Source organism: Oncorhynchus tshawytscha, linkage group LG12 (assembly GCF_018296145.1).
Source record: "Oncorhynchus tshawytscha isolate Ot180627B linkage group LG12, Otsh_v2.0, whole genome shotgun sequence".
In the NCBI taxonomy this organism is placed as follows: domain Eukaryota; kingdom Metazoa; phylum Chordata; class Actinopteri; order Salmoniformes; family Salmonidae; genus Oncorhynchus; species Oncorhynchus tshawytscha.
Genome location: NC_056440.1, coordinates 12,437,729 through 12,581,907, shown reverse-complemented (window position 1 = coordinate 12,581,907; position 144,179 = coordinate 12,437,729). Strand labels below are relative to the sequence as shown.

At 42.5% G+C, this 144,179-nt stretch overlaps 3 protein-coding genes across 3 annotated transcripts; 2 read left to right on the top strand and 1 right to left on the bottom strand.

The window, feature by feature from the left end:
* The first annotated feature begins 9,806 nt into the window (after window positions 1-9,806).
* Window positions 9,807-11,884, top strand: selenoe (selenoprotein e). The gene is made up of 4 exons (XM_024440585.2): window positions 9,807-9,989; window positions 10,185-10,261; window positions 10,805-10,883; window positions 11,552-11,884. The coding sequence occupies exons 1-4, from the start codon at window positions 9,876-9,878 to the stop codon at window positions 11,693-11,695; spliced, it is 414 nt and encodes a 137-aa protein (XP_024296353.1). The 5' UTR covers window positions 9,807-9,875; the 3' UTR covers window positions 11,696-11,884.
* Window positions 11,885-12,462: 578 nt separating this feature from the next.
* zgc:112294 (transmembrane protein 17A) lies at window positions 12,463-15,254 on the top strand. The gene is made up of 5 exons (XM_024440584.2): window positions 12,463-13,123; window positions 13,323-13,426; window positions 13,537-13,650; window positions 13,950-14,119; window positions 14,445-15,254. Exons 1-5 carry the CDS (start codon window positions 12,991-12,993, stop codon window positions 14,626-14,628), a joined length of 705 nt encoding a protein of 234 aa, XP_024296352.1. The 5' UTR covers window positions 12,463-12,990; the 3' UTR covers window positions 14,629-15,254.
* Window positions 15,255-59,159: 43,905 nt separating this feature from the next.
* On the bottom strand, window positions 59,160-116,051 carry LOC112262574 (calcium-binding protein 7). Its single transcript, XM_024438200.2, has 5 exons — window positions 114,923-116,051; window positions 70,474-70,617; window positions 70,057-70,169; window positions 64,012-64,162; window positions 59,160-62,506 (listed from the first exon to the last, which is right to left on the bottom strand). The coding sequence occupies exons 1-5, from the start codon at window positions 115,032-115,034 to the stop codon at window positions 62,379-62,381; spliced, it is 648 nt and encodes a 215-aa protein (XP_024293968.1). The 5' UTR covers window positions 115,035-116,051; the 3' UTR covers window positions 59,160-62,378.
* Window positions 116,052-144,179: the final 28,128 nt, after the last annotated feature.

Here is a 144,179-nt window from a genome sequence, read left to right as displayed (position 1 = left end):
GAATTAATTTTGTCCCCCTACACCAAACACGATCACAACACGCAGGTTAAATTATCAAAACAAACTCTGAACCAATGATATTAATTTGGGGACAGGTCGAAAAGCATTAAACATGTATGGCAATTTAGCTAGTTAGCTTGCACTTGCTAGCTAATTTGTCCTGGGATATAAACATTGAGTTGTTATTTTACCTGAAATGCACAAGGTCCTCTACTCCGACAATTAATCCACACATAAAACGGCCAACCGAATCGTTTCTAGTCATCTCTCCTCCTTCCAGGCTTTTTCATCTTTGAACTTATATGGTGATTGGCATCTAAACTTTCATAGTATTACCACAACGACCGGCAAAACAGTCTGTCTTTCAATCACCCACGTGGGTATAACCAATGAGGAGATGGCACGTGGGTGCCTGCTTCTATAAACCAATGAGGAGATGGGAGAGGCAGGACTTTCAGCGCGATCTGCGTCAGAAATAGAACTGATTTCTATTTTAGCCCTTGGCAACACAGACGCTAGTTGGCGCGTGTGAGCTGTGTGGGTGCAATAATTCAATAACATGGATTTCTAAATGTATTTTGCGACGCCAGCGCACGCGACGTGTCCGGTCTGGTCAGCATGTTAGAACGTTATAGAACTTACTGAATGTTAGAACATTATAAAACTTATTGAATATTAAAATGTTATAGAACTTACTGAATGTTAGAATGTTGTAGAACTGACTGAATGTTAAAATGTTGTCGAACTTACTGAATGTTAGAATGTTGTAGAACTTACTGAATGTTGGAATGTTGTAGAACTTACTGAATGTTAAAATGTTGTCGAACTTACTGAATGTTAGAATGTTGTAGAACTGACTGAATGTTAAAATGTTGTCGAACTTACTGAATGTTAGAATGTTGTAGAACTGACTGAATGTTAGAATGTTGTAGAACTTACTGAATGTTAGAATATTGCGAACTTACTGAATGTTAGAATGTTGTAGAACTTACTGAATGTTAAAATGTTGTAGAACTTACTGAATGTTAGAATGTTGTAGAACTTACTGAATGTTAGAATGTTGTAGAACTTACTGAATGTTAGAATGTTGTAGAACTTACTGAATGTTAGAATGCTATAGAACTTACTGTCAGAGTAGAAACAGAGCCATGAAGTTACATGTAAATACATGGCCCTGAGTAGAACTTACTGTCGTGTAACTTGCAGATGGTGGAGGTTCTCAGCCTAGAATTGCAACATCTGTCGCACAGTTGCTCTCCCTCAACATGCCCTATGAGACAGAAAGGAATGAGAAGGCATATTGGCATGTTGTCAGTGGCTTTGAGAATGACATGCGCAATCTAACTTTCAACCACAATGTTTTTGTACTAGTAAGTGTGCAGATAGTGTTTTAAGTCTTTTCTTGTAACTCAGCCAGTTAAAATACCATTCTTTAGTTGAAATTAGACAATGACTTTTTTTCTACGTACTGAAAAATTCCTGTTTAAATTGTTGTGGTTTTGGACTGAGTTGTGATTCCATCCAAAGTGAAACATTGTTTAGAGAAATATGAAAATATTTGTTCTCTCTTTATTCAGATGATCAAAGCTTCTTGTGCAAATTGTCAGCAACAGCATTAAGAAAAACAAAAGAACCATGCAGAATATCTTCTAGGTTTGGCAGTTTAAACGTTTGGGGGCGAATAAAATACGTGGGAACTACAACCACAAGTTGACTGCCCGTCTAAACAGAACTTGGATCTTGGCCCATATTACTCTTAGAAAAAAGAATTCCAAAAGGGTTCTTCAGCTGTCATCATAGGATGACACTTTTTGGTTCTGATTAGAGCCCTTTTTGATTCCATGTAGAATATTGGAAATGGTTCTAACTGGACCCAAAAGGGTTAAACATAGAACCAAAAGAGTTATACCTGGAACCAAAAAGGGTTATCCTATGGGGACAGCCGAATAACCGTTTTAGGTTCTAGATAGCACCTTTTTTTCCAAGAAACACTATTGTACCAGGTCTATAGAAACAGCAACTAGGCCTTAAAAACTAGAGCTGCAGTGAGTCAGCCAAGCTAACAGCCCTATAACCTGGATGTCTTATTCAGTAGCCTGCATTACCATGGTAACAGGAACAGATTGTATCCACATCTGGTAGCCATTTCAGCCGTTGCTGCAAAAAAATTGGAAGAAATACATTTATGGGTGAGGGAAAAAAAAATACAAATATTTTTTGCAATGCAAAGCAGAAATGAAACTGGGGTAAGGTTACACTTGAAAGACGTTGAAAATATAAATGTTTCTGGCGGCTAGAATGCGTGTAGAACATGTTTTATATCTCCCCATAAGTTATCGGTATTAGAGTGAGCTCCACTGTTTGACATGTACTACTTGTAGGCTGACATATTGGACAAAGCAGAGTATTTCAACATTGAGGGGGCAGTACAGGTTAAGATATACACAAGGCCTCTAACCTAAGGGGATACAAAGAAAGTCACACTTCTAGAAAAAAAAGGCTTTGTCCCCATAGGAGAACCATTTTTGGTTCCCGGTAGAAACCTTTGGTGTTGAAAAAGGTTCTACACCAGGTATACACAATCTCTCCATCAGTGCTCAGACTGTCCACAATAGACTGAGAGAGGCTGGACTGAGGGCTTGTAGGCCTGTTGTAAGACAGGTCCTCACCAGACATCACCGGCAACAACGTTGCCTATGGGCACAAACCCACCGTCGCTGGACCAGACAGGACTGGCAAAAAGTGCTCTTCACTGATGAGTCGCGGTTTAGTCTCACCAGGGGTGATGCTCGGATTTGCGTTTATCGTCGAAGGAATGAGCGTTATACCGAGGATTGTACTTTGGAGCAGGAATTGATTTGGAGGTCGAGGGTCTGTCATGGTCTGGGGCGGTGTGTCACAGCGTCATCGGACTGAGCTGGTGTCATTGCAGGCAATCTCAACGCTGTGCGTTACAGGGAAGACATCCTCCTCCCGCATGTGGTACCCTTCTTGGAGGCTCATCCTGACATGACCTTCCAGCATGACAATGCCACCAGCCATACTGCTCGTTCTGTGCGTGATTTCCTGCAAGACATGAATGTCAGTGTTCTGCCATGGCCAGCGAAGAGCCCGGATCTCAATCCCATTGAGCACGTCTGGGACCTGTTGGATCGGAGGGTGAGGGCTAGAGCCATTCCCCCCAGAAATGTCTGGGAACTTGCAGGTGCCTTGGTGGAAGAGTGGGGTAACATCTCACAGCAAGAACTGGCAAATCTGGTGCAGTCCATGAGGAGGAAATGCATTGCAGTAATTAATGCAGCTGGTGGCCACACAAGATTCTGACTGTTACTTTAGATTTTGACCCCCCCACAATTTTTTAAATTTCTGTGGAACTTGTTCAGTTTATGTCTCAGTTGTTGAATCTTGTTATGTTCATACAAATATTTAATGTTAAGTTTTCTGAAAATAAACGCAGTTGACAGTGAGAGGGCGTTTCTTTTTTTGTAGAGTTTATGAGATTACCTTTACTGGAAATGGAACTGGCGTTCCCTAAACCACACACACACACACACACACACACACACACACACACACACACACACACACACTAACCACCCCATGCTGAGGTCAGTGTATCACCATAAGGAAGTAGCACAGAGATCCCATGTGTGTTTATATATTTCCAGTGCCATCTACTCGCTTCGTGATTTATAATTGTATAATATTGCCCAAAGCTCCTTTACAATGGCACCACACTTAAATAAAACATTCTGACATTCTGTAGCCATTGTTGGTTGACTACAACCAGATTGCATGACGTCCCAGATAGACATTTGTCAACACTTTACTTTCATTTTCTAAATCACTTATGTCTATTATGATGTAGCTATGCATCATATAAAGACATAAAGGGATTAGGAGTAAATAATTAGTGTTTAAAATAAATCTGCAATAACGTAATTAAGCTACATGTGGGGTTTGAAGTGTCAGCAGACATTGAAGGGGGTGGCAGGAGGCCTAGTGGTTAGAGCGTTGGGCCAGTAACCGGAAGGTTGCTGGATTAAATAGATGAGCTGATAAATTAGAAATCTGTCATTCTGCTCCTGAGAAAGGCAGTTAATCCACTGTTCCCTGGGCGCTGTGGATGTCAACTAAGGCAGAACCTCTCTGAATCAGAGGGGTTGGGTTAAATGCGGAAGACACATTTCAGTTGAATACATTCAGTTGGACAGCTGTTGAGGTATCCCTCTTTCTCTGAATCATGAGTATTATTGCTTTTCTGCAAATGATAACTAAATTAAATCTGCTCTACTTAAACTACAAGGCATTTGTAGCGTAGGCTAGCTCTTCTGAAACTACAAGGCATTTGTAGCGTAGGCTAGCTCTTCCGAAACTACAAGGCATTTGTAGCGTAGGCTAGCTCTTCTGAAACTACAAGGCATTTAAAGCGTAGGCTAGCTCTTCTGAAACTACAAGGCATTTAAAGCGTAGGCTAGCTCTTCTGAAACTACAAGGCATTTAAAGCGTAGGCTAGCTCTTCTGAAACTACAAGGCATTTGTAGCGTAGGCTAGCTCTTCTGAAACTACAAGGCATTTGTAGGGTAGGCTAGCTCTTCTGAAACAACAAGGCATTTGTAGCGTAGGCTAGCTCTTCTGAAACTACAAGGCATTTGTAGCGTAGGCTAGCTCTTCTGAAACTACAAGGCATTTAAAGCGTAGGCTAGCTCTTCTGAAACTACAAGGCATTTAAAGCGTAGGCTAGCTCTTCTGAAACTACAAGGCATTTGTAGCGTAGGCTAGCTCTTCTGAAACTACAAGGCATTTAAAGCGTAGGCTAGCGCTTCTGAAACTACAAGGCATTTAAAGCGTAGGCTAGCTCTTCTGAATCTACAATTTATTGCATAGGCTAACAAAGTTGTCACATGCACAGAGACAGTAAACTCAGCACGCTATTAACATTCAACGACACCGCTTCTGTAACACAGACACTGAGCTGGCAATTATGCTTGTATGATTTGTTAGTTTATCATCTCATCTTGACGTAAACATGGCATTACAGATGAATGTGAATAATATACAGTCCCTCTCCATCCAGAATGTTTTCTGGTGGAAAGAGGCGGGTGTGAAAACAGTTGTCTGGGACATTCAATTGCGTAAATGTATTTTTCCCCCTTTGTCAGCATACTTCTGCTGAGTATATTAAGGAGATCTGGGTCTAGTAGAAAACACGTCAGTTTCTTCCTTTTTCCATCTCTCTCTCCCTCCCTTTCTCTCTCCCCCTTCCCTCTTTCTCACTCTGTTCCTTCCTTACCTTTCTCTCTCTCTCTCTATTTCTTTATCTCTCTCTCTCTTAATCCTCACACCCTCTTTCCCTCTCTTTCCCTCATTCCATCTCTTCCCACACCCCCACTGAACAGTGTGTCTCTAGCCATGAAAAAGAGTTCACTCTGTTCACTCTCACATATTCCAGAGTTAGGCCCAGAGCTTTGAGTAAAGAACCTCATTTTTGAGTAAAGAACCTATGCTCCAAAAGGATCACAAGATTCAGCTCTCTTCTGTCCAAAACCGGGAGAAGGGAAACAATTCAACAGAGTGTATATTTGTATTCACTGAAGCAATGGTCCTAGAGTAAATCTAATCAAAGCATTCTAATACTTACACTTAAGCCTGAAATGGTTGAACACCTTGTGTACATTGTACATGTACGAGATGCAACCATTCTTTGAACTCTTTTCTGTGCCAAGAATTGTTACAAAAAAAATGTATGTCAGGATTTCCCCTCTCAGGCTGTCCCCTTGCTAGATCTATCCTTATCATTCTCTCCCTCTCTCCCTTTCCAGCCAAGTCATGGTTATTCAAACCCTCTATATCCAGGCTTAATTTGCTGAGGTGATACAGCTCTCCATCTGCCCTCCCAGTGTTCTGCCTCAGACGATACAGCTCTCCGTCTGCCCTCCCAGTGTTCTGCCTCAGACGATACAGCTCTCCGTCTGCCCTCCCAGAGTTCTGCCTCATACGATACAGCTCTCCGTCTGCCCTCCCAGTGTTCTGCCTCATACGATACAGCTCTCCGTCTGCCCTCCCAGTGTTCTGCCTCATACGATACAGCTCTCCGTCTGCCCTCCCAGTGTTCTGTCTCATACGATACAGCTCTCCGTCTGCCCTCCCAGTGTTCTGCCTCATACGATACAGCTCTCCGTCTGCCCTCCCAGTGTTCTGCCTGAGACTCCAGGGTTTAATAATGGCCGTCTGACTCTCTGATTTGAACACAAGGAAGGTGAGTCACTGCTTTGGAGACTCCAGGGTTTAAAAATGGACGTCTCACTCTCATAGCTGGAACACTGTGAGTCACTGCTTTGTATACGTGTGTGTGTGCGTGTGTGTGTGCGTGTGTGTGTGTGTGTGCGTGTGCGTAACAAGCTCCCACAGTCTCACTGTAGAATCCGACATTTGTCCATAAACATCACATTTCGAGGATTTAGGCATTCGTTCCGAATGGTTAAGTTAGGGGTTAAGGTTTGGGATAGGGTTAAAACCAAACCGTAAAAAATGTGTCCCTAGCATTAGAATTGAACATGAGAGTTTGTGGCTAAACCCAAGATTACTTGATAGTAAATAGCACTCACTGTTGTTCCTGGTGGAAGTCATCTCCCAATGTGCTGCTTACCTGGACCTACGTTGAATTTTGTTGTGGATCTTGAGCGACCAGGCTGGTGTGTGTGTGTGTGTGTGTGTTTGTGTGTGTGTGTGTCCCAACCATGTATTTAGCACACACACACAGCCATGTGTTTTCCATTAGCAGCCTGATATCAGAGAGGGACAGTGGTAATCTGTCCCATAGCCTCTCTGACATGGTCAACGGCTGGACAGGACATCGATCATCACAAAGCTCCCACATCCGCCATGATGTCAATCCCCCCGTAGTCTCCCCAGTGTACTCTCGACCTTTTGTGTAGCTGTGGAGACTAATGAGTGTCTGTATAACAAGCCCCGATGACTGCTGAGTGTGCGGAATCTAAGGCAGGAGACAGGATGGACCCACACAGGCCTGCAGAACCGGTCCCGTTGGGAGAAGAGAGAGGGCCTTCAGTTTGGGCTCCAACATTATGCACGGTGTACAGGATGGCGTGTTGGGAGAAGAGAGGGGGCCTTCAGTTTGGGCTCCAACATTATGCACGGTGTACAGGACGGCGTGTTGGGAGAAGAGAGAGGGCCTTCAGTTTGGGCTCCAACATTATGCACGGTGTACAGGACGGCGTGTTGGGAGAAGAGAGAGGGCCTTCAGTTTGGGCTCCAACATTATGCACGGTGTACAGGATGGCGTGTTGGGAGAAGAGAGAGGGCCTTCAGTTTGGGTTCCAACATTATGCACAGTGTACAGGATGGCGTGTTGGGAGAAGAGAGAGGGCCTTCAGTTTGGGTTCCAACATTATGCACGGTGTACAGGACGGCGTGCTGGGAAGTTATTATACTCCCACTGACATCATAGGAAGGAGGCAGGGAAGAGTATTATTGAGGTGGATGTTTGATCCTGCTTTTGGTTCTGTTGCTGTATACCTGTATAATCCAGCACTAGGGCCCATGGGTTGTCCCTGGTCTGGTCACGTGCTAAGGACATACCTGTGGTCCTAAATAAGTATACTATGTTTGATTACGGTGCGATACTCTGAGATGATTTGACAAAACTGATGGTGATTTGCCGCATATAGGGGCATACAGTCTGAACTTGTTTAGGCTTGACACTGGGCAAAATGTTATGTTGAATGGAGAACAGGATATGGTATGAATGGAGGTGTGTGTATTATATGACATGAATGGAGGTGTGTGTATGATATGATATGAATGGAGGTGTGTGTATGATATGACATGCATGGAGGTGTGTGTATGTTGAATGGGGAACAGGATATGATATGATTTGAGGTATGTGTATGATATGAATGGAGGTGTGTGTATGTTGAATGGGGAACAGGATATGACATGATTGTAGGTGTGTGTATGTTGAATGGGGAACAGGATATGATATGGATGGAGGTGTGTGTATTATATGACATGAATGGAGGTGTGTGTATGTTGAATGGGGAACAGGATATGATATGGATGGAGGTGTGTGTATTATATGACATGAATGGAGGTGTGTGTATGTTGAATGGGGAACAGGATATGACATGATATGAAACGTTTGTGTATGTTGAATGGGGAACAGGATACGACATGATATGAAAGGTTTGTGTATGATATGATATGAATGGAGGGGTGTGTATGTTGGGTATGACTCTTAACTGCATTTCTTTCCCTGTCTTATCACATGAATTAGTGATCACCATGTGACCTGCTGTATCTCACTGTAGTCTCACACTACACACACACAGGGAGAGTACATATGGTGTGCATCTACACATAAACAGTACTAGTCTCACAGAGGCAGGATACCATACCCTATCATCTCTCTCTCTCTCTCTCTCTCTCTCTCTCTCTCTCTCTCTCTCTCACCATCTCTTATTTTCATCTCTTATTTTCTTCCTCTTTCTTTCTCTCTCGCTCTGTTTTCTTCTCTCTCTCACCATCTCTTATTTTCTTACTCTCTCGCTCTGTTTTCTTCTCCTCTTTCTTTCTTTCTCTCTCTCTCTCTTTCTCCCCCTTCTTTCTCTTTTATGAAATTAGTTGTCATTTGATTGTTCTGATGCTCAATTTTGTCTGGAAAATGTACATGGTGAGAAACACGTCTGGGTTTATAAGACAAAGCTGTAAACTCTTTTTCCAAATGGAGGCCGTGTTGGAAGGGGCCTGTTCCGTTCTGTTCGGTTTGGGCTGTGGATTTACAGCCAAGGGGATGAAACTCTGTTAAACTCTTCTAAATTGGGGACTGCTCTGTCATCTGACACATCATCGCTTTCACACGTTGAGGTTCAAGTGTAGGGACTGAACCTCAAGTTCTAAGGACCAAGCCTGGAAAATATAGGAAGATAGATGGTTTTGCTTCAGCATTCCAATCCGGCATGGTTTATTTTTGTTGGAAACATAATTGTCTGTGGCCAGGATTTGGAAGTACATTTTACCCGCAAATTCTGCCAGGAAATAAGAAGCAGTTGTTAGTGCCCCCTAGGGGTGACCTAGTGTACATTCTGCTGATTACTAGACAGAGTCAAAGCAAAGGTTTTACTATGAAAAAACACTTGTCTTTTGTCGTGTACTGCATTGTTGTGTCATGGGATTGGACTGCATTTTAAGAAAACTTCTAGGATTAAAGGCATGCTTATTTAATGTAACCATTTACTTTAACCTGACATACTGCAGCTATACTGTTGTTCCACTGTTGTTCCATTTAAAGTATTATTTATTTGTGGGGAAATGGAGAAAGTTCTCTCAATCTATTTTGTTTAACTATGTTTCCCTATTCTCTGTAGTACACAGTTTAGCATGTATTTTACTGTTATACATATAGGTATAACAAGATGTAGTAAATGTACTGCAGTGTGCCATTAGGTGCGTTTTCACCAGCTTCCTGCACTGGGAAAAGGTGATAAGGACACAGGTGTGCTGAAGGGTTACGTGGACCACTACAGAGACAGAGGACCTTTTGCGGAGTTAGTCAGGGGGTTTCAATCCTGACAGAAAGTGTTCATTAACAATTTTATTTATATCCAATCCATTGCAAGTAGAACAAGTACTATTCCCATCTGGTGACAATTCCCCATAATGTCTGTCATTGAGTATAACCCCCCCCAAAAAAATAAGAGAAAAAAAATTCAAGGGACCCTCTCCCCCCTCAGCCCTGAATCCTGGTTCAGTCCAACCTGAGCATAGGGGTCTAGTGTCACCCCCAAGGTAATTTCCTGTGTCATTTGTCGAAAGAACTCCACTGAAGACTCAAGAAGCAAGGTTTAGGCTCGAACATGTGGACCTTTTTGTTGCTCACGCTGGCCTTTTCTGCCACAGGAATGACGGAAGAAAATGTCACAGATACAGCTATTGAAGAGAGACCTGTAATAGCCAAGGGCATACTAAAGGTAAGTCTTACCGATGTGGTGATTCAGTTAGTGAAATGACTGTACTTGGTTAAATGTCATACTGCGGAACAGGACACATATTTATTGCTAACACATGGAGGCTACACTATCTTTAATCTAACTGCAGAGAAGCACATTAGACATGGTGGTCGTGGTGAATGACAAATGCTCATTGTCTGTTCCTCTTTCCCTCAGGCTCCAAGTGTAGTTGGATGAGCCATCAAGAAGATGCCTGAGCTCTATATGTTCCTTATGGAGCGATGGGCATTGTAGTATCCTTCTATTGTGGTTTCTGTGGAGGTTTCAGATAGAGTTATGGGCATTGCAGTAGCATTTTATTGTGGTTACTATGTTACTATGTAGATCAAGTCTGCATTGAACTGTACTGAGTTGTCATTACCTCATATGGTTACAAAGCCTTTTTGTATTTTCTCACAACCTCCCAGATAAACAAGACAATTTGTGTTAGCGACAGCCCAGTTTTATACCAGCATGAATTGGCCTCAAACCACAAGTGTGTCTAACCAGGCCTTCGGGAAACATAATTATTTGAAACCATCATGTGTCAGTGTTTAAGTATGTTTAATGATGTTTGACCTCAGTGGAAATATATCCAGAAGTAGATTGTTCTTGTATTCTACAGACAGAGATTGAGCCTAGTCCTGGACTTAAACTGGAGAATCAGGGAATGAACATCAGAGAATGCTTTATGGAGAATCTTCTTAGAAATAGATGTTTAGTCCAGGACTGGGTTTAATCTGTCTTCAGGATATCGGCTGTACATGTTTTTTCCTTGATCCTCCTTTCCACTGAAGTCACAACCTGGAATATGATTCAGGAGAGGAGAAGAATCCACGTCTGATCTTCTATGATGATAAGGATGAGGTTGTTCAGGTTAGATATGGATTCCCATTCAAGGTGTTATATGTCATCTACTGTACGTGTCAGACAAAGAGTATCAGCAAAATGCTTGGGGAAATAACATCTATTTTCCTGAGCTTGACTCAAGCCTGGCAAGATTAGGGAGGGATAAATAACTAATTAAAGAAGGCATTACGCAAGGAAAAAACAAGAGCATATCAGTGTAGTCTGAAACAGTTAAAGAGAATGTGATGTTAATAAATCCTCTGTCTTTTGTGAACCTGTTGCATTACGGTCATTATGGTCATTATGGTTGTTATTGTTATTATGGTCATTATGGTCATTATGGTCATTATGGTTATTATGGTTATTATGGTCATTATGGTCATTATGGTTATTATGGTTATTATGGTCATTATAGTTATTATGGTCATTATGGTTATTATGGTCATTATGGTTGTTACTGTTATTATGGTTATTATGGTCATTATGGTTATTATGGTCATTATAGTTATTATGGTCATTATGGTCATTAGAGTTATTATGGGCATTATAGTTATTATGGTCATTATGGTTATCATGGTCATTATGGTTATTATGGTCATTATGGTCATTATGGTTATTATGGTCATTATGGTTATTATGGTTATCATGGTCGCTTGCCTGTACTGAATGTAAGCATTTTGTGTGTGTTGTATAAGACTGTCCCTGTGAAGAAGATGAAGGTGGATGAGATCAGTAGCCTGCTGGACTCTCTGGGTTTCTACAAGAGATCTCAGAAGGGAGAAGAGGTGCCAAAGGAGTTTCAACACTTTCCCCTGAGAGCCCCCAGGGACGAGTTGTGAGCACAATAAGATCTGGTGGCCTGACTCTGTCACTGCATCCAGTCACAGATGATGAGAGGGGTCCCAAGGCCACAACATGAGCCAGGCCCTAATTTGAGAACAAACGACTCGGTGCAGCTATGCAGAGCAGAGCCTACCACACTGTCTCTTTTAAAATATACATTTGTCAATAAAAGTTTAAACAAGTTACGTAGAATGTGTCTCATGCTGACTCTGTGGTATAATATGCTGTCTGTCTTCCATCCAAATAAAACGCTGTACAGTAGAGTTTCAGCAGGTAATGACAGCAGTTAGCGTACCAAAAAGGTAATGTTGACTTCAAAGATTACCTTCATTAATCCTGAACCTATTACAGGGTACTGTTTCATTGGTTTTATGTATACTGAACAAAAATATAAACGCAACATGTAAAATGTTGGTCCCATGATTCATGAGCTGAAATAAAAGATCCCTGAAATGTTCCATATGCACAAAAAAAACGTATTGCTCTCAAATGTGTTAACACTCTTGTTAGCGAGCATTTCTTCTTTTCCAAGATAATCCATCCACCTGATAAGTGTGCCATATCAAGAAGCTGATTAAACAACATGATCATTACACAGATGCACCTTGTGCTGGGGACAATAAAATGCCACTCTAAAATGTGAAGTTTTGTCACACAACACAATGCCACAGATGTCTCAAGTTTTGAGGGAGCATGCAATTGGCATGCTGACTTCAGGAATGTCCACCAGAGCTATTTCCAGAGAATTGAATGTTCATTTCTTTAGCAAAAGCCGCCTCCAACATTGTTTTAGAGAATTTAGCAGTACGTCCAACCGGCCTCACAACCGCAGACCATGTTTAACCACACCATCCAAGTCCTCCATGTCTGGCTTCTTCATCTGTAACTTACTAAAATCATTGAAATTGTTGCATGTTGCATTTTTATTTTTGTTCAGTATATTTTCAGTTCTTTCCTTTTCCTTCCATCTAAAAACCGCTGATTGCCATCATACTTTCTCCTCCCACATATTAAACCCTGATAATAACGTAGTGAATACAGAGACAGAGACACGCTCCTAGGTCTGTCAAGGGTGCTAATCCCCTGTCTTCCTCCTCCCACCACTCCGATAATCTGATTAGTAGACGCTGCTGTCTGGTTAACTGACTAATCCCTGTAGTCCTCAATCAGGAACACACACACTCTGTCTTCTGTTTCTATACACCAATTTATTTTCTATTAGCTTAAGAATAGCATACATTTTTCTGGACACACACAGAGTGGTAGCGGTACATGGTTGTATTGGGCCACAATGCCTGTGTTCTACTCCCCCATACCCCAGAACCTCCGGATGGGCCTGGCCTCTGTCGGTGGATCCGTGTTCACTAACAACAGGACAGGGGACTTTAGCAGTGACTACAACAAGGACCAGGATGATAAAACAGGTAGGCCTGTTGCCTGTTACAATATATGGAGTACTGTATGCTGTATAATGCCTTTGTCAAATATTATTTGGGATTTTGTTTTGTTTTAGGAAAGTATTTTATATATTTTTGGATATATTTTTGGATATTCAGGAAAGCATTTGTATAATTCAAATTGCGAAACTTCAAATATAAATAGTTTTATGTTTTTATATTCCAGTCAATGAGTTGGTGTCTCACCTACCCCTTCAGATGATCCTGTACTTCAACATATTCTTTTTCCCATGCTGGTGGGTCTCTGCTGTTCTCATGCTGGATCTAAAGGTGGCTTTTTCCCTACTGACTTCAGAGGTTTCCCCCAAGGTTTCCCAACTCTCAATTTATTATGTATGGAATACCCAGATCATTAATACAATATGTCTTTCTTGTCATAGTTGTATTACCTGCCTGGGTACTACCAGGCTCTACTTGTGACTGGAGTGGTTCTGCTTACCATCTGTGAAATCACCAGGCTCTATCTGGGCTATATCGGAAACCTCAAAGAGAAGGTAACTGAACCTAACTTCCTCTCTGGAAATGCTTCTCCTCTCCCTCTCTCTCCTTCACTGTCTTCCCCCTTTCCCACAAACTCAATGAATATCTGATCTGATACACTGCCTGTTTAAGTACCCTGTGTGAGTAGGTGTGTAAACATTCCCACTGCGCGCACACTTGGCTAGGACGCCCCACTGAGCGTCTGACTGTGTGTGTGTCTTCATATATCTGTGTGTGTATGTCTCTTTCTCTCTGTGTCTCTTCCACTCTGTCGCTTCAGTCTCTTTCTCTGTGTTCCTCCCTCTGTGATCAGGTGCCAGAGCTGGCTGGGTTCTGGCTGATATCCTTCCTGTTCCAGCTGCCCATTCTACTCTTCTTCCTGACTGATGAGGACATCATCATCCTCCCTCTGGAGAGGGCCGTCCACTCCATCTACCTCCTCTTCATCCTCTCAGAGCTCCTGGCTTCCTTCTTCGCCCTCAGGTAGGATGATGTACTGTATAGTACTGTATGCCATTTATCAGATGCTTTTACCCACAACCTTGGCATTTCTAGTGCCATGCTCTATCACCTGAGCCATATAGGAGCCATCACAGAGGAGTGTCTATGGAAAGCTGATGTAGACTTATACTGTCAGTGGAATCAACCAATCTCATGCAGAGCGTGGACAGCAGAAAAAAGTCTATGTTTACCTCTCAATGGTCATGGCATCTGTTCAGAGACAGTCATGATATGTAATATATTCCTATTCTCTCTCTCCCTACTTCTTCTGCTTCTTCTGCTTCTTCCTCTTCTTCTTCACCCTCAGGGCCATGACCAGGAAGTTAACCCTGCTGTTCCACCTCAGGCAGTTTGGGGAGGTGGAAAACCTTCCTCACCTCCACCATCACCACCTCCACATAGCGGGAAAGAGCCCAGCCTTCGGCATGCCATATTATGGGAGGACTGTTCTGCCCATGCCACCACACACCAATAACGTTCACAGTCACTGATAGAGCACAGAGAGACAACCAGGAACACTGTGACTGGGATGGATAGGACTGGGAGATGGGGTATGATCTGGAGTTAAAGGCATAGGGGTGAATAGTTTAATGTGGAAGAGAGTTCTTGTGAATACAGCCTTGAAATGATTTTCCAAAGAGGGAGGAAGCTTTTGAAGTGTTCCATGATGTTCAAAATATAATGCTGGATTTTGTGATCTTTATGAAATGATGAGTTGATGCACTGTTTTATAATTGTTGTGTTTTAATTTCTAGATATAAAACATGTGTAAAAAATATGATTGGACACCGGTAGTAGTGATGGTCATAACATATTAGAACCACATGGTGGCACTAAATGGCCATAAGAGGGGTTAGTAATAAACTGAAAAGTGTTGCAAAGTCCCAATTTGTAAGGCAGAATAATCACAAACTGTCATGCTGCACAGATACGGGTTAGAGAACCTTTCTGATTGTCTATACAAGTGAAGCTTGTCAGGAGCTGTCAGAAAGTGGTCAGAAGCTGTCAGGAGCTGGTCAGAAGCTGTCAGGAGCTGGTCAGAAGCTGGTCAGAAGCTGTCAGGAGCTGTCAGAAGCTGGTCAGAAGCTGTCAGGAGCTGGTCAGAAGCTGTCAGAAGCTGTCAGGAGCTGTCAGAAGCTGGTCAGAAGCTGTCAGCTGGCCAGAAGCTCAGGAGCTGGTCAGAAGCTGTCAGGAGCTGGTCAGAAGCTGGTCAGAAGCTGTCAGGAGCTGTCAGAAGCTGGTCAGAAGCTGTCAGGAGCTGGTCAGAAGCTGTCAGAAGCTGTCAGGAGCTGTCAGAAGCTGGTCAGAAGCTGTCAGGAGCTGGTCAGAAGCTGTCAGAAGCTGTCAGGAGCTGGTCAGAAGTCAGAAGCTGTCAGGAGCTGGTCAGAAGCTCAGAAGCTGTCAGGAGCTGTCAGAAGCTGGTCAGAATCTGTCAGGAGCTGGTCAGAAGCTGCCAGGAGCTGTCAGAAAGTGGTCAGAAGCTGTCAAAATCTGCCAGGTGCTGTCAGGAGCTGTCAGGTGTTTGTCAGAAGCTGGTCAGAAGCTGTCAGGAGCTGGTCAGAAGCTGGTCAGAAGCTGTCAGGAGCTGTCAGAAGCTGTCAGAAGCTGTCAGCTGTCAGGAGCTGTCAGAAGAGTTGGTCAGAAGCTGTCAGAAGCTGTCAGGAGCTGTCAGAAGCTGTCAGAAGCTGTCAGCTGTCAGGAGCTGTCAGAAGCTGTCAGAAGCTCAGGAGTTTGTCAGAAGTTGGTCAGAAGCTGTCATGAGCTGTCAGAAGCTGGTCAGAAGCTGTCAGGAGCTGGTCAGAAGCTGTCAGAAGCTGTCAAAGCTGGTCAGAAGCTGTCAGGAGCTGGCCAGAAGCTGTCAGGAGCTGGTCAGAAGCTGTCAGGGGCTGGTCAGAAGCTGGTCAGAAGCTGTCAGGAGCTGTCAGAAGCTGGTCAGAAGCTGTCAGGAGCTGGTCAGAAGCTGTCAGAAGCTGTCAGGAGCTGTCAGAAGCTGGTCAGAAGCTGTCAGGAGCTGGTCAGAAGCTGTCAGAAGCTGTCAGGAGCTGGTCAGAAGCTGTCAGAAGCTGTCAGGAGCTGGTCAGAAGCTGTCAGAAGCTGTCAGGAGCTGTCAGAAGCTGGTCAGAATCTGTCAGGAGCTGGTCAGAAGCTGTCAGGAGCTGTCAGAAAGTGGTCAGAAGCTGTCAAAATCTGCCAGGTGCTGTCAGGAGCTGTCAGGTGTTTGTCAGAAGTTGGTCAGAAGCTGTCAGGAGCTGGTCAGAAGTTGGTCAGAAGCTGTCAGGAGCTGTCAGAAGCTGTCAGGAGCTGTCAGAAGCTGTCAGAAGCTGTCAGGAGCTGTCAGAAGCTGTCAGGAGTTTGTCAGAAGTTGGTCAGAAGCTGTCCTGAGCTGTAAGGAGACAGGAACAAAGGCAACACAGTTTAAAAGAGCACTTTAGAAAATATGCTGGATAACACATCTCAAATTAACATGAATTAAATTACCATCCTGTACACCAGACAACAAGTTATTTGTTCGAGAAGGAAGAAAGTGGTTCTCTTCCAAGATTTAAAAGTTTTCTTTCAATAACACATTTCAACTAAAAACATCTAATAACCAGCATACAAGCAACCTTGTACCTGACCACCAATCCTAAAGGTTGTCTACAAATAACAAAATGATTATATATCACTAAATAGAAATCACAGCCTCAATGTGTTTCGAGTCAAGCTTATCTCTCTCTAGCCAATCAAATCGATCTGATCACTATCTGATCGAGATTTGTGGCATCTACACATGGTAATAAAAAATGTCTCTTATCTTCGTTCATATTGTGACCAGATTCAATGGCCCCTCCCTGTATGCAAATGATTCCAACCTGCTTTGCACCCCTATTATGGCATAAGCTGTATCAATTGAGAGAAAATAGCACACTTTTAAAGTCAATACTTTTATACTCTCATCATTACAGCCTACTTTTGTTATGCAACGATGTAAGACTGGGCGTAATAGGCTACTGTTCCCTAAGACCTTGACCTGTCCACAGCCATACAAATAAGTATTAAGGAGAATCTCTCCCATCCCTAAAATAGTCACCACACAAATTAGCTGAGTATCTGGATGTGTTTACAAAATACAATTATTGCACAGTATAAATGAAAATGACTCTTAGCTCCTAATGTAACCTAAAAACAGAAACATGTTCCGTTAGGCTACAAAGTGCGTCTCTGAATGGCGCAAAGCAATGTCCAAATAGGTCTGGACAGGGTTGTTCTTTTCGCATGGATGTTTATATACGTTGTCTTTATATAATTGAAATCGTGTATTGCAATAACCTTTAGCATAGGGCTAAACAGTCCAAAGGGAAAAAGTGACATGCTGGCAGAACGACCCTGGTTTAGTGTCCGCCAAATAATTGACCAGTGATAATTCGCTGACGGAACATCAATATGATAACCTATTGCGAGACGCATGGGGGGGGATCGATAAAAAGTGCAATCGATAAAAAGGGCAAAGGAGCACACATGTAAAGCAAATGGCTTTATAAAGGAATAAAGTGTACATCTAGAAGTAGCCTAAAGAGTCCTTCGTTTTGAAGCCTACATTATATTGGACAGAGGCCTCGCTCATGCTTCCAGAAAGCTATGCGCCGTTATGCATCAGTTTGGACATCTTCTGCACTTTATTGAAAGCTGGAAAATGCTAAAAGACTATTCACCATCCATTCACCGTTCATTCTGACTATTTGTATTTTATTTCACCTCTATTTAACCAGGTAGGTTCTCATTTACAACTGCGACCTGGCCAAGATAAAGCAAAGCAGTGCGACAAAAACAACAACACAGAGTTAAACATAAACAAACGCACAGTCAATAACACAATAGAAAAACTAGATCTAAACATTAGGCATTCATATTATACCTGACCATACACTTGTCATGTACTGCGCTCTTCTGCAGTGACTCCATCATAGTCTGTCCCATGGATCACTAATACAGTTTGAGATCAGTTCTGCTATTACAGTCATTGGCCTTACTGTAGCCTACGATGTTTTTAAATATTTGATGTTGCGTTGGCACTGGACGTGGGAACATGATAACCATTTTTCTCTCATTCTGGATGATATCTCTTTACGCATATTTTTATTTCTATATAATATAATATGCCTATTTTATTCTGAGGTGGACATGGTATTGGACAGTGGCATCTGACAACAGTCCAGTAGGCGCATAGTTTTTAATGAAGACCATGATCGTAATTCAACTGTCCAGTGTGATTTTTTTGAGAGGGCGGGACAACCGTGACTTTAGCCAAATGTCGAAGCTTTCTTGTCCGTATTCGTTTACACTTCAAGGATAAGATGCATCTTCGACTGGCTCTGGTGGTCAGGAAGATCTAATCATGATCAGATCACAATACGTTTTTTGATTTTCTAAACCTCTTGACAAATCAACTCAAATGTATTTATAAAGCCCTTCTTACATCAGCTGATATCTCAAAGTGCTGTACAGAAACCCAGCCTAAAACCCCAAACAGCAAGCAATGCAGGTGTAGAAGCACAGTGGCTCGGAAAAACTCCCTAGAAAGGGCAGAACCTAGGAAGAAACCTAGAGAGGAACCAACTATGAGGGGTGGCCAGTCCTCTTCTGGCTGTGCAGGGTGGAGATTATAACAGAACATGGCCATGATGTTCAAAAGTTCATAGGTGACCAGCAGGGTCAAATAATAATAATCACAGGGTTATTATTGTCGAGGGTGCAACAGGTCAGCACCTCAGGAGTAAATGTCAGTTGGCTTTTCATAGCCGATCATTCAGAGTATTTCTACCGCTCCTGTTGTCTCTAGAGAGTTGGAAACAGCAGGTCTGGGACAGGTAGCACGTCCGGTGAACAGGTCAGGGTTCCATAGCCGCAGGCAGAACAGTTGAAAATGGAGCAGCAGAACGACCAGGTGGACAGCAAGGAGTCGTCAGGCCAGGTAGTCCTGAGGTTGTCCTGAGGCATGGTCCTAGCCTCCTAGGGCTCAAAATCAGGACAATGGACACATGTTAGAAAGAAGTATGAACGGAACTTTTGACTGATATAGCCTATTGAATCCAACATCTGCTTATGAAGTGTAGTCCTGTGTAATAGCATTTTCCTCATGTTCTCTCTATTCCAGAGAAACTGCTCACCAGATGACCCTGCCCTCCCTGACCTTCTCCTGAATCATGTTTACAATGTTTGAACACCATTTGACATTGAAAAGGAATATGGAATAGAAACCGTGGTGAGAAAAAAGTTTACACAATTCCCTAAGGAGTTCCAGGATTTATCTTAGACACAGGCCACTCCGGCTTCTCAGGATTCTCATCAAATTGCCTTTCATTGGCTGAGTGTGGTGAATAAAAGCCTGCTCACTACCTAATCAAATATATTGTTTCTCCTTGTGCTTTCACCTCCCTTTGAAATGGACCTGCGAGTGTCTGAGTGTCTCTCTCTCTCTGTCTGGAACCCAGCATACTTTTTATTGTATTTCTTCTGGATTTTATTAATCTCCCTGCAGAGTACGGTCATCTCTCTTTCTCTCTTTCTCTCTTTCTCTCTCTCTCTCTCTCTCTCTCTCTCTCTCTCTCTTTCTCTCGCTCTTTTTTCTCTCTCTCTTTTTTTTCTCTCTCCCACCTGCTCTCTCTCTCTTTCTCTCTCTCTTTCTCTCTCTCTCTCTCTCTCTCTCTCTCTCTCTCTCTCTCTCTCTCTTGTTATTTCTCTCTCTCTCTCTTTTTTTTTCTCTCTCCCACCTGCTCTCTCTTTCTCTCGCCATCTCTTTCTCTCTTTCTCTCTTTTCTCTCTCTCTCTCTCTCTCTCTCTCTCTCTCTCTCTCTTTCTCTCTCTCTTTTTTTCTCTCTCTCCCACTCGCTCTCTCTCTCTTTCTCTCGCCATCTCTTTCTCTCTCTTTCTCTCTCTTTCTCTCTCTCTTTCTCTCTCTCTCTCTTGCTCTCACTCTCTCTCTCTTCTGAGGTAGCAGACCCGTCTTCTCCTTAATTATAATTGGGTGCAGCTTGAAGGTAATCACAAATGTGATCCCTGGGACATGTGGTGGAGGTGCTGTGAGAGCTGTGTGAAACCTGATGAGAAACAACCGCCTCCTGGATCTGAGTGTGTGTTTTTTTGAGAGGGTGGGACAACCGTGACTTTGGCCAAATTTAAAAGATGTCTTTGTCTGTATCAGTTTACACTTCAAGGATATCCGTATAAGATGCATCTTCGACTAGCTCTGGAGGTGGTCAGGAATATCTCATCACGATCAGATCACAATGCGCCTTTTGATTTTCTAAACATGTTGACAAACGTTGGCAGAATCAGAATGTGGACAAAATCAGGACAACTGATGCATGTTAGAAGGGGCTTTTGACAGATATAGCCTATTTAAAAATCCAACCCCTGCTTATGAAATGTAGTCCTGTGTAATAGCATTTTCCTCATGGTCTCCCTGTGAATGAAGGCACCCCTGATCACCCGCACACATAGTTCATTTTCATAGCACCACTTTGCTCGTATAATTCCTTTTTGCATCTATTTGCTCTCCTCATCTCACCTTGTCCCTTTGCTTGTGGACTTCAGTGCACAACACAACAGCTGTCTGTGACCAGGATTAAAAACCTCTCCAAACCAAATCTTCATACCATAAGCACTAACTGCTACACAGCCCACATCGTTGTCACCATATTAACGTTATTGTCAACAAACTAGAACTAACGCGCTAGTAAACCCACAATCCAATCCATGGCTGGCCCCTGTGGCAATAAATGTATAAACACGAAAGCTTACCTTGACTTGGAAGACTTGCAGTGTTGGACAACCTTAGCCAGCTTAGTTTACATAAATAGCATTCCTCCCTGTTTGTCAGGTTGTTGAGTAGACTAATTTAGCTCTATTAGCTAGCTAAGTAAGTGAAAAATATATGAAATATAGCTAGCTCTTTCTTGCTCTATCTTTCTCTCTCTCCCTGCTACTTCACCTTCATTTTTGAAGAAATTCATTTGTATTTTACTCTCTTTGACTCACTACTCACCACATTTTATCCACTGCAGTGCTAGCTAGCTGTAGCTTATGCTTTCAGTACTAGATTCATTCTGATCCTTTGAATGGATGCACAAGATGTTAATTCATACTGACAGCACTGATAGGTTGGAGGACGTCCTCCGGAAGTTGTCATGATTACTGTGTAAGTCTATGGAAGGGGGTGAGAACCACGAGCCTCCTGGGTATTGTATTGAAGTCAATGTACCCAGAGGAGGAAGGAAGCTAGCTCTCCTCCAGCTACACCATTGTGTTACCCTACAGAGTGCTGTTGAGGCTACTGTAGAACTTCATTGCAAAACAGTGTGACTTAATCAGTCATTTGGTGACGTGAATATAGAGAGAGTTTATTACAAAAGGATAACTTTTTTAATGTTCCGCTATTTAGATTTTTATGTAATTCACTGAGTAGGATGGTCCTCCCCTTCCTCCTTTGAGGAGCCTCCACTGATGTATTCCACTATTTTTACAACTAGTAGGGTGCATATGTCACAGGCACAATCTCAGTATAGACAATAGCAAACATGGACACCTTTCTCAGCCAACTCTTTATTTCTATCCCTTCTCTAATGCTCTACCACTGAGCTCAGAGATAATAAATAGATTTTGACACCATCCTCTTATGTATTGGGATGCAGGTGAAGATTGGCGGCGGGAGATTGTCTGTGTTAGGGGAATGCCAGGGCTCAGACTAATTCACTTCCTTTAGTCAGTGGTTTAAATGGCCTCTCAGGGTTCTGCATTATGAATATGACAGCAGAGTGGGGCAGCTGGGCTCGTTGATATTGCCATGCATGAGCTAACTGAGCGTCATTTAAAAAAAATCTATTTCGTGAATAGTATTTCGAGTTTTGCAATGATTTTTAGTGTTTTTATGCCTGTATTTACCTTGGTGTATTACGTTCATTCAAGTTAACCATTTACTGCAGTGCCACTGCTACTTTCTGGACAACTGTCCCAACTAGTGCAGCTCACCAATCAATGAGCATATTATTACTGCTCTTATCTTGGATTGATATATATCAATAGATCTATATAGATCTATTGATATATATCATCTATATCATAGCTGATAGTCCTCAGGGTCAGAACTCACCTCAAATGAATCACAAAACTACAGTACACTAGCAGGTTCCAAAGACTGTCCAGAATGGGGCGCTAAGACATATTCCAAAGACTGTCCAGGGTGGGGCGCCAAGACATGTTCCAAAGACTGTCCAGGACGGGGCGCAAAGACATGTTCCAAAGAATGTCCTGGATGGGGCACAAAGACATATTCCAAAGACTGTCCTGGATGGGGCACAAATACATGTTCCAAAGACTGTCCAGGATGGGGCACAAAGACATATTCAACACTAGGTTGAATAGTGACCATATGCTTGTCTTGCTGGTGTAGTTTTTCTGGTGTAGTTTTGTGATCAATTTGAGCTGAGTTCTGAGGACTCTCAGCTGTGATATAGATCAATTCAAGATAAGAGCAGTCATCATGCTAATTGATTGGTAAGGTGCACTACCTGTGACAGCATAAAAACAAGTAAATAATTGACCTCATCTGAGTTTCACTGGATGGAAACAATTCTCTGCAATTAAATGTAAACAGCAGATTTTTAAAATTTGATTTCACCTTTATTTAACCAGGTAGGCTAGTTGAGAACACCTTTATTTAACCAGGTAGGCTAGTTGAGAACACCTTTATTTAACCAGGTAGGCTAGTTGAGAACACCTTTATTTAACCAGGTAGGCTAGTTGAGAACACCTTTATTTAACCAGGTAGGCTAGTTGAGAACACCTTTATTTAACCAGGTAGGCTAGTTGAGAACACCTTTATTTAACCAGGTAGGCTAGTTGAGAACACCTTTATTTAACCAGGTAGGCTAGTTGAGAACACCTTTATTTAACCAGGTAGGCTAGTTGAGAACACCTTTATTTAACCAGGTAGGCTAGTTGAGAACAAGTTCTCAATTGCAACTGCGACCTGGCCAAGATAAAGCGTACCTTGAGAGTGAGTGACATTTCTGACTGTTTAGTTGTTATATTTTTAAAAGAGGGAGCAGAAGGAGCTTGACGGTTTGATGAGCGTGTGGTTTGAGGACGAAACCAGTAGAGGATTACTCACGATGAGACAACACATCTGGTCTAATAGATCTCCTATGGATTCATCCACAGCTTGATTCACACACTCAGACACACACGCACGTACGATCGCAGACACACACATACACACACACAGGCACATGCGCACACACACGCACACGCACACACACACAATAATTTCAGACATGCAAATGTGATGTGTTCTGAAATCCTTTCAACCCTTCCCTTCTATGTACTGCAGGCCCCCAAAGCCTCAAAGATGAAAAACAAACAGCATTACTCGTGGTAAAATAACTTAAAAATTGAAATTCTGTGTACATTAGAACATTTCTTAGGGTTATGGCTAGGGTTAGAGTTAGGTGTAGGGTTGAGACTAGGGTTAGTGGACTCCATCAGAACACAGTGGACTCCATCATTCTTAAATGGTAGAAGTTTGGAACCACCAAGACTCTTCCTAGAGCTGGCTGCCCAGCCAAACAATTGTGGGAGAAGGGCCTTGGTCAGGGAGATGACCAATAACCCGATGATCACTCTGACAGACCTCCAGAGCTCCTCTGGGGAGATGGGAGAACATTGCAGAAGGACAACCATCTCTGCAGCACTCCACCAATCAGGCCTTTATGGTAGAGTGGCCAGACGGAAGCCACTCCTCAGTAAAAGGCACATGACAGCCCGCTTGGAGTTTGCCAAAATGCACCTAAAGGACTCTTAGACCATGAGAAACAAGATTCTCTGGTCTGATGAAAATTGAACTATTTGCTCTTCGCCCCCTACCATGTCTGTAAGAATCCTGACACCATCCCTACGGTGAAGCATGGTGGTAGCAAGCATCATGCTGTGGGGATGTTCTCAGCGGCAGGGACTGGGAGACTAGTCAGGATCGAGGGAAAGATGAACGGAGCAAAGTACAGAGAGATCTGATGAAACCTGCTCCAGAGCGCTCAGGACAGCAGACTGGGGACCGCAGAAACCTTCCAACAGGACAACGACCCTAAGCACACAGCTAAGACAGGACAGGAGTGGCTTCGGGACATGTCTCTGAATGTCCTTGAATGGCCCTGCCAGGGCCTGGCCTTGAACTGATTGAACATCTCTGGAGAGACCTGAAAACAGCTGTGCAGCGATGCTCCCCATCCAACCTGACAGAGCTTGAGAGGATCTGCAGAGAAGAATGGGACAAAATCCCCAAATATTGGTGTGCCAAGTTTTTCGTCATAGCCAAGAATACTCGCTGTAATTACTCGGCGTAATCGCTGCCGAAGGTGCTTCAACAAAGTACTGAGCAAAAATTGATGAAGGAAAAAAATGATTTAATCCATTTTAGAATAAGGCTGTAACATAACAAAATGTGGAAAATGTCAAGGGGATTGACGTTGCAGTGTAACTGTAGCCTCCTCACATATTACAGTGATGCAGTGTGACAGTAGCCTCCTCACATATTACAGTGATGCAGTGTAACTGTAGCCTCCTCACATATTACAGTGATGCAGTGTGACTGTAGCCTCCTCACATATTACAGTGATGCAGTGTGACTGTAGCCTCCTCACATATTACAGTGATGCAGTGTAACTGTAGCCTCCTCACATATTACAGTGATGCAGTGTAACTGTAGCCTCCTCACATATTACAGTGATGCAGTGTAACTGTAGCCTCCTCACATATTACAGTGATGCAGTGTAACTGTAGCCTCCTCACATATTACAGTGATGCAGTGTAACTGTAGCCTCCTCACATATTACAGTGATGCAGTGTGACTGTAGCCTCCTCACATATTACAGTGATGCAGTGTGACTGTAGCCTCCTCACATATTACAGTGATGCAGTGTGACTGTAGCCTCCTCACATATTACAGTGATGCAGTGTGACTGTAGCCTCCTCACATATTACAGTGATGCAGTGTGACTGTAGCCTCCTCACATATTACAGTGATGCAGTAGCCTCCTCACATATTACAGTGACTGTACTGTAGCCTCCTCACATATTACAGTGATGCAGTGTGACTGTAGCCTCCTCACATATTACAGTGATGCAGTGTGACTGTAGCCTCTTCACATATTACAGTGATGCAGTGTGACTGTAGCCTCCTCACATATTACAGTGATGCAGTGTGACTGTAGCCTCTTCACATATTACAGTGATGCAGTGTGACTGTAGCCTCCTCACATATTACAGTGATGCAGTGTGACTGTAGCCTCCTCACATATTACAGTGATGCAGTGTGACTGTAGCCTCCTCACATATTACAGTGATGCAGTGTGGACGTGACATTTTCGTTATTTGACAAAACGTAACAGACGGGACACACGTGTAGACGGGACACACAACATTAGTGTTTATAAAGTATAGAACGAAGAAAAATGAAAGTAAATATGTAAAACACTCGTTTTCTAAACCTTGTCCAATGTGAGTCGTTTCGACCCATCCTATTGTTTCATACAGAGACAGAGGTATAGATCTGGCTCTAGAAATAATATTACAAGATCTTCTTCTAATGTTATTGGGAAGCAGAGGAGGCTGATCGGCAGAGATTTAGGAGGACAGGCTCATCGTAATTGCTGGAACTAAAGAAATGGAATTGTATCAAACACATCAAACTGTTCCATTTATTCCGTTCCAGCCGTTACAATGAGCCGGTCCTCATTTCATCCCCCTGCTGCCTTTTTCTAAATATGTTTTTTTCTCACGCAGAGAAGATCACCTCCAAAATATGACTAGCTAATATCTAATAAAAGCACTATCTGTCAACTGCATACAGTGTCGTGAATCATTATTTCCCCCTTTTATTATTTTCTACATTTTTGCATTTTTTTAATACTGAATGAAATCAGATCTTCAATCAAAACCTAATATTAGAGAAAGGGAACCTGAATTTACAAACATCCCCCAACAAATTGATGCTTATTTTATTTATTTAATCAACAAAGTTATGCAATACCCAATTCCCCTGTGTGAGTACTTCCGGCGCCGACAGAGATGGCCGCCTCGCTTCGCGTTCCTAGGAAACTATGCAGTTTTTTGTTTTTTTACGTGTTATTTCTTACACTAGTACCCCAGGTCATCTTAGGTTTCATTACATACAGCCGAGAAGAACTACTGAATATAAGATCAGCGTCAACTCACCATCAGTACGACCAAGAATATGTTTTTCGCGATGCGGATCCTGTGTTCTGCCTTACAACCAGTGTAACCGAGTGGATCACATGCAGCGACCAAAAAAAAAAACGACTCAGAAAAAGAGGGAAACGAAGCGGTCTTCTGGTCAGACTCCGGAGACGGGCACATCGTGCACCACTCCCTAGCATTCTTCTTGCCAATGTCCAGTCTCTTGACAACAAGGTTGATGAAATCCGAGCAAGGGTAGCATTCCAGAGGGACATCAGAGACTGTAACGTTCTCTGCTTCACGGAAACATGGCTAACTGGAGAGACGCAATCCGAAGCGGTGCAGCCAGCGGGTTTCTCCACGCATCGCGCCGACAGAAACAAACATCTTTCTGGTAAGAAGACGGGCGGGGGCGTATGCCTTATGGCCAACGTGACATGGTGTGATGAAAGAAACATACAGGAACTCAAATCCTTCTGTTCACCTGATTTAGAATTCCTCACAATCAAATGTAGACCGCATTATCTACCAAGAGAATTCTCTTCGATTATAATCACAGCCGTATATATCCCCCAAGCAGACACATCGATGGCTCTGAACGAACTTTATTTAACTCTCTGCAAACTGGAAACGATTTATCCGGAGGCTGCATTCATTGTAGCTGGGGATTTTAACAAGGCTAATCTGAAAACAAGACTCCCTAAATTTTATCAGCATATCGATTGCGCAACCAGGGGTGGAAAGACCCTGGATCATTGTTACTCTAACTTCCGCGACGCATATAAGGCCCTGCCCCGCCCCCTTTCGGAAAAGCTGACCACGACTCCATTTTGTTGATCCCTGCCTACAGACAGAAACTAAAACAAGAAGCTCCCACGCTGAGGTCTGTCCAACGCTGGTCCGACCAAGCTGACTCCACACTCCAAGACTGCTTCCATCACGTGGACTGGGAGATGTTTCGTATTGCGTCAGACAACAACATTGACGAATACGCTGATTCGGTGTGCGAGTTCATTAGAATGTGCGTTGAAGATTTCGTTCCCATAGCAACGATTAAAACAGTCCTTAACCAGAAACCGTGGATTGATGGCAGCATTTGTGTGAAACTGAAGGCACGAACCACTGCTTTTAATCAGGGCAAGGTGTCTGGTAACATGACTGAATACAAACAGTGCAGCTATTCCCTCCGCAAGGCTATCAAACAAGCTAAGCGCCAGTACAGAGACAAAGTAGAATCTCAATTCAATGGCTCAGACACAAGAGGCATGTGGCAGGGTCTACAGTCAATCACGGACTACAGGAAGAAACCCAGCCCAGTCACGGACCAGGATGTCTTGCTCCCAGGCAGACTAAATAACTTTTTGCCCGCTTTGAGGACAATACAGTGCCACTGACACGGCCTGCAACGGAAACATGCGGTCTCTCCTTCACTGCAGCCGAAGTGAGTAAGACATTTAAACGTGTTAACCCTCGCAAGGCTGCAGGCCCAGACGGCATCCCCAGCCGCGCCCTCAGAGCATGTGCAGACCAGCTGGCCGGTGTGTTTACGGACATATTCAATCAATCCCTATACCAGTCTGCTGTTCCCACATGCTTCAAGAGGGCCACCATTGTTCCTGTTCCCAAGAAAGCTAAGGTAACTGAGCTAAACGACTACCGCCCGTAGCACTCACATCCGTCATCATGAAGTGCTTTGAGAGACTAGTCAAGGACCATATCACCTCCACCCTACCTGACACCCTTGACCCACTCCAATTTGCTTACCGCCCAAATAGGTCCACAGACGATGCAATCTCAACCACACTGCACACTGCCCTAACCCATCTGGACAAGAGGAATACCTATGTGAGAATGCTGTTCATCGACTACAGCTCGGCATTCAACACCATAGTACCCTCCAAGCTCGTCATCAAGCTCGAGACCCTGGGTCTCGACCCCGCCCTGTGCAACTGGGTACTGGACTTCCTGACGGGCCGCCCCCAGGTGGTGAGGGTAGGCAACAACATCTCCTCCCCGCTGATCCTCAACACTGGGGCCCCACAAGGGTGCGTTCTGAGCCCTCTCCTGTACTCCCTGTTCACCCACGACTGCGTGGCCATGCACGCCTCCAACTCAATCATCAAGTTTGCGGACGACACAACAGTGGTAGGCTTGATTACCAACAACGACGAGACGGCCTACAGGGAGGAGGTGAGGGCCCTCGGAGTGTGGTGTCAGGAAAATAACCTCACACTCAACGTCAACAAAACTAAGGAGATGATTGTGGACTTCAGGAAACAGCAGAAGGAACACCCCCATCCACATCGATGGAACAGTAGTAGGAGAGGGTAGCAAGTTTTAAGTTCCTCGGCATACACATCACAGACAAACTGAATTGGTCCACTCACACAGACAGCATCGTGAGGAAGGCGCAGCAGCGCCTCTTCAACCTCAGGAGGCTGAAGAAATTCGGCTTGTCACCAAAAGCACTCACAAACTTCTACAGATGCACAATCGAGAGCATCCTGGCGGGCTGTATCACCGCCTGGTATGGCAACTGCACCGCCCTCAACCGTAAGGCTCTCCAGAGGGTAGTGAGGTCTGCACAACGCATCACCGGGGGCAAACTACCTGCCCTCCAGGACACCTACACCACCCGATGCTACAGGAAGGCCATAAAGATCATCAAGGACATCAACCACCCGAGCCACTGCCTGTTCACCCCGCTGTCATCCAGAAGGCGAGGTCAGTACAGGTGCATCAAAGCTGGGACCGAGAGACTGAAAAACAGCTTCTATCTCAAGGCCATCAGACTGTTAAACAGCCACCACTAACATTGAGTGGCTACTGCCAACACACTGTCAATGACACTGACTCTACTCCAGCCACTTTAATCATGGGAATTGATGGGAAATGATGTAAATATATCACTAGCCACTTTAAACAATGCTACCTTATATAATGTTACTTACCCTACATTGTTCATCTCATATGCATACGTTGATACTGTACTCTATATCATCGACTGCATCCTTATGTAATACATGTATCACTAGCCACTTTAACTATGCCACTTGGTTTACATACTTATCTCATATGTATATACTGTACTCGATATCATCTACTGTATCTTGCCTATGCTGCTCTGTACCATCACTCATTCATATATCCTTATGTACATATTCTTTATCCCCTTACACTGTGTATAAGACAGTAGTTTTTTTGGAATTGTTAGTTAGATTACTTGCTCGTTATTACTGCATTGTCGGAACTAGAAGCACAAGCATTTCGCTACACTCGCATTAACATCTGCTAAACATGTGTATGTGACAAATTAAATTTGATTTGATTTGAAAAGTAACTGACCCCTTACACTCAATAACTGGTTGAGCCACCATTAGCTGCAGTGACTTCAGCCAAATACTTCCTGTAGTTGTTGATCAGTCTCTCAAGTCGCTATGTGGGAATTTTAGCCCACTCTTCCATACAAAACTGCTGTAACTCAGCAACTTTTGTGGGTGTTCAAGCATGAACTGCTCGTTTCAAGTCCTGCCACATCTCAATAGGGATAATGGGACCCACGTCGTCCAAAAGTTCTACTTTTAAATCATCTGTCCATACAACATTCTTCCAAGGGTCTTGATGATCATCCAGGTGCTTCCAGGTGTTTTTAGACAAACGTAATTCAACTTTTTGAATGACATGATTAATTGCCTGGTCATGTGACTTCAGCTGCACATATTTAAACACCTCTGTTTTGTGTTTGTTGGCGGCCGCCCACAGGAAGTGATGCAGTCTGGAGGCATGGCGGACCCTTTTAGAAGAACATGTGATGGCTAAAATAGAGTTAGTATGATAAACTAGAATGTATGAAGAGATGGTTCCTTACCTGCTGGACTATGTCGCTTTTTGCTTGGTTTGTCGTGTTGTAAATAGCGTGGTTTGTCGTGTTGTAAATAGTATGGTTTGTCGTGTTGTAAATAGCGTGGTTTGTCGTGTTGTAAATAGCGTGGTTTGTCGTGTTGTAAATAGCGTGGTTTGTCGTGTTGTATATAGCGTGGTTTGTCGTGTTGTAAATAGCGTGGTTTGTCGTGTTGTAAATAGCGTGGTTTGTCGTGTTGTAAATAGCGTGGTTTGTCGTTTGTAAATAGCGTGGTTTGTCGTGTTGTAAATAGCGTGGTTTGTCGTGTTGTAAATAGCGTGGTTTGGTTTGTAGCGTGGCTTGTCGTGTTGTAAATAGCGTGGCTTGTCGTGTTGTAAATAGCGTGGCTTGTCGTGTTGTAAATAGCGTGGTTTGTCGTGTTGTAAATAGCGTGGTTTGTCGTGTTGTAAATAGCGTGGTTTGTCGTGTTGTAAATAGCGTGGTTTGTCGTGTTGTAAATAGCGTGGTTTGTCGTGTTGTAAATAGCGTGGTTTGTCGTGTTGTAAATAGCGTGGCTTGTCGTGTTGTAAATAGCGTGGCTTGTCGTGTTGTAAATAGCGTGGTTTGTCGTGTTGTAAATAGCGTGGCTTGTCGTGTTGTAAATAGGTTTGTCGTGTTGTAAATAGCGTGGTTTGTCGTTGTAAATAGCGTTTGTCGTGTTGTAAATAGCGTGGTTTGTCGTGTTGTAAATAGCGTGGTTTGTCGTGTTGTAAATAGCGTGGCTTGTCGTGTTGTAAATAGCGTGGCTTGTCGTGTTGTAAATAGCGTGGCTTGTCGTGTTGTAAATAGCTTGGTTTGGAAAGCTTAAAGTATAATACAATTATACGAAGTGTCAATGATTTACGGAACTGAAATAAGAATGTGAGCCGAGAACATGCTTCAACTTTGATTGCAACTTTTTTTTAATGTTAACTGTCCTTATGTCTGCCACTGCTTCACTCTGCCTGCTCAATCCAGACTTAGAACCTGTCACATTCCACCCCGTGACACTCACATTAAAATCAAAGAAACATTACTGTATACTCCCAAAGAACTTCTGAATTGACTGAATGGTTTTTCTACCAAAATAATTCTGATTCTTAAGAGGAAAAATTATTTTTAAACCTTGGCTGATGGAGCGCTTCTCTCTTCTGGAAAGTCTGCATCTGTCACAAATAACTGATGAGGGGTCATTTACAATAAGCACATAACAGAGGCAAAATGTATGGACATGGAGAAGGTACTTTGTTTTCCCACATTCAAAACGTTTTCCATCTCGTGTCCTGAACATGAGCCGGGTCTATTAAGCTCAGCTTGTACACCTGTGAGTGAGAAACAGGTGCAGCAGGTCATTACACCAATGCGAATGATTGTTTGGCAGGACTAATGGAGATTTACAGTCTATGATTGATGATCTTCTGTAAGTGACAGTAGCTAGGGAGATGAGATTTCCTAACCACTTGACTGGGCAGTAAAAAATAACTGATATAATTTAGGAACTATATCCAAAATATAAGGTAATTGCCAGGGGTGTTAATTGGGCATGGCAGGGCATAGCAGGGTACGGCCGGGTATGGCAGTCGCCATGACCATACTCAACACCAACAATTTTAAATAGGCTACTAAAATCATTCAAATCCCAATTTAATATGCAATTTAGCGGTAAAAGCAGACTTTAGGAGTGAAGGCTGTTTGTATGGTTGTCTGGCTTTATGGAGAGCAGAGATCTGTATATAATGACGAGATGTGTATGTCTGCGCCCAAACAAAGGCGGGAAGGCAGGCGACAAGTTTACTGCCAAAATAAACCCATAGAAACGCATTGGTGTTATTTTGGATAGATTTTGGCGTTTGTGCTCTCTACAGAGAGGTTTCAGTTAGATGCAGCTACAGGGAACAGCGGGACTTTTTCTCAACACATTACAGAGGTAAAAATGGCTGTAGTACATGGCATTGGCTAGGTAACTGCTGTTTGACATGACATGAAACTAGAGTTTAATCCCGGTGCTGAGCTAGTGGGTAGCAGGCAGCTGATTATTTCTTGTATGATGTGTTTGTAGAATGTTGAATTCCCTATAGACTGAGGTGAATGAAGTTACAGCAACAAGGTGATAATGGCTGGAGTCAATTTAGCTCATTTCAGCTGTTCTACAAATTGCGGTAAATTAGCTTTAAAAAAGTGTGTATCCTTATAGAGCAGCTGCAAGTCTGGTGCCTTTATCTCATGTTTAGAAAGCGGAGACCTTGTCAGTTTGCTTTGTCGGTCAGCTGTTTAGGGAGTGCACAGATTGCTTTGAATTTGATGTAGGCATTTGAACTTGGCCTTGTAAACCTTGTTGTAATCTGATAGCCAGAGGTTGATTGAATTGTGAATTGGTAGGCATGATATTTTAATTATTTCGCCCAGTAGGCTAGTGCAATTTTGGTTTCATGCATTGAAAATAAACACAACTGAACAACTTGCAATTTAGAGCATTTCCCCAAAATGCATGTCCTGTTTTTATTTTCAAAGGCAATAACAAGCGTAGGCTGTATAACAAATAATGATTACTTAGTCGGGCTAACTTTTTTGTTGTTGCTGTAGGCCTACTTCATCCTCCTCTGTCTGCATCCCTGATTCCTACTTGTAGCCTACCTGCCTCAGCTATAATGCATTTCCAATACTCAGTTATGGCTCTGGCTCAGTGTTCCATCTTTCTGGCCAGTTAAAATTAGATGTTCTAACAGTGTCAATCTTGGCTCCTGGCAAAAGTGAACAGTTTGGCTCAACTGGCCAGTGTTTGTGTGTGGCTCCTGGCCAGTGTTTGAGTTGTGGCTCCTGGCCAGTGTTTGAGCTGGTTCCTGGCCAGTGGAAGTTGTGGCTCCTGCCCAATTTTCCTGCCCTTTTGATTGGCTCCTGCCCAGTGTTTGAGCCTGGCCAGTGAATTATTCTGGCCAGTGTTATATGTGGCTCCTGGCCATAATTTACAATTGATACCACCATTTCTAAAGATCTGCGTGTCAGTTAGTGTTTATGATTTTAATATATGCCTACTGGCCAGTGTTGTTGGCTACTTAACTGTGCCCCAGTGTTTGATCTGTGGCTACTGGCCAGTGTTTGTAGTGGAAATGGCCAGTGTTTAGCTGAGGCTGGCCAGTGTTTGAGTAGTGGCTCTGGCCAGTGCAGACAGTGGAGGCCAGTGAAGTAGGTTCCTACAGCCACAAAAAAGTGTGGCCCTGGCCAGTAATCATTATTGCCCAGTGTTTATACAGCCTACGCCCAGTGTTGATTGTGGCTTTGAAAATAAAAAGAGGACATGCAGTTTTGGGGAAATGCTCTGGCCAATGGAAGAAATCTGTATGGTTGTTACTGGTTTAGCATGTCGGCCTTGTTGTGAGCTGAGGCATGGCCAGTGTTTGTTGTGGCTACTGGCCAGCATGTCTAGTGGCCAGTGTTGAGTTGAGCTACTGGCCAGTGTTTGAGCCTTGTTGGAGTGAGAGCATGTCTGGCCTTGTTGTGAGCTGAGAGCTGTCGGCCTTGTTGTGGCTGCCAGTGCATGTGGCCTTGTAGTGAGCTGAGAGCATGTCGGCCTCCTGGCCAGTGTTTGAGCTGAGGCATGGCCAGTGTTTGTTGTGGCTGGCCAGAGCATGGTCCGGCCAGTGTTAGTGAGCTGTGGCATCCGGCCTTGTTGTGGCTGCCCAGTGAGCATGTCGGCCTGGCCAGTGAGCTGTGGCTCCTGGCCAGTGCCTTGCTCCTGGCCAGCTGAGAGCGTGTATTATGGCATCCATTTCATGTATTCCCCATGGCCAGTAAATTAGTCAATTCATGAAGCCAGTGTTGAGTGGTGGTTGACAGTGTTTGAGTTGTGGCTCCATGGCCAGTGTTTAAAACTAATGCAGTAAAATACCCCCCCTGGCCAGTGTTTGAGTTGTGGCTCCTGGCCAGTGTTAGAGTTGTGGCTCCTGGCCAGTGTTAGAGTTGTGGCTCCTGGCCAGTGTTTGAGTTGTGGCTCCTGGCCAGTGTTTGAGTTGTGGCTCCTGGCCAGTGTTTGAGTGTTTGAGTGGTTCCTGGCCAGTGTTTGAGTTGTGGTTCCTGGCCAGTGTTAGAGTTGTGGCTCCTGCCCAGTGTTTGAGTTGTGGCTCCTGGCCCAGTGTTTGAGTTGTGGCTCCTGCCCAGTGTTTGAGTTGTGGCTACTGGCCAGTGTTAGAGTTGTGGCTCCTGGCCAGTGTTTGAGTGTTTGAGTTGTGGCTCCTGGCCAGTGTTAGAGTGGCCAGTGTGGCTACTGGCCAGTGTTTGAGTTGTGGCTCCTGGCCAGTGTTTGAGTTTGGCTCCTGGCCAGTGTTTGAGTTGTGGCTCCTGGCCAGTGTTTGAGTTGTGGCTACTGGCCAGTGTTTGAGTTGTGGCTCCTGGCCAGTGTTTGAGTTGTGGCTCCTGGCCAGTGTTTGAGTTTGGTTCCTGGCCAGTGTTTGAGTTGTGGCTCCTGGCCAGTGTTAGAGTTGTGGCTCCTGCCCAGTGTTTGAGTTGTGGCTCCTGCCCAGTGTTTGAGTTGTGGCTACTGCCCAGTGTTTGAGTTGTGGCTCCTGGCCAGTGTTAGAGTTGTGGCTCCTGGCCAGTGTTTGAGTTGTGGCTCCTGGCCAGTGTTAGAGTTGTGGCTACTGGCCAGCGTTAGTGGTTTGGCTAGTGGCCAGTGTTTGAGTTGTGGCTACTGGCCAGTGTTTGAGTTGTGGCTACTGGCCAGTGTTAGAGTTGTGGCTACTGGCCAGCGTTAGTGGTTTGGCTAGTGGCCAGTGTTAGAGTTATGGCTAGTAACAGGGGTATTACAGACATTACATTTCTTCGCATTCTTTTGTTAGCTTCTCAGAAAATAAACATTTCAATGCTCAATTATAATTCCATGAATATCAAATTTTCCAATTAGTATTTCTAACCCAAAGGCTACAGCGTCCTGTGGAAAGAGAGAGTAGCATTGATTCAATCACAGCAAGAAGTTAGGTGACTTCTGATTCAATTCCCATCTTGGCTGTGGTCCATGACTGTGCCCTGCATGAGAATGTACTCACTTCTCCACCAACGACAGACAGACAGGACGTCAGACATCGGCAACATGACACAGAGTCTGTCAGCGTTCATGAAAATTCATGACGCTGCAAATAAATGTAAGATGGATGAGACAAAACATATGTCGATAGCCCACAGCAGCTTGTAGCCCAGCTGTCATGTGTTTACGATGACAACATGATAGGAATTCAAATGGGACGTGATAGGCAAAAAAATATATATCTGTATAGTACATCCTTGTATGTTGCCATACTCGTAACAATATTAAAATTTATATCATCCAATAGTATTATTATGTCCTGCTAATATTGTTAATTCCATTGACCATTTTTTGGTCATAGAAGACTTGAACCATTTGGCAAACATAAAATACTATAATAGCAAACCATAAAAATTCTGGCTACACCACCAAAAACCATTTCCAGCCCACGCCACTATTAAGAAATACGCTGACAGACACTGATACAGGCAAGCCTTTTTCTCCAAACATAGTTTTCATCCCAATGATGAAGTAAAATATATTCCCCCTCAACACAAACAATCCAGTGCTGACTCCCATGTCAAATTGAGTGACATTTCCCCCTGGCTGGAAACGTAACATTGTTTGGTTTCCTTGCAGTCGGTTGATTACTCCACAGTCACTGACCTGTGAAATTAAAGGGTGAGGGAACAGGGGAGAGTTAAAGGTTGAGTTAACCTAAATATTTCAGATTTGGTGGTAGCCTATCTATGTGGAACGAGTTTGCTTGTTGCACCAGAACATGTGGGACAATAGTGAGAAATATCACTAATGTAAATAGTGTGGCTTGTTAGCCTGGCAAGGAGCTGGGTGAAGGTAAGATGGATCGCTGTGTGACTGTATTGCTGTGTGGCAGCCCATTGAAGATGGCTGTGTGTCAGATGGTATGCAGGGGAAGTGGACTGAGGTAGGGTGTAGAGAACTTCACAATGACCATTTGCAGAAACATTTTGAAAAAATCCCACATCTCAAATGGTGTGAACAGGACAAAGGCCTTGTGTAGCTCCGTCCAAACGGAGGGGTCAGCCAAAATAAAACAGTCCCATCATTATCAGAACATCAAGGCTTTTAACCACTGTGGACTCTGTGAGGTTATAAGGACTGGACTGGACTACTAGCGTTCTCATCCATACACACCATCCATGTGTACGCACACGCACACCCACACCCACACGCACACGCACACACAAACACACAAACACCTCAACCCACACGCACACACACACACCTCAACACACACACCTCAACACACACACACACACCTCAACACACACACACACCTCAACACACACACACACACACACACAATAAAGGGCTATCTGACCACTGTAGTGTTCAGTGAGACAGAAGGCTTATGTAATTGGTAATAAACTGCTGCTTTATCCCATCTTGGATTGGGGAATACGCATTATGATCTGTATGGAAACTTGAGAGGTCAGGATTGATTGTGGTTTACAACAGGTAAATTGTTGCGCATGTATAAGAGTTAAAATGGTTTTATTTATTAGAATTTGTATTTATTTAATCTTTATTTAACTAGGCAGGCAAGTTGAGAACAAGTTCTCATTTAGAACTGCGACCTGGCCAAGATAAAGCAAAGCAGTGCAACACAAACAACAACACAGAGTTACACAAAAACAAACGTACAGTCAATAACACAATAGAAAAAAAAATAGAAATATCTATGTACTGTGTGTGCAAATGTAGAAGAGTAGGGAGGTAGGCAATAAGTAGGCCCTAGAGGTGAAAATAATTACAATTTAGCATTAACACTGGAGTGATAGATTTGCAGAGGATGATGTGCAAGTAGAGATACTGGGGTGCAAAAGAGCAAGAGGATAAGTAATATGGGGATGAGGTAGTCGGGTGTGATATTTACAGATTGGCTGTGTACAGGTACTGTGATCGGTAAACTGCTCTGACAGCTGATGCTTAAAGTTAGAGAGGGAGAAGACTCAGCTTCAGAGATTTTTGTAATTCGTTCCATTCATTGGCAGCAGAGAACTGGAAGGAAAGGCGGCCAAAGTAACTGTTGGCTTTGGGGATGACCAGTGCAATATACCTGCTGCAGCGCGTGCTATGGGTGGGTGTTGCTATGGTGACCAGTGAGCTGAGATAATGTGTGGCTTTACCTAGCAAAGACTTATAGATTACCTGGAGCCAGTGGGTTTGGCGATGGATGTGTAGTGAGGGCCAGCCAACGAGAGCATACAGGTCGCAGTGGTGGGTAGTATATGGGGCTTTGGTGACAAAACGGATGGCACTGTGATAGACAGCATCCAGTTTGCCGAGAAGAGTGTTGGGGGCTATTTTGTAAATGACATCGCCGAAGTCAAGGATCGGTAGGATAGTCAGTTTTATGAGGGTATGTTTGGCAGCATGAGTGAAGGAGGCTTTGGTGCAAAATAGGAAGCTGAGTCTAGATTTAATTTTGGATTGGAGATGCGAGTCTGGAAAGGGGGTTTACAGTCTAACCAGACACCTAGGTATTTGTAGTTGTCCACATATTCTATGTCAGAAGCGTCCAGAGTAGTGATGCTAGTCGGGCAGGAGGGTGCGGGCAGCAAATGGTTAAACAGCATGCACTTAGTTTTACTAGCATTTAAAAGCAGTTGGAGGCCATGAAAGGAGTGTTGTATGGCGTTGAAGCTCGTTTGGAGGTTTGTTAGCATAGTGTCCAAAGAAGGGCCAGACGTACCTAGAATGGTGTAGTCTGCATAGAGATAGATCAGAGAATCAGAAGCAGCAAGAGCGACCTCATTGATTATATACAGAGAAAAGAGTAGGCCCGAGAATTTAACCCTGTGGCACCCCCATAGAGACTGCCAGAGGTCCGGACAACAGGCCCTCCAATTTGACACACTGAACTCAAAACAAATCAAATGTTATTTGTCACATACACATGGTTAGCAGATGTTAATGCGAGTGTAGTGAAATGCTTGTGCTTCTAGTTCCGACAATGCAGTAATAACCAACGAGTAATCTAACCTAACAATTTCACAACAGCTACCTTATACACACAAGTGTAAAGGGATGGAGAATATGTACATAAAGATATATGAATAAGTGATGGTACAGAACGGCATAGGCAAGATGCAGTAGATGGTATAGAGTACAGTATACATATATGAGATGAGTAATGTAGGGTATGTAAACATTATATTAAGTGGCATTGTTTAAAGTGGCTAGTGATACATTTTGTTCATCAATATTTCCATTATTAAAGTGGCTGGAGTTGAGACAGTATTTTGGCAGCAGCCACTCAATGTTAGTGGTAGCTGTTTAAAAGTCTGATGTCCTTGAGATAGAAGCTGTTTTTCAGTCTCTCGGTCCCAGTTTTGATGCACCTGTACTGACCTCGCCTTCTGGATGATAACGGGGTGAACAGGCAGTGGCTCGGGTGGTTGTTGTCGTTGATGATCTTTACGACCTTCCTGTGACATTGCGTGGTGTAGGTGTCCTGGAGAGCAGGTAGTTTGCCCCAGTGATGCGTTGAGCAGACCTCACTACTCTCTGGAGAGCCTTACGGTTGTGGGTAGAGCAGTTGCCGTACCAGTCGGTGATACAGCCCGACAGGATGCTCTCAATTGTGCATCTAAAAGTTTTTGGATAGGGGAGTGCTCCCTCTGCTGTTTCCTGAAGTCCATAATCAACTCCTTAGTTTTGTTGACGTTGAGTGTGAGGTTATTTTCCTGAAGCCACACTCCGAGTGCCCTCACCTCCTCCCTGTAGGCTGTCTCGTCGTTGTTGGTAATCAAGCCTACCACTGTAGTGTCATCTGCAAACTTGATGATTGAGTTGGAGGCGTGCATGGCCACGCAGTTGTGGGTGAACAGGGAGTACAGGAGAGGGCTCAGAACGCACCCTTGTGGGGCCCCAGTGTTGAGGATCAGCGGGGTGGAGATTTTGTTAACTACCCTCACCATCTGGGGGTGACCCGTCAGGAAGTCCAGTACCCAGTTGCACAGGGTGTGGTCAAGACCCAGGGTCTCGAGCTTGATGACAAGTTTGGAGAGTACTATGGTGTTAAATGCTGAGCTGCAGGCGATGAACAGCATTCTCACATAGGTATTCCTCTTGTCCAGATGGGTTAGGGCAGTGTGCAGTGTGGTTGCGATTGCGTTGTCTGTGGACCTATTGGGGCGGTAAGCAAATTGGAGTGGGTCTTGAGTTTCAGGTAGGGTGGTGGTGAAATGGTCCTTGACTAGTCTCTCACATGGCGGAAGTGAGTGCTACAGAGCGGTAGTCGTTTAGCTCAGTTACCTTAGCTTTCTTAGGAACAGGAACAATGGTGGCCCTCTTGAAGCATGTGGGAACAGCAGACTGGGATGAGGATTGATTGAATATGTCTGTAAACACACCAGCCAGATGGTCTGCGCATGCTCTGAGGATGCGGCTGGGGATGCCGTCTGGCCCTGCAGCCTTGCGAAGGTTAACACGTTTAAATATTTTACTCACGTCGGCTGCAGTGACGGAGAGTCCACAGGTTTTGGTAGCGGGCCGTGTCAGTGGCACTGTATTGTACTCAACGCGAGCAAAGAAGTTGTTTAGTCTGTCTGGGTTGGTTTTCTTTTGTAATCCGTGATTGACTGTAGACCCTGCCACATACCTATTGTGTCTGAGCCATTGAATTGCGACTCTACTTTGTCTCTATGCTGACGCTTAGCTTGTTTGATTGCCTTGCGGAGAGAATAGCTACACTGTCTGTATTTGGTCATGTTTCCGATCACCTTGCCCTGGTTAAAAGCAGTGGTTCACGCTTTCAGTTTCACGCGAATGCTGCCATCAAGATGGAGAGGAAAGCACTTTTGAAGAAAAACAGTTTGATGGTTGTTCCATTCTGGGTCATTGGGTCATTGGTCCAGAACAGAACGTCCAGGTTAAGGGTCAGTGGCCCAGAGTAGAAAATCCATGTTAAGGATCAGTGTTCCAGAGTAGAACATCCAGGTTACGGGTCGTTGGCCCAGAACAGAACATCCAGGTTAAGGGTCAGTGATCCAGAATAGAACGTCCAGGTTAATGGTCAGTGGTCCAGAATAGAACGTCCAGGTTAAGGGTCAGTGGTCCAGAATAGAACATCCAGGTTAAGGGTCAGTTGCCCAGAGTAAAACATCCAGGTTAAGGGTCAGTAGCCCAGAACACAACGTCCAGGAACATTACTTTTGATTTATGTTTTCATTCGATGAGCTACTAGTACTGCTTGTTGATTTTTAGGAGGCATTTACAGTAGCTGGAAGATATTAATATCTTTGTTTTTATTTCATTTCATGTATTTTCTTTTATCTGGGTGCTTACATCACCAGCTAGCACCCTGGTACTACCGGCAGCTTCTGTTCTCCTCAGTCCATGGCAACACAGAGAGAAAGAACAACTTGTCAGATTGTGCATTGAAGACTGATGTGTTTCTTTCCTGGACAGATATATATGACAGCCCTAAAACACAGCCGTGGTGAAGCTCTTCATTTCTTTATGCATTTAGCTTACACAAATAGCATGAATGTGCTCAACACCAATTGGTAGGTGATAATGATTTGTGGTGTGATCTAAACCTCAAGGGACTGAAGGCAATTTGCAGGACTAGACAGGGCAAAACCTTTTGCACACCCATACAAAATGACCCATACCAAACGACCGATATCAAACGACCCATACCAAACAACCCATAACAAACGACCCATACCAAATGACCCATACCAAATGACCCATACCAAATTACCAAATGCTCTAGATACATTAGGAGAGATGGTCAACTTCAATCTATTCAATAATGGATGCTCTTCAGCTTTCTGGGTGCTGATGGTGTTATGTAATCTAATCTAATGTTATCTAATGTTTGGTTATACTGTACAATCAAATAGAAAGTGTTATAAAATGGGAGGGTAAGGTGTGTAATGGAAACCCTACTTTTGCCGGCGGCGATCTTATAGACTTAAAAAATATATATAATAATGGTTATCAAATCAAATCAAATCAAATGTATTTATATAGCCCTTCGTACATCAGCTGATATCTCAAAGTGCTGTACAGAAACCCAGCCTAAAACCCCAAACAGCAAGCAATGCAGGTGTAGAAGCACGGTGGCCAGGAAAAACTCCCTAGAAAGACCAAACCTAGGAAGAAACCTAGAGAGGAACCAGGCTATGAGGGGTGGCCAGTCCTCTTCTGGCTGTGCCGGGTGGAGATTATAACAGAACATGGCCAAGATGTTCAAATGTTCATAAATGACCAGCATGGTCAAATAATAATAATCACAGGCAGAACAGTTGAAACTGGAGCAGCAGCACGGCCAAGTGGACTGGGGACTGCAAGGAATCATCATACCAGGTAGTCCTGGGGCATGGCACTAGGGCTCAGGTCCTCCGAGAGAGAGAAAGAAAGAGAGAATTAGAGAGAGCATACTTAAATTCACACAGGACACCAGATAAGACAGGAGAAGTACTCCAGATATAACAAACTGACCCTAGCCCCCCGACACATAAACTACTGCAGCATAAATACTGGAGGTTGAGACAGGAGGGGTCAGGAGAGACTGTGGCCCCATCCGATGATACCCCCGGACAGGGCCAAACAGGAAGAATATAACCCCACCCACTTTGCCAAAGCACAGCCCCCACACCACTAGGCGAATATCTTCAACCACCAACTTACCATCCTGAGACAAGGCCGAGTATTGCCCAAAAATATCTCCGCCTCAGCACAACCCAAGGGGGGGCGCCAACCCAGACAGGAAGATCACATCAGTGACAACCCACTCAAGTGACGCACTCCTCCTAGGGACAGCATGAAAGAGCACCAGTAAGCCAGTGACTCAGCCCCTGTAATAGGGTTAGAGGCAGAGAATCCCAGTGAAAAGAGGGGAATCGGCCAGGCAGAGACAGCAAGGGTGGTTTGTTGCTCCAGAGCCTTTCCGTTCACCTTCACACTCCTGGGCCAGACTACACTCAATCATATGACCCACTGAAGAGAGAGTCTTCAGTAAAGACTTAAAGTTTGGGACTGAGTTTGCGTCTCTCACATGTGTAGGCAGACCATTACATAAAAATTGAGTTCTATAGGAGAAAGCCCTGCCTCCAGCTGTTTGCTTAGAAATTCTAGGGACAATTAGGACAATTAGGACAATTATACAACAAGACCCTGGAGAGCTACTCTCCTGTTTGTTTTCGGTCCAACCCTGTTCCTGGAGAGCTACCGTCCTGTAGGTTTTCCCTCCAACCCTAATCTAGTTAGCTGGTTGATAAGCTGAATCAGGTTAGTTACAACTGGGGTTGGAGGGAAGAAAAAGCTTCCTGATCTTTCTTATGTCTCAGAGATAGGATAGACCCATCAGAACAAACTTCCTTTAGTTTTTATTAGGTTGGAAAAGTATGCTCGTCGGAAGACTTCCAGTTTGGTGGAGAGCCATTTTCATTCCAATCTTCTGGATATTGCTTCAGGGCCCGGGTATCTTCTGTATTCCAGGAAGCAAATGTTTTATGACAAATGTTTTAGGTTTTTAGAGGTGCAACTGTATTTAGTGTATTACGCAAGGTGAAGTTTAGATCCTTGGTTAGGTGGTTAGCTGATTTTTGTACTCCGACATCCTTGGGTAGGTGGTGGGAGTCTGGAAGGGCATATAGGAGTCTTTGGGTTGTCCAAAAATGCATAGTGTGGCTTTTTCCAATCCGTGTTTGGGGTCTGAGCAGATAATTTGTTGTGTTTTATTTCTTTACTAACCTATTGTTCACCTAACGCCTTTTTTGCACTATTGGTAAGACACTGTAAATAAGCATTTCACTGTAAGGTCACTACATCTGTTGTGTTCAGCGCACGTGACAAAAAAAAATTCATTTGATTGCAAACATTATTAAATAGTGATCTGATAGTCCAGGATTATGAGGAAAATCATTCAGATTCACAATATTAATATATCTACAAAACTAGATCCAGGGTTTGACTGTGGCAAAGCGTAGGTCCGGAGACATGTTGGACAAAAAGAGTCGATGATAGCTCCAAAAGCCTTTTGGAGTGGGTCGGTTGACTTTTCTATGTGAATATTGAAGTCACCAAAATGTGAATATTATCTGTCATGACTACGAGGTCTGATAGGAGTTCAGGGAACTCAGTGAGGAACGCTGTATATGGCCCAGGAGGCCTGTAAACAATAGCTATAAAAAGTGATTGAGTAGGCTGCATAGATTTCATGACTAGAAGCTCAAAAGACGAAAACAAAGGGAGGGAATATGGTCACTAGTGTAACCAGGATAAGAGGCCTCATTTAACACAGTAAATTCAGCAGGCTTGAGCCATGGTTCAGTCAGGCCGATCCCATCAAGGTTATGATCAGTGATTAGTTAATTGACTATTACTGCCTTGGAAGTGAGGGTTCTAACATTAAGTAGTCCTATTTTGAGATGTGAGATATTACCACACTCTCTTTCAATAATGGTAGGAATAGAGGAGGTCTTTATTGCAGTGTGATTGCTAAGGCGAACACCGCCATGTTTAGTTTTGCCAACTTAGATTGAGGCATAGACACGGTCTCAATGAGGAAAGCTGAGCTGACTACACTGACTGTGCTAATGGCAGACTCTACTAAGCTGGCAGGCTGGCTAACAGCCTGCCGCCTGGCCTGCACCCTATCTCATTGTGGAGCTAGAGGAGTTAGAGCCCTGTCTATGTTGATAGATAAGATGAGAGCACCCTTCCAGCTTGGATGGAGTCCGTCACTCCTCAGCAGGCCGGGCTTGGTCCTATTTGTAGGGGAGTCCCAGAAAGACAGCCAGTTATCTACTAATTCTATCTTTTGGGAGGGGCAGAATACAGTGTTCATCCAGCAATTGAGTGAGACACTGCTGTATAGCTTATCACTCCCCCTAACTGGGAGTGACACAATTACTTATGCCAACACATCTTTCTAGCTAAGTTACACTCTGAAGTTATGTTGTGCTTGGTGACCTCTGTCTGTGTCATCCTAACATTGTTGGTGCCAACATGGATGACAATATCCCTATACTCTCTACACTCGCCAGTTTTAGCCTCAGCCAGCACCATCTTCAGATTAGCCTTTACTCCGATAGCCCTGTCCCCCAATGTATGATCGCTGGATGATTATTTTTTAGTCTAATATTGCAGGTAATGGATTCGCCAATTATTAGGGTTTTCAGAGCTAATGGTGGGAGGCTTCGGCGGCTCAGATTCGGGAATGGGTGGAGGAGAGACCTGAGACGGCTCAGACTCTGACTCCAACTTGTGCGCTTCATCACCCGTGCGTGTGTGTGTGTGTGTCCAACTCTAGAGAATTTGCATTGATTACGTTGTCGTCAAGTTTTGTAGAAGAGAACCATTCTCCACCATGGCATTTTAATTTGTGTTTTGATATGCATCGCTGATGTGGTGCACAGCTTCAGACGCATGTCATATTCCAAGTATTCTCCTCTTTTTTTCACAAACTTTAATATAATTTGAGCAAGCCAGTGCTGCTGCACAAAACCTTGGAAATGCTACAGACCACCATCGAGCAGTGGCGCACTGAGACCAAAAATCACACCTGGTGTGTACAGTGCATTCGGAAAGTATTCAGACCCTTAATTTTTTCCACATTTTGTTACATTACAGCCTTATTCTAAAATGGATCAAATATTTTTTTTTAAGCTCAAACTGAACTCAATTTTAAATAAATCATGGAGAGGTCACAGTCAAACTTAAATGAATCATGGAGAGGTCACAGTCAAACTTAAATGATTAATGGAGAGGTCACAGTCAAACTTAAATGATTAATGGAGAGGTCACAGTCAAACTTAAATGATTCATGGAGAGGTCACAGTCAAACGTAAATGATTCATGGAGAGGTCACAGTCAAACGTAAATGAATCATGGAGAGATCACAGTCAAACTTAAATGCATAAGGTACCGTTCTGAAGTGAGCTCCACCAGGGCAGTCCCGTTAGTTCTCTTATACTGATTACACAGACAAGTTATATTTGCATTATTTTGCTTATTCCTCATTCATAATTAATTATTAATTCATGTTTGGTTTATGCATGTGACAGACGAATTCCTCACGAGGCCTCTTCTCTCCTTTCGTTCTCAAAACAAGGTTCTGGGCATACTGCCAAATTGCAGATACTGATAGTGAGGATTCTGCCTAGGCACATTCAATCAGTCACTTGCATGAATAAAGGAATTGGCTATTAGAAAAGCACATTATTAAAATGTTCCATCACAAGATGTTTCTACAAATTGATTGGAGTCCACCTGTGGTAAATTCAATTGATAGGACATAATCTGGAAAGTCACACACCGGTCTATATAAGGTCCCACAGTTGACAGTGCATGTCAGAGCAAAAACCAAGCCATGAGGTCGTAGGAATTGTCCATAGATCTCCAAAGAGGATTGTGTCAAGGCACAGATCTGGGGAAGGGTGCCAAAACAATTTAGCAGCATTGAAGGTCCCCAAGAACACAGTGGCCTCCATCATTCTTAAATGGTAGAAGTTTGGAACCACTAAGACTCTTCCTAGAGCTGGCTGCCTGGCCAAACTGAGCAATCGGGGGAGAATCACCTTGGTCAAGGAGATGACCAATAACCCGATGGTCACTCTGACAGAGCTCCAGAGCTCCTCTATGGAGATGGGAGAATCTTCCAGAAGGACAATCTCTGCAGCATTCCACCAATCAGGCCTTTATGGTAGAGTGGCCAGATGGAAGACACTCCTCAGTAAAAGGCACATGACAGACTGCTTGGAGTTTGACAAAAGGCACCTAAAGGACTCTCAGACCATGAGAAACAAGATTCTCTGGTCTGATGAAACCAAGATTGAACTCTTTGGCCTGAATGCCAAACATCACATCTGGAGGAAACTAGGCATTGCTTATCAAATGGCCAATACCATCCCTACGGTGAAGTATGGAGGTGGGTGCTCTTGTGTGTAGATTGATGAGCAGAAAAAATGATATAATCAATTTTAAAATAAGGCTGTAATGTAACAAAATATGGAAAAGGTGAAGGGGTCTGAATACTTCACAAATGCACTGTATAACACACCGGTCCATTATTTTCCTTGAGGCCTCTATACTGGCCCATTATTTTCCTTGAGGCCTCTATACTGGCCCAATATTTTCCTTGAGGCCTCTATACTGGCCCATTATTTTTCTTGAGGCCTCTATACTGGCCCATTATTTCCCTTGAGGCCTCTATACTGGCCCATTATTTTCCTTGAGGCCTCTATACTGGCCTATTATTTTCCTTGAGGCCTCTATACTGGACCATTATTTTCCTTGAGGCTCCAATACTGTCCCATTATTTTCCTTGAGGCTCCAATACTGTCCCATTATTTTCCTAGAGGCTCCAATACTGTCCCATTATTTTCCTAGAGGCCCCCATTATTAGCAAGATTATTATAATTTTGCACAAATAAAACAAGTTAGACGTATCCACTGTGCAAATAAGCACAGTGGCATTTGCTCAAAATGCCAAATGACTAGTCCGCCCCTGCCATTGAGGCTGGGGTAGAAGTTTTAAAAATCACTGTATAAGTCAAACTATATTTTTTTGTTTTTGTATTAAAATAAAGACTTTTCAGCTTCCAAAAAAAGCTTTTAGTCTCGCATATCTCTGGCCATAAATCGTTCCCATGAATACACGATAGACATCTTTGATATGTTGAACTTCAGTAAGCCCTCTGCTGATTAGTGCAATACGGGTTCTGAGTCCGGAGGCTTTTAAAAAATCCACCATGAGTAACTGAGCCTTCAAATGATCCAGGAGAGATGCTATATTTGGCTTCTGAAAAACACAGTTATCACATCACCTATCCAGCTTTGTTGCTAGCTTTACAAGGCAATATCAAATGTCCATTTTCATTTCTCTAAACATTTTGTGCATCAAAGCTGTGACCTTGCAATTTGAAGGATGTGAAAGTTGCACAAATGTCACATTTTGGATATTCATGTTCAAAATCTGGTCACCTTAGGCTACACAACCATAAACCATGTTTAGCTATATAACCAACTTTCAGCCCACGGCACCTTTAAGAACACAGGATGCTGGTGGTACCTTCATTGGGGAGAACTGACTTGTGGTAATGACTGGAGCGGCATCAGTAGAAGTGTATCAAATACATTAAACACATGGTTTCCATGGTTTCCAGGTGTTAGATGCAATTCCATTTGCTCCGTTCCGGCCATCATTATGAGCCATCCTCCCCTCAGCCGCCTCCACTGTCTGACACACTGATACAGGCAAGCCTTTTTCTCCAAACACCTTTTTCACCCCAATGATGAAATAAAATATAATCCCCCTCAACACAAACAATCCAGTGCTGTCTCCCGTGTCAAATTGAGTGACATTTCCCCCTGGCTGGAAAGGTAACAATGTTTGGTTTCCTTGCAGTCGGTTGATTACTCCACAGTCCCTGACCTTTGAAATGGAGAGCTGAGGGGACAGGGGAAACTTAGATATTTAACACTTCAGATTTGGTGGTATCTTCTATCTATGTAGAACGAGGTCTCCTGGTGCACCAGAACATGTGGGACAATAGTGAGAAATATCACTAATGTAAATAGTGTGGCTTGTTAACCTGGCGAGAAGCTGGGTGAAGGTAAGATGGATTGCTGTTTGGCTGTATGGCTCTATCGCTGTGTGGCAGCCCTTTGAAGATGGCTGTGTGTCAGATGGTATGCAGATGACCCCCCTAAAATTCACACATTGGGGAACATCTCATCTGTAACAAGTTACGAATAACTCTCTAAGGTATGCAATGACTGACATGACAAGAGGAACTGATGATGCAGCTATCCAATTTAGAAATTGCATCTTGTCCATTCTACATTTACAACTTTTAAGTTTAAAGCCGGACTGAGTTCAAACCCTTCGGAGCCCCACAGTTTGGGAGATAGAGAACTTCGCTATGACAATTTGCAGAAACATTTAGAAAAAAATCCAATCACATGGTGTGGACAGGACAAAGGCCTTGTGTAGCTCAACGATGAATGAAGCCCAAACGGAAAGGTCAGGCAAAATGAAACAGTCCCATCATTATCAGAGAGATGAAACCTTTCTATTTATCTGCTTGGTGTGAACATCAGGGCTTTTAACCACTGTGGACTATGTGAGGTTATAAGAATGGGACTGGACTACTAGCGTTCTCAGCCATGCACACCATGCACACACACACTCATGCACACACACACTACACATTGGCACACACACACACACACACACACAATACAGGGCTATCCGTGAGATAGAAGGCTATATGTCACCCTATGTTCTGTAATTGGTAATAAACTAATGCTTTTTGCCGGCTTGGATTGGAGAATAAGCATGATGATCTGTATGCAGACTTGAGAGGTCAGAATTGGTTGACATATTTAACTTATATTCTCAAATAGCATAAATGTGCTCAACACCAATTGGTAGGTGACAATGATTTGTGCTGTGATCTAACGCTCAAGGGACTGAAGGCAATTTGCAGGACTAGACTGGGCAAAGCTTTTTGCACACCCATACCAAATGACCCATACCAAATGACCCATACCAAACGACCCATACCAAATGACCCATACCAAATTACTCATACCAAATGACCCATACCAAATGACCCATACCAAATGACCCATACCAAATTACTCATACCAAATGACCCATACCAAATTACTCATACCAAATGACCCATACCAAATTACTCATACCAAATGACCCATACCAAATTACTCATACCAAATGACCCATACCAAATTACTCATACCAAATGACCCATACCAAATTACTCATACCAAACGACCCATACCAAACGACTCATACCAAATTACTCATACCAAATGACCCATACCAAATTACTCATACCAAACGACCCATACCAAACGACTCATATCAAATAACCCATACCACATGCTCTAGATCCATTATTGAATAGATTGATGTTGACCATCTATATCTTCTAATGTATCTAGAGCATCAGCTTTCTGGTTCTGATGGTTTTATGTCATCTAATCTAATGTTATCTAATGTTTTGTTATAATGTACATTTAAATAGAAAGTGTTATAAATGGTAGGGTGGGGTAGGGGGCAGTATTTTCACGTCCGGATGAAAAGCGTTCCCAGAGTAAACTGCCTGCTACTCAGGCCCAGATGCTAGGATATGCATATTATTAGTAGATTTGGATAGAAAACACTCTGCTGTTTCTAAAAACTGTTTGAATGATGTGTGAGTATAACAGAACTCATATGGCAGGCAAAGAAACTGAGAAAACATCCAACCAGGAAGTGGGAAATCTGAGGTTTGTCGGTTTTCAAGTCTAAGCCTATCCAATTTACAGCGTCTGTGGGGTCATATTGCACTTCCCAAGGCTTCCACTAGATGTCAACATACTTTAGAACCTTGTTTCAGGCTTCTACTGTGAAGTGGGAGAGAATAAAAGCTGATTGAGTCATGGGTCTGCTAGAAGGGCATGTGCTCAGTCAGGCGTGCGCCCGTGAGAGTTAGCTCCATTCCTTTTCATTTCTAAAGACAAAGGAATTCTCCGGTTGAAACATTATTGAAGATTCATGATAAAAACATCCTAAAGATTGATTATATACATCGTTTGACATTCCTGATATTGAGTGATTACCATCCACTCTGGCGAAGTTGTATTGATTACATTGTCTTTGTAAAAGAAAACATTTCTCCACCATGGCATTTTAAGTCTTTTAAGAAATATATGTTTTGCTGATGAGGTACAGAGCAACCTTTAAGTGCATGTTTACTGTCAAAAAACAGTGAACATGCACTTAGTTTTTAACTGGTTCCACAGCCTTTTTTTTGTTCACTCAAAATGTTTGCTCAAAGTGTTACCTCAAAGTGTTATCTTTTTAGTTAGCTCAAACAAAGCTCCAACATGAGAAAATATAGGCAAACATTCAGTTGACTTAAAATGATGTGTTTGCTCAATTTGTCAGTAAATAAAACAGAGTGTTGAGGAGGTTTATGTACTTGCCAATGTTGTTTTGTTAGGGTGCCTGCACGTCACCTTTTCAGTGATATCCAATTGGTAGTTACAGTCTTGTCCAATCACTGCAACTCCCATACAGACTTGGTAGGGGTGAAGGTCAAGAGTCATGCCTCCTCCGAAACACAACCCACACCAACGTGTCAGAGGAAACACCATACATGAAATCCAAATAAAATTCCTTTTAAATTACAGGTTGCAACAAAATAGGAAAAACACCAAGATTGATAAATGCTTTTGCAAGGCACTGTACACCAAACTCCTTAATATACAGTAAGTGGTGACTGTATCAGCGCACAGCCCTAGGGTCACTAAAGCACAATGGGACAAGGATACCCCAGCCAGCCAAACACAGATGACAGTGAGCTAATTGTGCAGCACCTCACTGTGATGCAGTGCCTTAGACCACTGCGCCACTCATGAGGCAGCCTTTTTCTTTTCTGTGTGTCTGGGATTAGGTCCTGGTCCGAGGTGAGCAGTATGTCCTACGTCTCCGACTCGTAAAAGTACAAACCTTCATGCAAATCGAGGTTTGTTATCGCTGTTCTGATGTCCAGAAGCTGTTTTTGGTTCTAGGAAATGATGGTGGAAACATTATGTAAAAAATGATCAGCGCAAAGAAACACACACAATAGCAGAAATGGTCAGGAGCCCGTTGTAGCTTTTTCCAATGTTCCTGCTACGCCATTAATATCTGTGTTAATAAGTTATTTCACATGTATTGCTACACTTTGCACTTCAAAGTAAATCTCAGCTCTGTTAAAAGTCAAGAAAAACTATTACACATATCACTCCTTGAGATATCAGGAGTACTCTAGATGTACACTGAAGCTGCAATAAGACTTGGTGGTGTAGTAGGAAGATCTGCATGCCATGAACCTAGAGGTTGTGAGTTCAAATCCCAGGTGTGGACATATATTAAATGCACTCTAATTGACTTGTTTGATAGACCTAATAATTGCACATTCTTGCTTACGTTATCTCATATTGGAGCTAAGTTTGGGCAAACTTAACATGTTAAGTTCAGCTACTGTAACACTTTGACCGAAAAGTTGAGTAAACACAAAAAAAGACTGTGAAACCAGTTACTTAATAATAATTAGTTGAAAAAAATAGATTTTGTGGGTGTTTTTTTTTACAGTCTACTTTTTCAAAGCTCTATACATCTCCAGTTTAGTAAGTGTGTATTTTAAGACCAAATTTGATCTTTGAGCTAGGCAGTGGTGCTGCACAAAGCCTTTGAGATGCAGTAGACCACCCCTGAGTCTGGGTTTCAAGTCTAATAAAAAATCAGATAGGCCTAAAGGAACTGTATGAGTCAAACTTTTTAAAGATTAAATAAAGTATTTTCGGCTCCCCAAAAAAGCTTTTACTCTCTCCTCATCTCTAGCGATATGTTGTTCCCATGGATTCATGGGAGACATCTGTGATATGTTGAACTTCAGTAAGCCCTCTGCCTACTGGGACAATACAGGTTCTGAATCCGGTGCCTGAAAACAAAGCTGCCATGAGTAATTGAGCCTTCAAACAATCCAGGAGATATGCTATATATGGCTTGGGGGATTGTCTTCTAAACAACACAGGCATCATATCACGTATCCAACCTGGGTAGCTTTACAAGGCTAAAATAATCATCCATTCCCATTTCTCCAATGTTTGTGCATCATAGCTGTGACCTTGCATTTTGACAAATGTGACAATTGGATAAATGTCTCATTTCGACTTGAGTTCGTGAGATCATGTTGCACTTATTCTAGGGGCTAGATTCAATCAGACACATTAGAATTTCATGCAGCCGCGTTACAAGTTCAAACACTCAAATTAGGCAGACAGGCATAAATCCCCTCATTTAAATTGACATGGAAACATCAATGGTTTGACATTTGAGTCATTATTTCTAACTTTCTAGCGCCATTTTGAACTTAATAAGGGATTGGTTTGTGACACACAATAGCAGCCTCTCACCGACTCCTACTCCTCCAACATCACCAAAACATCTGCTATGTAGATGTTGGCCAATGTTGTTTAAAAATGCTCAATCTAATTGAATCTAAGCCAAGGTTTCTACCCATTAATCAAGCTTAGCTAGCTGACAGTTAGTCCTATCATGAAGAAGTCAAAGGTATGTATGTTGTTTTTTGAGTCTCAGTCTGCAGCTTTAAAACATACACTATACATTCATTTTCAGGCTGTCATAGATCACTGTCTCCAATATATGTTGTGATGGTGGTGCCCCAGCCATTCATTGTTGTTTCTTCGATGTTTGACTCTAATATATATAAGAACTAATAATAAAAAGATGAATGTCATGTCATGTATGTACTTTTGATTACTAGGAGATTCCTTGGGGCAATCGGTGCAACTATTGATTGATGTTGTTACAAAGGAAATGGGATGTTTTTTCTGCTCCTGTACAGAAGACAGAAACACCAAGTCACTCTGATTCATACTGTGACATCATCATTTTACTTTTTTCATTTTACACAAGTACAGAGGGAAATAACACATCCAGGAAATATATGTGTGAATCGAGGTCAGTAGATTTAAATATCTGTGTGATTAGGAGTCAATGGGTTTAAATATCTGTGTGATTAGAGGTCAATAATACATATCTGTGTGATTCGAGGTCAGTAGGTTTAAATATAGCAAAGGTATAATTTCTAACTTTCTGTGTATACATACTGTTCACTATATTCTGTATATATCGCCACCTTCTCATCTTCGACGACACAGATTTATCTGCTCTGAGTTGAAATTCTTCCCACTACAAGTAGGTTGATTAATACAAACCTTTTAGGTTACACAGTAATATTTGAGCGCTGTTAAAATGGTACCCTAAAGATTACATGGGGAAGCTGGGCATAAACCCTCGGATGGGCAATGAATATCATAGATCATGAGGCTAGCCCAGGTCTTCTTAACAGGTAAACACATATAAGGCCATTCACCACATTTTTCTATCGGTCTCATTGTTCTATCCTCCTTCATCACTTCCTGTTGAACGCGGAACGAGGGGAAGCTCAGTTTGTTGTTTTGGAAAGTTTTGAAAATCTATTGTAAAAGTTATTTACTAGCTAGCTACCTTTTTGAGTTTGAATCCCACAACGTGGTTGGCGTCAGTTGCTGGGACTACTGCTATCTCTCCAGTGATCCTGCCGACCAAGGCCATTTTTGAGGAGCTGTTATGAGTAGCAGCTAGCCAGCTGCCTATCATGCTAGCAGGGTTTTCTTGAGGGCTTGAACCCAGCCATTGTGACTGGACAGCGGATTGTCCCAGGCTTGTGGCTGTCTAGATCCCTGCTGTTTGTTGTTGTTGTTTTCAATCTCCCCTGTGAGTTGTTACAACAACAAGAAAATAGCTTCAAGGGTTTTGTCCAAATACTGGTGGAGTCAACTAATAAAATGGACGACCTGACCAGAGAGGTCCAGGACCTGAAGAACAGTTTGCAGTTATCCCAGGGGCAGCTCAATGAGTTTAAAAAGGAGGACGGCAAGATTACAGCAATCTTTAAGTCATTGAGAGAGGACATCAGTTCCGTATGTGAATCAATGATAACAATGACGGAGAAATCAGATTATCTCTATGGACAATCAAAGAGGAACAACATGGTTGTGGACGGAATTGCAAAATCTCCACATGAGACCTGGACGGAGTCTGAGGACAAAGTGAGGGAAATGATCTCTAAGAAACTGAAGATGGACCACAGGAAGATTGAGGTGGTGCGCGCCCACAGGACTGGAAAACCTGCCAACGGTCCAGGTGACAGGCACACCCGCTCCCCCTCCCTGGTGCTCGAGGGTGCCAGGCTGCCCATCGTTACGCACACCTGTTTTTTTATATATTTTTTTACCTTTATTTAACTAGTCAAGTCAGTTAAGAACAAATTCTTATTTTCAATGACGGCCTAGGAACAGTGGGTTAACTGCCTGTTCAGGGGCAGAAGACAGATTTGTACCTTGTAACCTTCCGGTTACTAGTCCAACGCTCTAACCACTAGGCTACCCTGCCGCCCCATCATTACGCGCACCAGCGCGTCTTCGACTCACCTGGACTCTATTGCTTTGTTGATTGCCCCTTTATAGCTGTCTGCTCCTCAGTTTGTTCCCCGTGTCAGCATTGATGTCGTTATGTTTTCCTCTGTCCAGACGCTGTCCTTGTTTGTTTCTTGTCGGTTATCCATTAAATGTTCACTCCCTTTACTTGCTTCTCGTCTCCCAGCGTCAGTCTTTACACTTCTCAGTGTAACCAGTGCCTGCAATCTGGTTCAGGTTATTAATCAACCTTCTAAGGTGTTTATAACCACTACAAAAACAAGATCATCCCCATGTATTGATCACATTTTTAGTACTACTGTAGAACGTTGTTCTAAAGCTGTATCCGTACCTATTGGATGCATTGATCACAATATAGTGGCTATATTCAGAAATGCCAAAGTTACAAAATCTGGGCCTAAAAATAATGTATAAGAAATCAAACAAAATATGTAGCTTTGACTTTTGTGAATAATAAGGAGCATCCAGATGCTGCTCTTGATGAATTTATGAAATGTCTTCTTCCAATTATTGATAAACATGCACCTGTTAAAAACTGACTGTTAGAACTGTTGAAGCTCCATGGATTGATGAGGAATTGAAAAATGGTATGGTTGAAAGAGATGGGGCAAAAATAATGGCTAATAATTCTGGCTGCACATCTGACTGGCTGACTTGCTGAAAATTGAGCAATTATGTGACTAAACTCAACAAAAAGAAGAATAAACTGTATTATGAAGCCAAGATCAATGATAGAAAGAATGATAGAAAGAAAAACAGTTTGAGTATTTTAAATGAAATTATGGGCAGAATAACAAATTCAACTCCATCTTTCATTTAATCCAAAGGCTTATTCATCACAAAACCATTTGTTGTTTCCAATTATTTTTATGATCAGTTCATTAGCAAAGTGGGCAAACTTAGGCAGGAAATGCTATCAACAAACAGTGAGCCATTGTACTCATGCATAAAAAAATATATAATAAAAGAAAAGCATTGAAAGTTAGAATTTTGTCAAGTTTATGTGGGAGAGGTGGAAGAATTATTGCTATTGATCAATAATGACAATCCTCCTGGCATTGACAATTTAGATGGAAAGCTACTGAATATGGTAGCTGACTATAGCCACACCTATCAGTCATATGTTTAAACTGAGCCTAGAGGAAAGTCTTTGTCCTGGAAGGAAGCCAAAGTCATTCTGCTACCCAAGAGTGGTAAAGAGTGGCCTTTACTGGTTCTAACAGCAGACCTAACAGCTTGCTGCTAGCTCTTAGCAAACTGTTGGAAAAAATGGTGTTTGGCCAAATACAATGCTATTTCTCTGTAAACCAATTAACAACAGACTTTCAGCATGCTTATAGAGAAGGGCACTCAACATGTACTGCACTGACATAAATGACTGATGACTGGTTGAAATAAATTGATAATAATACGATTGTGGGATCTGCACTGTTAGATTTCAGTACAGGCTTTGATATTATTGATGCTAACCTGTTGTTGAGAACTTATGTGTTATGGCTTTTCAACATCTGTAATATCGTGGATTCAGAGCTATCTATCTAATATAACTTAGTTTTTCTTCAATGGAAGATGATCTAATGTTAAATGTGTGGTGTACCACAGGGCAGCTCTCTGGGCCCTCTACTCTTTTCTGTTTTGATCAATGACCTGCCACTGGCATTAAACAAAGCATGTGTGTCTATGTGTGCTGATGATTCAATCATATACGCATCAGCAACCACAGTTAATAAAGTAACTGAAACCCTTAACAAAGAGTTGCAGTTTTGGAATGGGTGGCCAGTAATAAACTGGTCCTGAACATCTCTAAAACTAACAGCATTGTATTTGGTGCAAATCATTCCCTAAGCTCTATACCTCAGCTAAATCTGGTAATGAATGATGTGGCTGTTGAACAAGTTGAGGAGACTAAATTACTTGGTGTTACCTTAGATTGTAAACTGTCATGGACAAAACATATAAATTCAATGGTTGTGAAGATGGGGAAAGGTCTGTAATAAAGAGATGGTCAGTTTTTTTTTACACCGCACTCCAAAAAGCAAGTCCCGCAGGCTCTAGTTTGATCATATCTTGATTATTGTCAAGTCATAGGGTCAAGTGCTGCAAGTGCTTGCTCTTCATTGTAATCAGAGGTCTAATATTAATACTATGCAAGCCAGTCCCTAGAATTTCTAAGCAAGCAGCTGGAGGCAGGGCTTTCTCATATAGCGTTCCATTTTTATGGAATGGTCTGCCTATCCATGTAAGAGACGCAGACTCGGTCTCAACCTTTAAATCTTTATTGAAGTCTCATCACTTCTGTAGGTCCTATGATTGAGTGTAGTCTGGCCCAGGAGTGTGAAGGTGAACGGAAGGCACTGGAGCAACGAACTACGCTTGCTGTCTCTGCCACCCGGTTCCCCTCTCTCCACTGGGATTCTCTGCCTCTAACTCTATTACAGGGGCTGAGTCACTGGCTTACTGGTGGTCTTCCGTGGCGTCCTTAGAGGGGTGAATCACTTGAGTGGATTGAGTCACTTGACGTGATCTTCCTGTCCGGGTTGGCGCCCCCCCTTGGGTTGTGCCATGGCGGAGATCTTTGTGGGCAATACTCGACCTTGTCTCAGGATGGTAAGTTGGTGGTTGAAGATATCCATCTAGTGGTGTGGGGGCTGTGCTTTGGCGAAGTGGATATGGTTATATCCTGCCTGTTTGGCCCTGTCCGGGGGTATCGTTGGACGGGGCTACAGTGTCTCCTGACCCCTCCTGTCTCAGCCTCCAGTATTTATGCTGCAGTAGTTTATGTGTTGGGGGCCGGTCTGTTAAATCTGGAGTATTTCTCGTCTTATCCGGTGTCCTGTGTGAATTTAAATTTGCTCTCTCTAATTCTCTCTCTCTTTCTCTCGTTCTCCCTTTTTCTTTCTTTCTCTCTTTCTCTCTTTCTTTCTTTCTTTCTTTCTCTCTCTCGGAGGACCTGAGCCCTAGGACCATGCCTCAGGACTACCTGGCCGTCCACCTGGCCGTGCTGCTGCTCCAGTTTCAACTGTTCTGCCTGCAGCTATAGAACCCTGACCTGTTCACCGGACGTGCTACCTGTCCCAGACCTGCTGTTTTCAACTATCTAGAGACAGCAGGAGAGGTAGAGATACTCTGAATGATCGGCTATGAAAAGCCAACTGACATTTACTCCTGAGGTGCTGACCTGTTGCACTCTCGACAACCACTGTGATTATTATTATTTTACCCTGCTGGTCATCTATGAACATTTGAACATCTTAGGCATGTTCTGTTATAATCTCCACCTGGCACAGCCAGAAGAGGAATGGCCACCCCTCATAGCTTGGTTCCTCTCTAGGTTTCTTCCTAGGTTTTGGCCTTTCTAGGGAGTATTTCCAATGCCACTGGCACAGCCACTGTGCTTCTACACCTGCATTGCTTTCTGTACAGTACTTTGTGACAGCAGCTGATGTAAGGGCTTTATAAATACATTTGATTTGATTTTTTGGGGGGTTTTAGGCTGGGTTTCTGTACAGCACTTTGTGACAGCAGCTGATGTAAGAAGGGCTTTATAAATAAATGTGATTGATTGGTTGATTGATTGACTAAGAGTTTAAGAAAGGCTAATTGCATCACTTCTTGTTTTTGTAAAAAACACTAATTGGTTGGAAATTCCAAATTGTTTGCATAGTAAACTGAAACGGAGCACTGACACACACATTTACCCCACCAGACATGCCATTAGGTTTGTTTTCACAGTCCCCAGGTTTAGAACAAATGAAAGGAAATGTACAGTATTATACAAAGCCATGAGTGCATGGAACTCCTTTCAATCTCATATAGCGCAAGTAAACAGCAAACCTGCTTTCAAAAAGTAAATGAAGCAACACTTCATGACACAACGCCTCTCCCCCATGTCACATACTTGTTGTGTGTATGTGCTGACATGTACGTGGAACTGATAGAGGCACACACAAACACACTACATGTTCATATTTTAAATGTATGTAAAGTCTTTTGTCTGTAATGTTTTTTCGTTATGTGTCAGACCCCAGTAACGCTAGCAGTCACCATTGGCGTTGCCATGGGGATCCCAATAAATCAACACAAAAAAACCCACCTGAGGCCGAGCCTGCATACCCATGCTTTAACTATGCAGCAGACTATCTTCAGACATGTCACTCCCCTCTCCCAAATGGCAAACGACATCAAAATGACTGGATGCATGAGTTACAATAAAAACTGTCTGATGTCTTTTAACATTTCCACACATTGGATCAAGAGCCTAGCAAATACCACATAGTGTAAATTAACATCTCCCAAGTGTGTGTTGTTGGAGGGTAGTTTTCCAGCAGCCTGACTTGCATCAGAACGTTCAAAGGGGTGGATGAAGGTGATAAGAAGCCGAAGGATTGGTGATGATACTGGGTTAGGATCCCAAACATCTCAGTGGAGGATCCATGGCTACAGGAAGTTAGCATCATACCCAGTTGGGATCCACACATACTGTACATCATAGGATAGCATGGACTGACTATCATATCATCTGTGTTAATGTGCCCGCTAGTTAAACTGCAATGTAAGCATCTTCAAAGTGGGATGCTACACACGGTTTTAAACCATGTGACAGATTGCACAGCTTGGACTCAGAGACTCTGAGAAACCAAGATGCTACTTCAGATGGAATAGCAATCTATAAATCCACTGAACCCAAGAAAGCCCATCCGTTTATATTGAGTTACAATCTGAAATCATATCAGACAGTATTGTGACACAGTCCATAGAGACAGTCCACAAAGTTGTCAACTGGGATTGTAGAATTGATGAATCGAAAGGATTTCACACATGGATGCATTGCGCCAATATACTTTTATTTATGTGAAATACCATTCCACAGACAGACAGGTACATATGGTGTGATCAATGAACATGTGTCACAGCGGGTGGATAATACAACATCGTTTTGGAGACATAAAGTATCAAAGTACAATTAATACAACTTTAACATTCAGTAAACGATCAACATTTTCAATACAATATGTTTTGTTTCATCTGTAAAAAGAAAATAAATATTTGATTGGTCTTTATATTTTTGTATAGCTTTGCTTTGATAATAAACATGTCTCGGAGTGTTTCATGTCTCAGAGTATAAGGCAAAGTATTAGGTCATGGAACAACATTCTCAACACCCTCTGTTTCAAAATGCAAAATCATCTCATTAGAATATGCCAAAAGTAATGATATGTAACCATTGTAGCCAAATGTCAGCCATGCTGACATATTAGTATCACCGAAGCTGACATATTAGTATCACCGAAGCTGACATATTAGTATCACCCAAGCTGACATATTAGGGTCACCCAAGCTGACATATTAGGGTCACCCAAGCTGACATATTAGGGTCACCCAAGCTGACATATTAGGGTCACCCAAGCTGACATATTATTATCACCCAAACTGACATATTAGTGTCACCCAAGCTGACATATTAGTGTCACACAAGCTGGCATACTAGAGTCACCCAAGCTGACATATTAGGGTCACCCAAGCTGACATATTAGTATCACCCAAGCTGACATATTAGTGTCACCCAAGCTGACATATTTGTGTCACCCAAGCTGACATATTAGTGTCACACAAGCTGGCATATTAGTATCACCCAATCTGACATTTTAGTGTCACCCAAGCTGATACAATATGTACCAACAACAGATGAAGTGGGTTCATGTATCAGTTATCTCTCATCTACTCCCATTTTTTCTGAAGATGTAAGGAACATGTATATACAATACTATACCATTCAAGACGCATGTACAGTATGTTTTGAAATTGAACACAATCATAATGGCGGTGTATTATCATTGTGTGCATCTACGCCATATTATAAAGTGCAAAATGAAAACAAAGCTATTTGTTTACAGTACGGTGAATTGACAATGTGCAATTGTATTATGTCCTCTGTGACCTTGCTGCAACCTACTGCGACCTTGCTGCTTTTAACAAAACGCTCAGCGAAATGAGATAATTGTTGTCTGTCTTGACTGTTTTTAGACAGGACAGTAATCATAATCCCATCACCCGGTTGCTGAATTGTAACACCAAAATATTGGTGTGCTCAATCATGTGAAACCAAATAGTCCAATACAGTAGGTTTTATTTAACTGGGCAAGTCAGATAAGAACAAATTCTTATTTACAATGACGGCCTAGGAACAGTGGATTAACTGTTCGATCTACCAACCTTTCGATTACAGGCCCAACGCTCTAACCACTAGGCTACCTTCCATTACATTACAAAATAAATGTCCTCAGCCTCCAAAACAGATGTAAGTGTTTTAGTGAAGTGCATTTATCTTATAGTTCTTTGTTTTTGCGTCTCTCCAGTGCATTGTATTGTACTTGTCCTAGTAGTTTCTTTACAACAAATCTAATAGAAGACATCATGACTATTTTTAGAATTCCAACAACAATACATATTGATGAGCTATTCAAGTTTCCCTTTTATTTGGCAACTACATTAAAAAATGGTGTGCTTTTCCATTTACTTTTTTTACTGTTCTCTCTCCTTCCATTCTGAGAGCCATTTACTCCACACAATGGTTGACTTTCATAGCTTTGGTCAAAATGTGTATTATACAGATGTATAGAGATTATCAGTATTCCAAGATGTCACTGGCAATCATGCACAACACTCTAAAGAGCACTGGAACAGCAATGGTGGAAATATTGCCCAGAGTTGGATTAGTGCTTTATTGCAGGGCTTCACAGGCCATTTGATGATCAGTATAGCAAAGTCTGTGTCCCAGAATGAGACATAGCATAGAAACCTGGTTTCAGAAGTGTCTTTAAGATGAAAGTGCTTCCTGGTTCTTTTATCTAGTGTGAATGTCATTACTTTTTAATTTTAAAAAAAACAAGATAGAATATATTACTATGGTATGTTCAAAGTCGCCATAGGAAAAGTATTGCATTCCAAGGACAACAAGGAGCTACCAAGGCATGGAAGTGGATTGAAGGTTATTGCTCCTGCTTCAATTCCCCAGAGCAGAGCTTCCTCATGGATGAGCCTACAGTTCTATATTGAACATGTCTAGCCAGCGATATCACATGTGAAATGTATACTTGTGATGTATTGCCTAATATAGCAGTGTATACATTCCATCACATTCATCATATTCCCCGTGTACAGAGCAAACATCTCTGTTCTAATGTTATTATGCATATATGTCACATATCAAGCAAATACTGTATGATTTCCCAGTGATATGCTAATACAACACCCATCACGTCTGAGTTATTGGTTTTTCAATGGCAGTAAGGTATGTTAGGATCCTTATGGCAGTGACATATGTTGTGATCGTTATGGCAGTGAGATATCTTATGATCCTTATGACAGTGAGATACATTATGATCGTTATGGCTGTGAGATATGTTGTGGTCTTTATGGGGTGCTCAGTGAAACTAATAGTCCACAGTATGTCAATAAGAACAGTTGTCCAAAAACTACTTTTACGATATGATCATGTAGTCCACTAAACAGCCCTTTTGATCATGCAGAACTGTGAAATATACATTTATTATGACATATTAACTTGTTTGTTGTTGTTCGTTTGTTGTTGTTTGATACACAGTACAGATGTAAAACCCATTGTTCATTCCCGCCACTGACCCCTTCTCCCGCGACCCTATTAACAAAGTTGGTCACAGTTGGTTCACAATAAGTTAATAATGACTCACCTCTGTTTGTTACACAGTCATATGGATATACACTGATAATAAGGTCTACAAATGTTTCAAGAGACGACTGGTTAAATCCATGCACTTCATGCACAGATGATGGTCAACCTCCAGGCCACCGTAGTTAAGGGTCTCAATGGGTTCCATTCAGAAAGGAGATAAAGGAGCATGTTGGGAAATATGCCCATGAAGTCATTTGGATGAGAGCCATGCCTTTCTGTCAGTTTATTTAGATGGTGGATTAATTGTCTGTTTTTGTTGTTGAGCTGTTTTTTTCTCAGTCATTTGTCCAGGTGTCTTACAGCAGTCTCTTTCAGAGGGTCAGGAGGCCATGGCCGTCCCCGCCTACTTCATGCCACTCCGAAGCACCTGATTGGCTGCGATAAGCATGACGCTGATGATGAAAGCGATGGCAAAAGCACATATCAGGCTCTTGCGTACACACGTCTGCTTGACTTGCTGCGTTGGACTAGCTGCTTGACAGGGAAAGGAGACAAGAGGAGAAGGAGGAAAGTGAGAGATTATCAAGAAGGAGAGACATGCACCTGTGAGTCTTTTGAATAAAATCTCTTTTGATGCTCTGCACATATCTGATACCGGAGGCAAGTTACATTGTAATCTCATCTCCAAATGTACAAGTATATGAACACAATTATTACGGATGAAAACTGCTTGGAGATGTGTTTTTACACCAGTGTGTACGATACATAATTACCTAGATTACAGCTCTGATTTCAGTTAGCTCCAAACAAGAGAACAAATGCATTGGCACCTGAGAAGCATGATAAAATAGAATATATGAAGGAGTTTGGTGTACAGTGCCTTGCAAAAGTTTTCATCAACCTTGGCGTTGATCCTATTTTGTTGCATTACAACCTGTAATTTCAAATTATTTTTATTTGGATTTTATGTAATGGACATCCACTAAATAGTCCAAATTGGTGAAAAAAAATACATAAAAATAAAAAAATATGAAAAAGTGGTGCGTGCATATGTATTCACCCCCTTTGCTATGAAGCCCCTAAATAAGATCTGGTGCAACCAATTACGTTCAGAAGTCATATAATTAGTTAAATAAAGTCCACCTGTGTGCCATCTAAGTCTCACATGATCTGTCACATGATCTACGCATATATACACCTGTTCTGAAAGTCCCCAGAGTCTGCAGCACCAAGCAAGTGGCACCATGAAGACCAAGGAGCTCTCCAAACAGGTCAGGGACAAAGTTGTGGAGAAGTACAGATCAGGATTGGGTTATAAAACAATATCAGAAACTTTGAACATCCCAGAGCACCATTAAATCCATTATCAAAAATGGAAAGAATATGGCACCACAACAGTCCTGCCAAGAGAGGGCCGACCACCAAAACTCAGACCAGGCAAGGAGGGCATTAATCAGAGAGGCAAACAAAGAGACCAAAGATAACCCTGAAGGAGCTGTAAATCTGCAAAGCACCAAAGGGGAGATTGGAGTATCTGTCCATAGGACCACTTTAAGCCGTACACTCCACAGAACTGGGCTTTATGGAAGAGTGGCAAGAAAAAAAAAGCCATCTACAGTATGTAATTTGTTTATTCAGCTTCTTGGTATGGCACACTTGTCAGGTGGATGGCTTATCTTGGCAAAGGAGAAATGCTCACTAACAGGGATATAAACACATTTGTGCACAAGATTTTAGAGAAATAAGTTTTTTGTATGTATGGAACATTTCTGGGATATTTTATCATGCATCATGGAACCAACGCTTTACATGTCGTGTTTATGTTTTTGTTCAGCACAGATGTCTTTCTCAATTAAACTATTATACTGGAAGTATATCAAAGTGTACAATAGGTCTCCTACTGTCCATATTAACCTGAAACACGTTAAAGTGGTTACCACAAAGTGTGTACTACAAAGTGTGTACTATACAGTGTGTACTACAAAGTGTGTACTATAACATGTATACTATAAAGCGTGTACTATAAGGTTCCTTACTGTCTATATCCACCTGGCAGGCCCCTGGGTTCGCTATGTGACTCTCCTCGGTCATGATGATGTTCTCGATATCCTTCATGGTGAGGTGGTCGGAGAATGTATCATACAGCAGCCTCTTCAGCTCCTCTACCGTCAGCTTCTGCATGTCAGTCTGGACACACACGCACGCACGCACACACACACACACACACACACACACACACACACACACACACACACACACACACACACACACACACACACACACACACACACACACACAGGAACTGATGTCACTACAATGAGATACTGTTCTATGGTCGATTTTAGTTTATACAATGTTTTGTATTTGGGGATGGTAAGCTAAGTGATCCTGGAGATTTTAGCCAGAGAATACAACACAACACTGCCCATTGATACATGTGGCATACTGTATGACTGTCTGGACTTAGGGATTCAATTATTTTGAGCATACAGTACACTGCCATAGACCTCCCCTTCAAAAAAAACATTTTCAAGAGTCAGATGTGGTTTTCGGGCACCTGTGATGTTTCACATTAATCTTTCACATGTGAACAAATCACATGACAAATGTCACGTGGGGAAAAACATACTTTTTTTTGGACACGTGTGAAGATTCACATGGATTGTTCATATTACTCAGACATGTGTGGTCTCCCAACATTTCGCATCATGAGTGTCATATGTTTGCTTTTGTAGCAGGCGCGATTAGAGGCCATGGGAGTAGCCAATGTCTTTACCATTAGACCAAGAGGGCCAAAACTCATTTAGAAGTCGCAGGCGAGACTACTTCATCACGTCACCATGAGCAACCATGTCCGCCGCATGCCCTCTACATTTTCACATGTGTATCTTCATATTTTAATGTACATTTTAACTATGGGTATCAAATGTACTTGAATTTACTGCAGGTTTTTCTGTGATTAATTATTATTAATCGCAAATTTGGAATTTGCTCAAATTGAGCTGTAATTTAAGATTATTTATGCAAAAAGCATTACAAAAATATTTACATCTTGATTTTGTTCAAAGTAATGGTTAGCAAAACATTCTTTAACCTCAATGTCAACTTGTTTTGACGTGGCATAGTTGTTTTTCGCTGTATATATTATGTATGTTGGATGTCTTCAGTGTTTTTTCAAAGCAATAAAAAATGTGTGCACAAAAATGACAAAAGATTCAGTTCAGGCCTCCCGGGTGGCGCAGTGGTTAAGGGCGCAGTACTGCAGCGCCAGCTGTGCCATCAGAGACTCTGGGTTCGTGCCCAGACTCTATTGTAACCGGCCGTGACCAGGAGGTCCGTGGGGCTTGGATGCGCTGTTAAGAAGCAGTGCGGCTTGGTTGGGTTGTGTATCGGAGGACGCATGACTTTCAACCTTCGTCTCTCCCGAGCCCGTATGGGAGTTGTAGTGATGAGACAAGATAGTAGCTACTAAAACAATTGGATACCATGAAAAAGGGGTAAAATTGTTTTTTTTTTTATAAAAAAAGATTAAGTTCAGATTAAATCAGTTCATTTTAACATCTTAAACGGGATAAATAAGGGCACCCAGTTTTCTAGCATGAGAAACTGAAGTTTGATTTACACGTTATTGTTTTTCACGTGTAGTTTTTGAACATGTGAAACTGCATAACCGATTTTAATACGGCCAAGCACAAATTTCACATGTGCAACTGCAATTCACATGTTAGGTGAAAAGATGTTTATGTTATCACATGTGAAAAGTTGGTTTTAACATGTGAATTAAAAATGTAAGACACATGAAAATATGTTGTCAAGTGAAATTTTAGCTCAGCATGTGAAAACAGCTATTTCACATGTGAAAATGCTAATTTTATATATATATATATATATATATTTATATATATATAAAGATTCCTTGATGCCCTTCCAGACTCCCTCTGCCTACCCAAGGACGCCAGAGGACAAAAATCAGTTAACCACCTAACTGAGGATCTCAATTTAACCTTGCGCAATACCCTAGATGCAGTTGCACCCCTAAAAACTAAAAAAAATTCTCATAAGAAACTAGCTCCCTGGTACACAGAAAATACCCGAGCTCTGAAGCAAGCTTCCAGAAAATTGGAACGGAAATGGCGCCACACCAAACTGGAAGTCTTCCGACTAGCTTGGAAAGACAGTACCGTGCAGTACCGAAGAGCCCTTACTGCTGCTCGATCATCCTATTTTTCTAACTTAATTGAGGAAAATAAGAACAATCCGAAATTCCTTTTTGATACTGTCGCAAAGCTAACTAAAAAGCAGCATTCCCCAAGAGAGGATGACTTTCACTTTAGCAGTGATAAATTCATGAACTTCTTTGAGGAAAAGATTATGATTATTAGAAAGCAAATTACGGACTCTTCTTTAAACCTGCGTATTCCTCCAAACCTCAGTTGTCCTGAGTCTGCACAACTCTGCCAGGACCTAGGATCAAGAGAGACGCTCAAGTGTTTTAGTACTATATCTCTTGACACAATGATGAAAATAATCATGGCCTCTAAACCTTCAAGCTGCATACTGGACCCTATTCCAACTAAACTACTGAAAGAGCTGCTTCCTGTGCTTGGCCCTCCTATGTTGAACATAATAAACGGCTCTCTATCCACTGGATGTGTACCAAACTCACTAAAAGTGGCAGTAATAAAGCCTCTCTTGAAAAAGCCAAACCTTGACCCAGAAAATATAAAAAACTATCGGCCTATATCGAATCTTCCATTCCTCTCAAAATTTTAGAGAAGGCTGTTGCTCAGCAACTCACTGCCTTCCTGAAGACAAACAATGTATACGAAATGCTTCAGTCTGGTTTTAGACCCCATCATAGCACTGAGACGGCACTTGTGAAGGTGGTAAATGACATTTTAATGGCATCGGACCGAGGCTCTGCATCTGTCCTCGTGCTCCTAGACCTTAGTGCCGCTTTTGATACCATCGATCACCACATTCTTTTGGAGAGATTGGAAACCCAAATTGGTCTACACGGACAAGTTCTGGCCTGGTTTAGATCTTATCTGTCGGAAAGATATCAGTTTGTCTCTGTGAATGGTTTGTCCTCTGACAAATCAAATGTAAATTTCGGTGTTCCTCAAGGTTCCGTTTTAGGACCACTATTGTTCTCACTATATATTTTACCTCTTGGGGATGTTATTCGAAAACATAATGTAAACTTTCACTGCTATGCGGATGACACACAGCTGTACATTTCAATGAAACATGGTGAAGCCCCAAAATTGCCCTCGCTAGAAGCATGTGTTTCAGACATAAGGAAGTGGATGGCTGCAAACTTTCTACTATTAAACTCGGACAAAACAGAGATGCTTGTTCTAGGTCCCAAGAAACAAAGAGATATTCTGTTGAATCTGACAATTAATCTTAATGGTTGTACAGTCGTCTCAAATAAAACTGTGAAGGACCTCGGCGTTACTCTGGACCCTGATCTCTCTTTTGAAGAACATATCAAGACCATTTCAAGGACATTTTTTTCCATCTACGTAACATTGCAAAAATCAGAAACTTTCTGTCCAAAAATGATGCAGAAAAATTAATCCATGCTTTTGTCACTTCTAGGTTAGACTACTGCAATGCTCTATTTTCCGGCTACCCGGATAAAGCACTAAATAAACTTCAGTTAGTGCTAAATACGGCTGCTAGAATCCTGACTAGAACCAAAAAATTTGATCATATTACTCCAGTGCTAGCCTCTCTACACTGGCTTCCTGTCAAAGCAAGGGCTGATTTCAAGGTTTTACTGCTAACCTACAAAGCATTACATGGGCTTGCTCCTACCTATCTCTCTGATTTGGTCCTGCCGTACATACCTACACGTACGCTACGGTCACAAGACGCAGGCCTCCTAATTGTCCCTAGAATTTCTAAGCAAACAGCTGGAGGCAGGGCTTTCTCCTATAGAGCTCCATTTTTATGGAACGGTCTGCCTACCCATGTCAGAGACGCAAACTCGGTCTCAACCTTTAAGTCTTTACTGAAGACTCATCTCTTCAGTGGGTCATATGATTGAGTGTAGTCTGGCCCAGGAGTGGGAAGGTGAACGGAAAGGCTCTGGAGCAACGAACCGCCCTTGCTGTCTCTGCCTGGCCGGTTCCCCTCTTTCCACTGGGATTCTCTGCCTCTAACCCTATTACAGGGGCTGGGTCACTGGCTTACTGGGGCTCTCTCATGCCGTCCCTGGAGGGGGTGCGTCACCTGAGTGGGTTGATTCACTGTTGTGGTCATCCTGTCTGGGTTGGCGCCCCCCCCTTGGGTTGTGCCGTGGCAGAGATCTTTGTGGGCTATACTCAGCCTTGTCTCAGGATGGTAAGTTGGTGGTTGAAGATATCCCTCTAGTGGTGTGGGGGCTGTGCTTTGGCAAAGTGGGTGGGGTTATATCCTTCCTGTTTGGCCCTGTCCGGGGGTGACCTCGGATGGGGCCACAGTGTCTCCTGACCCCTCCTGTCTCAGCCTCCAGTATTTATGCTGCAGTAGTTTATGTGTCGGGGGGCTGGGGTCAGTTTGTTATATCTGGAGTACTTCTCCTGTCCTATTCGGTGTCCTGTGTGAATCTAAGTGTGCGTTCTCTAATTCTCTCCTTCTCTCTTTCTTTCTCTCTCTCGGAGGACCCGAGCCCTAGGACCTGAGCTCCAGGACTACCTGACATGATGACTCCTTGCTGTCCCCAGTCCACCTGGCCATGCTGCTGTTCCAGTTTCAACTGACCTGAGCCCTAGGACCATGCCCCAGGACTACCTGACATGATGACTCCTTGCTGTCCCCAGTCCACCTGGCCATGCTGCTGCTCCAGTTTCAACTTCCACCTGACTGTGCTGCTGCTCCAGTTTCAACTGTTCTGCCTTATTATTATTCGACCATGCTGGTCATTTATGAACATTTGAACATCTTGGCCATGTTCTGTTATAATCTCCACCCGGCACAGCCAGAAGAGGACTGGCCACCCCACATAGCCTGGTTCCTCTCTAGGTTTCTTCCTAGGTTTTGGCCTTTCTAGGGAGTTTTTCCTAGCCACCGTGCTTCTACACCTGCATTGCTTGCTGTTTGGGGTTTTAGGCTGGGTTTCTGTACAGCACTTTGAGATATCAGCTGATGTACGAAGGGCTATATAAATAAATTTGATTTGATTTGATTTGATATGTATTTTTGTTTTAGGCCGGGAGGGGCACACACAAAAAGATATGAGTTTGTTCTAGAATATAGATTGTATCCAAAGACACTGCATAGATATTGCTAACACAAGCCTGACTCTGAATCAGTCTCTAAATACTTTTTACTATTACTGTCAATATGGGAGGGTAATTATCTGAAAAACTGTCACACAGTAAAAACCTGATTTAATCTAAATGGATTTTTCTTCTTTCGATCGTCAGACTAGTGTATAAAATGGGTGGGGATGGTTGTTGAAAGTCAGGAAGGAAGGACACAGTTCTGACAGAAGAACATTACTAAGAATACTAAGTACTAAGTAAATACTAAGGTTGCATTCCAAACACATAAAAGTCACACCCTATCCTCTCAGCCCTCAAATTAAGTGGACACTTCTGATGATGTATCATGATGTCTGACGAGTTGACACCTGCAGGGCAAGGGGTGAGGGAAGAATGAATGGATTTTAAATGGACCGCTCTCGTTCGTCCCACAGTTGTGTTTTCAGTTATCGTGCGATACAGTCCATTATGATTGGCTAGAAGACAATACCTCCGCAGACATCGAATGCTAGCCAGCCGACTATATCAGGTAAATCGAAAATTACAATGTATAAGTGTGATGTCGGGGAAAGTTGTATGCGCAAGCTAACGTTTCCAAAAGCTAATCAAATAAAAGCCTCATTACTTACGAGGGGTCACTGCCTTATCAACCCTCCACTGAATCTGGGAATTACATTTGTTTTCCTTTCAAGTCACAAAGTCTCCATACGATGGATAAATGGTGCGATAGATGACAGTTACAGTATAGCATTACATCCTAATCACCCAGAAGCATTTGTAGCTTGTCAGTGGTAATAAGCAGGAAGGAAGCGGTTTATGATTACTTACCTTCCAGAACACAGAGTCAAAGTCAGTTCCGTGGAACTTGTCTGGCATTCCGGCTGCTGTCAGCTTGGGTCCGAGGAGAGTGACAAATTCTTCGAAATCCACCTGACCATCACCTGTTGATGATGACAGGAATCTTGATGACACCTGGTATGCTAGTGTGTGTGTGTGTGTGTGTGTGTGTGTGTGTGTGTGTGTGTGTGTGTGTGTGTGTGTGTGTGTGTGTGTGTGTGTGTGTGTGTGTGTGTGTGTGTGTGTGTGTGTGTGTGTGTGTGTGTGTCTGTGTGTGTGTGTGTCTGTGTGTCTGTGTTTGGGTTGGTGGGTGTGAGCGCCCGTCTGTGTCGTGAATGCGTGCCTGTGTGCATGCCTGTGTGCATGCCTGCGTGTGTCCGTGTCTGTGTGTGAGTGTGTCTATCTCACCGTCCATGTCCAGTCTCTGTATGATGACCTCCAGCTCCACCTCATTGGGCATGTACCCCAGAGACCTCATGGCCATGCCCAGCTCTTGCTTCGAGATGAAGCCATTCCCATCACGGTCAAATACCTTGAACGCCTCGCGAATCTCTGTGAGGAAGACAACACAGAGAAGTGTTATAGTATCAGCCTACCTGTGTCATGTGCCTAAGCACTAAATAACTTCCATTTCGAAAATAAGGTTTTAAATATGCTACACAAATGAATGGTCAATCTCTACCAACGAATGTAGCGGATGCACTGAAGACGATGGAAAAAACAGAACATTTAAATTAATTACAGTTTTTTTTCTCCATTAGCGATCATAGATCTCCAAGGGATAAAGTGATGTGAGGTGAACAAATGGCGCATTCACTTTCACAGTGTATAGATTGGATCTTAAGAGAGCCACTGTGGCCATTTTGACAGACCAAAATGCATCCATTAAAAAATGAACTAGGTTACTGTATGTAAAAGGTCACTTCAGGAAAAAAATGTATGACAGGAAATGTTGGCTTTTCCAATAGTTATATTAATTTAAACTAATCTAAAGCATACCAGAGATCTGTATAATGAAGAGATATTCATGTCTCCGCCCTAACAATGGGAGTCGTTGTCCCAAAGGCAGGAAGGTAGGCGAAAAGCTTAGGTCTGCATACTAAGCCCATAGAAACGGATTGGGCTTATTCTGGACAGATTTTGGCGAGAGTGAGCCCTCTCATTTTGCCTCTTCCTATCTGAGCATACTGACCAGGTCTGTCCTTAAAATACTTCTCCCATAGCTCAAAAGCCCCTTTCCTTACGAGTGACCGAAACCCATCACTCATGTGTTGTAGACCGTCGGCCAGTCAAATTAGTGAATGTAATAGATCTAGCATACAGGAAACTGGTTCAGGTGATGATGAACAATCTTCCCTATATACACTTGATGATGGGTAGATCTGGGATGAATGTGCTCCGGTATCTACTCTGACTGTTTTTGCAGTAGCCAAGAATCACAAAACACATTGTTAAAAAAATCATATACGATATCAGATGTGTTAAGTCAGTGTAAGTCTTATGGAAATGAAATGTAGCTCTGTGAGAGGACATTCTAGATACCATTTTCAGGTGGAAAATAGGTGACTGCAAACATGCTTATGTAAATAAAAAAGATATGAACCCCCATTTGAATTTGAATGACATTGAATAAGTCTATAATTGAATATATAAGGGACAATTTTATATATTGATTAAAGTGATTAGAGAAAGCAGGAATGAGTAGATGTACCTATCACTAAGTAAGAATTATCATAATAAAATGTACTTCATTCACTCTGTAGCTTATTGTTGGTGACGTGCGGTGTAGTAAATAACATTTGCTGTTGCATTGATGTAGTGGGGTGTCAGAATAGGAATATGTGGGCATGTCCATGGCCAAAATAAACCCCTGACTCATTTTGACAAATATTTTGGGCAAGAAAGAAAATGTGAGACGGATGAATGAAGACAGAATGTGTTGTGTATACATGAGGTGATACCAATGCTTTAGGAAATAGTTTAGTATTATTTTCAAGGCGCAGAACGGAATGGATACCCATCTGCTACAGGGACAGGGGCACTTGGCTATCATGGATTACAATGTGACACACAATTTACAAGGTGGAGTAGAATGACATTTCCCCATCTCATGGCCACCCCAGCTGCTTCCGATCCTATTAACAACACCTCCAAATCCACCTGAGGTCCTTCACTCCATCTTTTTCTGGTGTTTGCTGTATAAACAGCTCTTCAGCTGAGCAGAGCCCTATTCCATTGAAAAGACCAAACGCTGCCTCTCAGGAGGGGCGAGACTCTTAGAGAAGGTGCCAGCACCGTTTTAGAAGGTCTATATCTCTTACAATTGGCTATGAACTATCAGAGAGTTACATCATAACAATTCATTACAATATACACTCAGTGGCCAGTTTATTGGGTACACCCACCTTTGTCTCCAGAACAGCCTGAACTCTTTGGGACATGGAAAAGTTGATCAATTGGTATCAAATCAAACTTTATTTGTCACGTGCCGAATACAACAGGTGTAGAACTTACAGTGAAATGCTTATTTACAGCCTCTAACCAACAGTGCAATTTCTAAGTAAAAAAAAAAAAAGCATTAGGTGAACAATAGATAAGTAAAGAAATAAAAACAACAGTAAAAAAGACTGAAAAATAACCGTAGCGAGGCTACATCCAGTAGAGAGGCTATATACAGGCACCGGTTAGTCAGGCTGATTGAGGTAGTATGTACATGTAGACGTGGTTAAAGTAACAACGCATATACGATAAACAGAGAGTAGCATTAGCGTAAAAGAGGGGTTGGCGGGGGTTGGGTGGCGGGACACAATGCAGATAGTCCGGGTAGCCAATGTGCGTGGACACCGGTTGGTTGGGCCAATTGAGGTAGTATGTGCATGAATGTATAGTTAAAGTGACTATGCATATATGATAAACAGAGAGTAGCAGCAGCGTAAAAGAGGGGTCGGGGGGCACACAATGCAAACAGTCCGGGTAGCCATTTGATTACCTGTTCAGGAGTCTTATGGCTTGGGGGTAAAAACTGTTGAGAGGCCATTTGGTCCTAGACTTGGCACTCCAGTACCACTTGCCATGCGGTAGTAGAGAGAACAGTCTATGACTGGGGTGACTGTGGTCTTTGACAATTTTAGGGCCTTCCTCTGACACCGCCTGGTGTAGAGATCCTGGATGGCAGGCAGCTTAGCCCCAGTGATGTGCTGGGCCATACGCACTACCCTCTATAGTGCCTTGCGGTCGGAAGCCGAGCAGTTGCCGTGCCAGGCAGTGATGCAACCAGTCAGGATGCTCTCCATGTTGCAGCTGTAGAACCTTTTGAGGATCTCAGGACCCATGACAAATCAATTAAGTTTCCTGAGGGGGAATAGGCTTTGTCATGCCCTCTTCACGGCTGTCTTGGTGTGTTTGGACCATTCTAGTTTGTTGTTGATGAGGACACCAAGGAACTTGAAGCTCTCAACCTGCTAAACTAAAGCCCCGTCAATGAGAATGGGGGTGTGATGAGAATGGGGGTGTGCTTGGTCCACCTTTTCCTGTAGTCCCCAATCATCTCCTTTGTCTTGGTTACATTGAGGGATAGGTTGTAATTCTGGCACCACCCGACCAGGTCTCTAACCTCCTCCCGATAGGCTGTCTCGTCGTTGTCGGTGATCAGGCTTACCACTGTAGAGTCGTCTGCAAACTTAATGATGGTGTTGGAGTCATGCCTGGCCATGCAGTTGTGGGTGAACAGGGAGTACAGGAGGGGACTGAGCAGGCACCACTGAGGGGCTCCAGTTTTGAGGATCAGTGTGGCGGATGTGTTGTTTCCTACCCTTACCACCTGAGGGCGGCCCGTCAGGAAGTCCAGGATTGTTTATTCCAAGAATCCTTAGCTTAGTGATGAGCTTTGAGAGTACTCTAATGTTGAACGCTGAGCTGTAGTCAATGAATAGCATTCTCACATAGGTGTTCCTTTTGTCCAGGTGGGAAAGGGTGGTATGGAGTGCAATAGAGATTGCATCACCTGTGGATCTGATTGGGCAGTATGCAAATTGGAGTGGGTCTAGGGTTTCTGGGATAATGGTGTTGATGTGAGCCATTACCAGCCTTTCAAAGCACTTCGTGGTTACGGACGTGAGGGTTACAGATCTGTTGACATTTAGGCAGATTGCCTTAGTGTTCTTGGGCACAGGGACTATGGCGGTCTGCTTGAAACATGTTGATATTACAGACTCAATCAGGGACATGTTGAAAATGTCAGTGAAGACACCTGCCAGTTGGTCAGCACATGCCCGGAGCACACGTCCTGGTAATCCATCTGACCCAGCAGCCTTGTGAATGTTGACCTATTTAAAGGTCTTTCTCACGTCGGCTACGGAGAGCGTGATAACACAGTCATCTGGAACGACTGATGCTCTCATGCATACCTCAGTGTTGCTTGCCTCGAAGTGAGCATAGAAGTGATTTAGCTCATCTGGTAGGCTCGTGTCACTGGGCAGCTCTCGGCTGTGCTTCCCTTTGTAATCAAGAGACCTAACGTGTTCTCCACATTATTACACCACTGCCACAAGACTGTACCATTGACACCAGGCAGGATGGGGCCATGGACTCATCCTGCTAATGCCAAATCCTGACTCTGCCATCAGCATGACACAACAGGAACTAGGATTCACCAGACCAGGAAATGTTTTTCCTCTCTGTAATTTCCCATTGTTGGTGATCGCGTGCCCACTGGAGCTGTTTCTTCTTGTTTTTAGCTGATAGGAGTGGAACCCGGTGTGGTTGTCTGCTGCAATAGCCAATACGTGACCGACAAGTTGTGCCTGTTTGTGGACTGCCTGTTAGCTTGAACGATTCATTCTCCTTCAACATGTCATCAACTAACTGTTCTCTCCCACAGGGATGCCCCTTACTGGATGTTTTATGTTTGTTGCACCATTCGGGCGGTGGGTAGCCTAGTGGTTAGAGCATTGGGCCAGTTATTGAAAGTTTGCTGGATGGAATCCCCAAACTGACAAGGTAAAAATGTTTAATTCTTCCCCAAAGGCAGTAAACCTACCGTGCCGTGGATGTCGATTAAGGCAACCCCCCCACACCTCTCTCATTCAGAGGGTTGGGTTAAATGTAGAAGACACATTTCAGTTGAAGGCATTCAGTTGTACAAATGACTAGGTATACTCCCTTTCCTTCTCAGTAAACTCTAGACACTGTCGTGTGTGAAAAGCCCTGGGGGCCAACTGTTTCTGCGATGCTGAAACCAGTGCACCTGGCATTGACGAACATACCACCCTCAAAATTGCTTAGGTCACTCATTTTGTCCATTCCAACGTTCAATCAAACAGTAACTGAATGCCTTGATGCCTGTCTGCCTGCTTTATATAGCAAGCCACGGCTACTTGACTCTCTGTCTGTAGGAGCAAACCATTTTCATAAACTGGGTGTTGTATCCAATAATCTTGTAACGGCATTCTTCCTCCTCTTCTGAGAAGGAGAAGCGAGAAGGATCGGAGGACCAATGTGCAGCGTGGTAAGCGTCCATAACATTTATTTACAGACATAAACTGAACACTACAAAACAATAAACGTGAAACAAACGAAACCGAAACAGTACCGTGTGGCAACAAACACTCACACGGAAACAAACATCCAAAACTCAAAAGTGAAACCCAGGCTACCTAAGTATGATTCTCAATCAGGGACAACGATTGACAGCTGCCTCTGATTGAGAACCATACTAGGCTGAACTCAAAACCCCAACATAGAAAAACAAACATAGACTGCCCACCCCAACTCACGCCCTGACCATACTAAAACAAATAATAAAATGTGTGTATTTGCCACCATTGCCAATACTTGTCAGCACAAGATATCTATTGACATTAATCAAATAAGTCAAAACAAACACCTAACTCCTAGCTCTCCGGTCCAATTTCGGCAAAAATTATAGGCATATCTATAATCATTATGAATCGACTCAACCATAGTCCTCCTAAAACAAGAAGAACAACTTGCATCTCCAATGTAATCCAGGCTAGGCTAGTTAGCCCTGCAAATTCAGCTAGCTCTACTAACCCATTTAGCCCTAGAAGCTCAGCTAGCCCCTCACACCATGAGTCCAACATGGCAACCAACAATGTCGACGACCTAAACCAGAATCAGAGCAAAGGGGTCTTGGAAGCAATCTCTTCCATGAGGATGGACATTTCCCACAAACTCGAAAGTGTTGTAACAGGGATTAGTGAGGTTAAAGTTTACCTTAACTCCACGCGCCTTGACAAAGCAGAGGAACACATTAGCATGGTGGAAGATACTCTAGTCACTGTCAAAACAATGACAGAAACGTTTAACAACAGGTGGCTGGCATTACTTCGAAACTAAGCTCGCTCGAGAACTACCACAGGAGGTCAAATTTGAAACTGGTTCATCTACCCGAAAAAGTGAAAAATGGTGATGCAGTTGCATCGCTTGAGAAATGGCTGCCCCGGCATCTGGGCCGGACATCTTTTCGGACACCCTGCCCGTTGAAAGAGCCGATTGGTTTTCAACTCCTAAAGGTCCAAGTCCTTATCATGAAGTTTCATAACTTTCAAGAAAAAGTCTGACTGTTGTGGAAAGCCAGAGTCAAGGGCAAAAAATAGAAGGCTACGACTGGGTTAAACGCCAGCTCAGGTCCATCCCTCAACATTGCCTATGGAACAATGGATGGTCCTAACAGTTTGAATCTCCCTCTCAAGCCTAGGCATTCATCTGTGATGTATAACGTGATTCTTCTTTCTAGCCGTGTTGCCGCTGTGAAGTTTATCACCACCCTGGACTACGGAGAATTAAACCACCATGGATTTTGTGACTGGTTACAAGCTAGCAAACTAACGTTGGCCAATTTGTTGGCAGCTAGCTAGCATAACATTTAAGAGAATAATAACTCCTCTGAATAACAGTGTCTTGACAAGTGAGCACATTTTCTATGCCAGGTAAAACCGTGCCTCATTAGCTCATTGTTATGAATGTTTCCAAATAAATGTCATTAGAATACAGCTTAAACAAATGCAAATACAGCTACTTATCTGGCTGCACTTTTTGACGTAACTGTAAGTTACCCGTAGTTGGCTAGATAGCAACCAACAGATAAGAACGTTGCCAACATGGCAATGGAACATTTAGAACGAACGCGTCCATAGATAAAGAACAAAAATACTGAACGATTGGCTCACGTCTCTGGCAACCGAACCGATAGACCAGAAGGCTTGGGTAGCAACCCTACATTTGTGTCGGGACTATATATTGTGGAAGGATGAAATAGCATGAATAAATGTATCAAAATCAAGTTTTTATTCAAATATGTCAATCATTACTTGCACATGTTGCACATCTCAGACATTAGCACTTAAGCATGTCACATAACATTTTGCTAGGTATGCCTATTGTTTGGTTCGTGAGGAATAATAGTCGAGAGAAGGCAGGAGACACTTTGTTTTGTTTAGCATCACTTAGATTAGACTGCTCCCTTTACTGGATCAGTCAACCAGGCTACACTTTACGATTAGGAGGATGTGGGAGGGGAAGCTTTGTGTGTCTCCGTTAGGGAAACAGGGGAATGGGGTTCAGTGCTTTACTGTTAGGAAAGATTTAGGTTTTTTGTTTCAACAGATCTTTACATATTTTCTTCACTACAAAATACTCATGCAGTGCTTGTGGTTACTAAACATATTTTAGATATGCGTTTATACTCTAGCTTATTCCATGTTCATATCTTTAGTTATATGACTTCAAATGCAAAACTGAAATTTACTTTGTCGAATGTCCGTGGAGTTGATAAACTATCCAAGCTTAAACAGGTTATTACTAATCTATTGTGTTCCTACAAGAAACTCACTTGCTGAAGGATGAGCTAATTAAAATATGCAGGAGATGGCAAGCACAAGTGATGGCATCCTGTTTCTCCTCTCATTCTCATGGTATTATGGTTTTAATTAAAAAATCTGTTCCATTTCAAATGGAAAATAGTATAACTGATACAGCTGGGTAGATATATTTTGACACAGGAAACTCTTTTGAATGAGCGTATTAATCTGGTTAATGTATATGGTCCTACTGATGATAATCTCAAATTATCTGAGAATTTCTTTCTATTCGTAGTATAGCCTCCCTTCCTGGTAAAGTCCTAATGGCAGGGGATTTTAATTGCACTTTTGATCCTCATCTCGATCACTCCACTTGCAGAGTAGAAAGAAATTACAGCATTTCATTAAGAATACAGAACAAGGTTTTTACATATCTTGGTATTAAAATCACACCAGAAATTAGCTGATGGAGTAGTACAGCAAATGATGAACCCATGGTAACGGGTGTAACAAAATCCATCTACAGATGGACATCATTACAGCCTACATCTATTATTGGTAGAATAAATATAATTAATATGAATATTTTGACCCAATATCTTCATCTATTTCAATCAATTCCTCTGGCTCCACCACCTTTATTTTTCCCAAAGATCAGAAAGATACTAACATTTTATCTGGAGCAACAGAAAACCAAGGCTTAGACTTTCGCTTATTTATTTTCCCTAAGACAGAGGGGGTTAAAACTTCCAAACCTACAGTGGCATTACTGGTCTCCACAACTGAGGGCTGCAATGTTTTGGTTTTCCAGGGAACCATACTTACCCTGGCTGCAGACTGAAATCTTATCCACGAAAGGCTTAACTTTGGATGAATATTTGTACTCTGCTCCCTTTCAGAAACTAAGAAGAACACTACTAATCCTTTTGGTAAAAACAACCTATCTATATGGCACGAAGTGCAGCAACATTGTTTGAATCCCCTGAATTATCCAGTTGTACACCAATTTTGTACAATTTCACACCTGATAAAAATGACTTGGGGTTTAAAGACTGGGAAAGAAAAGGTATTGTTAAAGTAATGGACATATACAGTGAAAAAGGGCTCATGTCGTTTGAAGAACTAAAGGGCATATTGAACTTACCAGAAAAGCATTTTTTCAAAACCGTACAATTGAGAAGCTTTATTTTTTCCAGTCCAAAACAATCTGCCCTACAACCTCATTTGACCACTTTAGAAATGTTCTCTGTTGATATGTGTTATGGGAGAGGTCACATGACGTTACTATATGGGAAAATGGTAGCTACTCATAATGACAACTCTGATAGTAAGATACGTCAGTGGATACAAGATATGCAAGAAGATATTTCCGAACAGAACTGGGGTATGATCTGCTCTTGAGCTCAGATACAGACACTAAACACTCGCCGGAAATTGTTGCAAAACAATTGGATAATGAGAAAATACATGTATATCACCCTTGTTAAGCTTCCCAAATTTGACCCTAAAATCCAAGACCTGTGTTTTAAAAGTAACATGCATCTACAGTAGGAACCTTGTATCATTGCTTGTGGGAGTGTACTGAGATATAAAAGTTAGGGAGCTCAGTTCTGGGCTACATCTCTGAGATGACCTTCACCCCAAAACCAATAATCCCTACATTTTGCATCTTCAATTTTTGTCAGAGAATTTGGCTTTACATAGGAGAGAAAAGAAAACAGTTGACCTCTGTCTATTACGAGCTAGACATTCAAATGCTCTCCACTGGAAGTATGTAAATTCACCTCGTCATTGGTTAAAATACACTGCTCAAAAAAATAAAGGGAACACTTAAACAACACAATGTAACTCCAAGTCAATCACACTTCTGTGAAATCAAACTGTCCACTTAGGAAGCAACACTGATTGACAATAAATGTCACATGCTGTTGTGCAAATGGAATAGACAACAGGTGGAAATTATAGGCAATTAGCAAGACATCCCCAATAAAGGAGTGGTTCTGCAGGTGGTGACCACAGACCACTTCTCAGTTCCTATGGTTCCTGGCTGATGTTTTGGTCACTTTTGAATGCTGGAGGTGCTTTCACTCTAGTGGTAGCATGAGACGGAGTCTACAACCCACACAAGTGGCTCAGGTAGTGCAGCTCATCCAGGATGGCACATCAATGCGAGCTGTGGCAAGAAGGTTTGCTGTGTCTGTCAGTGTAGTGTCCAGAGCATGGAGGCGCTACCAGGAGACAGGCCAGTACATCAGGAGACGTGGAGGAGGCCGTAGGAGGGCAACAACCCAGTAGCAGGACCGCTACCTCCGCCTTTGTGCAAGGAGGAGCACTGCCAGAGCCCTGCAAAATTACCTCCAGCAGGCCACGAATGTGCATGTGTCTGCTCTAACGGTCAGAAACAGACTCCATGACGGTGGTATGAGGTGGGGGTTGTGCTTACAGCCCAACACCGTGCAGGACGTTTGGCATATGCCAGAGAACACCAAGATTGGCAAATTCGCCACTGGCGCCCTGTGCTCTTCACAGATGAAAGCAGGTTCACACTGAGCACATGTGACAGACGTGACAGAGTCTGGAGACGCCGTGGAGAACGTTCTGCTGCCTGCAACATCCTCCAGCATGACCGGTTTGGCGGTGGGTCAGTCATGGTGTGGGGTGGCATTTCTTTGGGGGGCCGCACAGCCCTCCATGTGCTCGCCAGAGGTAGCCTGACTGCCATTAGGTACCGAGATGAGATCCTCAGACCCCTTGTGAGACCATATGCTGGTGCGGTTGGCCCTGGGTTCCTCCTAAAGCAAGACAATGCTAGACCTCATGTGGCTGGAGTGTGTCAGCAGTTCCTGCAAGAGGAAGGCATTGATGCTATGGACTGGCCCGCCCGTTCCCCAGACCTGAATCCAATTGAGCACATCTGGGACATCATGTCTCGCTCCATCCACCACAGACTGTCTAGGAGTTGGTGGATGCTTTAGTCCAGGTCTGGGAGGAGATCCCTTCATTTATACTGCTCTAATTACGTTGGTAACCATTTTATAATAGTAATAAGGTAGCTCAGGGGTTTGTGGTATATGGTCAATATACCACGAATAAGACTTCAGCGATGCGTCATACATAAGAACAGCCCTTAGCCGTGGTATAATGGCCCTATACCACACCCCCTTAGGCCTTATTGCTTAATTAGCACTCCCTAATGACACGGATCAAGTGAATAAGCATTGATGCTCTTGGCCTAGTTCAGATACTGTTTCCTTGGTGCCGCAGCTTTTCTGTATCGGTTTGACCCTCTTTAAACTGGCCCGTGTTTGTTCCCTTTTCTTTCATTTGTTCCTGCTCGGTTCGGTGCGCTTCGTAGTGGCCTCCTCTCTCTGGGAGTGTGTGCTGCCATTGAAGACATAATAAAAATATATATTTGTACCGAGTGGCATTTCCTTTGATGTAAGAAGCTGCTTCCAACATGCCGTTATGTACAGTCCCCTAGGGGCTTGATGGAGTGGAGATCTGGAGAAACTTCTTTAGAGTTTAACCTTACAAGAGAAAGGTGTTCCCGGCTTCTTTTCCCTATATTACTGTAAATCAATAGGACTAAAATAGTGAGCCATAAACAGTGTATCGTTACAGCTCAAAAGTCCCTATTTGATCATATACAAAGTACTTGGGAACCAAACAGTTGAAGTAAGTTACTTTGGGATAGCAACAACATTCACATGAAACTTCATATCTGAACATTTTCTGTGGACCTGGATTGATCTTACATTAAGGTGATTTTGGCTCACAATTCAGATAATGCTAAGTCACACTCTCAGTAACAGTAGCAGGATCGGACTAAACGAGAAACATCCTGCCGAATACACCAAATGGAATACCTTGATCAAAGGTTTATGGGCAATCCCACACACTTCATAAACATTTTAGAGAACAAATAATGAAATGGTTGAACAATCTTCATCCCTGAATAAAAGCCCACTGCACAGACAATATGGATTGACGTCTTTGAGACATCCATTTCCTAAAGTAAAGTTGTTGCCTTGAGTTTAGTTAATAACTTTGTCATTACCAGCTGCAGTGGCTTTGTGAGAGCTTAGTAAAGTGGTGAGGAGAGGAAATACCCACTCCTAGAATCCTGGGTTCCTCTACACACACACACACACACACACACACGCACACACGCACGCACACACACACGCATGCACGCATGCACGCACGCACGCACACACACACACACAAACACACAAACACACACACACACCTTTAATCTTGGGCTCCTATCCATGCTTCAGAGCCAGAGAACTTATCCAGTCAGTCAGAGCCTGTGTGTGTGTGTGTGCGTGAGTGCGTGTGTGTATCTGTGTGTGCGTGCATGAGTGTGTGTGCGTGTGTGAGTGTGATGTACTCCTCCAGTCAAGCTCTCATCTGCCAGGACGACTCCCTCACATCAGTAATTGCTGCAGACCAACCATGTATTTATGTAAGGCCCCTAAAAATCAATACTTCCAACCAAAACACCTCTTCACTGTGTTTGTGTGTGTGCGTGTGCTTGTGCGTGTGCATGTGCGTGCCTGACTGTGTGTGTGTGTGTGCGTGCGTGCGTGCGTGTTTGTGTGGGTGAGGATGTGCAGGTATGTGCCTGTGCTCATTCCTGCACGTGTGGATGCGTGTGACTCTGCTGACTATTTTTAAACAGCTACAGTATGACATCCTTTACCCATCGTCTGCTCTAAAGGAGCCTACTTGGGCGCCCCAAATATTCAAACAATTGACAAATTCTAAAAGGATTCTTGATTATGGTGATATTATTTATCAAAGTGCAGCTGATGCTACTGTTAAAACTTTGGATGCCATCTACCATAGTGCCCTTTGTTTTGTTACAGGTGACAGTTTTGATACTCACCACTGCATCCTGTATCAAAAAGTTCACTGGACTTTGCTAAAGATCCGTAGATCCGTAGATCTCTACATTACTCTAATTTTGATCACAAGGCCCTACTTCATGAACTTCTGTCTTATCTAACTTTGCTGTTGAAGTATAGACACCTAAGTTGCTTAACCCGTTCACAGGATTGGTTAAGTCTGCTGAGGGGTGCACTGGTCTAAGGCACTGGATCTCAATGCTAGAGGCCTCACTAAGACCCTGGTTCAAGTCCAGGCTTCATCACAACCGGCTGTGATTGGGAGTCCTATAGGGCAGGACACAATTGGCCCAGCATCGTCCGAGTTATTTGTGGAAGAATGTAGTTGTTTTTCTGGGTGATATGTGAGGTTTTATTTGTGCTTACCATATCTGTGTTTTTGTATTTAGTGTGTGTATATATATATATATATATATATATATATGATGGTAACACCTAAATACTAGAAAATATAAAGGGATCAACAACATTGCATGCAATCTGCATTACTGGCCTGTATGACAGAGTGAAAACAGAGAAGCTTGTTTAAAAAAATATCCACTCCAAATTATGCATTCTGTTTACAACAAGGCTGTTAAGAAATACTGCAAGACAACGTGGCAAAGACATTAACTTTTTGGCCTAAAAGAAAAACTGCAGGTTTGAGTCAAATGCAATACAACACAACACAAAGTGAAAGCCTCTGTATTTTCAAGTATTGTGGTGGCAGCATCATGTTATGGGTATGCTTGTCACCAGCAGGGACTGGGAAGTTTGTTGGGATCAAAAGAAATATGAAAAGACCAAAGCCCATGTGAAAATTGAGAGGAAAACCCACCTATGTCTGATAGTTATTTTTCAGCGATACATTTACAAAAATGCTTGCAGTATGTCAAAGCCACACCAGAATGTCTTTCCAATAGGTGTTGAGTGTCCCTATGTGGTCTAGTGTCAGTCCTACTAAAAAATTGCTTGACAATCAGAGACAAGGTTTGAATATTGCTGTCCATCACTGATACCTAACCAAATTTACTGAGCTTGACGAATTTTGACAAAAAACAATGGAGTGAATTGTGCAAAGTTAGAAGGTAGAATATTATTCCAAGTGATTCACAGCTGTAATGGCTGTCAAGTTCTTCCACTAAGTCTTAACTACTGGGTGTGAAGACATGCAATCAAGACCTCATCAGTTTTTTTGGGGGGGGTTCTTCTATAACATTATTTTACTTTGAATATGTGGAGTTGGTTGTGTAGATCCATAGATAAAAACATCTAAATGAATACTTTAATTTAATTTTAAGGCAGCAAAATGTGAAGACTGTGCAAGAGGTGTGTACACTTTCACCTGGCACTGTATATTACCACTCAACAACTGCGTTACAAAGAGGGCTAAAGTGGACAAGACATCAATAAAGCATAGAGTTCCTTCATCTATAAGAATAATGAATGCAGCCGCTCCAGTGTATAGCTAGCTGTAAGATGGATCTCTGTGTTAGTGTTCATCCTATTTCTGTGGAATATACTGAGTCATTGATCTAACTCCTCTATTCTCCATTTCCACTCCCTCTTCAAAGCTGTGTGCTCAAATAATCTCTCCAGAAACCAAACTGAGTCTCTCTATATCCTTCAGGCTAAAACCATGAGAACACCCAAAAAGGTCAAATGCAAAAATCAAATGTTCTGCTACGCATATAAACAAAGCTGTCCAAAAAGTTTATCCTAAATGTATTCAAACCATTTACAAAACATCCATTATGTTCATACCACACTGATCTTATAAATGGCAACAACAGGGTGAGATATTGATAACTGCACAACAGTGAATATATTTTCATAATATAAAATAAGTATACTGTATATGCTTCTATATATCCAGTGAAGATCAAATTACTTTTCATTAAACTGAGACACAATACCATCCCTTTAGGGTGGTTTCTTTCATTTGACTGAAAAACGTTCAACCTCCAAAACTCATCACAGTTCATTTCACAGGCAATAAAGTATACACAGTCCATCTCTGCAATCGATCAAGGGGGAAACAAATGATTTAACCCTACCTTAACTGACAGAAACTAGCTAGCAGCTCTATGAAATTCAGAGGCATTACTTTATCTGGCCCACATTATATTCTATCAGAAAAGTTGAACAAGTACAGACCAGTGTCAATCTTGAGTGTGCTGTCAGGTTTTAGAAAGAGCACTCCATGAACAGATCCTAAAGTATATTGATGACAATAACATTTTGTATCACCTTCAGTCCAGTTTTAGACAATCCTATTCTACTGACACCTGTTTACAATACTTGGTTAGTCCTCAACTGGCAGCTTCATTAAATAGTACCCACAAAACACCAGTCTCAATGTCAACAGTGAAGAGGCGACTCCGGGATGCTGACCTTTTAGGCAGAGTTGCAAAGACAAAGCCATATCTCAGACTGGCCAATAAAAATAAAAGATTAAGTTGGGCAAAAGAACACAGACACTGGACAGAGGAACTCTGCCGAGAAGGCCAGCATCCCGGAGTTGCCTCTTCACTGTTGACGTTGAGACTGGTGTTTTGAGGGTACTATTTAATGAAGCTGCCAGTTGAGGACTTGTGAGGAGTCTGTTTCTCAAACTAGACAATCTAATATACTTGTCCTCTTGCTCAGTTGTGCACCGGGGCCTCCCACTCCTCTTTCTATTCTGGTTAGTGGCAGTTTGTGCTGTTCTGCGAAGGGAGTAGTAAACAGATCTGTACGAGATCTTCAGTTTCTTGGGGATTTCTCACATGGAATAGCCTTCATTTCTCAGAACAAGAATAGACTGACGAGTTTCAGAAAAAAGTTATTTGTTTATGGACATTTTGAGCCTGTAATCTATCTCACAAATGCTGATGCTCCAGATACTCAACTAGTCTAAAGAAGGCCAGTTTTATTGCTTCTTTAATCAGACAACAGTTTTCCACTGTGCTAACATAATTGCAGAAGGGTTTTCTAATGATCAATTAGCCTTTTAAAATTATACACTTGGATTAGCTAACACAACATGCCATTGGAACACAGGAGTGATGGTTGCTGATAATCGGCCTCTGTACGCCTATGTAGATATTCCATCAAAATCATCCGTTTCCAGCTACAATAGTCATTTACAACATTAACAATGTACACACTGTATTTCTGATCAATTTTATGTAGAAAAAATGTTTTTCTTTCAAAAACAAGGACATTTCTAGTGACCCCAATCTTCTGAACGGTAGTGTGTATCTGACATGTTATAGGTGTCAAAAGTTTTTAAGCCGTTTTGTTTCAAAGACTACCAAGATTTGTTTAAGACTACCAAGAAGCACACTGTGTTACCCCGATTTAGCCCACTGCAGTAAAAGGTTAACATTTATTTAGGCAATGTGGAGTCCCACTCTAATTCTTTGTTACCCCATATTGTATGGAGATAAACTATTAACATATTATAGGCCCACAGGTGAAATACAATATGCAAGGACAAGAATACAATATGTTTTTTATTATGAGAAGTAAAGCCTTGTTGGTGGTCTAAAGAGATGCTGGCTAGATTATCAACAATCAGGAGTAACAAGTTCTTCTCTTTGAGTACAGTACAGTATGAGGACTTGGTCATCCTGCACCCAGAGAACCTGAAAATCAGCCAACACATCTTTGCCATGAAGATTGGTCACTGTCACGTGTTGTCCTCATCACCATGGCAACATGTGTTTCCAACGGACGGTTGGTGTTTGACCCCTTGAAAGTACACCCCCACAACGCCCACAAATTCTGCACAGGCAAACATAATGTGCATCATTTCTGACTTAGCCTACTGAGCATATCCCGGATTCTTTAAATATCTTCATTTGTATTCACTCAAGTATTTCCACAGAAATGGAAAGCAAGCCATCACCTTGAGGCTATGAGATGTCAATGTTTCCTCTGCATCTAGAAAGGGAGCAACAGACATATCAAAATAGCCTTGCAGGTTGTCAGTGTCATTATTAATACACTGCTGTTATTTAAAACCTCTTAAGCTGACAGTCCCCGAAATCGGGCACTAGAATTACTTTTAAAAATATATATATTTTTACATAAACATTTTATACAGTGGCAAGAAAAAGTATGTGAACCCTTTGGAATTACCTGGATTTCTGCATAAATTGGTCATAAAATGTGATCTTATCTTCATCTAAGTCACAACAATAGACGAACACAGTCTGCTTAAATTAATAACACACAAACAGTTATACATTTTCATGTTTTTATTCAACACACCTTGAAAACATTCACAGTGCAGGGTGCAAAAAGTATGTGAACCCTTGGATTTAATAACTGGTTGACCCTCCTTTGGCAGCAATAACCTCAACGTTTTCTGTAGTTGTGGATCAGACCTGCACAACGGTCAGGATGAATTTTGGACCATACCTCTTTATAAAACTCTTTCAGTTCAGCAATAGTCTTGGAATGTCTGATGTGAACCACTCTCTTGAGGTCATGCCACAGCATTTCAATCGGGTTGAGGTCAGGACTCTGACTGGGCCACTCCAGAAGGCATATTTTCTTCTGTTGAAGCCATTTTGTTGTTGATGTACTTCTGTGTTTTGGGTCATTGTCCTGTTGCATCACCCAACTTCTGTTGAGCTTCAATTCAGATCAATTCGGACAGATAGCCTCACATTCTCCTGGAAAATGTCTTGATAAATTTGGGAATTAATTTTTCTGTCGATGATAGCAAGCTATCCAGGCCCTGAGGCAGCAAGCAGCCCCAAACTATGATGCTCCCTCCACCATACTTTACAGTTGGGATGCAGTTTTGATGTTGGTGTGCTGTGCCTTTTTTTCTCCACACATAATGTTGTGTGTTCCTTCCAAACAACCCAACCTTAGTTTAATCTGTCCACAGAATATTTTGCCAGTAGTGCTGTGGAACATCCAGGTGCTCTTTTGTGAACTTCAGAAGTGCAGCAATGTTTTTTTGGACAGCAGTGGCTTCTTCCGTGGTATCCTCCCATGAATGCCGTTATTTTTACTGTTTTACGTATCGTAGACTAGTCAGCAGAGATGTGAGCATGTTCCAGAGATTTCTGTAAGACTAGTTGACACTCTTGGATTCTTCTTAACCTCATTGAGCATTCTGTGATGTGCTCTTGCAGTCATCTTTGCAGGATGACCACCCCTAGGGAGAGTAGCAACAGTGCTGAACTTTCTCAATTCATAGATCATTTGTCTTACCGTGGACTGATGGACATCAAGGCTTTTAGAGATACTTTTGTAACCCTTTCCAGCTTTATGTAAGTATTCTGAGATCAATATTGTTTGAGGCATAGTTCACATCAGGCAAAACTTCTTGTCAATACCAAACTCAAGGGCCTCCCGGGTGGTGCATTAGTCCAAGGCACTGCATCACAGTGACCGGGAGGCCCATGGGGCAGCGCACAATTGGCCCAGCATCGTCCGGGTTAGGGAGGGTTTGGCCGGCAGGGATATCCTTGTCTCACTTGCTACTCCTGTGGTGGGCTGGGTGCAGTGCATGCTGACCAGGTTGTCAGGTGTACAGTGTTTCATCCAACACATTGGTGCGGCTTGGTTGTGCATTGTGTCAAGAAGCAGCATGGCTTGGTTGGGTTGTGTTTTGGAGGACACATGGCTCTCAACCTTTGCCTCTCCCGAGTCTGTATGGGAGTTGCAGCGATGAGACAAGACTGTAACTACGACCAATTGGATACCACGAAATTGGGGTAAAATAAAAATAGAAAACTCAAATTTTGTGAATGTTTTTTACATTGCAGGGCATCTCTAGCCAACATCTCCAATCTTGTCTCATTGATTGGACTCCAGGTTAGCTGACTCCTCCAATTAGCTTTTGAGAAGTCATAAGCCTAGGGGTTCACATACTTTTTCCAACCTACACTGTGAATGTTTAAATGATGTATTCAGTATAGACAAGAAACATACAATAATATGTTTGTTATTAGTTTAAGCACACTGTGTTTGCCTATTGTTGTGACAGATGAAGATCAGATGCAATTTTATGACCAAGTTATGCAGAAATTCAGGTAATTCCAAAGGGTTCACATACTTTTTCTTGCCATTGTAAGTCAGAAGACAGCCATCCAGACCTTCCTATGACAGTAAGTAAAGAAGTCATTTTGTGTGTAAGTCAATCATTTGTTTTATGTCGGAGGCAGACACATTGCATATTCTCAGAACAACAATATTGAGCCCCAAACATAGCCCTTCTCCCCTTGTCTGTTAAAATATCCCAAATGTTGATTTACACTACTGTTCAGAAGTTGGGGGTCACTTAGAAATGTCCTTGTTTTTGAAAGAAAATCATTTTTTTGTCCATTAAAATAACAACAAATTGATCAGAAATACAATGTAGACATCGTTACTGTTGTAAATGACTATTGTAGCTGGAAACGGCTTATTTGTAATGGAATATCTACATAGGCGTACAGAGGCCCGTTATCAGCAACCATCACTCCTGGGTTCCAATGGCACTTTGTGTTAGTTAATCCAACTTTAGAATTTTAAAAGGGTAATTGATCATTCAAAAACTCTTTTGCAATTATGTTCTATAAGACTGCTGAACAATTAATCAAATGGCCACCGGACTATTACATTGACCTTGTTTGTTTTGTACACTGCTGCTACTCGCTGTTTATTATCTATGCATAGTCACTTCACCCCTACCTACATGTACAAATGACCTCTAACCTGTACCCCCGCACACTGACTCAGTACCCCCCGTTTGTAGCCTTGTTATTGTTATGTTATTGTGTTACTTTTAATTATTTTTTACTTTAGTTTATTTGGTAAATATTTTCTTAACTCTTCTTAAATTGCACTGTTGGATAAGGGCGTGTAAGTTAGCATTTCACGGTAAGGTCTACACTTGTTGTATTCAGCGCATGTGGCAAATAAAGTTTGATTTGATTTGAAACAAGCCTAAACATTTCACAGACAGGTGTTGATTTTTTAAATTTTCTTTAATGTATTGGCAAAAGATGAGCACAGAGGAGATTCCAGGACTGCCCTATCAGGTGTCAGAAGGTCTTTAGGACTCCTCCTTCTCGTCTCCGTGTGTGATGATGTAACACAGTGACTTGTAGTCAATGTTGCCAGCCACGTCAATTGGAGCCACAGAGAAGGCCTGGTCCACCTGAGGATTTCATCAGGAGAGGACAGTGGGGTTAGGCAACTCATTGGGAACGGATCCCAAAAAATGTGCACAGATATTGATTCTACTGTCCATGTAGGACTGCACTACTGATCACTCTAGCAATTTGTCAACTGTGTGATTTTTAAAATGTATTCTTCTTGTTAAGGAGGTAAGAAGGAGTTAGACATTACCAACCTAATCTGCTGTGAATTTGTTTTGACTGGATTTGAAACCCAGATTTGTCCGTTGGACTGCCAGATGGTGAAGCGTGATTCATCATTCGTGAGAATGCATTTCCACTGCTCCAGAGTCCAATGGTGGCGAGCTTTACACCACTCCAGCCGACACTTGCCATTGCGCATGGTGATCTTAGGCTTGTGTGTGACTGCTCGGCCATGGAAACCCATTTCCTGAAGCTCCTGACGAACAGTTCTTGTGCTGACATTGCTTCATTGAGGCAGTTTGGAACTCGGTAGTGAGGACAGACAAGTTTTACACACGCACTTTAGCACTTGGCAGTCCCGTTCTGTGAGCTTGTGTGAGACTAGTCAAGGATCATATCACCTCCACCTTACCTGTCACCCTAGACCCACTGCAATTTGCATACCACCCCAATAGGTCCACAGACGATGCAATCGAGGAATACCTATGTAAGAATGCTGTTCATTGACTACAGCTCAGCATTCAACACCATAGTACCCTCCAAGCTCATCATTAAGCCCACCCTGTGTGATTGGGTCATGCACTTCCTGACAGGCTGCCCCCAGGTGGTGAAGGTAGGAAACAACATCTCCACTTCGCTGATCCTCAACACTGGGGCCCCAAAAGGGTGCGTGCTCAGCCCCCTCCTGTACTCTCTGCGCAACCATGACTGCGTGGCCATGAACGCCTCCAACTCGATCATCAAGTTTGCAGATGACAAAACAGTAGTAGGCCTGATCACCAACAATGATGAGACAGCCTATAAGGAGGAGTTGAGGGTACTCGGGAGTGTGGTGTCAGGAAAACAACCTCCCACGCAATGTCAACAAAACAAAGGAGATGATCGTGGAATTCAGGAAACAGCAGCGGGAGCACCCACCTATCCACATCGACTGGACAGCAGTGGAGAAGGTGAAAAGTTTTACGTTCCTCAGCATACACATAATGGACAAACTGAAATGGTCCACCCACACAGACAGTGTGGTGAAGAAAGCACAACAGCGCCTCTTCAACCTCAGGAGGCTGAACAAATTTGGTTTGTCACCTAAAACCCTCACAAACTTTTACAGATGCACAATTGAGAGCATCCTATATCACTGCCTTGTACGGCAACTGCACCGCCCACAACCGCAGGGCTCTCCAGAGGGTGGTGCCGTCTGCACAAAGCATCACTGGGGGCAAACTACAGCACCCGTCACAGGAAGGCCAAAAAGATCATCAAGGACAACAACCACCCGATCCATTCCCTGTTCACCCCGCTACCATCTAGAAGGTGGGGTCAGTACAGGTGCATCAAAGCTGGGACTGAGAGACTGAAATATAGCTTCTATCTCAAGGTCATCAGACTGTTAAACAGCCATCATTAGTACATAGATGCTGCTGCCTACATACAGACTTGAAATCATTGGCCATTCTAACAAATCACTAGTCATTTTATTAATGCCACTTTAATAAGGATGTTTACACATCATTCATCCCATATGTATATATTGTATTTTATACCGTCTATTGAATCTTACCTATGCCGCTCTGTCATTGCTCACCCATATATTTATATGTACATATTCTTATTCCATCCCTTTACTTAGATTTGTGTGTATTCGGTAGTTGTTGTGAAATTGTTAGATTCCTTGTTATATATTACTGCACGGTCGGAACGTGAAGCACAAGCATTTCGCTGCACTCACATTAACATCTACTAACCATGTGTATGTGACCAATAAAACTTGATTTGATTTGTGGCCTACCACTTCGCAGTTGTGCCGTTATTACTCCTAGACGTTTCCACTTCACAATAACAGTACTAACAGTTGACCGGGTCAGCTCTAGCAGGCCAGAAATTTGATGAACTGACATATTGGAAAGGTGGGCATCCTATGACGGTGCCATGTTGAAAGTCAATGAGCTCTTTAGTGAGGCCATTCTACTGCCAATATTTGTCTATGGAGATTGCATGGCTGTGTGCTTGATTTTATACACCTGTCAGCAACTAAGGGGTGTCCACATACGTTTGTATAGATAGGGTATCTGAAGATGATAGAAATCTGTTTTTGAAGAGGGTCCATCCTCATTCCTCCCCAATAGTGTTGGAGGAAATGATGAGAACACATCCCCTTAATCCTGGTCTTGTTGTACACACACACTTCAGCCTTCAAAGCAACACAAATTATGGCTTTTGACAACCCTCTCAGGCACTGGGAGAATGATGCTGTTTGCCTTATCCCCCTGAGTGTCCAATCTGAAAATTGAAAATCAAGTTCTTGGCTATTAGTGTCAATAGTAATTGCCCTGGACGTCCCCTATCACATACCAATGTGCAATTTGGCCAGCTGAAGTCAAAGCTCCCTGCCTCCCTAATCTGCTGGCTGATGCTGATGATTTTAACATCTCCGACAACCAAAGACAATTCCCGATCCTCATCTAAAGAGACTCTACCTAGCAGAGACCTTATAGAGAGCATAGTACATACAGTATACATACAGAGTTTCAGTGGTATTAGACGTGAGAAAGAACTGAAAGCTCTGTGTATCTTGGCTCCCCTTTAAAGCTTGAGTAATGAGATTTCAAATCATTCAAAATAAGCACATATTGTGAATGATAATTGTGATTCCCACAGCTATTGAAAAGGATGCATTAAAATCATTTTAAAAAACACAATGGAGATAATATAAGACTGGAAACGATAGGACACTATGAAAAATCTGGGAAACAGGGCCTGGTATTGATAGCTAACTTTGAAAAGGCTTTTGATGAAGTACGACTGAAATATAATTTTGAAGAATCTCTGGGTTAAAGTGATGTATAGTAATGGCTATTTCTCAAAAAGTTTCAAGAGGAGTAAAACGAGGCTGTCCACTATCAGCATATCTACTATATATTTTGGCTATCGATATGTTAGCTATTAAAATTAGATCCAACAATAATATCAAGGGGATAGAAATCCGTGGTTTAAAAACAAAGGTGTCATTGGACGCTGATGATTCATGTTTTCTTTTAAACCCACAATATGGATCCCTCCAAAGCCTCATAGAGGATCTACAAAACGTTTTTTAATTACAAACAAATTATGATAATATTACATATTGGATCACAAAAAAACTCAACTTTAACATTCCCTTGTAGTTAATCAATAAAATGGCTTGACAGGGATGTGGACATACTCTGTATTCATATCCGGAAAGAAGGAAATGATCTCACTACAATATATTTTAATAGAAAGTTAGGAAAAATAGTTAAGATCTTACTACCATGGAAAGGAACATTTGTGTAAAAATCACCCTGATTAACTCTTTAGTCATATCTCAGTTAACCTATTTGCATATGGCCTTGCCAACACCAAGCAATTTTTTTTTTACAATAACTGGGCCTATTTATATAATGAATATGAATTCAGAGGGCAGAAATTATGAAATATTAAACCATTAGACCTCTAAAAGCTTCAGTCATAAAAATGTTATACTTAAATCCGAACTGGTTCACTATTAGATTAGTAAGAATGTCTCACCCCATGTTCAAGAATGGCATTTTCCCCTTTATTCAGATTACAACCTCTCACTTTCAGTTATTTAAAAAATAAATAATCTCCAAAATATCTATTGTTTTAAACAATTCATAGAAAGTTAGTTGCAATTTCAGTTTAATAGACCAGAAAAAAACAGAACAAACAATACAACAAATATTATGGTTAATAAACGGAAAGCTTAAAAGGGGCGGCAGGTAGCCTAGTGGTTGGAGCGTTGGGCCAGTAACCGAAAGGTTGCTAGATCCAATCCCCGAGCTGACAAGGTAAAACATCTGTTGTTCTGCCGCTAAACATGGCAGTTAACCAACTGTTCTTAGGCCGTCATTGTAAATAAGAATTTGTTCTTAACAGACTTGCCTAGTGAAAATATACTGATGAAAAAAATATATTTATTTTAAGTATAATTTTTGTCAATTAAATCATAAATAGCAGTGGTGGAGTAATGTCACGCATGCATCTAACAAAAATATATGGAAATCTCTGCTCTACCAAAATTACAACCAACTAATTGCAGCATTACCGCAAAAATAGAAGAGGCAAGTGGAAGGGGCAGACAAGTAAGGAACAAGTAAGGAACTGCAAAGACCAGTTTAAGGACAAAAAAATGGATAGATGTGCAATATAGATTGGAAGGGATTTTCGATGTACCTTTTCGATGTACCTATTCCATGGTTTATAAACTGATATACAGAACGATTCAAAACTGTATGTTTTTTACTTTCAATTCTATATCTTTTTTAAATTAACCAATAGAATGTTATATAAAGTGCATTCGGAAAGTATTCAGACCCTTTAACTTTTTCCAAATTTTGTTAGGTTACAACCTTATTCTAAAATGTATTAAATAAAACATGTCCCTCATCAATCTACACACAATACCACATAATGACAAAGATCGAATCCCAGAGCTGACAAGGTAAAAATCTGTCTTTCTGCCCCTGAGCAAGGCAGTTAACCCACTGTTCCCCGGGCGGCGAAGACGTGGGTGTCGAATAAGGCAGCGCCCCGCACCTCTCTAATTCAAAGGGGTTGGATTAAATGCAGAAGACACATTTCAGTTGAAGGCATTCCATTTACAACTGACTAGGTATCCCCCTTTCCCTTTCCCAAAAACAGGTTTTTAGACATTTTTGCAAATGTTAAAAAAAAAAAAAACTGAAATATCTCATATATATACGTTTTCAGACTCTTTACTCAATACTTTGATGAAGCACCTTTGGCATCGATTACAGTTTAGAGTCTTAGGCAGAACACCACAAGCTTGGCACACCTGTATTTGGGAAGTTTCTCTCAATCTTGTTTCTCATGGTCTGACTGTCTTTAGGTGCCTTTTGGCAACCTCCAAACGGGCTGGCATGGTCCTTTTACTGAGGAGTGTCTTCCGTCTGGCCACTCTACCATGAATACCTGTTTGGTGGAGTGCTGCAGAAATGGTTGTCCTTCTGGAAAGTTCTCCCATCTCCACAGAGGAACTCTGGAGCTCTGTCAGAGTGACTATCAGGTTTTTGGTCACCTCAGTTTAGCCAGGCGGCCAGCTCCAGGGAGAGTCTTGGTGGTACCAAACTTCTCCCATTTAAGAACGATGGAGGCCACTGTGTTCTTGAGAATATTCAATGCTGCAGAATTTTTTTCGTACCCTTTCGCAAATCGGTGCCTGATCGCAATCCTGTCTCGGAGCTCTACGGACAATTCTTTCAACCTCATGTCCTGGTTTTTGCTCTGACAGAATAAGCAATAAGGCTGTAATGTAACAAAATTCAAGGGGTCTGAATACTTTATGTAAATTGTATGTAGACTAGAGAATGGCGCTGGAGGGTTACCGTTTTACTGGCTCCTAACAATTGTGCTATTTTGTATTATTTTGCATTGTTTGTAGCTTATTTTGTACATAAAGTTTCTGCTAAAGTCTGGTATGACCGAAAAGAGCTTCTGAATATCAGAACAGCGAATACTCACCTCAGACTGGATGAAGGTTGTTTCTTTCGTCTGAAGCAAAGGATATACTATTGCTATGGACCAGGCCCAAAACCCTGTCATTCGCATGAAGAGAAGACGGAGAGGGGGGCGCAGATCCAGGTGCCTTGTAACACGGAACCCAAACCAGCTGCGCAAGTGCGCCATTATGCACCATTGTGCATAAATGTATTTTGTCCCCCTACACAAAACGCGATCACGACACGCAGGTTAGAATATCAAAATAAACTCTGAACCAATTACATTAATTTGGGGACAGGTCGAAAAGCATTAAACATTTGTGGCAATTTAGCTAGTTAGCTTGCACTTGCTAGCTAATTTGTCCTGGGATATAAACATTGAGTTTTTATATTACCTGAAATGCACAAGGTTCTCTACTCTGACAATTAATCCACACATAAAACAGTAAACCGAATGGTTTCTAGTCATCTCTCCTCCTTCCAGGCTTTTCATCTTTGAACTTATATGGTGATTGGCATCTAAACTTTCATAGTATTACAACACCGACCGGCAACACAGTTCGTCTTTCAATCACCCACGTGGGTATAACCAATGAGGAGACATGGGTACCTGCTTCAAACCAATGAGGAGATGGGAGAGGCAGGAGAGGCGAATGACTTCTATTTTAGCCCTTGGCAACGCAGACGCTCGTTGACGCGTGCGAGCAGTGTGGGTGTAATAATTGAATGACATAGATTCATAAATGTATTTTGTGCACACGATGCAAGCGGTGTGGTTAGCCTGTAAGTGATCCATTCTATTTGCCAACGTGAAAACACTGGATAATAAACTGGTTAAGTTCGGTTCAAGACCATCCTACCAATGGAACATTAAAACTGTAATATGGTATGTTTCACCGAGTCATGGCTGAATCACGACACGAATAATATACATTTGGCTGGGTTTTCCGTGCATCAGCTAAACCAAACAACTACTTCCGGTATGACGTGGGGTGGGGGTGCGTGTCTATTTTTCGATAACAGCTGGTGCGCAATGTCTAATATTAAGGAAGTCTCGAGGTATTGCTCGCCTGTTGTAAAGTACATCATGATAAGTTGTAGACGACACCACCTACCAAGAGATATTTAATCTATATTGTTTTGTAGCTGTCTATTTACCACCACAAACTGATGCTGGCACTAAGACTGCACTCAACAAGCTGTGTAAGGCCATGAGCAAACAAGGAAATGCTCATCCAGATGCGGACGGCGACTTTATTGCAGGCAAACTTAAATCTGTTTTAACCTCATTTCTACCAGCATTTCACACGTGCAACCAGAGGAAAAAATACTCTAGACTACCTTTACTCTAATACAGGACTAAGTTTGAATACTACTACACTGGCTCTGAAGCTCGGCAGATGTGGCAGGGCTTAAAAACTATTACGGACTATTAAAGGAGAACATGGCTGCGAGCTGCCCAGTGATGCAAGCCTACAAGACGGGCTAAATACCTTTTATGCTCGCTTCAAGACAAGCAACACTGAAGCATGCATATGAGAGCACCAGCTGTGCCAGATGACTGTGTGATCACGCTCTCCGTAGCCAATGTGAGCAAGACCTTTGAACAGGTCAGACGACAGGCCGTGGGGTCAAATGGATTACCAGGACGTGTACTCAGGGCATGCGTGGACCAACAGGCAAGTGTCTTCACTGACATTTTCAAACTCTCCCTGACTGAGTCTGTAATACCAACATGTTCCAAGCAGACCACCATTGTCCCTGTGCCCAAGAAAACAAAGGTAACCTGCCTAAATGACTACCACCCCGTAGCACTCACCTTGGTAGCCATGAAGTGCTTTGAAAGACTGGTCATGACTGTCATCAACACCATCTTCCCAGAAACCCTAGACCTACTCCAATTCGCATACCGCCCAAACATATCCACAGATGATGCAATCTCAATCGCACTCCATACTGCCCTTTCCCACCTGAACAAAAGGAACACCTATGTGAGAATGCTGTTCATTGACTACAGCTCAGCGTTCAACACCACAGTGCCCACAAAGCTCATCACTAAGCTATGGACCCTGGGACGAAACACCTCCGTCTGATACTGGATCCTGGACTTCCTGACGGGCCGCCCCCAGGTGGTAAGGGTAGGTAACAACACATCTACCATGCTGATCCCTAAATTTTATCAGCATATCGATTGTGCAACCAGGGGTGGAAAGACCCTGGATCATTGTTACTCTAACTTCCGCGACGCATATAAGGCCCTGCCCCGCCCCCCTTTCGGAAAAGCTGACCACGACTCCATTTTGTTGATCCCTGCCTACAGACAGAAACTAAAACAAGAAGCTCCCACGCTGAGGTCTGTCCAACGCTGGTCCGACCAAGCTGACTCCACACTCCAAGACTGCTTCCATCACGTGGACTGGGAGATGTTTCGTATTGCGTCAGACAACAACATTGACGAATACGCTGATACGGTGTGCGAGTTCATTAGAACGTGCGTTGAAGATGTCGTTCCCATAGCAACGATTAAAACATTCCCTAACCAGAAACCGTGGATTGATGGCAGCATTCGTGTGAAACTGAAGGCACGAACCACTGCTTTTAATCAGGGCAAGGTGTCTGGTAACATGACTGAATACAAACAGTGCAGCTATTCCCTCCGCAAGGCTATCAAACAAGCTAAGCGCCAGTACAGAGACAAAGTAGAATCTCAATTCAACGGCTCAGACACAAGAGGTATGTGGCAGGGTCTACAATCAATCACGGACTACAGGAAGAAACCCAGCCCAGTCACGGACCAGGATGTCTTGCTCCCAGGCAGACTAAATAACTTTTTGCCCGCTTTGAGGACAATACAGTGCCACTGACACGGCCTGCAACGGAAACATGCGGTCTCTCCTTCACTGCAGCCGAAGTGAGTAAGACATTTAAACGTGTTAACCCTCGCAAGGCTGCAGGCCCAGACGGCATCCCCAGCCGCGCCCTCAGAGCATGCGCAGACCAGCTGGCCGGTGTGTTTACGGACATATTCAATCAATCCCTATACCAGTCTGCTGTTCCCACATGCTTCAAGAGGCCACCATTGTTCCTGTTCCCAAGAAAGCTAAGGTAACTGAGCTAAACGACTACCGCCCGTAGCACTCACATCCGTCATCATGAAGTGCTTTGAGAGACTAGTCAAGGACCATATCACCTCCACCCTACCTGACACCCTTGACCCACTCCAATTTGCTTACCGCCCAAATAGGTCCACAGACGATGCAATCTCAACCACACTGCACACTGCCCTAACCCATCTGGACAAGAGGAATACCTATGTGAGAATGCTGTTCATCGACTACAGCTCGGCATTCAACACCATAGTACCCTCCAAGCTCGTCATCAAGCTCGAGACCCTGGGTCTCGACCCCGCCCTGTGCAACTGGGTACTGGACTTCCTGACGGGCCGCCCCCAGGTGGTGAGGGTAGGCAACAACATCTCCTCCCCGCTGATCCTCAACACTGGGGCCCCACAAGGGTGCGTTCTGAGCCCTCTCCTGTACTCCCTGTTCACCCACGACTGCGTGGCCATGCACGCCTCCAACTCAATCATCAAGTTTGCGGACGACACAACAGTGGTAGGCTTGATTACCAACAACGACGAGACGGCCTACAGGGAGGAGGTGAGGGCCCTCGGAGTGTGGTGTCAGGAAAATAACCTCACACTCAACGTCAACAAAACTAAGGAGATGATTGTGGACTTCAGGAAACAGCAGAGGGAACACCCCCATCCACATCGATGGAACAGTAGTGGAGAGGGTAGCAAGTTTTAAGTTCCTCGGCATACACATCACAGACAAACTGAATTGGTCCACTCACACAGACAGCATCGTGAGGAAGGCGCAGCAGCGCCTCTTCTACCTCAGGAGGCTGAAGAAATTTGGCTTGTCACCAAAAGCACTCACAAACTTCTACAGATGCACAATCGAGAGCATCCTGGCGGGCTGTATCACCGCCTGGTATGGCAACTGCACCGCCCTCAACCGTAAGGCTCTCCAGAGGGTAGTGAGGTCTGCACAACGCATCACCGGGGGCAAACTACCTGCCCTCCAGGACACCTACACCACCCGATGCTACAGGAAGGCCATAAAGATCATCAAGGACATCAACCACCCGAGCCACTGCCTGTTCACCCCGCTGCCATCCAGAAGGCGAGGTCAGTACAGGTGCATCAAAGCTGGGACCGAGAGACTGAAAAACAGCTTCTATCTCAAGGCCATCAGACTGTTAAACAGCCACCACTAACATTGAGTGGCTACTGCCAACACACTGTCAATGACACTGACTCTACTCCAGCCACTTTAATCATGGGAATTGATGGGAAATGATGTAAATATATCACTAGCCACTTTAAACAATGCTACCTTATATAATGTTACTTACCCTACATTGTTCATCTCATATGCATACGTTGATACTGTACTCTATATCATCGACTGCATCCTTATGTAATACATGTATCACTAGCCACTTAACTATGCCACTTGGTTTACATACTTATCTCATATGTATATATTGTACTCGATATCATCTACTGTATCTTGCCTATGCTGCTCTGTACCATCACTCATTCATATATCCCTATGTACATATTCTTTATCCCCTTACACTGTGTATGACAGTAGTTTTTTTTGGAATTGTTAGTTAGATTACTTGCTCGTTATTACTGCATTGTCGGAACTAGAAGCACAAGCATTTCGCTACACTCGCATTAACATCTGCTAACCATGTGTATGTGTGACAAATAAAATTTGATTTGATTTGATTTGATCCTCAACACTCAAGCCCCTCATGGGTGCGTGCTTAGTTCGCTCCTGTCAGGAAGTTAAAGCTTGGTCACAAATGGGTCTTCCACATGGACAATGACCCCAAGCATACTTCCAAAGTTGTGGCAAAATAGCTTAAAGACAACAAAGTCAAGGTATTGGAGTGGCCATCACAAAGCCCTGACCTCAATCCCATAGAAACAGTGTGTGCGAGCAAGGAGGCCTGCAAACCGGACTCAGTTACACCAGCTCTGTCAGGAGGAATAGGCCTCTACTGGGCTTTTACTTGGATTAAATGTCAGGAAATGTGAAAAACTGAGTTTAAATGTATTTTGCTAAGGTGTGTGTAAAGTTCAGACTTCAACTGTATAAACTAGAAGTATATATGGGGGATTGGAAATAATGCAGATAATTACATTGATGGAAACTACAATCTATCTGCAATGTCTACCCCCTGAAAACATTGTGATCATCACTGGCTGAAGGAGATGTATTTTCTTATATAGCTGTTTTTATAATTCCGTCTGTCTAAAACACTACCCTGGCACAGATTTGGGTGTAAAGCCTGAGCGGCTTAGCTCATTGTGAGAGAGTCTGATTGCAGTGAGCCAACACCTTCCGTTTTCTTCTCATATCATTGGATAAATTCTAAATGAAACTGTATCTATTCAAAGAGCCTGAGGCTACTGCTTACAGATGATAAATAGAACAAAATAAAACAACTAGAAATTGAGATCCATTTGTACTATATACTGTACATGAAAACTCCTCACTCTGAAAACTGGGAAATCAATTTGTAGTGCCTTGTCTTCTTTTGTAGGTCACATCATGCAGTCAGTGTGCAAACACAATTCTATGTGCTATGTCTTTTCTCTGAAAGTCATATTTGCTCTTAAGGAATGTGACACAGTCTCATGTAGGTTATGTGGGAGTGACGGGTAGACAGAAGGAAGGAATGGTATAAATAATTAGAGCTATCCCCCTACTTTTTTCAATTTCCACCTGAAGACATACCAACATCTAACTGCCTGGAGCTCAGGCACAGAACCAAGGATATGCATATTATTGGTACCATTTGAAAGAAAACACTCTAAAGTTTGTGTAAATGTGAATTGAATGTAGGAGAATATAACACAATAGATCTGGTTTAGATAATACATTGAAAAAAAACATGTGTTTTTTCTTTTTATTGTTGTATCATCATCTTTAAAATGAACAAGATATAACAAACATCCAGATAGGATGATGGGGACAATTTCAGTGAAAAACATAAGAGGGGAACAGTACTTTTGCAAAGCTTCAGAATGAGAACTTCCAAAATGAGTGTGCTACATGACATTTAGCATGAAGTCACCCAGGTGTCCCACACAAGTATCCCAAATGTACCCAAGTGGCCAAATTGGTGAAGTTATACGTTTTGAATGGAATAACTATATACAAAATACCAAAATGGTATTCTAACACACCCCCCCCCCAAAAAAAAAATTGAGAAAAAAACATGAAAAAAATATACACATTTACAAAATAACACTTTCAATATTTGGAAGACCCTCAGTCCTCTACACAATATGGTGCTGCTGATGCCAGGTGCCATAGCACATCCATGCCTGCAGAAATACATTTGGGCAGATGAACACCACTTGTGGCAGGAGCTGGATGAACCAGCTTCAGTGGGGGGTGGACACCTTGGCACTGGGGGCTCCCATTCGGAGTCAGTGTCACTGTGAAAGAAAATGTTCAGTTAGAATAGTTTCACATATGAGCCCTGTATCAACAGGTATAATAAACAGATATATATATATAGAGTACAGGGAACATAAGGTTGAATATATTATTATAGACCTGCTAGATATACTGTCTCTATTATATTATGACAGACCAGCTAGATCTACTGTCTTTATTATATTACAACAGACCAGCTGTATCTACTGTCTCCATTTCACTTTGACCATTGTTGTGGGCCTGCCCTCCCCTCAACAGCCTCAAATAGGCTCTTTCATTTCACAAATAATATTTTATATTATTAATTTCAAACAACGGCATTAGCATGAGAAGAACTTACCAGTCCAAAACGATGTCCTCTCCATTCAAAAAATATTCCTCTATTTGGGAATCGCTAAATGAATCGTCCTCGATCAATTTCTTGTAAAATTTTGTGTACATCTGTATGTCTCGACTTAGATTTAGCTTTTCCTGACTTAGTCGCCATACTGATTGATATATAAACAGCTGAATATGCGCTTTACCAAAACAATGCTGTGCGCAACATGCGTTGCTCCTTCCGGTATGAAACTTCAATGGCGAATGACCCTCTTTACGCCAGAGTTTACTACATGGGTTGGTCTTCCAACAAATAAACATTACATATTGCCATTTACCTCAGCTCATTGGCTATCTACCCAGCTAGATTTCAAGACGATCAGTGGTCATTGGGATAAAATACAGTCAGTCATGAAACAGCGGGCAAATCATTGGTGCACAATGATGTCATTACTTGTTGTCTTCAAATCGGTTTCTTTCAGTCAATACGTCCCGTGAAATGATCCATCAGGTTTGGTTGTGTTACAAACAAACCAGTTGATTGCAATGAAACCAAACATGACTGGAAAAGTCACGTTCTGTGTGTGTATTTACCTCGAATGTGTCGTTGAAAATGGAATGAGACGGAATTCACGACACAAGCGGTTCACAAAATGTTTCGTGTTAGGCTATAAAAATGGATTTTATTAAACAAAAAAACATTCATTGTGTAACAATGAGCATTGGGATTGCAAACAGAGGAAGATCGTCAAAGGTAAACAATTTATTTTATTGCAGTTTGTGATTTTGTTACGCCTGTGCTGGTTGAAATAGTTGTTTTTTATGGCTCTATCCTCAGATAATCGCACCGTATTCTTTCGCAGTAAATCCTGTTTTAAATCTGACAACGCAGTTGGATTAGCAAGATTCTAGGCTTTCGAAACATGTGAGACACTTGTATTTTCATGGATGTTTAATATGACTATTTATGTAGCGATCACCGTATGTTGTCGAATTTCAGCCCGCTACCGGGTTCCGTGCGCAGAGGTTAAGCAATAAGGCCCAAGTGGGTGTGGCATATGATCAATTTACCATGGCTAAGGGCTGTTTTTATGCATGACGCAACGCAGAGTGCCTGTATTTTTAAATTTTATTTCACCTTTATTTAACCAGGTAGGCTAGTTGAGAACAAATTCTCATTTACAACTGCGACCTGGCCAAGATCAAGCAAAGCAGTGCGACACAAACAACCACACAGAGTTAAACATGGAATAAACAAACATACAGTCAATAACACAACAGAGAAAAAAAGTCTATATAAAGTGTGTGCAAATGAGGTAAGATAAGGGAGGTAAGGCTATAAATAGGTCATAGTGGTGAAATAATGTCAATTTAGCAAATGAACACTGGAGTGATAGAGGTGCAGAAGATGAATGTGCAAGTAGAGATACTGGGGTGCAAAGGAGCAGCAAAAAAAATAACAGGATGGGGATGAGGTAGTTGGATGGGATATTTACAGATGGGCTATGTACAGGAGCAGTGATCTGTGAGCTGCTCTGACAGCTGGAGCTTAAAGTTAGTGAGGGAGATATAAGTCTCCAGCTTCAGTGATCGTTCCAGTCATTGGCAGCAGAGAACTGGAAGGAAAGGCGTCCAAAGAAGGAGTTGGCTTTGGGGATTACCAGTGAAATATACCTGCTGGAGCACATGCTACGGGTGGGTGTTGCTGTGGTAACCAGTGAGCTGAGATAAGGCGGCAAAGACTTATAGATGACCTGGAGCCAATGGGTTTGGCGATGAATATGAAGCGAGGGCCTGCCAACTAGAGCACACAGGTTCCAGTGGTGGGTAGTATATGTGGCTTTGGTGACAAAACGGATGGCACTGTGATAGACCGCATCCAATTTGCTGAGTAGAGTGAAGTCAAGGATTGGCAGGATAGTCAGATTTACGAGGGTATGTTTGATACAGTCCTTAGCCATCGTATATTGGCAATATACCACAAACACCCAAGGTACCTTATTGCTTTTATAAACTGGTTACCAACGTAATTACATCAGTAAAAATACATGTTTTGTTATACCCATGGTATATGGTCTGATATACCACGACCTTCAGCCAATCAGCATTCGTGGCTCGAACCACCCAGTTTATATTCATGCAAAAGACACAGCAAAGAACAATGTTGGTTTCTCCTATACCTTATTCTGTCTGTCTGTTGACAAAATAAGCAACTACACTCCAAAAGGGTTCTTCAGCTATCCCCATAGGTGAACCCTTTTTGGTTCCAGGTAGAACCCTTTTTGGTTCCAGGTAGAACCCTTTTTGGTTCCATGTAGAACACTTTTTGGTTCAATGTAGAACCCTCTGTGGAAAGGGTTCTACATGGAACCCAAAACAGTTATTCCTCGAACTAAAGAGTGTTCTTCAAAGGGTTCTCCTATGGGGAGAGTTGACTAACCTATGTTTTTCATCTTACATGTTCTCTGTTTGCTGGTTGAGAGAGGGACAGAGAGAAAGACAGAGAGACAGACAGCAAGACAATTATACAGACAGAGAGTCAGAGAGAATGTGAGACAGAGGGATAGACATAGAGACAGAGATGTATTCCCGAAATTGCTCACAGTTTGAACAGTCCTGTTGGCATCCACTCTACTGTAGGTGTCAAAAGATATTCAGTGTTAATTTAACACATGCTCAGTCTATCGGAGTTGAAACTCATCATCCAAACTAAATGATAGAATCTCGCTATTACCATTTTTCAGCAAGCTCTTGTAATTGAAACCAGTCGCAGCACTGAATGGGTTTCCTCTACTGTGCCAAGCCAAAGTGTGTGTGTGTGTGTGTGTGTGTGTGTGTGTGTGTGTGTGTGTGTGTGTGTGTGTGTGTGTGTGTGTGTGTGTGTGTGTGTGTGTGTGTGTGTGTGTGTGTGTGTGTGTGTGTGTGCGTGCGTGCGTGTGTGTGTATGTGTGCGTGCGTGCCCCTGTGAGGCTGTGCGTCCATATGTGACTCGAGATTCAATTAACTGTTCATCTCGTTTCTGTCCCAGCGAATTTCTGCATCAATAACCACGGTGGAGACGATCTCTCACAAGACCTGACCAGCGACACACAATCAGATGCTGTCATTCACACTTACGCATGCATTCTGTCATGGTCAGATTGGCCAACATGTAATTCATTTGGATTGTCTTACAGTACATTGATATACATCTCCTCAATCCTAAACAGCACAATATAGCAATAGTCAATCCATCAGAATCAACCGTGCAACCAAGTGCTGCTGTCTGTGTCATAGTATACACCGTTACTGGAGAGTGGGTTGACTGCCTTAGGCCTGCTTCCCTCTCTGTATCTGCACTCAAAACTATTGTGTTCCCTTGAAATACAATCTATAAATATACTCTATCAGATCCATAAACCTCAATCAGATGACAGGGGGATTGTTGGGGAGTGTTGCAGTGTATAAAGCCAGCCAGACACAGTAAGACTGAATCCAACCCTACAATAGTAGATGTCTGTCACAATGTAAGCATTCAGTCATTGAGGTGATTCATCCACTGGATTTCTATTCCAATACAGGGCGGAGGAGTGTTGTAATATATATAGCTAGTAAGACAGCCAGCAACCACAACACTGAATGTAACCTTACAATGGGAAATGTCTGTCACAATATTTACATCAGTGAGATTCACTGTGACAGGGGGATAGTAGCAGTGTGTGATTCAATAGTAAACCAGACAGATCCCACAACAATAAATACAGCACTAAAATAAGCTTTCTGTCAAAAAGACAGATTCCTGACATAATACATGTGAGCATGTCTGCGTGTTGTAATGTGTATTACAGCCAGCCAACACAATACTGAATATAACCCCACGATACTGAATATAACTCCACAATACTGAATATAACCCCACGATACTCAAAATAACCCCACGATACTGAATATAACTCCACAATACTGAATATGACCCCACAATACTGAATATAACGCCACAATACTGAATATGGCCCCATAATACTGAATATGACCCCTGTCGTGTCTTTGGCATCATTAAAAGTGAAGACTGTTATTTTCTCAAATCAATTCTCTGTAATTATTATTATGTGATTAAACTCATCAGGTAAATGTAATTAACTAGGAAGTCGGGGCACCAAGGAAAATCATCAGATTACAAAGCTATAATTATCCTAATATAACTCTTCAGATATTTTAATATCTGATCAATTAGTATTCTTATTAATGAATTATTATTTACCTCACATTAGCGTCATTCCAGACGTCGTAAATTGTTGGTTGTCTGCACGAACCAGCCTTAACTATGAATCATCCATACACCAATTGGCTAAATCAGTGATTTACTAACTAACTAAATAATCACAGAAATGCATAAACAAACAACACAGTAGATATTGGTCACTAACACAGGACAGGGAAGATGCCCTAGTGGGCTAAACCGATATGACGGCTTGGTGGACAAAGGGAAGTGGGTGTGGACTGAGCGAGAATGGGAAAGACCAGAGGGATCACTACACACAGTACTACTATAATTATATGAATTGAAATGCTAATCCTTTGCACGTGAATGCTCACTCACTCGGGAATAACTGTTATCAATATATATTTACATCCAGGTGTCATCGTGATCTCTGTTGGAATCTTCAGTCCGTCTGCTGGAGAGTCAGTTCATCTCTCTCTTTCTCTGCATCCCTGAAGATCAAAGTCTTTTGTGGTTAGAATGGATACTTCAGAGTACCATTCAGAAATGTTCTCATAGAGTAGATGTTTTGGCGGTTGGCGGTAATAGCATCCCAGGTTTACATCATTTCTAGCTGCAGACTAGTAATTAGTATCTAAGATTTGTTCTTATTCTGTCGGGATCGATCAACCATTTCCAGCCGTGTAGCCAATGCTCCACGTGGAATGGTTAGGAATTCAATAATGATTCGCAATCACAGCTCACGCTGTGGGTTTGCTTAGTCTAAACTATTCGCAATCACAGCTCATGCTGTGGGTTTGCTCAGTATTGGTACTCAAACCTGTGCCACCTCAGCTGACACCGAGGTATTAGTGGTCTGAAGAGGATTTCCTCAGGAGGGGTTTTTATTCGTGACAATAGGAAAGGACTGTTCCATGATGCCAGATCATGTCTGTATTCACAGGGGCGGGCCAATGACTTAGTTAAACTTTAAAGGGAATACAATTCTCTAACATTAAATGTTTAACATCACATTACATCATTTCACAAATGGTTTCATCTTTAGTCATTAATTTTATGTCCACGGCCCAATACCACCTATTCACAAGTGGACATTTTGTTTCAAATTCTCATTTTGGGAAATTAGGAGTTGGCCATGTGAAATCCTTTGTTCCCTCTGTCACTCTTTCTGCATGTCCAGGAGGAGAGAGTCTCCGCAACGAATTTACGACCAGAGATAACAGAACTTGGGTGTAGGAGAGAGCGGGAAGCCATGATCTATACCCAGAAGGAGCCACTCCATGACACCTCACAATACTGAATATAACCCCACAACACTGCATATAACACCAGAATACTGAAAATGAGCCCACAATACTGCATATAAACCCACCATACTGAGTATAACACCACAATACTGCATATAAACCCACCATACTGAGTATAACACCACAATACTGAATATAAAACCCAACATGTGATTTGATTTGATTTGATTTAATAGAACCACACAATACTGAATATGACCCCACAATAATGAATACAAACCAACAATACTGGGGAAAAAACACACTACTGAATATGACCCCACAAAAATTAGTATAACCCCAAAATAGTGAATATAACCCCCCAATACCTAGTATGAACACACAAAATGGGTAGCCTAGTGGTTAGAGCGTTGGACTACTAACTGCAAAGTTACAAGTTCAAACCCCCGAGCTGACAAGGTACAAATCTGTCGTTCCGCCCCTGAACAGGCAGTTAACCCACTGTTCCTGGTCTGTCATTGAAAATAAGAATTTGTTCTTATCTAACTTGCCTATTTAAATAAAGGTAAAATACTGAAAATGACCACACAATACTGAATATGACCCTGCAAAATATAACACTGAAAATAAGATCATAATACTGAATATAATACTACAACACTGAAAAAACACAGAATACTGAATATACACTAAATGCTGAAAATAACACCACAATGCTGAATACAACATCACAATACTGAAAAAAACCCAATACTGAATATAACCCCACAATATTGAATATAACCCCACAATATTGAATTAAACACTACAATACTGAATATAACACCCACCATAGTGAATATAACTAAACAATACTGAATATAACCCCACAATATTGAATAAAACACTACAATACTGAATATAACTAAACAATACTGAATATAACCCCACAATACTGAATATTGTACACAATAAGTACCTAGACTGTCAACTCTCCTTCCAGACTCATATCAAACATCTCCAATCTAGAATTGGCTTTCTATTTCGCAACAAAGCCTCCTTCACTCACGCCGCCAAACTTACCCTAGTAAAACTGACTATCCTACCGATCCTCGACTTCGGCGATGTCATCTACAAAATAGCTTCCAATACTATACTCAGCAAACTGGATGCAGTTTATAACAGTGCCATCCGTTTTGTTACTAAAGCACCTTATACCACCCACCACTGCGACCTGTATGGTCTAGTCGGCTGGCCCTCGCTACATATTCGTCGCCAGACCCACTGGCTCCAGGTCATCTACAAGTCCATGCTAGGTAAAGCTCCGCCTTATCTCAGTTCACTGGTCACGATGGCACCACCCACCCGTAGCACGCACTCCAGCAGGTGTATCTCACTGATCATCCCTAAAGCCAACACCTCATTGGCCGCCTTTCCTTACAGTTCTCTGTGACTGGAACGATGCTGTGACTGGAACGATTTGCAAAAATCGTTGAAGTTGGAGACTTTTATCTCCCTCACCAACTTTAAACATCTGCTATCTGAGCAGCAATTTACCTACCTCATCCCCATACTGTTTTATTTATTTACTTTTCTGCTCTTTTGCACACCAGTATCTGCACATGACCATCTGATCACTTATCACTCCAGTGTTAATCTGCTAAATTGTAATTATTTGCCTACCTCCTCAATCCTTTTACACACAATGTATATAGACTCTTTTTTCTTTTTCTTTTTTTTCTACTGTGTTATTGACTTGTTTATTGTTTACTCCATGTGTAACTCTGTGTTGTTGTCTGTTCACACTGCTATGCTTTATCTTGGCCAGGTCGCAGTTGTAAATGATAACTTGTTCTCAACTAGCCTACCTGGTTGAATAAAGGTGAAATAAATAAATAAATAAAAAATACTGTAACCACACAATACAAATCAAATCAACAACAAAAAATGTCACATACACATGGTTAGCAGATGTTAAAGTGAGTGTAGCGAAATGCTTGTGCTTCTAGTTCCGACAATGCAGTAATAACCAACGAGTAATCTAACCTAACAATTCCAAAACTACTACCTTATACACAGAAGTGTAAAGGGATAAAGAATATGTACATAAAGATATATGAGTGAGTGATGGTCCAGAACGGCATAGGCAAGATGCAGTAGATGATATCGAGTACAGTATATACATATGAGATGAGTAATGTAGTGTATGTAAACATTATATTAAGTGGAATTGTTTAAAGTGGCTAGTGATACATTTTTACATCAATTTCCATTACTAAAGTGGCTGGAGTTGAGTCAGTATGTTGGCAGCAGCCACTCAATGTTAGTGGTGGCTGTTTAACAGTCTGATGGCCTTGAGATAGAAGCTGTTTTTCAGTCTCTCGGTCCCTGCTTTAATGCACCTGTACTGACCTCGCCTTCTGGATGATTACGGGGTGAACAGGCAGTGGCTCGGGTGGTTGTTGTCCTTGATGATCTTTATGGCCTTCCTGTGACATCAGGTGATGTAGATGTCCTGGAGGTCAGGTAGTTTGCCCCCGGTGAAGCGTTGTGCAGACCTCCTATCCTCAGGAGAGCCTTACGGTTCTGGGCGGAGCAGTTGCCGTACCAGGCGGTGAGACAGCCCGAAAGGACACTCTCGATTGTGCATCTGTAGAAGTTTGTGAGTGCTTTTGGTTTCTGATTTCTTCAGCCTCCTGAGGTTGAAGAGGCACTGCTGTGCCTTCTTCACAATGCTGTCTGTGTGGGTGGACCAATTCAGTTTGTCTGTACGCCGAGGAACTTAAAACTTACTACCTTCTCCACTACTGTCCTTTCGATGTGGATAGGGGGGTGCTCGCTCTGCTGTTTTGTTTTGTTGACGATGAGTGTGAGGTTATTTTCCTGACACCACACTCCGAGGGCCCTCACCTCCTCCCTGTGGGCCGTCTCGTCGTTGTTGGTAATCAAGCCTACCACTGTAGTGTCGTCCGCAAACTTGATGATTGAGTTGGAGGCGTGCATGGCCACGCAGTCGTGGATGAACGGGGAGTACAGGAGAGGGCTCAGAACGCACCCTTGTGGGGCCCCAGTGTTGAGGATCAGCGGGGTGGAGATGTTGTTACCCACCCTCACCACCTGGGGACGGCCCGTCAGGAGGTCCAGTACCCAGTTGCACAGGGCGGGGTCGAGACCCAGGGTCTCGAGCTTGATGACGAGTTTGGAGGGTACTATGGTGTTAAATGCTGAGCTGTAGTCGATGAACAGCATTCTCACATAGGTATTCCTCTTGTCCAGATGGGTTAGGGCAGTGTGCAGTGTGGTTGCGATTGCATCGTCTGTGGACCTACTGGGGCGGTAAGCAAATTGGAGTGCGTCTAGGGTGTCAGGTAGGGTGGAGGTGTTATGGTCCTTGACTAGTACCTCAAAGCACTTCATGATGACGGAAGTGAGTGCTACGGGGCGATAGTCATTTAGCTCAGTTACCTTAGCTTTCTTGGGAACGGAAGGATTGATTGAATATGTCCATAAACACACCAGCCAGCTGGTCTGCGCATGCTCTGAGGACGCTTCTGGGGATGCCGTCTGGGCCTGCAGCCTTGCGAGGGTTATAAGGTATAAATGTTATACTCACGTCGGCTGCAGTGATGGAGAGTCCGCAGGTTTTGGTAGCAGGCAGTGTCAGTGGCACTGTATTGTCCTCAAAGCGAGCAAAGAAGTTATTTAGTCTGTCTGGGAGCAAGACATCCTGGTCCGCGACGGTGCTGGTTTTGTTTTTGTAATCAGTGATTGACTGTAGACCCTGCCACATACCTCTTGTGTCTGAGCAGTTGAATTGCAACTCTACTTAATCTCTATACTGACATTTAGCTTGTCTGATTGCCTTGCGGAGGGAACAGCTAAATCAAATCAAATCAAATTTATTTAATAAGCCCTTCGTACATCAGCTGATATCTCAAAGTGCTGTACAGAAACCCAGCCTAAAACCCCAAACAGCAAGCAATGCAGGTGTAGAAGCACGGTGGCTAGGAAAAACTCCCTAGAAAGGCCAAAACCTAGGAAGAAACCTAGAGAGGAACCAGGCTATGTGGGGTGGCCAGTCCTCTTCTGGCTGTGCCGGGTGGAGATTATAACAGAACATGGCCAAGATGTTCAAATGTTCATAAATGACCAGCATGGTCGTATAATAATAAGGCAGAACAGTTGAAACTGGAGCAGCAGCACGGTCAGATGGACTGGGGACAGCAAGGAGTCATCATGTCAGGTAGTCCTGGGGCATGGTCCTAGGGCTCAGGTCCTCCGAGACAGAGAAAAAAAGAGAGAATTAGAGAGAGCATATGTGGGGTGGCCAGTCCTCTTCTGGCTGTGCTGGGTGGAGATTATAACAGAACATTGCCAAGATGTTCAAATGTTCATAAATGATCAGCATGTTCGAATAATAATAAGAGAATTAGAGAACGCACACTTAGATTCACACAGGACACTTAATAGGACAGGAGAAGCTACACTGTTTGTATTCGGTCATGTTTCCGGTCACCTTGCCCTGGTTAAAAGCAGTGGTTCGCGCTTTCAGTTTCGCGCGAATGCTGCCATCAATCCACGGTTTCTGGTTCGGGAATGTTTTAATCATTGCTGTGGGTATAACATCACCGATACACTTTCTAATGAACTCGCTCACCGAATCAGCCTATTCGTCAATGTTCTTGTTGGACGCAATGCGGAACATATCCCAATCCACGTGATCGAAGCAGTCTTGAAGCGTGGATTCAGATAGGTCGGACCAGCGTTGAACAGACCTGAGCGCTGGAGCTTCTTGTTTTAGTTTCTGTCTGTAGGCTGGAAGCTACAAAATGGAGTTGTGGTCAGCTTTTCCGAAAGGAGGGCGGGGGAGGGCTTTATATGCGGAGTCTTGTTTTCAGATTAACCTTGTTAAAATCCCCAGCTACAATGAATGCAGTCACAGGATATGTGGTTTCCAGTTTACATAGAGTCAAATAAAGTTTGTTCAGGGCCATCGATGTGTCTGCTTGGGGGGTAATATCCATGGCTGTGATTTTAATCGAAGAGAATTCCCTTGGTAGACAATCAGGTTCGCCGGCTGGGATCCGATCCATTGCCCTGGGTTGAAGGCAAAACACAGGATCCGCTTCGGGAAAGTCACATTCCTGGTCGTAATGATGGTGAGTTGACGTTGCTCTTATATTCAGTAGTTCCTCCCGACTGTATGTAATGAAACCTAAGATTACCTGGGGTACCAATGTAAGAAATAACACGTAAAAAAACGAAATACTGCATAGTTTCCTAGGAACGCGAAGCGAGGCGGCCTTCTCTGTCGGCGCCGGAGTATGGTATACTGAATGTAACCCAACAATCCTGAATATAACACTGCAATACTGAAAACCACATTACTGAATATAACACCACAATATTGAATATAACACCAAAAATTTAATATGACCCCACAAAACTGAATATAACACCATAATAATGAATATAACCCCACAATTTTTGTAATTTTATTTTACCTTTATTTAACTAGACAGGTCAGTTAAGAAAAAAATCTTATTTTCAATGACAGCCTAGGAACAGTGGGTTAACTGCCTTGTTCAGGGGCAGAATGACAGATGTTGTACCTTATCAGCTCGGGGGTTTGAACTTGCAACCTTCTGGTTACTAGTCCAACGCTCTAACCACTAGCCTACCCGGCCGCCCCACAATACAGAATAGAACCACACAAAAGGGAATATAACACCACAATACTTAATAAAACGATACAATACTGAATATACTATAACCACACAATACTGAATGTAACACCACAATACTGAATATTACACCATAATACTGAATATAACCTCAGAATTTTGAATATAACACCACAATACTGAATATTACACCACAATACTGAATATAACCTCAGAATGTTGAATATAAAACCACAATATTGAATTTAACACCACAATATTGAATGTTAATCCACAATACTGAATATTACTCCACAATACTGAATATTACTCCACAATACTCAATATTATCCTATAATCCTGAATATAACCCCACAATACTGAATAGAACCCCACAATACTGAATCTAACACCAGAATACTGAATATAAAACCACAGTTCTGAATATTACCCCACAATACTGAATATAACCCCACAATGGGATATGTTCGTCACAGTGTCAGCGTTTTCTCATTTAGATGATTTCTCCACAGGGTTTTCTATGTAATGGAGCTTTTGTGTCTGCCACAGGTTTACATCTCATTTGCTGTTCATATAGATGCTGATAATCTTGCAATAGGGAAACATGCTTGCGTGAGGATCAATACATACAAACATTAACAATGGTGATCTCTAACCCTTATCTGGGAGAGTTAGAGGGAGCAACACCTTCATACTAGAATGTTACTGATGGTCAGTCACTGACTGGCAAGTCCACCATGAGACAATTACAACATACAGGTGTGCTCTCCTTAAAATTACCTTACATTAGAAATAAATCCCAAATAAATGATCAGTGATGAGCTAAAACAAAATTGAATCTCAATCTTATCTGGGCAAATGGTGGATAGGCTTGTAGAACTGTCTTTAAAAGATAATATGTGGACATCCCACGCCTCTCACAAATCCCCTTTCACCTGCAAAAACAACATGTTTATACTACACACAATTGGCCCACTAACTGACGATCAAATAAATTGATTAATTGATAACTTCATAACCAGATCAACTATAAAGTTGAGGTAGCGAAGTAACAAATTATCTGTGAGTGACAATCTACAGTGGGTGGACGCTATTCCAAACGGAGTCGCACCTAGTCAACATGGTGAGGCAAGGGACCGATTCAAATACGGACTCCCTGAGCGGCGCTGTCCGTGGTGCTGAATCTACTTGCACTGATGGCGACAGTCTAAAATAACTCACCGCTCTCATGCCATTACTTTGACTCAAGACCTCTCTTCACCAAGTGTGAATTGATAATGAAACGATTATGTGAGATGAAAGGCTACAGCATAGCTGCGAGCTGGCAATGGAACCAGACCTGGGAACAGAACCAGAGCTGGGAACAGAACATGTAAACTCTCCTCCTCACCTTCCACCTCGTCCTCGGGCAGGTTGACCGGGGCTCGGTAGGCGAGCATGTCTGGGATGGTGCAGATGCCCCGGTACATCAAATTGGAGGTGATTGGATGCATGATAGGCATGGCTGCGGTGACGGTCTGGGGCTGCCACCTGTGCCCTGATCTTCATATAAGGGAGAGTTCAAGAGAGTCACTCACAACTTTTCTCCAGTTTCAAACAGGGTGCGGAGGATCAAGTCCATGAATAGAAAGGAACAGATGTGGTCCCAGATTCGAGAGGCAGGAGAGAAGAGAGGATCCGTGGTAGCCTATCCCCCGTTCCTTGGTGAATGAACACGGAGAAGACTAGTGGATTATTGTTTTTATATATAAATATAAACTTGACGTTGTCACTGTATCTCCTTTTTATTCATCTGGATACTTGACAGTTATTTGTTACACAAATTGCGAGATATATCTAGCCTGGGTTGAGGAAATTAATTGACAATCATCGAGTTGAATTAATTGCCTAAATTGTCACACTTATACAGGCTATTTGCTGAACAAGACTAAACACATCACGGTGGCTCCATCTGCTGAGACACACCGCTAGTGAGATGTCAGTGCAGATGAAAAGGAACAGCGGTTTCTCTCACTGGATTAGAAAACAAACAGATAAAATCCAAAAACAATGAGATCATTCAAAGATGCTTAATCCGTTGTTTTAGTACAGTCATTAGTGCAGAAGCAGAATATTCGTTCGTCCACTTGTTGGATCTTTTGGATGCGAGTTATTTTCTTGGTAGGCACGGTGTCCTTTTACCTTTCCATTGAGCTTTTAGTGATAAGATCCAGGTGAGAAACACAAAATAAATACGGACAGCGTAGAAATCAAAAGTCCAAATGTACCTTCACTCAAACACAATAAATGTAAAGTCACCGAATCCTTAGAACATTCACTGAAAATAGCCTATGCATTCAGCGCGTGGGCACACTCGCTCGCTCTTATTTGGTCATTGGAACGGGGGCGGCTTTCCATCTCCAATTCACTCTTCGCTCCACAGGTGAGGGGACGACGCTCTGTGTGGATTTTGTGAACTGCAACCCTGGCTCCTGTGTATAGCCAGCTATCTCTCTCCCACAGGAACACACACACACATTCCGTACCCTGACTCCAGTGTGTGTGGCTCTCTCGAACTGCGTGAATTCTGTATTCCACACAGCGCACGCACTAAATCCCGGTCTTGCTTGCGGGTAGTGACACACGTGCTCCCCGGGTACCAAACAAACCATGAGAGCTGTGATTAATGACCACGAGCCACATTGTAGGATACGGATGATTTCTACCCTAGCATCTCTCCTAATGGAAATTAATATATTTTAATCTTAAGCCTTAAATAACATACTCTAGATGTTATACACTGAACAGCCAGGTGTGACATTGTGTCTGTTGACCAGAAACCATCGAAGGTGAAGCCAGTAAATGAGTAGAATTGAAATCATGCTAGTGGCTGTCATAATGCAGTAACAGTAAGTAACACACGTTTCTCTTTAAGTTGATAAGGATTAAAAATGTTTCTGTTTTTTTCAGATAGCGGTTCTTTACTGGCCTGTTGTTGTGTGGTTAATAAACTGCTTAGTGTTTTAAAAGATAAGTCACACACCCTTCCTTCCCAAGAGTGGCTGCCGAGGCAGATATATTTGCATAAGAATGGACAAGGGCATATACAGTAGGTTAATTTGCTTTTGAAAACCTTCACAATTTTGCATCATTAGCCCTTATCAACACCGCTGTGTGTGTGTTGCGCTTCGGGGGTAGTGGTACTCGCTAAGAAAGAAACGTGATGCCCATAACACTAGCAAGGCAGAGGTCCTGGTTTCTATTCTTGGTGTAGCCTGAATTAAGAGGAAGTGGTTCTCGCAGCGTGACGTCCTTTTCACATGAGTGTGTCTCTCTCACCCTTTCTCCCTCCCCCTCTCTCTCTAACTCCCTTTCCCTCTCTCTCTCTCTCGCTCTCTCTCTCTGATGCACCAAAAATTCTTCCTGACTGGGTATGATAACATTGTTTGATCACACTGTGGTTGAAGCTATGTTGACGACTGTGGAGGACAAGGTTGGGTCAATTCCATCTAAACTGAGGAATCACATTTCCAGTCCTGAATTGAATTCCAACATGGCCGCAATCCTGGTGTTGTTGAGTCATGTTTAATTCTTAGAATTGAAAAGTAATGACATTACATCAAACAAATCATGAGTATACTGTTAAGAGTAAACAGACACACACAAACAAACACACACACACACACACACACACACACACACATACACTACCGTTCAAAAGTTTGGGGTGACTTAGAAATGTAATTGTTTTTTAAAAAAAAAGTATATTTATTGTTAATTAAATTACATAAAAATGCTCAGTTGTGCACCGGGACCTCCCACTCCTCTTTCTATTCTGGTTCGGGCCAGTTTGCGCTGTTCTGTGAAGGGAGTAGTACACAGTGTTGTATAAGATCTTCAGTTTCTTTGAAATTTCTCACATGGAATAGCCTTAATTTCTCAGAACAAGAACAGACTGACGAGTTTCAGAAGAAAGTCCTTTGTTTCTGGCCATTTTGGGCCTGTAAATGAACCCACAAATGCGGATGCTCCAGATACTCAACTAGTCCAAAGAAGGACAGTTTTATTGCTTCTTTAATCAGAACAACAGTTTTCAGATGTGCTAACATTATTACAAAAGGGTTTTCTATGATCAATTAGCCTTTTAAAATGATATAATAGGATTAGCTAACACAACGTGTTATCGGAACACAGGAGTGATGGTTGCTGACAATGGGCCTCTGTACGCCTATGTAGATATTCCACAAAAAAATCTGCCGTTTTTCCAGCTTCAATAGTCATTCACAACATTATTAACAATGTCTACACTGTATTTATGATCAATTTAATGTTATTTTAATTGACAAAAATGAGCTTTTCTTTCAAAAACAATGACATTTCTAGTGACCCCAAACTTTTGAACAGTGGTGTACATATACCTGTGAGACATACATGACATCATGTGGACCTCAATTGTATTAATCCTCCCTCTGATCTCTCTCTCTCTCTCTCTCTCTCTCTCTCTTGCTCTCCCTCTCTCTCTGTTCCTCTGATCTCTCTCTCTCCTTTGCTCTCCCTCCATATCTCGCTCTCTCCCCTCTCTCTATGTCTCTCTCTCTCTCTGTCTTCTTGCTCTTTCTCTCTCTCTGTCTTTCTCTCTCTTTCTTTCCCTGCCTCTATTCCACCCTCCATACATCCCATCCCTGTGTTAAATCAAAAGGCTGAGTAAAAACAACTCTCCACGTGATCATTTGTTTCAACCAAGCATGGTCTGTGACTAACAATACCCTTCTCAGAAGAAACATTGAAAGCTTCTTTGGCATCTCCAAAATGATTCTCTGCAGCTACCACTTCCTCCTTATTGTCTAAAGGAGAAAACCCATTGCACCGAGTGACGGTTTGCCAGTTCGTCTGCCATTTCTTCACCGTTCATTTGGCACTGTGTGTTTTAGGGACCAAAACACACCGTCACTCTGTTCAGAGATGCTAAGTAATCTCGGCCGGTAAATGCTACCGACCGGTGTGTCTGTGCCTTAACAGCACAAACCTGGACTCTCACACTTTTATGTTCATAAAGCAGCCTACCTAAAGTCCACTCAATGGGGAGGCACTGAGAAGGTCAGACTGCTTTGTGCTTCCAATAGACACTCAATAGCCCTGACGTTTAGAACCTGATGCAGTAAGGGCCTTCCTTTGTAACTGCAGGTATATAATGATTTCCCTTTCCTGTGCAAGAGTATGTATCCTACTGTTTCTCTCTGGTTCACCTCAATGTCAGCGGTTTGGTGTGTCTGTCTGTTTGTCTGTCTGTCTCACTGTCTGTCTCAGCGCTAGCACTAGATGGCAGTGTTCCTACCATTACTGCCCACACAACACTCACTGCTTAAGCCCTCTCAACTTACTGAATTCCAAATTGACAAATATACTTTGTACCCCTAAGGCAGTTGTGTAGATGCGAGAAACAGTTAGGGGGAAGAGGATAGATTTGGAATTGAGTGTATGTTGTCTGGTAGATGTTCCCCATAAACATTTTTTTTGCTGACCCTGTTTCAGTTCTTAGGAACAACGTCTTCCCACTCTGTGTCCATGAGTTATGAGATAGTGTAGCATAGAGACAAGGCATGCCTGGCCTGGGCTTAGAAGAACTAGAAGCCAAGAGATCACATAGCATGGAACTAATGGGCTAGGGGAGCTGGGGTAGGTATTTAAGTTAGGGGAGCTGGGGTAGAGTATTTGAGTTAGGGGAGCTGGGGTAGAGTAGCTCAGTTAGTGGAGCTTGGGTAGGGTAGTTGAGTTAAGGGAGCTGGGGTAGGGTCTTTGAGTTAGGGGAGCTGGGGTAGGGTCTTTGATTTAGGGGAGCTGGGGTAGGGTCTTTGAGTTAGGGGAGCTAGGGTAAAGTATTTGAGTTAGGGGAGCTGGGGTAGAGTAGCTCAGTTAGTGGAGCTTGGGTAGGGTAGTTGAGTTAAGGGAGCTGGGGTAGGGTATTTGAGTTAGTGGAGCTGGGGTAGGGTCTTTGAGTTAGGGGAGCAGGGGTAGGGTCTTTGATTTAGGGAGCTGGGGTAGGGTCTTTGAGTTAGGGGAGCTGGGGTAGGGTCTTTGAGTTAGGGAGCTGGGGTAGGGTCTTTGAGTTAGGGGAGCTGGGGTAGGGTAGCTGAGTTAAGGGAGCTGGGGTAGAGTAGCTAAGTTAGGGGAGCTGGGGTAGGGTATTTGAGTTAGGGGAGCTGGGGTAGGGTCTTTGAGTTATGGGAGCTGGGGTAGTGTCTTTGAGTTAGGGGAGCTGGGGTAGGGTATTTGAGTTAGGGGAGCTGGGTAGGGTATTTGAGTTAGGGGAGCTGGGGTAGGGTATTTGAGTTAGGGAGCTGGGGTAAGGTATTTGAGTTAGGGGAGCTGGGTAGGGTAGTTGAGTTAATGGGAGCTGGGTAGAGTATTTGAGTTAGGGGAGCTGGGGTAGGGTATTTGACTTGGGGGTGCATAACGGGGGGCTCCGGTGATACCCATCAGGTCTCTGATGACAGCTTGGCATTGCAGATTTAAACTTACTCACACAGAGCCTAGCTCCTCAGCTGCCTGGCAGTTATTCCCCAGAGACAGGAGGCTCGCAGGAGGCCGATAGTCTTTTCCTTAGACTATTTTTCTCTATCGTACCATCTCTTTAGAGAAGAGGAAGAATTGACAAGTCTGTAACGAGGACCAAGTGGAGGAGAGAGGCAGAGCTTTTTGGGAAGAAGCCTGATTGCATTGTTCCATATGAAAGAGAGGGGAGAGATAAATAAGTAGGAAAGACAGAGAATGGGAGGAGGGGAGAGATAGAGAGGAGATTGAACATTTGAGAAAAAATAATTTAATCCAAATACATTTTATAACACAGAATGCAATAATAATCTCAAATCCGTCAAAGTACACTAACCAGATTTAGTTTTAAATTCGCAAATTGACATCAGCAGTTGGAGATTTAAAGAAAAAATGAATACAACAGAAACACAGGCAGGCTGACGTAAAACTACAATCCCAAAGTAAAATTATAGGAACATTGTGTATGTAATTTCAGAACACTCTATTGAAAGACATCCAGATTGTACTACCATGTCCATCCATCCCCCCAGAACCCAGTTAGGGATGAGCAAGTCTGTTCGTCTGTCTGGGGGGCTAGTACCCTTCACTTTCTTTCATATTTGCCCCTGAACCAATCATCCTCTCCATTCAGACCGCATTTCTCGCTTGCTGCAGAGAGAGCCTCAGAGCAGCCAGGAAACTACAGTACTTGGGAGTGAATAATGGCCCACATTGCAGCTTATTCAGCTGCAGCCGGATTAGGGCTACGTCCCAAATGACACCCCTTTTCCTATGGCACATAGCACTCTGGTCAAAAGTAGTGCACTATATACGAAACAGGGTGCTATTTGGAAGATTTAAACTGCAGACTGGAGCCACAGGGACTTGCAGGCTGAAGGATAAGAAAGCAGGACAGAGAGTGGAATGGGCTATTTTTCTGAATTTGGGACTGAGGAACACAGACTTTATGGTCATTTGGATAAAAGCACAACACACTAATGCATCTTTATTACCGGCTAGCTACTTTCTTTCTATGGGATCCATTTAGATTTTTTTTATTGATGCACTGAATGTTTGTGTAAGCAGTAAGCAGTGATGTTGTGCAACATTCACTACAATACAGGATGAGACAGAGCTTTGTTCCAATTGGATTTCCCCTCCATGTCCCATTTCAAACGTTCCCATTTGGTAAGCATTGGCACCGCTAGCCTTGTTTCAAATCCTCTTTTGCTGACTCTCATACTGCTCGTCTGTGCATACTCACTGAAACACACAGCAGACCCACTTGGTCCATCACATCATTTAGACATGGAAAATGTGATAATATTTGGTAGATACGTAGATTCATGATATTTCAACCTATTTTCACCCACTCAAAAAGACAGTCAAAAGTTTGTTGAATCCCAATGTGTTATCGCTATGCTTTCAACTATCTAAAAGGACAACAAATTCCAATGGAAAATACAATGTTTGATTTTTGACTTAGTTGTCACCTAAATGTGTTATCACTGCGCTTTCCCCAATTTAAAAGCACACCAAAGTTTAAATTGGCAATACAATGTTCGATGTGTTGTTTATTTATACAACAACTTAAAGTGTTCTCAGTCTGCTTCATCTAATAGCACAAGCAAATGACCTGCACTGCAGTTAATTGAGATTTACAATAAAGTAATGGTGCAAGTGATCAATCCTGTTTGAGATTCTATGCAGATTATCATAGCAATTTTGAAGATTTCTACAGACCTGCGACTCTGAACATACGCGCTTTCTATGATTACATAAGAAAACCCTGGTTACAACCCTGGATAGGAGATGGAAGGGATAGCTGTAGATAGATCAACTCTCCAGTAGGAGGTGCTGCCAGGCCTATAGTTTTTTTCTGTTAGTTGACATAACGTTGAAAGTCTGACATTGTTACAAAGGTACAAATTCCACATATTTTACACAAGGTTTGTCTATGTTGCAAATATGTTACCATGATGACATAAAGTGGTAAAATGTTACCTAAAAACAGCGTTTTACGTTAATAATTGCAAAAACAAATCCAATGTATTTTTCACGTAGATTCCACATCACAATTCATTGACAAATTTCATTGAAACAACGTTGATTTAGCCAGTTTGTGCCCAGTGGGGAGCTGCCAAGAGGAAAAGAGCCAGACTAAACCCTTCTCTCTAAATTCTGCAGTGTCATAAATACACTAAACAGAAAGGGGCTTTTTTTGGATGAAAAAGTTTCCAACTCTTTGAGAGGCCTTTTTTCTTTGGCTTTCTCTTGGGCATTGTGTTCATCTCCAATCATTCCTCCCCTCTTTCCTCTGTTCTCCCTCCCCTCTCTTCTCCCTCCCCTCTCCCTTCTCTTTATCTCTCCCTCCCCTCTCCCTCTCCTCCCTCTCTCTCACTCTCCTTCCTCCCTCACTCTCCCTCCTCCCTCTCTCCCCTCTCCCTCCCCTCCCCTCTCCATCCCCTCTCCCCTCTCGTCTTTCTCCCCGCTTCATCTCCTCTCTGATCTCTCCCCTCTCCGGCCACACTCTCTCCTCTACGCTCTCTTCTCTTTTCTCTCTTGTCTCACCTCTCCCCCTGTCCCCCTTTTCCTCTCTGAGAAGGACAGACCATGCTGAGATTTTTAGAGGACAACACCCCAGCTCCTGTTTTTGAAGTGTTGCTCGGTTATTTGACGAACTTCCGCTGTGAGGAGGTAGGGGGTAGGAGGTAGGGGAGAAAGGTAGGCGGAGGAAGGGAGGAATAGACTTGGATGTGCGGAAGTGGAAAATAAGAACACAACTCCTGGTGACAAACGGATGAGACAGCTCAGGCTCCCCAGGTGCCACGCTGTTGATCCGATGCCTCTAAATAAACCAAGGCTTTGCAGGAGTTCTGAAACGCTTTGAAGATATCTGAGGAAATCTTGGGAGTGGTAGAGAGCTCCTTGTGGCGTTGTGCACATTTGCATAGACAGAGTGGGGTATGTGTTTGCAGCCTTTTGTCAGCATGAGTGGGTAAGGTAATGTATGATATAATTAATGTTGTTTTTCTCAAAGACCCTCATATTCTCTGCAGTCAATCAGTCAATCAAATGTATTTATAAAGCCCTTTTTACATCAGCAGCTGTCACAAAGTGACAGAAACACAGTCTAAAACCCCAAACAGCAAGAAATGCAGATGTAGAAGCACGGTGGCTAGGAAAAACTCCCTAGAAAGGCAGGATCCTAGGAAGAAACCTAGAGAGGAACCAGGCTGTGAGGGAAGGCCAGTCCTCTTCTGGCTGTGCTGGGTGGAGATTATAAAAGTACATGGCCATTTAAGGCCAGATGGTTCTTCAAGATGTTCAAACGTTCATAGATGACCAGCAGGGTCAAATAATACTCACAGTGGTTGTAGCGGGTGCAACAGGTCAGTACCTCAGGAGTAAATGTCAGTTGGCTTTTCATAGCTGAGCATTCAGATGTTGAGACAGCAGGTTCAGTAGAGAGAGAGTCGAAAACAGCAGGTCCGGGACAGGGTAGAACATCTGGTGAACAGGTCAGGGTTCCCTAGCCGCAGGGAGAACAGTTGAAACTGGAGCAGCAGCACGACCAGGTGGACTGGGGACAGCCAAGAGTCATCACGCCAGGCCGTCCAGAGGCATGATCCTAGGGCTCAGGTCCTCCGGGAGGAGAGGGAGAGAGAGAGAGAGAGAGAGAGAGAGAGAATTAGAGGGAGTATCCTTAAATTCACACAGGACACCAGATAAGATAGGAGAATTACACCAGATATAACAGATTGACCCTAGCCCCTTGGCACATAGACTATTACAGCATAGATACTGGAGACTGAAACAGGGGTGGATCAGGGGACACTGTGGCCCTGTCCGACGATACCCCCAGACAGGGCCAACCATATTTATGTAATACATGTATCACTAGCCACTTTAAACTATGCCACTTTTATGTTTACATGCCCTATATCACTCATCTCATATGTATATACTGTACTCGATACCATCTACTGCATCTTGCCTATGCCGTTCTGTACCATCACCCACTCATATATGTTTATGTACATATTCTTTATCCCTTTACACTTGTGTGTATAAGGTAGCAGTTGTGGAATTGTTAGGTTAGATTACTCGTTGGTTACTAGTGCATTATCGGAACTAGAAGCACAAGCATTTCGCTACACTCACATTAACATCTGCTAACCATGTGTATGTGACAAATAAAATTTGATTTGATTTGATTTGACTATGCAGGTTTATAACCCCATCCACTTTACTAAAGCATAGGCCCCACACCACTAGAGGGACATCAACAGACCACCAACTACTACCCTGAGACAAGGTTGAGTTTAGCCCACGAAGATCTCCTCCAACGCACAAGCCCGGGGGGGCACAAAACCAAACAGGAAGATCTTGTCTGTGACTCAACCCACTCAAGTGACGCACCCCTCCTAGGCACAGCATGGAAGAGCACTAGTAAGCCAGTGACTCAGCCCCCTGTAATAGGGTCAGAGACAGAGAATCCCAGTGGAGAGAGGGGAGTGTGGCGATCATGTCATCAGCTGACAGTATTTCAATGTAACCAATATAATAATAAACTTAAACGGATGTCATTGGATTAACTGATGTTCCAATTAAACCAATGCAGAGTACACTCATTACTCAGTGCCATGCTTCAGATGTATAAATGTTCTGAAGGAGAAAGTGCTTAGGTGGTGTTACTCTAGTATTCTACACGGTTATTCATAGTTTTGGCTATGATAAATGACCACCTATTTGGTAACGGAGTGATAGTGTGGAGACTCAAAACCTACCAAATTAATGCACAGCTGTGATAATATTAGGATAGATAAATGGTAACTAAAGTATTGATATGATGGAATTTCTCTCATGAAGGCCTTATAGCTCAGACACACCGGTAGGATTGTCAAACATTTGCCTGCCGACAGTACTTAGCACCTCTGAACAGTGACGACAGTCCATCTCTTTTGTGTTCACACAGCAAAGACCTTGAAGTCGTCAGCCACTCAGCCGTGTTAAAATACTCCAAACCAGGTGGCCGAAGCATTGTTTGGCAATAAATGTTCATGTATGTTATTTCAAAAATACTTTTGAGGAGATGGGAAACTCCATTGGAATCGTATTAACAGGTATTATGTATTTTTTACCTTTATTTAACTAGGCAAGTCAGTTAAGAACAAATTCTTATTTTCAATGACGGCCTAGGAACAGTTCTGCCTGTTCAGGGGCAGAACGACAGATTTGTACCTTGTCAGCTCGGGGGTTTGAACTTGCAACCGTCTGGTTACTAGTCCAACGATCTAACCACTAGGCTACCCTGCCGCCCCATGTATGTTGCCCATGCGACATCAATGTGCTGTGCAGTGCATTCTGGATGATTCTGGGACAAGAAGGTCACTCCTTCAATGAGTGAATGGGAGTCAATTGAGCGCTAAATCAAAAACCCAAAATTTGCATGAATTATGTGAACAAGAAGTACAGCATTACAAATAATTTCAGAGATGTGAGATTATTAACTTGTTCTCTCTAGTAGTGTATAGCTTTGAAATCTTAACATTACATAGGTAGATTTCTCAACTAATACCCTGACTTTTAGAAGCGATTGTGTGACAAATAGCTTAGCCTCCGCGTAACGCAGCATTGCAACGTGAAAGCGATTGGACTACATTATTCTGGGCAGAGCGTTATACATTTCTCCATTCTTACTGTATCTCCTCCTTTTCTAATATCTCTGGTTTCTTATGGTCTAGATTTCTATGTTAGCTAGCTAGTTAGCTGCGCTAATGTTGCTATTTTGTAGATAGGTCCTTGTTGTTTCTAGCCAGATGGCCAGAGCTAGCTAACTAACTAGCAAGATGACGAAGGAACCATTTAATTCCCACTCCATAATCCCATACTGCCAGTGCCAGCCCATAACAAAATGTTTAGCTAGCTAGCTAGTTAACCTATTTGCTAACTAACACAACATAGCTAGCTAGATAGCGAAGGCCCCTGCACTAACTTGGCAGCCAACACATTGTGATTTAATTATAATTTCAATACTACCACATAGGAATGAAGGTACAAATGTACTAGCATCTAAATTTGATAACACTATTGTTACAGAAAATGGAAACTTGTAGTGTATTCGAGGTTTACAAAGGCCTTAAGTTTGTAATTTCCACTCAGACTTTATTTTCCCTAACAAAACATTTTATAAACCCCTACAAAAATGTCCATTAATTATAATCCACGCAATATTTCAAATGTCCTGTTGCCGCAGGATTATTTTCCTGCTGTGAGAAACTGGTCAAATTAATTTCTTACATCTGTAAGTAAATAAGAGATTTTATTACCCTATTGAAACAATAAATCGAAGGTTCTGGTATAGAATAGAAGAGTAAAATGCTGGTTTGGGAAATAACGCTGCAAATGATCATCTCATAAAATGAGGGAGGACGATAATTTGTTTTTGTGAGCACAGCTTTATTTCTATTACAACAAATTGAATGACTGTCATTCATATTCCATTCACCCAGCGCAATGTAACATCAATAGGTTTAGGCTATTACATGTTACTCAGATTTTCCCTATACCCATCATGAGGTTGCTACAACCTAGCCTATGATTGAAAATGTAAAATTTACTGTAGGTGCAGACAGTTCGAGTAATCAAGGTGACAGACACTGACACATTCAATACCGCCTTGCACACTCTTGCCTGCATCTTGCTGATCTAGGGTGTAATCATTAGTCCAACAGTTGCAAATCAGAGTTTCTATTGGACAAATTCAGGTATGTTTTTCCCCGTTTCCTACTGTTTGTTTCCAATTAAGAAACGTACAAAATCTGTGGAACGAATACAACCCTGATCACACACACACACACACACACACACACACACACACACACACACACACAGTTCACTTTCATAGCAGCCACATACAAAAATCATGATCACTTTGTTCATTGTATAATTCCTTTTCGTATTTACGCACTCTCCTCCTCTCACATTTTCCCTTCGCTTGTGTATTTCAGTGCACAACAAATCAGCTGTCTGTGACTAGGTGAAAAAACCTTTCCAAGCGCCAAAAATTCATAACCGCTAACCACTACACACAGCCTACATCATTGTCACCATATTAGCTAACGTCATAATCAACAACAACTACTGGAACCAAAGTTTTAGTAAACATTCATGCTGTACAGTTTAGCTTTTAGACCGCTGGGCCCCGGTGGATATAAATTCATCAAACTAAAAGTTTACCTTGACTTTGAAGAGTTCTAATTTGGATAGCCATAGCCAGCAGGCTAACATTGTATCCCTCTCTGTTTGAGCCAGGTGTTTGAGTAGGTTAAACTAGCTAGCTGCAATTGCTAGCTAAGTTTCAGTGAAAATGAAAAGAATACAAATCTAGCTGCATTTGAAATCGGAAGTCACACATTTCTTGTTAACAAACTTTAGTTTTGGTAAGTCAGTTAGGAGATCTACTTTGTGCATGACACAAGTACTTTTTCCAACAATTGTTTACAGACAGATTATTTTACTGATAATTCACTATTACAATTCCAGTGGGTCAGAAGTTTACATACACTAAGTTGACTGTGCCTTTAAACAGCTTGGAAATTTCCCGAAAATTATGTAATGGCTTTTGAAGCTTCTGATAGGCTAATTGACATAATTTGAGTCAATTGGAGGTGTACCTGTGGATGTATTTCAAGTCCTACCTTCAAACTCAGTGCCTCTGTGCTTGACATCATAGGAAAATCAAAAGAAATCAACCAAGACATCAGAAAAGAAATGTAGACCTCCACAAGTCTAGTTCATCCTTGGGAGCAATTTCCAAATGCCTGAAGGTACCACGTTCATCTGTACAAATAATAGTACACAAGTATAAACACCATGGGTCCACGCCTCCGTCATACCGCTCAGGAAGGAGACGCATTCTGTGTCCTAGAGATGAATGTACTCTGGTGCGAAAAGTGCAAATCAATCCCAAAACAACAGCAAAGGACCTTGTTTGAGGAAACAGGTACAAAAGTATCTATGTCCACAGTAAAACGAGTCCTATATTAACATAACCTGAAAGGCCGCTCAGCAAGGAAGTAGCCACTGCTCCAAAACCACCATAAAAGAGCCAGACTCTGGTTTGCAACTGCACATGTGGACAAATATCGTACTTTTTGGAGCAATGTCCACTGGTCTGATGAAACAAAAACAGAACTGTTTGTCCATAATGACCATAGTTATGTTTGGAGGAAAAAGGGGGAGGATTGTAAGCTGAAGGTCACCATCCCAACCGTGAACCACAGGAGTGGCAGCATCATGTTGTGGGTGTGCTTTGCTGCAGGAGGGACTGGTGCACTTCACAAAATAGATGGCATCATGAGGTAGGAAAATTATGTGGACATATTGAAACAACATCTCAAGATATCAGTCAGGAAGTTAAAGCTTGGTCGCAAATGGGTCTTCCAAATGGACAATGACCGCAAGCATACTTCCAAAGCTGTGGCAAATAGCTTAAGGACAACAAAGTGAAGGTATTGGAGTGACCATCACAAAGCCCTGACTTCAATCCTATAGAAATGTTGGCAGAACTGAAAAAGCGTATGCGAGCAAGGAGGCCTACAAACCTGACTCAGTTACACCAGCTCTGTCAGGAGGAATGGGCCAAAATTCACCAAACGTATTGTGGGATGCTTGTGGAAGGCTACCCAGAACGTTTGATCCAAGTTAAACACTTTATAGGCAATGCTAACAAATACTAATTGAGAGTATGTAAACTTCTGACCCACTGGGAATGTGATGAAAGAAATAAAACTGTAATATATCATTCTCTCTACTATTATTCTGACATTTCACATTCTTAAAATAAAGTGGTGATCCTAACTGACCTAAGACAAATAATTTTTACTAGGATTAAATGTCAGGAATTGTGAAAAACTGCATTTAAATGTATTTGGCTAAGGTGTATGTAAACATCTGACTTCAACTGTATCTCTCTCTCTCTTTCTCTCTCTCTCTCTCTCACTTTCTCTTGCTTTTCCTTCAATTTTCAATAAATTAATGTTCAACAATTGTCTTGCTCTCTCTTTGAGTCAACTACTCGCCACATTTTATGCACTGCAGTGCTAGCTAGCTGTAGCTTATGCTTTCTGTACTTGATTCTTTCTCTGATACTTTGATTGGGTGAACATGTCAGTCCAAGCTACAAGAGCTCTGATAGGTTGGAGGATGTCCTACAGAAGTTGTTATAATTACTGTGTAAGTCGATGGAAGAGGATGAGAACCATGAGCCTCTTAGGTTTTCTATTGAAGTCAATGTACTCAGAAGAGGATGGAAGCTAGCTGTCCTCCGGCTACACCATGATGCTACCTTACAGAATGCTCTTGAGGCTACTGTAGCAAAGGCCTTCATTGCAAAACAATGTGTTTTAATAAATTATTTGGTGACATGAGTATATTAAACATGTGACCCGTTTCAGGTGTATGTCGCGGTCACTACTTCACAGGAGAGCCATTTGAATGTAAACTTATTTTTCTTTTTAAAATGGGTTCTTTGGCAGAAATGCCTTCTCGAACATGTGAACTTTCATGTGTCTTAATAACAAACTTGTATGCCATCTGTAAATATGAGTACAATTGTTAAATTACGAGCCTAGTTGGTTAAGCCACAGAAAAAGGGATGATGATTGGCTGAGATAATGAGTGGGCTGGACATGCCGAGAGATGAGTTTAGATTGATCTGCCATATAACACACTTCTGCCTATTTGAGCTGGTCAGTTTGTGTAGGTAATCCTGTCTAACGCCGCTTTTTTTTATGTATCACGTAGCAGAACTTAACAAAAGACTCAGCTATACAAGTATAAATTTCAATAGAATGTCACTGCAACAACTGTTTCAGAGCACTCTCGTCTAAGCGTGCCAGAGCGCAGAATAACTGATGAATTTACCAACGCTTAACACCGGTTGAATACGGCCGGTGTCAGTAAACATTGGCAATTGTTGCCAGGGGCACAGTTACAGTCACCAACACTCTGGATAACATGAAAACAGCCTAACCAGCTCTGCTTGGGCGAGTAAAATGGTCTGAGTTTGGGTGGGGGTTAAAGCTGAAGATGACTCTTATGGCATTGCACACGGTCAGTGTGAACCAGAGTGACTTGACACAACAACGGGCCTAGCAAGCTGTACAAACAAAACGGAAATGACACAAAATACCTTATTTAATGGAAGGGGTTGTAGTCTATCATGAAGCATTCATCCATGTATACGAGTAAGAGTCCAGCTACAGTTTCAGATATTATACGTTTCTAAATTTGTCAGAAAGTTGCTTTCATTGCAAGTTAATTCAAGCTTACTGTTAGCTAGTTTTGTATTGCCAGTACTCTGTTTCATTTCACTGTGGAGCCTTCAGTCCAGCTCAACATGCCTTAGATAGCTCTTTCGTCCCACCCCACACACATGCAGAGACCTCACCTGGCTTAACTTGTCCCCCCAGAGACGAAACCTCTCTCATCGTCACTCAACGACTAGGTTTACCTCCACTGCACTCACATCTTACCATACCCTTGTCTGTACATTATGCCTTGAATCTATTCTACCACGCCCAGAAATCTGCTCCTTTAATTCTCTGTCCCCAACGCGCTAGACGACCAGATCTTATAGACTTTAGCCATACCCTTATCCTACTCCTCCTCTGTTCCTCTGGTGATGTAGAGGTTAACCCAGGCCCTGAAGCCTCTAGTTCCACTCCTATTCCCGAGGCGCTATAATTTGTTGACTTCTGTAACCTCAAAAGCCTTGTTTTCATGCATGTTAACATCAGAAGCCTCCTCCCTAAGTTTGTTTTATTCACTGCTTTAGCACACACTGCCAACCCTGATGTCCTAGCCATGTCTGAATCCTGGCTTAGAAAGGCCACAAAAAATTCGGAATTTTCCATACCCAACTACAACATTTTCCGCCAAGATAGAACTGCCAAAGGGGGTGGAGTTGCAATCTACTGCAGAGATAGCCTGCAGAGTTCTGTCATGCTATCCAGGTCTGTACCCAAACAGTTTGAGCTTCTACTTTAAAAAATCCACCTTTCCAGAAATAAGTCTCTCACTGTTGCCGCTTGTTATATACCCCCCTCAGCCCCCAGCTGTGCCCTGGACACCATATGTGAATTAATAGCCCCCCATTTAGCTTCAGAGTTTGTCCTGTTAGGTGACCTAAACTGCGACATGCTTAACACCCCGGCTGTCCTACAATCAAAGCTAGATGCCCTCAATCTCACACAAATTATCATGGAACCCACCAGGTACAACCCTAAATCCGTAAACACGGGCACCCTCACAGATATCACCCTGACCAACACCCTGACCAACCTGCCCTCTAAATACACTGTCTTCAACCAGGATCTCAGCGATCACTGCCTCGTTGCCTGCAGCTGTAATGGGTCCGCTGTCAAATGACTACGACTCATCACAGTCAAACACTCCCTAAAACACTTCAGCGAGCAGGCCTTTCTAATCGACCTGGCCTGGATATCCTGGACGGATAATGACCTCATTCCGTCAGTAGAGGTTGTCTGGTTATTCTTTAAAAATGTTTTCCTCACCATCTTAAATAAGCATGCCCCATTCAAAAATGCAGCACTAAGAACAGATATAGCCCTTGGTTCACTCCAGACCTGACTGCCCTTGACCAGCACAAAAACATCCTGTGGCGTTCTGCATTAGCATAGAATAGCCCCCTTGATATGCAACTTTTCAGGGAAATTAGGAACCAATATACATAGGCAGTTAGGAAAGCAAAGGCTACCTTTTTCAAACAGAAATTTGCATCCTGTAGCACAAACTCCAAAAAGTTTTGGGACACTGTAAAGTACATGGAGAATAATAGCACCTCCTCCCTGCTGCCCACTGCACTGAGGTTATGAAACACTGTCACCAATAAATCAATAAGCATTTTAATACGACTGCATGCTTTCCACCTGGCTACCCCTACCCGGTCAGCAGCTCTGCACCCCACACAGCAACTTGCTCAAGCCTCCCCATTTCTCCTTCACCCAAATCCAGATAGCAGATGTTCTGAAAGAGCTGCAAAATCTGGACCCCTACAAATCAGCTGGGCTAGACAATCTGGACCCTCTCTTTCTAAAATTATCCACCGGAATTGTTGCAACCCCTATTACTAGCCTATTCAAACTGTCTTTCGTTATCGTCTGCGATCCCTAAAGATTGGAATGCTGCCGTGGTCTTCTCCCTCTTCAAAGAGGGTGACACTCTAGACCCAAACTGTTACAGACCTATATCTATCCTACCCTGCCTTTCTAAAGTCTTCGAAAGCCAAGTTAAAACTTCTTCGGGATAGGGGGCAGTATTCGAAAATTTGTATGACTGAGGTGCCCAAAGTAAACTGCCTCTTACTCAGGCACAGAATCTAGGATATGCATATAATTGATAGAATTGGATAGAAAAAACTTTCTAAAAAGTTTCCAAAACTGTTAATATGATGTCTGTGAGTATAACAGAACTGATATTGCAGACGAAAACTCAGGAGAATCCATCCGGGAATATTTTTTTGGAGCTCACCACTCATTATAATGGCTGTCTATTCCATATAAATGGAATGCGGGGCGCTGTCCTCAGATAATCGCGTGGTGTGCTTTCGCCATAAAGTCTTTTTGAAATATTACAAAGCGGCTGGATTAACAAGAAGTTAAGCTTTTAAATGACGTAAGACAATTGTATTTTCATGAATGTTTAATATTAAGAATTTTGTATTTTGAATCTCGCTTTCTGCCATTTCACCAGATGTTGACCAGGTGGCCAACTAATGCCTCCCATGTCTAAACAAAAGACCACTTCACCAGATGATTACATGACCCATCAAATTAGCCAGGTGTGTCTGATGGTGATTGTATAATAATGCCAAAATATATTAATCTGGTATTTGTCTTTCAGCATCAGTAGAACACGCTTCACTCTCCTCTACCAGTCATACAAGGAGAATGGTCTAATGCCTCCCATCAAAAAGAGAGCTGGCCCAAGCAAGCACAGGTTACACCTGAAGCATGAGGACCAACTGTGAGTGGTGAACTTCATCAACAACTATGCAGAGGATAATATTACCAGGACACAAACACTTTGGTGGAAAGCTGCTGCCATCCCATGTGACAAAAGCAGCAATGTGGCATCTCTACACGGAATCAATGACAACACTTTGTATGTAAAGCATAAACAACATGTTTTGATTATTTAATGGACCTCCAACATGATTGGCACTACTTTTATTGATCTCACTTTATTTCTGTATTTTCCAGAGGTACGTGAAGTCGGGCTGTGTGTTATCATTTTAACTTTCAGTTTACCTGATAATGATGCTTTAAAAAATTATATTGTGTTTGGCGTGTTTGGTGTCTGCTGTGAAGGAATACCACAACAAGTCAACTGCTTGATTGATGTAGGCATGTCATCCAGCAAACCATTTGGCTGTACTGTTTCCACCTTCTGTAGAGACCCATCCTCTTAGCAATATGTGGCTGGGTGTTATAGCATGTCTTTCACATGACCCATCAATTTAGACAAGTGTGTCTGGGTAAGCGCCATCTAATATTTTTAAAATATTGTTATCTGGACACTCTATTTACCTGGAATTCTTCTTTATTGTAGGCTATTACTTTTTCCACTTTTAATCTTAATCTTTACTACACTACTCACTGTTTAGCACATGACCTCACATGTGTATCCTTAAAGAGATGGGTGGGGCCGGCTGAAGAGGGTGTGAACAATGCTGAATGGGTGTAGACAAAGGAGAGCTCTACAGTAGGTATCAAAATACTCAAAGGCATTTTTGTCAAAAGTGAGTTTACAAGTTTAGCAACTTTCAAAGCAGAATTACTTTCCCATTGTTCCTCAAATGCAGCATATGACATACCATTTTGAATCTCTACTTTTATCCAATGTAAAAAAACACAATTTCAAATGTTGGTACATAAGACCAATTTGAGCCGATCGGTCACATATATTTTTTATCTAAAAAGGATAACTTTCTAATGTTTCACTATTACAATTTTGATGAACTTCCCTGAGGAGGATGGTCCTCACCCTCTTCTTCTGAGGATCCTCCACTGATCTCATCACATACCCGTAAACAGACAGAAAGAATGAAACAAATGAAAACAAACAATGAGGGAATAAGCATCATTAGACCCTCTTCATCCCATAATCTTGAGCTATATTTAGTTTTAACCCACTGAACTCAATTAATTTAATTTCTCTAGAAATTATTGCAATTTCCCTCAAGTTACGGTATATCAGTGGGGGGGTGGGTGTAATGTAAAGATCTTTTTGGAAAGATAGGCATTGAAGACTGAAAGTGTGTGGCAATATTTGATACCCTCCAATTAATTATTTGTCAGTGGCCTAATGGGCCTCCTCGGTGCTATAACTCTGTCCCCAAATGCAAATGCACCTCAGCGAACTGGACCAAGCCCTAGGTATGTGAGCAGTTTTTAATGCAAAGATAATGCATTGCATACATCACCCAGTCACAGCGCTCATTAAAAGTCAAACACCTCCTATACGACGTGCCATACGTGGCTATGCTTTCTATTCTCATTTAAATCAAGTCTAAGTCAGTGGTACATGGCCAATTGACAGGGGGTACTTAAGAAGACTCATGAGACCATAGGCCTACTGGTAAAATGGCACATGATGGGGTACTTCAGGGCTACTCCTGGCAGAGCACCACTCGTCTAAGTGTTCATCAATCAGACTTTAAAGGATTTGTCTGGTCATTACTGTTCATGGCTATTGAGATTGAGATCTCTCTCTCTCTCTCTCTCTCTCTCTCTCTCTCTCTCTCTCTCTCTCTCTCTCTCTCTCTCTCTCTCTCTCTCTCTCAATGATACAGAACGGACTTGCCATGCAAAAGCTTTTAAAAATCCATTACCACATCTGCCCCATGAATCTCCCCAGGCGCCTGCTGGCAATGTTAGACAGAATGACTGACCATTATATATGTACACCCACAGCCAGAGGCAAATATGGAATACTAAAACACAGATCAAGACTTTAGGCCTGATAAGAGTTTTCCTGGTGGAGCTTATTTACCCTGAAGCTCTGCAGAGTTTTTGGGCATCGTAAAAAAAAAAAAAAAACAGTCAAGATTCCTTCCTTTGTTTCTCTCAGACTTCAAAGCTGTTAAAACCAGGGCAAGATGTCTCTGTCATATTTCCTCTTCCACCAGTGAGCTGCAGTTTGTTTGCACACACCTTTAGAGGGGAGCAATTTTGACACATAAGAACCTCTGAGTCTGCAGGCTGTGAAACTACTTCCTCCCAGTAACCCAGAAATGCGATAGTTAGGAGCTACCGATGGGGAAAAGAGATAAAGGAGAGCCTCCGTTGAGCTCCCAGTGGGGAAGTGATCCTTCTGGAAAGTTCAGCAAACTCCAATTTCAGCTAAATATTTGAGCCAAAGTCAAATAAAATGATTGGGACTAGATTGCAATTGACTCTTTGCCCTCATTGAAAAGACAATTGAACTTGTGTCCTGACTCCACTATCAACTTAAATTTCTAGCCTTTGTAATCAAAAATACTGAATTGACCCATTATGTAACCTAAAGTAGACTTTTCAAAACCTTTCAAAGTATTGGTTCCAAAGGGTCTATTGCAAATCATTGGTGAGTCAAGTCCTCCCCATGTATTTCAATTGTATATGGAAATAGTTTAAATCCCATTTTCCAATTTCTGAAATCAATTATTCCCAGCTGCTTTATGACAAATTGAGTCCTGACAGTGAGCTGAGTGGATTCTGAGAGGCAGTGCCCTGGACTGATTCTGAAACTCAACGGCTGTCACGTCTGTGGGTGGTTCTGGCTGAGTCCTGACAGTGAGCTGAGTGGATTCTGAGAGGCAGTGCCCTGGACTGATTCTGAAACTCAACGGCTGTCACGTCTGTGGGTGGTTCTGGCTGAGTCCTGACAGTGAGCTGAGTGGATTCTGAGAGGCAGTGCCCTGGACTGATTCTGAAACTCAACGGCTGTCACGTCTGTGGATGGTTCTGGCTGAGTCCTGACAGTTCGCTGAGTGGATTCTGAGAGGCAGTGCCCTGGACTGATTCTGAAACTCAACGGCTGTCACGTCTGAGGATGGTTCTGGCTGAGTCCTGACAGTTCGCTGAGTGGATTCTGAGAGGCAGTGCCCTGGACTGATTCTGAAACTCAACGGCTGTCACGTCTGTGGATGGTTCTGGCTGAGTCCTGACAGTTTGCTGAGTGGATTCTGAGAGGCAGTGCCCTGGACTAATTCTGAAACTCAACGGCTGTCACGTCTGTGGATGGTTCTGGCTGAGTCCTCTAACGTAGAGTTAGTGATGCCGGGGCAGCAGGGTAGCCTAGTGGTTAGAGCGTTGGACTAGGTTGCAAGTTCAAACCCCCGAGCTGACAAGGTACAAATCTGTCGTTCTGCCCCTGAACAGGCAGTTAACCCACTGTTCCTAGGCCGACATTGAAAATAAGAATTTGTTCTTAACTGACTTGCCTGGTTAAATAAAGGTAAAATAAATCAAATAAAAATGCTGCTCTGCCAGAACGGTCTGTATGTGTGCCTCCCGCGCATCCCGCGCCTCACCCCGCGCCTCTCTCACCTGGTTCCCCCTGACCCATCCAGCCTGCCCTCTCCTCTACTCTGCCTCCCTTCTCCTCCACCACCTCCCAGGCTCATCTTTCCTATGACCGTACCCTGCTGGGGAAATGTAGTTCTCTGAGGGGTCTGGAACAGCAGAAATGAGAATCCCAATGTGGTTCTCTAAGAGGTTTACAACAGCACATATGAGAATATCACAATGTTTCTCTCCCACCAGTGTTAAATCACAGTGTGTGTGTGTGCGTGTGTGTGTGTGTGTGTCTAAGTGCGCAAGCGGGTATTTGTGTGTGTGTGTGAGAGCGAGAGAGAGAGAGAGAGAGAGAGAGAGTGTATGTGTGTGACAGAGAGAGGAAGTGCGTGTGAGAGAGTGTTTGTGTGAGAGAGAGTGTGTGTGTGTGTGTGTGAGTGACAAGAGATAGGGAGAGAGAGTGTGTGTGTATGTGTGTGAGAGAGAGAGAGAGAGAGAGAGAGAGAGAGAGAGTGTGTGTGAGAGAGAGAGTGTGTGTGAGTGACTAAGAGATAGAGAGAGAGAGTGTGTGTGAGAGAGAGAGAGAGAGAGAGATAGACGATTTGGACATATTTGTATAAAAGACTGAACATACGGAGCTCCATGTATATTTGTGTAAATATATTAAATATTAATGTACATGATGAAATATTAGTTACGTACCTTTATGATTTTATATTTACCTGATTGAGATATATTCATTTGTTAGTGTAACTCAGTTTTTGGCCCCCCCTCTTGCTTATTCATTGTATTGTGGTAAGTGTGTTAAGATAAAGGCAGGAAGTTGGGCCTTCGGGGGAGGAAGTCCTTGCTAGATGCGGGAGCGGTATAGTTTTTTGACCATACAGACAGGTCATTATATGTATTTTCCATATCAAGTATTCTATGCTTTAAGTTGATTGGAGAATCATTTATTTGTTAGATATAAGAAGAATAAACATTTTTGTTGCACCATATCCCTGGATGTTATTGAATGTTTGGCCATTTGGAAACCTTGAGTGTGGACTATGCGTACCAAACAACCCCGCTTCAGGCTTGGGCAGTGGCTATGGTAAAGAGGAAAGGAAGCCACTACAGTGAGTGTGAGTGTGAGAGAGAGAGCATTTGTGTGTAAGTGTGTGCCCTCCTCCATTTCCCCTATCTTGAATTTTGCTTTTCCTTGGCAGAGAACTTGTCCACAACTGGTTTTTTAAAACTATTTGAATAACCCTGATCCTCTGCCAGTGGTAGAAGAATAAGTTGAAGGCCAATATATGCATCTTCTACAGTATCCGAGTCCTTGCTGTTCAAAGCAAGAGGCTCTGTAAAATGAGTTTTGCCCACATAAAATCAGACACTGGGCAGGTCCGTTTGGGACTTTAGAAGCCTTTTTAAACCTTGGGTACATGCTGTGCAAGACAATACTCAGCTCCAGAAAGAGTGATCAAGTGTGAGAGTTTTCATTTAACTTTATTTTGAAAGGGAAGACATATTGAGACCTAGGTCTCTTTTTCAAATGTGCCTGGTATAATACAACATAAATATATACATTATACACAATATATATATATATATATATATATATATATATATATATATATATATATATATATACTGCTCAAAAAATAAAGGGAACACTAAAATAACACATCCTAGATCTGAATGAAGGAAATATTCTTATTAAATACTTTTTTCTTTACATAGTTCAATGTGCTGACAAGAAAATCACACAAATTATCAATGGAAATCAAATTTATCAACCCATGGAGGTCTGGATTTGGAGTGACACTCAAAATTAAAATGGAGCGAGACATGATGTCCCAGATGTGCTCAATTGGATTCAGGTCTGGGGAACGGGCGGGCCAGTCCATAGCATCAATGCCTTCCTCTTGCAGGAACTGCTGACAAATCAAATCAAATCGAATCAAATTTATTTATATAGCCCTTCGTACATCAGCTGATATCTCAAAGTGCTGTACAGAAACCACAGCAAGCAATGCAGGTGTAGAAGCACGGTGGCTAGGAAAAACTCCCTAGAAAGGCCAAAACCTAGGAAGAAACCTAGAGAGGAACCAGGCTATGTGGGGTGGCCAGTCCTCTTCTGGCTGTGCCGGGTGGAGATTATAACAGAACATGGCCAAGATGTTCAAATGTTCATAAATGACCAGCATGGTCGTATAATAATAACACACACTCCAGCCACATGAGGTCTAGCATTGTCTTGCTTTAGGAGGAACCCAGGGCCAACCGCACCAGCATATGGTCTCACAAGGGGTCTGAGGATCTCATCTCAGTACCTAATGGCAGTCAGGCTACCTCTGGCGAGCACATGGAGGGCTGTGCGGCCACCCAAAATAATGCCACCCCACACCATGACTGACCCACCGCCAAACCGGTCATGCTGGAGGATGTTGCAGGCAGCAGAATGTTCTCCACGGCGTCTCCAGACTCTGTCACGTCTGTCACGTGCTCAGTGTGAACCTGCTGTCAACCCCCACCTGTGGATGTCGGGCCCTCATACCGCCCTCATGGAGTCTGTTTCTGACCGTTTGAGCAGACACATGCACAATTGTGGCCTGCTGGAGGTCATTTTGCAGGGCTCTGGCAGTGCTCCTCCTGCTCCTCCTTGCACAAAGGCGGAGGTAGCGGTCCTGCTGCTAGGTTGTTGCCCTCCTACGGCCTCCTCCACGTCTCCTGATGTACTGGCCTGTCTCCTGGTAGCGCCTCCATGCTCTGGACACTACGCTGACAGACACAGCAAACCTTCTTGCCACAGCTCGCATTGATGTGCCATCCTGGATGAGCTGCACTACCTGAGCCACTTGTGTGGGTTGTAGACTGTCTCATGCTACCACTAGAGTGAAAGCACCGCCAGCATTCAAAAGTGACCAAAACATCAGCCAGGAAGCATAGGAACTGAGAAGTTGTCTGTGGTCACCAACTGCAGAACCACTCCTTTATTGGGGGTGTCTTGCTAATTGCCTATAATTTCCACCTGTTGTCTATTCCATTTGCACAACAGCATGTGAAATTTATTGTCAATCAGTGTTGCTTCCTACGTGGACAGTTTGATTTCACAGAAGTGTGATTGACTTGGAGTTACATTGTGTTGTTTAAGTGTTCCCTTTATTTTTTTGAGCAGTGTATATATACACATATTAAAATACATAAACACAGTTATCGTAGGCACAAATAAAACATCACAAATCACCCAGAAAAACAACTACAGTCTTCCACAAATAAAACCCCAATCAATATTTTAACCTGCTCGAACGGCCCCAGAACATCAAGATAAAATGTATTTTGAATTTTGTTCAAGCAATAAGGTGCACTAAAACTAAAGTCAGATTTATCTAGCTTGGAACCTCAAGAGTTAACCAATCCTGTGAACAGGTTAGGCAACTCAGGTGTCTGTCTATACTTCAACAGCAAAGTTAGATACGGAGCAAGTTTATGAAGTAGGGCCTTGTGATCAAAATGGGAGTAATGTAGAGATCTACGGCTCTTTAAGAAAGTCCAGCCAACTTTTTGATACAGGATTCAGTGATGAGGATCAAAACTGTCACCTGTAACAAAACGAAGGGCACTATGGTAGATGGCATCCAAAAGTTTAAGAGTAGCATCAGCTGCACTTTGATAAATTAAAAGGTTGACTGTATAATCTGCTTCCTACTGTTTAGAGAAAGGCACGATCTGTTTCGGTAAAAAAAAGCAACTTTAAATCTTAGCTTCTTAACCAGCTCATCTACAGTTTTTTAATGGTCAAATCCATGTCAATCCAATTGCCTAAGTATTTATATGCAGGAACACGTTCGATTGGAGAACCATTTAATGAGTGACCATGTAATTCATCTGAAACATTGTTACGAGTTTAAAAACAACATTAATTTCATTTTGCCCTTATTAAGTTTTAAATCAGCAAGGGATTCCTGCATAGCTATAAAATATGACTGTACTTTGACAATAGCATACATAAAAGTATAATCCGTATATAGATTACGTTTGAAAAATCAACAGATTGACCAGTGGTGTTTATATAAATAGTTAAGAGAACAGGTCCCAAAATCAACCCCTGTGGTACACCTTTATACTTAACCCCATCAATCACGATGGCCTGAGTTCAGTCACTAAGATAATCATGAAACCATGAACAGACATCAGAGCTCAGGCCTATCGAGGACAACTTGTTCAATTAAATAGCATGATCAACAGTATCAAAAGCTTTTGACAGTTCCACAAACAAAGCAGCACATTTCATGTTAGTGTCTAAAGCATTGACAAAATCATTATCCATTAAAGTGGTTTCTGTAATAATGCTATGCCCAGGCCTAAACCCTGATTGGTTTAAATTCAAAATATATTTCTCAGATACCAAGGATTGGAGAATCTTAGCTAGACAAGGAAGCCTTGAAACAGGGCGATAATGATCACTACTGTCCCCACCCTTGTGGAGTGACAGCACAAGAGCTGTTTTCCATACTTTTGGAATATTTCCTGGTACCAATGTTAAATGAAAACATGTGGGTTATTAAGGCCTCCTGAGTGGCGTAGCAGTCTAAGGCACTGCGGCGCAGGATTGCTGCATCACTGCATGGGTTCGGGACTCCCAAATGGCGGTGCATAATTGGCCCAGTGTCGCCCGGGTTAGGGAAGGGTTTGGCCGAGGGGGGCTTTACTTGGCTCATCGGGCTCTAGCGACTCCTTGTGATGGGCAGGGCGCCTGCAGGCTGACTTCGGTCGTCATTTGAATGGTCTTTCCTATGACACATTGGTGCAGCTGGTTAAGCGAGTAGGTGTTAAGAAGTGTGGCTTGGTGGGTCATGTTTCAGAAGACGCATGACTTGACCTTTACCTCTCCCGAGCCAATTGGGGAGTTGCAGCAATGAGACAAGATTGTAATCATGAAAAAGGGGAGGAAATTAAAGTAATGTGGGTTATTGAGCCAACAATGATGGGTGCTATACACTTAAGCAGACCAGGATCCAATTGGTTGGATCCGGTGGATTTCTTGTTGTCTAGCAAAGCATCCAGGACCTGGTTCTCTGGAAATAGCCTAAAAGAAAAGCTTTGACTATAGTTTTTCTGATCATTCATCAATCAGCATCCAGTCCAATATCAATGTGAATAGGCTTAGAAGTTATTTCAAAGAGATAGACTGCTGAAATAAAATGGTGATTAAATGCATCAATGATGGTCTTTTTTTCTGTAATGAGGCCAGTGTCTGAATTAATTTTTTTTTTTTTTAATTTTGTGGCAGAGCGAAGGAAGTAAAATCCTTCAGGGATTTTCCAGTTTTCCAGAATTTAGCTGGATTTCCGTTACAATCCTTTCAGATTTTTTTTTCAGATTTTTTTTTTTACACAATGATTCCTTAGTTAGTTGCTTAAAAGCTTGCCAGTTCGGGCCTAAGCCTGTGTTCCTGGGCTTGACCCAAGCATCATCTCTTTTAGAAATGACTTTAGATAATTCCAGAGTGTACCAGGCATTCAGGCCTGACCAGGCCTGATTATCCACAATAGTATTGAAGACATCTGCAAAGAGCCTCAAAGCTAAATGAGGTCCAGGGATAGCTGAAATACAATGAAGGTCACTAAAATAAACATTGTGTATGAAAGTCTGTTCACTGAAGTTTTTAAAGTTCCTCTTTGTGAAGACACGAGGTTTCGAGTTTTGTATTCTCACATCTCTAACACAAACAACTGGGAAATGGTCACTAATATATTGGCCAAAGACACCAGTAGAAACATATTTCTCTGTTGTATTCGATAAAAAACTAAGATCAATCAGAGTTGACTTTGAAGGATCTTTAGGGTTGGGCAGTGTAGGTTTAGGCACCGTATGGGTTAGGTTTAGATCATCGCAAATGTTTTTTAGATTGTCTGAAGCCTGCATTCCCAATCGTAATTTAGGTCACTTTGGATTTAGTAAAAGATTACAACAAACCAGTTAACTCTTCGAGTGCACAAAGGTTATTCGAGGGAGGACAATAGACCCGTATAACAGTTATGGATACATTTTTCCCCATACAATTTTATAAAAATGTCCATTCCACCACCTCTACCCTGTCTGTCAGCTCTGAACACATGACAACCCTCAAGTCCAAAATGTCCCAAGAGATCCATGTTTCAGTCAACACCAGAAAGACAGGATTCATCAGCATAGCACAGATCTTAATGTAATCCTGTTAATGAAGTAAGCTGCTAATGTTCAGCTGCATCAACCCAAGTAATAAAAAATCAAAAGTAAGTCACATGGAAACTCCAACTCAAACGATCTATGTTCAGTAGGCGAATGCAGGGCCCTGTCTGAAGGTTTATATTGATATAGTTGCTATGGCTATAAGATTGCATAGCACTGCACCATTTGGTCTATCCCCATTAGTAACAGAGGAAGGAGAAAAACATTGGAATTAGCCAATGTCAATAGGAACTGTCAGAGTAACCAATGATGCGATGTTATAAATTGACATGGGCTTTGGTTGCTATAGTGTAACAGCCCAAGCCCTCTACATGATTTGAAACCGAGGGGGTTTTCAAGTTTATGGAATTCACCTTGGAACTCTTTTTAGCTAACAATAGCAGATTTAAGAGTGGAGTTCAAATGAATGGGTACAAGATTACAACTGACGACACCCCTGGCAGTACAGACAACAGTACGACAATAACGCTTAGAGAGGATGGAAGATAATACCTGAGCGGGGCTTGGTCTGTTTCTGAGTCAATATCTTAAGAGGTGTCTTTGATAACATGTTATCAAGATGGTCAGATGAGGCAATTCTAACTTAACGGATATATGAGTTTTACAGCAGTTTTAAGGGTAGGAACATGCTTCATCACATTTGGTTATCAATTTCACCTAACTTACTAAAATGTTTCAGTTCATCTTTAAAGTGACAAACCCGGTCATCTGTTTCTATAAATCTGGTTCAATTACACATATAATATAATAATAACATGGGCAAACACTAATTGCTACAAATAGTCTTGTTTAGTATTCCAAGCATATTCAAGCCTGAAGCTTGCATTTTGCGTAAAATAACCTCTCTCTCTTTCTCGCACACGCACACACACGCACACACACACACACACACACACACACACACACACACACACACACACACACACACACACACACACACACACACACACACACACACACACACACACACACACACAAACAAAACAAAATTAGAAAAGTAAGAGAAAAGTGAATGCCCTCTGCATTCGTCCCAGCAGAGGAAGGCTGTCTGAGGAGTATTCAGGGGAACAGTGGGCTCCAATCAGGTTTACCTGGTACCCATGCAGGTGTCCTTGTTGTGAGTGGAAACACTGACTGCGGGTGGGCTGGAGGCGATGCCAGCAGGTGGGCCAGATAGACAGATGTGAGCACTATTCATTGATCGTTTGTTTGTTTGGCTCCCTCTCAGTCCTGCACCCCTGCTCTTTTTTCAGGCACTGGCCTCAATAATATGCATCCTGATGAACGTCCAGTTGTCTGTCTCTTGTTGTTCCTTTTCCTCTCTGGGTGTCCATC

Excerpts from the sequence above, each read along its gene's own strand:
- zgc:112294 (XM_024440584.2), top strand. The coding sequence starts at position 12,991 with ATGCCTGTGTTCTACTCCCCCATACCCCAGAACCTCCGGATGGGCCTG. Across the intron at positions 13,427-13,536 it reads TTCTCATGCTGGATCTAAAG|TTGTATTACCTGCCTGGGTA; the intron begins GTGGCTTTTTCC and ends TTCTTGTCATAG. Across the intron at positions 13,651-13,949 it reads TCGGAAACCTCAAAGAGAAG|GTGCCAGAGCTGGCTGGGTT; the intron begins GTAACTGAACCT and ends CTCTGTGATCAG.
- LOC112262574 (XM_024438200.2), bottom strand. The coding sequence starts at position 115,034 with ATGCCTATCATGCATCCAATCACCTCCAATTTGATGTACCGGGGCATC. Across the intron at positions 70,618-114,922 it reads GCCCGAGGACGAGGTGGAAG|AGATTCGCGAGGCGTTCAAG; the intron begins GTGAGGAGGAGA and ends TCTTCCTCACAG. Across the intron at positions 70,170-70,473 it reads ACAGAGACTGGACATGGACG|GTGATGGTCAGGTGGATTTC; the intron begins GTGAGATAGACA and ends CATCATCAACAG.